General features: G+C 42.4%; 3 protein-coding genes across 5 annotated transcripts; 1 reads left to right on the top strand and 2 right to left on the bottom strand.

Annotated features, from left to right (window-relative positions):
* Positions 1–475: 475 nt before the first annotated feature.
* On the bottom strand, positions 476–15,487 carry LOC149460306 (uncharacterized). Of its 3 annotated transcripts, none has more exons than XM_089679829.1 (6): positions 15,395–15,487; positions 10,338–10,463; positions 9,158–9,217; positions 7,317–7,464; positions 2,485–2,706; positions 476–1,943 (listed from the first exon to the last, which is right to left on the bottom strand). In XM_089679829.1, the coding sequence occupies exons 2-6, from the start codon at positions 10,446–10,448 to the stop codon at positions 1,420–1,422; spliced, it is 1,065 nt and encodes a 354-aa protein (XP_089535955.1). In that variant the 5' UTR covers positions 10,449–10,463; positions 15,395–15,487; the 3' UTR covers positions 476–1,419. The 3 variants fall into 3 exon arrangements, with proteins under 3 accessions (XP_089535955.1, XP_089535957.1, XP_089535956.1); XM_089679831.1 differs by having other exon boundaries at positions 2,485–2,640; XM_089679830.1 differs by lacking the exon at positions 15,395–15,487 and adding an exon at positions 14,964–15,094.
* A 417-nt stretch (positions 15,488–15,904) lies between these two features.
* Positions 15,905–91,191, top strand: WDR62 (WD repeat domain 62). Its single transcript, XM_089679825.1, has 31 exons — positions 15,905–16,018; positions 28,943–29,034; positions 29,532–29,594; positions 29,743–29,800; positions 30,792–30,962; positions 32,934–33,071; positions 36,379–36,558; positions 40,862–41,022; positions 43,099–43,288; positions 43,397–43,531; positions 43,612–43,778; positions 44,889–44,980; positions 45,085–45,210; positions 49,761–49,831; positions 51,613–51,734; positions 55,678–55,750; positions 57,180–57,291; positions 64,070–64,133; positions 64,974–65,096; positions 65,792–65,913; positions 66,972–67,024; positions 69,954–70,169; positions 72,609–72,751; positions 74,349–74,428; positions 75,511–75,645; positions 78,728–78,842; positions 79,181–79,280; positions 80,124–80,181; positions 82,230–83,000; positions 84,207–84,307; positions 87,221–91,191. The coding sequence occupies exons 1-31, from the start codon at positions 15,905–15,907 to the stop codon at positions 87,446–87,448; spliced, it is 4,374 nt and encodes a 1,457-aa protein (XP_089535951.1). The 3' UTR covers positions 87,449–91,191.
* A 9,472-nt stretch (positions 91,192–100,663) lies between these two features.
* On the bottom strand, positions 100,664–103,417 carry LOC149460304 (olfactory receptor 8G17-like). Its single transcript, XM_089679904.1, has 2 exons — positions 103,400–103,417; positions 100,664–101,611 (listed from the first exon to the last, which is right to left on the bottom strand). Exons 1-2 carry the CDS (start codon positions 103,415–103,417, stop codon positions 100,664–100,666), a joined length of 966 nt encoding a protein of 321 aa, XP_089536030.1.
* Between the last annotated feature and the right edge of the window lie 18,479 nt (positions 103,418–121,896).

The following is a 121,896-nucleotide window of genomic DNA, read 5'->3' as shown; positions in this document are numbered from 1 at the left end:
ATGCAAGACTTGTGAAGCTGCTATCAAATAAGGGGACCTATGTTACAATGTAACGTGACCTGTTAAAATGTTTAAAAAGTTAAAATGTTGTTAAAAGTTTGTTTGAAATAGCTTTTGATTTCAGTAAATATGCTGCAAACACAACAAATTACAATTTTCAGTTCTTTACAACCTATAAAGTGTTTTGAAACTTACTGTGCATAATAATTTGGAACAGTGCATTGGAAGTTTTTTATGTTTAAAAAAATCCTGTTATCATTAGGAGGTTTGTTCGATAAAATGTGAATTGTACTCTTAATAGTTGATAACATGAGAATTATGCTGACTGTTATTTACATCAATTATTTAGGTAAATGAGAAAAATATCATTTGCATAATAATTTGGAACAGGGTGTATACATTTGAAAAGTGTGGCTAGCCATATGGCTGACATTTTGATCTGATTTTAACTGATTATTTATTTAATGGAAACTAGTTTACATGCTGAAGCAAAATCTTTAATATCACAATCCAATAAAGAAAACACTTGCAAACATCTTCTTTTACCATAATTTGGTTTTACTCCCTGTTCATTTCACACCACATTTCAACTGGTCCCTCTGTAACAACTGCCGACTGACCCAATCACTGTTTATGGACGTTCTTGGTTTTCACTGCTTCATTGAAAAGGGACACCAACCTCAAATTGTCTTTGCATCGAGCACCTAGAAATATATAACTTTATACATTTTTGTTGATTGTGTACATTAAGCAAACTTGGAGATGACATTTGCTTCATATTTCTCAGCTGTTTTTTAACACCAATGAAACTTATGGGACCTGACCATATTCACAATGGTGTCATAGCTCAGCCTCATACTTGGCCACTTCTTCGAATTTACTTTACTGTGCAGGGATAATCACACCTCAGTAATGAACATAAAAAGGATTATCCTAGTGAGAAGAAAGGGGACTTTGCAACTACACATTGTAATGCGCTCTAAAACATAACTTAATTACATCCTCAGGGGAAATTATTAATTCAAGAGCAAGTCAGTCCGAACTAGGAGACAGCTGGCTTTAGCGAAGGATCCAGAGATGCAGTTTCACTTATAACAGCAAATAAACAAGGCTCAAAAAAGTTAGGCACCGGCTGTAATCATTTTGGTGCATAATCACTTTTCCTACCTGGTCCTAGGATTTTCCAGCTTGCTCAAAAGGAAGTAGTAATAGTCTTGTAACAAGAATATGCTTCTACACTAATCCCCTAAATATCTACATTAGGCAAATATAAAAGAGGAAAAGAAAAATGAGGTAAAAGTCCCTTTAAGCATTCTATCATGACACACGTTCACAAACAGTCTGTCTACCGCCTCGGCGGGGCCTACTTGCGCACACACAAGCAGGTGGCAAAGTACTTTCCAAATTTTGGGTACATTCTTAACTATTTAAACCTGATGAATCATTTCCCCAGGGGCTTTTGTTTTTGTGTGGATGACACTTGTGCACTACAGAGTTAAATTTGGTGGAGAACCGTTTGCCACACTCGTTGCACTGGTGAGGCTTCACCCCATGCACTACAGCGTAATGTCTTGTGACGCTGGACTTATACTTGAACAGCTGATCACAGGCAACACATCGGTAAGGTTTCTCTTCAGCCAGGTTGGGCACTTGGATCGGTGACTGTCCTACTTCACTGTCATCATCATCGGCTATTATGGAGGGCTGGTTGTACGGTCTGTTGTTTGTGCCACATATGAACCTCTGGCTGATGCTCCAGATGTTCTGGTCGTAGCGATATATTTCAGGATGGAGCTTATCCAACAAGGTGGCTTCAGTGCTGAGGGGTCTTACTGTACCGTCTTCCTGTATCTCCTCTGTCATCTCAAACCGCATGGCTTCACGGTAAAAAGGGCTTGCAAAGGATCGTTCTCTAGCCACATCCATCTTCATGGATTCAGCTACTATAAAGAACAAAAAAAAAAAAAAAAAACCACACGTTATATTGGAAAGACTGAGCTAAAATTAAAACAGGTGTTGGAGAAGTTGAGGTCTTCCTAGGGTCAAGGGTTCTTCAGGAGCACAAAACAAAATCTTTTTTTGGAGGTGGAACTTCAGGATTTTTACACTCAAAGGCTTGGAAAAAAAAAATACAGATCAGGACAGTCAAGAGTAAAGTCACACATTCTTATCTGCGTACTCATTCTAGGTTAGTTACTCAAAGCAATAAAGCTAGACGGCCAGTATGCCAACCAGGAAAATTGAATGAGAAGCACCGATGGTAAAGTCTCCTTTACGTAAAGTGGGGGTTACTTACTAAAACTGAAGAGTGTAAAATCTGGCACAGCTCTGCACAGAAACCAATCAGCTTCCAGGTTTTATTGTCAAAGCTTAATTGAACAAGCTGAAGTTAAAAGCTTATTGGCTTCCATGCATTGGATTCCAAGTGCACCAGTTTTAGTAACGGTTTAGTAACTCTCCTACTTGTTACTCCTGCTGACTTACCACTGGATGAGTCCTCTTCACTGTCTTCTGAGTCACTTCTACCCTTGTCTTCAGATTCTTCTTTGTCCTTTTTGCTCTTTTCACTGTCCTCATCGTGTTTTGCAGCTTTTGAGGCACCAGGTAAGACATCAGTCGTGGCTTCGGTTGAGGCATCAGCTGTGATAACATCAGGGACATCGTATGAGTCACGCTGTAACTCTCCAGCATGCAGGTCTGGCAATTCTAAAATATGAAAACAGGAATATTGTGTTAAAATGGAACTAATTTTCACAGTAAACCTGTATTCAGTCTAAAACAAACGTGACTGCACACTAGAAAGGTACCTACAGGAGCTTGTATAGACTGATATATATCTTGTAGAGCCACACAGGAACCTCAAACAAACACTCTAATATGCAAATCTAGACTGGAGCTCCAGGGGTCAAACTTACACCCTCCTCATCCATACACATGATAGATATTGTAACAAAGGGAGTATGATGAGTGTAAACTTAAATTGTTTTGGGCCAACATCCCAGAATAAATTTCATTAGCAAAACTGGTAAAAGACAGGAGTTTAAGGTATCAAATAATTGATTAACATCATACGTAAGAGATAAAATACTTTAAAGCTACACCTTTCAATATATGATTATAAATAAAGACATTGTAGATGACAAACCCTTAACAGAACCTCCCAATGGTACCCCATCACTATGATACAACACTGTGCAATTCTTACAAATTCACATTGTAACAAATCACAACAATCTTCATGATGGAGTATCCAATTCACTAATTGTTTCATATACAGTCAGGTCCATAAATATTGGGACATCGACACAATTCTAACATTTTTGGCTCTATACATCACCACAATGGATTTGAAATGAAATGAACAAGATGTGCTTTAACTGCAGACTGTCCACTTTAATTTGAGGGTATTTACATCCAAATCAGGTAAACGGTGTAGGAATTACAACAGTCTGCATATGTGCCTCCCACTTGTTAAGGGATCAAAAGTAATGGGACAGAATAATAATCATAAATCAAACTTTCACTTTTTAATATTTGGTTGCAAATCCATTGCAGTCAATTACAGCCTGAAGTCTGGAACGCATAGACATCACCAGACGTTGGGTTTCATCCCTAGTGATGCTCTGCCAGGACTCTACTGCAACTGTCTTCAGTTCCTGCTTGTTCTTGGGGCATTTTTCCTTCAGTTTTGTCTTCAGCAAGTGAAATGCATGCTCAATCGGATTCAGGTCAGGTGATTGACTTGGCCATTGCATAACATTCCACTTCTTTCCCTTAAAAAACTCTTTGGTTGCTTTTGCAGTATGCTTTGGGTCATTGTCCATCTGCACTGTAAAGCGGCATCCAATGAGTTCTGAAGCATTTGGCTGAATATGAGCAGATAATATTGCCTGAAACACTTCAGAATTCATCCTGCTGCTTTTGTCAGCAGTCACATCATCAATAAATACAAGAGAACCAGTTCCATTGGCAGCCATACATGCCCACGCCATGACACTACCACCACCATGCTTCACTGATGAGGTGGTATGCTTAGGACAGTGGTTCTTAACCTTTTTGGAGGTACTGAACCCCACCAGTTTCATATGCGCATTCACCGAACCCTTCTTAATTGGAAAAATAAAATATGATTTTTAAAATTCAAAACATAGGTATATATTTATACATAGGTGCACAAAATGAACAAAACCATTAAGAACAAAGAACAAAACCATTAAAACATGATTTTTACACAAAAACAAAATAATGAATATTTACCGCAAATCAGTGTGACTTCTGCTGTTGTCTTTCAGAGGCCAGTTCAGAAATGCGCGGCATTACCTTGGCAAGTGCCACTCTCATGTAATTTTCGCAACAAAGTCTGTTCCTTTTCTTCGTCTTTATGTCCAGCATCCTCGAAAAGGATTGCTCGCAAAGATATGTTGTAACAAACGTTATGAAAATTCATCCCCCATATAGTAATTCATCCCCCATATAGTAATTCATCCCCCATATAGTAATTCATCCCCCATAGTAATACATCCCCCATATAGTAATTCATCCCCCATAGTAATTCATCCCCCATATAGTAATTCATCCCCCATATAGTAATACATCCCCCATATAGTAATACATCCCCCATATAGTAATACATCCCCCATATAGTAATACATCCCCCATATAGTAATTCATCCCCCATATAGTAATTCATCCCCCATATAGTAATTCATCCCCCATATAGTAATACATCCCCCATATAGTAATACATCCCCCATATAGTAATTCATCCCCCATATAATAATTCATCCCCCATATAGTAATTCATCCCCCCTATAGTAATTCATCCCCCATATTAATTCATCCCCCATATTAAGTCCCCAAGTCCCCCCTGTGTCAATTCACTTACCTTTGCTCCGCGCGTTCCTCTCGCTGTATTCCCGCGCCGTTCCGGTCTTCAGGGCGGACTGTGAGAGGAGCCTAGCTCCTCTCACGTTCGTCACGCTGCCCCGCCTACACAAATCCTGACAGCCAATCACTCTGGTACAAGTTGATCTTGGCCTCATCTGTCCATAGAATGTTGTTCCAGAACTGTGAAGGCTTTTGTAGATGTCGTTTGGCAAACTCTAATCTGGCCTTCCTGTTTTTGAGGCTCACCAATGGTTTACATCTTGTGGTGAACCCTCTGTATTCACTCTGGTGAAGTCTTCTCTTGATTGTTGACTTTGACACACATACACCTACCTCCTGGAGAGTGTTCTTGATCTGGCCAACTGTTGTGAAGGGTGTTTTCTTCACCAGGGAAAGAATTCTTCAGTCATCCACCACAGTTGTTTTCCGTGGTCTTCCGGGTCTTTTGGTGTTGCTGAGCTCACCAGTGCATTCCTTCTTTTTAAGAATGTTCCAAACAGTTGTTTTGGCCACGCCTAATGTTTTTGCTATCTCTCTGATGGGTTTGTTTTGTTTTTTCAGCCTAATGATGGCTTGCTTCACTGATAGTGACAGCTCTTTGGATCTCATCTTGAGAGTTGACAGCAACAGATTCCAAATGCAAATAGCACACTTGAAATGAACTCTGGACCTTTTATCTGCTCATTGTAATTGGGATAATGAGGGAATAACACACACCTGGCCATGAAACAGCTGAGAAGCCAATTGTCCCATTACTTTTGGTCCCTTAACAAGTGGGAGGCACATATGCAAACTGTTGTAATTCCTACACCGTTCACCTGATTTGGATGTAAATACCCTCACATTAAAGCTGACAGTCTGCAGATAAAGCACATCTTGTTTGTTTCATTTCAAATCCATTGTGGTGGTATATAGAGCCAAAAATGTTAGAATTGTGTTGATGTCCCAATATTTATGGACCTGACTGTATAAAATGTACCTCCTCAGGAGATGTGCAGATTATAAACTGTAGTGTGTGTATTTGCTATGGACATTAAAAACTGCAGCTTCTTCGGAGTATCCTCGAAGGATTATTTGGGGACCTCGGAAAGGAAGTATCCTAGTATTATTCCCTTACAAAAGGTTATTTGTATTGAACAAATCCCAATTACAGGACTGGTTGAGTAATGTATGTCACATTAAAACTGATATTGCAGTTATGCGTGACTAAGATTCTGTACAAATGCAATAATCACAGATGACAACAACGTCAACCCAGAGAGATGTTGTGCTTCTGTCTTGGCATCAATCATCCACTCAGCATCCTAGCACAGTGCAGTACCATAAAAATCCTATTTTTTACTAGTATTTGCTTGTACCCATGATGAGCAGCCTTGCTGACAAATAATGGCGCTGCAGGGTACAAGCCCAGCTTTGATAGTAGGCAATACAAGGCGCCTATTATTATTATTATGATGCAGACAGGCCTCCTCTTTGCGCTGCTCTTGGCTTCATGTGGTTACTAAATCTTGTCTTCCCTGATTTTCAACTACAACCAGTGACTAGATCTAAGCCCTACCAGTCTGCCATCTCCCCTTCAATGCGTGCACCTTTACTGGCTAGAGAGCATCAAGAAGGCATGGCTTAATCACAAAATCAAGGCTTCAATGAGCAAGTGATACAGAATCAGTAGGGGCCACAGAAGCAGCTTTGCTGACATAAAATGGTAATAGAAAACACATATTGCCTGCTCTAAAATAGCTGACAGGTATGCTTTAAACTGAACCTCATCTGGCCTAAAATAATTCTAAGCTAGCAACAGTGATGAAGTGCAGCATCTCATGGTGCCTCCTGTTACTTGTGTTAGTCTTTGAAAAGGCATTGATATTTTGCCTATTCAGGGCAAAGTGACAGCAGATTTGAAAAGGAGCCCCCAACCTCCTTCTTTGCTGCTGGCACTAAAGGATAAGTTTTTTTTGTTTTTTGTTTTAAAGATGAAAAGGATCTGCTGATCTGTCAGGCTCTTGCAGACTGTCAATACAAAATGGACAGGCATCTTTCCAGCATAGGAGGCCACATGCTACTCCGTACTTAAAAAGTACTGGCTATTTGTGCTGACAAAGGCAGCGGAAGGAGCTGTGAGGTAGGGTATCATTGGGCTTGGGAGAGCCACGTTATAAGGAAGTTTTCATTTTGCCCTGACTTTACAAAGTGACTGTCTCCTTAAATGGTCCTTTTGCAGCCTCCATTTGTTCAGAGCACTGTGCACTGCAGTAAACACCCAACTGACTTGCACTACGGCTCCTTTCCATTCCTTTCCCACTCAGAATGCAGTTGCATAAAGGATTGCAGGAGGTAAATACATTGGGGTCATATAATATTTAAAATGCATTTAGGTTTTTTTTTTTTAAGAATACAAAATGTATATGTGTACAAAAATGTACTATTACCTAGGTCAGTATTTTCTGTAATTTCCAAAGTGTTGCTGGGTGCATCAGTATCCATAATGACATCTTGGTAATCTTCCTTATGTCCTTTCACATAGTCCCATTCTTCCATAGAGAAGTACACGGCAACATCATCACACTTCACAGGTACCTGCAGCATTGCAACAGTTTTGGTGCACAGTACCAGAGATGCCATTTGTGGGTTCAAAACTGATAAACCAACATACTCACACATCAACAAACATATATAATGCTCATCACAACTTGTGCCAAGTGTTAGTTTCCCTTGTTAGGGCACAGCATAAGGGGAGTAACAGTCATTGTCTCTCCTGCTTCTGACATCTGTGGGAGAAGCAGTTTGCCAGATGGAACACATTTTATGCTCCTGTAAGGATATCTACAGTTGAAAGATGTGGAAAGCTTTATTTAGGGCCCTATGGTCTGAATGCCACATGCAGCCAGGTGTAGTGGATGCAAGGTCCTCTTTGAAAAACATACAGAAAGTAAAACAGCCTTTCCCAGCCAAACAGCCCTCTGACGAAGTCCACTGGATATAATGCTTAAAGTGTTACTAAACCCACAACAGTAAAAAGAGTCTGTTTATGCAGTAAAGCATGCTTGTTATACTCACTGTGGAACCTAAAGGGTAGTTCTGCATTGTATAAAAAGGCTGTTTGATCCGGTCTTCTCTGACCCTCCCCTTCTTCTACTGTCCCCAACCAATCTGCTGATTGATCAGAGCTTTAGGAAGCACTCTGAACATGCTCAGTTTAGTGTGTATTGCTAGATTTTTTCTTTGGGAGAGTGCATGTGATTGGCTGCCAATAAGCAGTGTCCAGACAGGAGGTGCAGCCTCATAAGACAGTCAGAGGAGAATGAAAACACCTCCTACAAGCTTTAAACCTGATTTAAGGCACAAGACTGCTATATACTGCTGATGAGCAAAGATATTTTGCAGTTTATATTTACTAAAACATTTGCATTTCCATGTTCTGTGTACTGTGGGAGACCAGATACAGTGAATGCAGGGTCCTGGGTTTAGCAACACTTTAAGGCGTGCTGTGGTTACACAAGTTTGCATGCCAGAAGGACTGGCAATAGTGACATTTCAGTAAAGGCTTATATTCCTGATGAATCAAGAGTTCTAGTGCACAGCTGTAATACACTTCATATGCAAGTGTATCATTATATGTTTTAATAAAGCAAGAAAAGCAGAAAACACTAAGTACTGTTTTATGTTCTGCTTTTAGAAGTGACCATGCCTAAAAGATCGAGTATACCAAGACCTCTGTTGATGCTATATGAACATGTACTGCTTTTTCTGTCCTTATAATATATAATTAAGGTCCCCCAAAAAGGTTAATTTTATCCTTTTGTGGGTGGAACAGGTCACAAGGGGTGATTTGGATAAAAACATTTGCACGTTTATTTTGAGTTGGAAGCAGCACTTTTCCCATATTTATTTCACATGGATACTTTCTTGGACTTGATAAACATGATAGAATGCACTAGAAGTGGCTTTGTTTCACCAGTGTACTGAGCGTTCAAATGCCACGTGTTTGGGATGTTGTTTTTTGTGTATTATATACAACGTTTGTATATGATTTTGATCTAATTAAACTTTCTTTTGTAGTTTATCTTGCATATAGCGTAGTGGTATGTGATCAGGAATTAGCACTACACTTGTTATTTCTGTTGTGATGCTTGTACTAGCAGCTCATGTTTGGGAATAAGTAGAGGGTAGGCGCATAGAAGGTTTCTCACTATTAGAGAAAAGCTTGTCTGTTACAAGTTCAGTTTTAACAGAGGTAAACCAGACTAAAGAGGTGAAATGGTATACTTGCCCCTCCAGATTTTGGGTGTATGCAGCAGTGTGGAAACTTTTTCTTTACAATGACGTATTTCTGAAACAAACAGGAATGAGAGATGAGTGAACAAGCATGGGGGAATCTGAAGATAATATTTCAGGCAGTTCAGTTGTTAGGATGTAACTACTCACAACTTGATCTGATAGCAGTGAGGTCTCTTACTGAATTTCCACAACAATTTAATGTTGTCATACTTTGTCTAAATTAACTGTTGTGTGTAAAAAAAAAAAAAAAAAAAGAACCCTTGCACAGAATCAAAATTATCCATTGAATATTGAGATTCAGAATACTTTATTATTCCGCAAAAGTGTTAGCATGGATCAGTTAGCCTCAGAGAGAATAGCGAGGGTGCCACTGTTTTCATAAACAGCGGAAAGGTTAGATCCCTCTGTCAGGTTTTATTGTTGCTTGTGTTCCAGCTTGGAAGATTGAGGAGCTCCTGCCACCGACCTATACATTTTCAGGTAAAGTGCAGACAAATTGAATACTTGAAATGTGCGTGTTTTTCTTTGCATGAATTATATTTACACACTTGCAATGTGCTTGTCTATACTTGACTAGTTAGTTCTCTACCACAGTCCCCCCTTCCTGCATGTGACAGTCTTCTCATCTGGGAGTGTCTTAATTACTATCTGTGCTGACCCAGCTCCTCCTCCCCCTCCCTTCACCTCCATGCATAGTATTAATTTCATAGTATATTTCAGCTAGGAGAGGAGCGAAGGTGAATGCTATAAAGTGTCACTTAAATGAGTCTGCTGACATCACATTCATGATGGTGGCACCCAGAAAAAGTCCCAGCCTTAGCCCCCCTCTCTCCCCGGTGTTAATAACAGAGAGCTACAGGTATTTACACACATGTTTAGTTACTTAGCTGCTCAACACCCCAACAGCTTCAAAACCCAAGGCACTCTTTTATAGAATGATCAACTTAATCTCAAAAAAAGTGACTGGCAGTGCAAAGAAAAAAACAAAACAAACAAACAGAGCCTTCCATTGTAACAACACATTGCACCCCCAATACAACAGACATCAGCACTAATACATTGAAAATTATATTTATATCAGGCTGCTAGATTTTTTATGCATATCTCAACAACAGTTGTAAGACAATATGTTTCCTTTAACAATCTACATTGTGGTCCAAAGTGGAGCTCACCTCTCCTGTCAGCAGGTAGATAATTTCTAAGGCATGGTTCAGGATCTTCTCAGATATCTGTTCCTTGGTGTGGCCCATTGTCATCGCTGAGGATGCCAAAGTGTCCAACATGGTAACAACTGAAAACTGTCAAAGCAAGAGTTTGTATACATGTTAGAGATCCCTGGAAGGCCTCTCTATGAGCCCTCTGTGCAGCTGCAGGTTAGGGTGTGCATACAGTAGATAGGGTGAACACTCAACAGCCCCGACCCTGCAGTTTATTTTATTCTGACTGGTATGATGAGAAATCTTGGCAGTGAAAGGAACATTCCTTTTTCAAAAGGGTAAGTGATCAATACTTTTACAATAGCAGAGCTTATCCAGTACATTACATATCTTTGGGTTATGGCCCATTTACACTTTGCCATTAAGGTGCGTTGGAAGCAATGATCACATTACATATGGTAACACGTTGCTCTGCCATACATTCTGAATGGCACTCTAAAGCAACAAAGACAACACAGTTCTGACACACTTGTTGCTGCACACAATGCATTGTAATGTTCTCCTGTGTGTTGTGGTGCACTGCATGGAAAAACAAAATGCTGTATGTACTTTTTTTTGTCCATACTGGTGCAATGGCAGCCCATTTGTTTAAAAGGTTGCCTTAATGCACACTAATGCAACACACTAGGATGGCAGTCATAATGGGCCCTATAAAAAGATGCCACTTCCAACAAGAGTATCTTTCACATGTAGAGTATGTAAAGTACAAATATAGTGTCACAATTACAAAAAAACATATACACATATTATTCTTTAACCTGTCATGGAACTAAGTTCTAAATGCAATTTCTCCTGCGCTCTGGGACCCAGGCCGGTGGTGAGTAGATCAAATCCCAACAAAACAACCACCGGGGCATACAAGGTCGTGCAGCTCCAAACCAAGGCTGGGGAAGCCCGAACAGAACTGTGAAGTAAAACAAGAAGACGCGCACCAACCTTGCGCATTACCTCAGTAACCAAATTTATTTAGTAAAAGAATGGTACTCACAAACAGTGAATAAAACAGGCATGTAAGTCCTCCGGACTTCAAAGGCAAGAGGCCAGCGCGAATCCCATCGTGGGGGTGGACACTCAGTACAGCTGACGCGTTTCGAAGGTCATGGAGTTCTGAGGAAGAAGGCATGACCTTCGAAACGCGGGAGGACTTACATGCCTGTTTTTATTCGCTGTTTGTGAGTACCATTCTTTTACTAAATAAATTTGGTTACTGAGGTAATGCACAAGGTTGGTGCGCTTCTTCTTGTTTTACTTCATGGAACTAAGTTCACCTTTGTAAAAAAATAATAAATGCATATCTTTATTATTGCATTTGTGTTTATTAATTTTTTTATTAGAAGCCTGTAAAGCACTGCACCCCCGATCAGCAGTTTGCAGGTGCGGTGTCAGGCTTCTACAGACGGTCTGTGTATCGGTCTGCTCATACCTCGTACAAGCAGGCAGTTACACATTGACAGGAAGCATCAATGAACTACCTAAGGTTATGGAGGCTGCTGCAACAGAAACAGGTTACACCCTTAATACAAGTGTAACGTAACAAATACAGCAGCAGGCAGAGCAGATATATAATAGTAAATATATATTTATTTACAGCGGCTCAAAGTCTTTTATTGTGAAAGAAAGATTAAAATAGAATTGCAGCATAAACCTAACTAGCCTTAAAAATGCCCCCTCCCCCCTTTTAATACCTATGCTAACATTTTCAGGATGCTCCAACCCATTCAAGTGATCTCTTTGTGAGCCAGTGGTGCATGCAGGGGAGAAGAGGGAGTGCTGGCAATGTCTGGGACATGGAAGACTATGGGTGACATCATTGCACAGCCTTTACCACCTGTTGTTGGAGCACTCTCTCCTCCCCCTGCTGGCTGATACAGGGAGGATCACATGACCAGACTGGAGTGGCCTAAAAATAGGTAAGTATATACACTTTTTCCTCCCGTTACACAGGTTGGTCAGCATAGGTGTTGGGGGGATCATTTTAAATCTAGTTAGGTTCATGCTGGAATTACACATTAAAGGCCATCAATGAAAGGGTGTTTAGAAAGCATAATGCCACTGACAGCCTATGATGTGGATTATGATGGGGGTTATTGCTGCTGCTGACACAGATGTGGGGGGTTATTATTGCGTAAACTATCATTTATGCTGAGAGTTATTATGGAAAATGCCATCTATGCTAGGCGTTATTATTGCGCAAACTGGCACTGATGTTTAGGGCTGTTATTGCAGAAACTGGCACTAATGTGTGGGGTTATTATTGCTGCTGCAGCTGCTGATACCAATGCTGGGGGTTATTACTGCAGAAACTGGTACTGATGCGGAGGGGTTATTATTATGGTAAATGCCATCTATGTGAACAGTTATTATTGCGCAAACTGGCACTGACGCTTAGGGGTTGTTATTGCAGAAACTGGCACTAATGCTTGGGGTTATTATTGCTGCTGCTGATACTAATGCTGGGGGTCATTATTGTAGAAACTGGTACTGATGGTGGGGGTTATTATTGTTGCTACTGTCATCAATGCTGGGAGCTATTACTGTGTTTTGTGTAAACTGGCATTGATGATGTGGGTTATTATCATGGAAACTGCCAGCTATGCTGTGGGTTACTGTTTCAAACTGGTTTTGAAATGACACTGACTCTTTCAGAATAAATGGAGCATCACAGTTTGCCATTTTTGCACTGGGCACCAGGTGACCATGTCCCGGCACTGAATACACACACTTCTTTCTTTTCACCTTCCTCTATATTCATTGTTAGATCATTCTGCTTAGGAGTACAAATGCATCTATGTCACATTCTGCCATTTCACCCAGGTATGTCTGCTTCATCTACCATGTTTTTCATTGCCTATCATCGCTCCAGTTCATGCTTTTTTTTATAAAAGTAGATTTCTTTCATTGAACAGAGTTTTATGTCAACCCCGATATTTTACTAGCAGTTTTGTATGGGCCTGTGCTTGCTTCACAGCAACCAACTGCATTTCTAGCAATTGAAACATTTGCAAGATACCCCCCTTTTTTTTTTTCGGCGAGTACAAGTACTGATATTTTTGGTCAAGTACTCGCATATACCGATTACTGATACTTTGTGGTACGATTTGTGCCAATACAAAATGTATGGGTGCAAATTGCATTGCAAAGAACATGCGATTAGAACAGGAATGCAATTCCTGTTCAAAGTGCATGCAGTTTCCCATATGCTTCACTGTGGACCCAGGCTGTTATAACCAGAGTTCACACAGGAGCACCGCAGGGAGGTTTCACGTAGCAGAGATTGGGCGTGTGAGGATGTATACTATGGTGGCAGATGCTCCATATTCTCAGTGGTAGGCGGGGAGAGAATGGCGGGGATTTGAAATACCCTTCGCTTTCACTCATCTCCTTGCAGGGATGACAGTTTGGGCTAGAAAGTTTTTGTCACATGGACGGTGCTGACCAATCAGATGCCATCTGGCCCGTACTGTCATCCCTGTAAGGAGAGGAGAGAAAGATGCTTCACAAGTGTGGGGATTTGAAATCCCCATGGCTTTCTCTCCTCGCAGGGATGACAGTACAGGCTACATGGTATCTGATTGGTCAGCACCATCCATGTGACTGTGCTGACCAATACAAAAGCCTTCTAGCTTAAACTATCATCCCTGCAAGGAGAGGAGAGAAAGCCGCGGGGATTGTCATCCCTGTAAGGAGAGGAGAGAATGAGGCTTCACAGGTCTGGGGATTTGAAACCCCCGCAGTTTTCTCTCCTTGCAGGGATGACAGTACAGGCTACATGGCATCTGATTGGTCAGCACCGTCCATGTGATGGTGCTGACCAATACAAAAGCCTTCTAGCCTCAACTATCATCCCTGCAAGGAGGGGAGAGAAAGCCACGGGATTGTCATCCCTGTGAGGAGAGGAGAGAAAGCAGCTTCACAGGTCTGGGGATTTGAAATCCCCGTGGCTTTCTCTCCTCGCAGGGATGACAGTACAGGCTACATGGCATCTGATTGGTCAGCACTGTCCATGTGACTGTGCTGACCAATTAAAAGCCTTCTAGCCCAAACTATCATCCCTGCAAGGAGAGGAGAAAAATCCCCGCAGCTTTCTCTCCTCTCCTACCACTGAGAATATGAGTACTCATGGAAATATTCGGTGTCAACACTGATACCATAACCCTCCCTTACTCTATCCAAGATGAAAACAACACTTCTGCCTATAGTTCTAATTTGAAGTATAAGTTAAGGCAAAGCTTTTTTTTTTTTTTTGCTGTCTGTGTCCCTTTTAGGGAGATTCATCCCCTCTATTGTCCTGTTTACGCCTAACATTGAAAGTGAAAGAAAATCCCAGATTTTGAGTTGTCCCTAGAACAGGAATAGAGGGGAAATCTTCCAAAAGGGACACTTGTTCTGGTGACACCCGGGGATTCCCTCACTTTGCAGGGATTTCATCTCACTTCCTGTTTTAGCTATGGGACAGGAAGTGAAGGGAAATCTCCACAATGGGACGCAGATGGCAAAATAAAAAAAGACCTGCCAGAGGGTCTTACCCTCCCTTACTCCATCCAAAATGAAAACAAAAAACAGCTTTGCCTTTAGTCCTACCTCAAGGAAACCTGTGATGATTGGAGGACACAGGCAGTCACTGCTTCCATCAGATTCTCAGGAATGCTATTGGCCTGGCTGGCTGTGTAGCTTCTGTGTCACCGACTCAGAGCTCCTCCTGCCTTCACTTGCCACATGCTTGTTCCATGGCAGAAGCCAGGCCATTGGTATTTTCAGGAGGCAGTCTCCAGCTTTCTCCCCCCCATAGTTCTTCCCTGGCACTATTATACTGGGAGGCAGCCTATGGCTTGTCCCTGTTCTTGGCCTGCTGCAGGCCCTGGCAGCCTCTGTGCTCTGCCCTTCTGGGACTTGTAGTTCCACAGCAGCTGTAGAGCACCAGGCAGCTCTGTGCGGCCCCCCTGCACGCTGCCCTCCATCCTTCACCTTCTCTTCTCACAATTGATAGAAGCCAGACAAATGAAAGCTCTCACCTTCCTTGGAAACGGCCTCGCTGCTGATTGGCTCCGCCGCCGTCACGTGCCCTCAGCGGCAAAGGTCTCCGGTGGTTGTCGAATGTAAAGTGACGTCTCTAGCAGCTGGCAAATCACAGCACAGCACCCGCTCTGCCAATGGGAAGTGCGGCTTTAGTGTTGATATGCATAGCCCCGCCCTTAATAGTGAATTAGCGCATCCCTTCTCCGGTTGGAAGCGCCAATCTCAAGTTGTTCTGGCAGAGCCCCGCCCTTTTCAAGGCTGAGCGTAGGGCGCTCCCCCAGCTTCTTACCCAATGATAAGAGGTCCCTTTCATGTGCAAAGCCCAGCCCCCTGTACGTGTAGGTCTTCTCTCCGCCCCTGATTTACTGTTACTTTCCATTTCCGCCTTCTCCAAGTACTAACCAATCCTATCCGCAGGTTATATTGCTTATACCCGCCTTTCAAAGCGCTTGGCCAATCAATTCTCTGGCAGTTGTAGCCGGTTTAGCGGGAGATTTGAACAGAAGATGCTGGAAGAGAATCAGAGCTCAAAGCCCAGCCTTCTCTCGCATCACTCCCCGCCCGTGCGCCGAAGGTCTTCCCGGGGAATCATGGCCGGCCAAGGAAAGACCAACAGACAGGTAGAGCCGGGCAGCTGAAGAGACCCTGACCGAGCAGTACCCATGTCTGTCTCTGCAAGTGTCCCTGTTCATTGGATGCAGAATGACACCCGGATCCCTCTATCCCGCATCCCTCCGCGTCTGTCCTTCCCCCTGCCCCGCACCCCCCCCGCGTCTGTCCTTCCCCCTGCCCCGCACCCCCCCGCGTCTATCCTTCCCCCTGCCCCGCACCCCCCCGCGTCTGTCCTTCCCCCTGCCCCGCACCCCCCCCGCGTCTGTCCTTCCCCCTGCCCCGCACCCCCCCGCGTCTGTACTTCCCCCTGCCCCGCACCCCCCCGCGTCTGTCCTTCCCCCTGCCCCGCATCCCCCCGCGTCTGTCCTTCCCCCTGCCCCGCATCCCCCCGCGTCTGTCCTTCCCCCTGCCCCGCATCCCCCCGCGTCCGTCCTTCCCCCTGCCCCGCATCCCCCCGCGTCCGTCCTTCCCCCTGCCCCGCGTCCCCCCCGCGTCCGTCCTTCCCCCTGCCCCGCGTCCCCCGGCGTCCGTCCTTCCCCCTGCCCCGCGTCCCCCGGCGTCCGTCCTTCCCCCTGCCCCGCGTCCCCCGGCGTCCGTCCTTCCCCCTGCCCCGCGTCCCCCGGCGTCCGTCCTTCCCCCTGCCCCGCGTCCCCCGGCGTCCGTCCTTCCCCCTGCCCCGCGTCCCCCGGCGTCCTTCCCCCCCCCCCCCCTGCCCCGCATCCCCCCGCGCCGGTCCTTCCCCCCCCCCCCCCGCATCCCCCTGCGCCGGTCCTTCCCCCCTGCCCCGCATCCCCCCGCGTCTGTCCTTCTCCCCGCATCTGTCCTTCCCTCTGCCCCACATCTTTCTTTCTTTCTGGACCCAGATCCCTCTGCCCTGTATTTCTCCACACTTCTTCTTTTGGACCTGGATCCCTCTGCTCCACATCTGTTCTTCCTCTGTCCCTGGGATTACTCCACATCTGTCCTTCTGAACCCAGATCCCTCTGACTCACATCTCTCAACAGCTGACCCAAATTCCTTTGCCCCACAAATGCTTGCTATTTCTTAAATGTATTTCAGGAGCGTTTCAGGGAACAGATTTGGAAGCCCTAACAAAGAAAACGGCTCTGTTGAATCTAATAATTTCAAACAAACCAGATCTTATTCTAGATGTGCAAGTTAAAGACAAATTAGGGAATAATGATCATAGTGTAATTGCAGTTGCCAAAAGTTACAGGAGAGAAGCAAGTTGGTATGACCAGAACATTTTCTAAATTAAAAAAAAAAGCGAACTTCACTAAGCTGCAGTCCTTGCAGCTGACACTAAACAGAACCAAATACAGGTGGAACTCGAAAAATTAGAATAGTGTGCAAAAGTTAATTTATTTCAGTAATGCAACTTAAAAGGTGAAACTAATATATGAGATAGACTCATTACATGCAAAGCAAGATAGTTCAAGCCGTGATTTGTCATAATTGTGAGGATTATGGCTTACAGCTCATGAAAACCCCAAATCCACAATCTCAGAAAATTAGAATATTACATACAATCAATACAACAAGGATTGTACATAGAACAATATGGGACCTCTGAAAAGTATAAGCATGCATATGTACTCAGTACTTGGTTTGGGCCCTTTTTGCAGCAATTACTGCCTCAATGCAGTGTGGCATGGAAGCTATCAGCCTGTGGCACTGCTGAGGTGTTATGGAAGACCAGGGTGCTTCAATAGCCACCTTCAGCTCTTCTGCATTGTTTGGTCTCATGTCTCTCATCTTTCTCTTGGCAATACCCCATAGATTCTATATGGGGTTCAGGTCAGGTGAGTTTGCTGGCCAACCAAGCACTGTAATCCCACGGTCCTTGAACCAGGTTTTGGTGCTTTTGGCAGTGTGGGCAGGTGCCAAGTCCTGCTGGAAAATTAAGTCAGCATCCCTATAAAGCTCGTCTGCGGAAGGAAGCATGAAGTGCTCCAAAATCTCCTGGTAGACGGTTGCGTTGACCCTGGACTTAATGAAGCACAGTGGACCAGCACCAGCAGATGACATGGCTCCCCAAATCAACACAGACTGTGGAAACTTCACACTGGACTTCAAGCATCTTGCAGTGTGTGCCTCTCCATTCTTCCTCCATACTCTGGGTCCTTGGTTTCCAAATTAGATCCAAAAGTTGCTCATCAGAAAAGAGGACTGTGGACCACTGAGCAACAGAGCAGGTCTGTTTTTCTTTAGCCCAGGTAAGACGCTTCTGACCTTGTTTGTTGTTCAGGAGCGGCTTGTAAAGAGGAATAATACGACATTTGAAGCCCATGTCCAGGATCCGTCTGTGTGTGTGTGTGGTGGCTCTTGATGCACTGACTCCAGCCTCAGTCCACTCCTTGTGAAAGTCCCCAACACTTTTGAATGGCCTTTTCCTGACAATCCTCTCCAGGCTGCGGTCATCCCTGCTGCTTGTGCACCTTTTTCTTCCACACTTTTCCCTTCCACATAACTTTCTATTAATGTGCTTTGATACAGAACTTTGGGAACATCCAACTTCTTTTGCAATTACCTTTTGAGGCTTTCCCTCCTTATGGAGGGTGTCAATGATGGTTTTCTGCACAACTGTCAGGTCAGCAGTCTTTCCCATGGTTGTGATTCCTACTGAACCAGACTGAGAGACCATTTAAAGGCTCAGGAACCCTTTGCAGGTGTTATGGCTTAATTAACTGATTAGAGTGGGACACTTTGAGCCGAGAATATTGCACCTTGTCACAATGTTCTAATTTTCTGAGATTGTGGATTTGGGGTTTTCATGAGCTGTAAGCCATAATCATCACAATTATGACAAATCACGGCTTGAACTATCTTGCTTTGCATGTAATGAGTCTATCTCATATATTAGTTTCACTTTTTAAGTTGCATTACTGAAATAAATGAACTTTCTATTCTATTCTAATTTTTCAAGTTTCACCTGTATATGCAACAAAGGGCAAGCAAGGCAAGTAGAAGTGTTATAAAGATGAATTAAACAAGGGTATTATTCATTGTATTCCATTGGGTAACACACACATAAAAGCAAGACTAAAACCTTTGTGGCTAAATTCTAGTATAAAAAATACTCGTGAGCAGCAGCCAGGATGGCTGCCTTTTGAATCTCCTCTTCGGCCGCTGGACACATCGGCTGATTTCTGACCCTCGGGGGGTCCCCCTGCTTTCTCGCTGGCCCCTTGTCCTCCAGGTACCCCAATGGGCAAGAAAACACCGGCCGCCTGTGCCTCCAGCACCCGGCGGGCTGCGCCAAAATTTGTGGTCTACCTGCCGGAGGTCGCGGCTGAAGCCGCGGCCTCGATTTTGGGCTGGCTGCCGAGGCTTCCAGGACCCTGGCCACGAGTTCACGGCTCCCGCCTGAGGCCGTAAGTGAAACCCCAGCCTCGATTTCGGGTCCCCCGCCGCCGCTACCCGCAGGTGGGTTGGATCCTAGCGGTATGGAAGGCCTGGCATCCGAGACTTCCCTGCAGTCTCCCATTCCATCCTTGTGGGATGCTGAGCTCCTGTGCTGCTTCAAATACATGCTGCAGTCGGAATTGTCCTCCGCTACCTCTGAGCTGGACGACCGTCTTTCACGAGAAATTCAGGAGTTGGGCAACCGGATGAACGATCTTGAAGATAAAATGGACGCTGCGGCCATGGTCTTTGAAAATCACGAACAGGATTTGTGCGACCTCAAGAAAGAATTGGCGGACGCGCTGCTACGGCTTGAGGATTTTGAAAACCGATCCCGCCGTGGCAATTTGCGGTTAAGGGGTATCCCGGAAATGGTCGCAGACCTCACTTCCAGCGCTACTGCTCTGTTTCAGGAGCTGACGCCCGCTATTCCCATTGACTGGCTCGAATTTGACCGCATGCATCGTGCATTGGGCCCCCGAGGGACATTATCATCACGTTTACTTATTACCGCACTAAGGAAACTATCCTCTCGGTGGCCAGAAACAACCCTGATCTCAGCTTCCATGGGCATCACTAGCAGCTCTTCGTGGACCTCTCCCAGACCACTATTCAGAAGCGCCGCCAGTTGAAGCCCTTCACTTCGGTCCTGGTGAAACGCAGTGTTAAATACGCATGGGGCTTTCCATTCCTCTTCACCTTCAACTACCAGGGCCGCAGTCACTCTGTTGCCACGCTGGAGGAGGCCCATTCTCTCTTTGAATCTTTGCACCTTCTTTCGCCGTAAGCTGCTGATCAGAGACCAGCTCATTCATCTGGATCCCCGGTGAGGCCGCTTCCTCCGGGCCACATCTGGGAGCGGTCGTCCCACGTATTGTTTCACCGATGGACTTCTCTGACGGGACCGTGAGTTTGGCCCTTGGGCTTTCCCAGTTTGTTAGCATCCCAAGTTGGGACTGATCCAACTTGCTCCCATGGGTTCCATCCCTGGTTGGGGTGGGGGGTCTCCTCCTGGACTTAAGGATTTTGACTTTCTGTTGTTGCAGCCTATTTTGGGTCTGGGTGATGTTCTTCGGGTCTCCGTTGGTGGCATAGGGTGATGGTTCCCTTGGGCTCCGGGGTGGAAGGTTGACCTGGTAGGCCCGGTTGGACCCATGGTTCTCCGGGTTTCTATGGGGAGGTCATCAGAAAGGTTCTCGCTCCTGGGACTCATAGTGTTATTATTTGGTACCCCGTTCTATTATGTTCATTGCCTTTTTGCCCCCTGAGGGCTTATGTTTTTGATGTTTCCATTTGCAGCCATGTGTCCGGTGGTAGAGCCACCCCTAACTGGTATCCTTCAAGTGTAGGATGCACGTCACCATTGGCGTGACACGATTGCACTGTTGTATATACCTCTTGCGTCATTTTTTTTTTTTTCTTCTCTGTTTTTTTTGTTTTATGCAGGGTTCCGGGACGCCATGGTCCTCGCCATTGGGAGTGGAAATTGTTGGCTGCTTTATGCTTTTTCTGTTGAGCGTGCTATGCTGATGCTGCCATGGCCTCGCCCCTTTTGAAAATACATTCACAAAATGTTCAAGGCTTCAGTTCGCCTCAGAAGCAGGCTAAAGTTTTTCATCACCTCAAATCGCAACAAAATGATGTGGTATGTTTGCAAGAGACCAGGTTTTCTCAGTTCTCTGCTCCACGTTATCTTTCACCTCACTATCCCACCTTTTACTTGGCCTCGGCTCCTGAGAAACGTCGTGTACTGATAGCTTTCAAACGTAATCTCCCTTTTGTCTATGCTCGGAATATAGTGGACCCCACGGGAAGGTATTTGCTTCTGCAAGGCACCCTCTGGGACAAGGAGGTTACTTTTGTCTCTTACTACGCACCTAATTGTTTTCAGCATAAATTCTTTGCACCATTGTTTCCAGACACTCCAAGGGTCTTCTTGTTTTGGGAGATTCCAATGTTACCGTGGATTCCACATTGGATAGGCGCTACGCACGGGGGGCGTCCCCTTCTCATGACTTAGTGCTGGAGGAACATATGCGCTCTCTCTTGCGGACGGCGGGGCTGGCGGATGTCTGGAGGGAACTTCACCCAACTGAGCGCGACTTTACATTCTATTCCAATCCTCATGACAGTTTTTGTAGAATTGACCCTATATTCATGCATGTTCAGCAGCTTCCCTTGGTTTGGCAGATAACTATTCCCTCCTCACCCTGGTTGGACTATGATCCCTTGGTACTCCTCCTTGCCCTCTCTGGGTCAGAACGGCGCCCTTTTCATTGGCGCATCGATGACTCTTTATTGACCACCCAGACTACCTGCCAACAAATAGAATTTGTTTTTACGAACATACTTCACGGAAAACTCGGGATCGGTCTCTTTGGCAGTGCCCCTATGGGAGGCGCATAAGGCCACATTGCGGGGTCATGTTATACAGCTGGCAGCGGTGCGGGAGCGCTGACTTTTGGAGCTTCATTCTCTCCTGGCCTCTGCGGATGCGTGTTGGAAGTCATCTCCATCCGAGCCCCATAAACACGCTCGGGACGCTCTGGCGGACCTACTTGCCTCTTTGGAGGCGGAACGGGCCCTACGTTAGACCAAACACAAATTTTATTCCTGTGCTAATAAGCCAGGCCCGATGCTGGCCAGGAAACTGAATTCTGTGGGGAAACCCCATAAACCGATCCTACTACGACTTCCCACAGGTGGCTGTGCTTCTAATTCCCAGCAGATTGTTTCCCGTTTCTCAGACTTCCTTTCGCGCCTCTACGCTAAACCAGATCCCTTCCCTGTGGCTCAAGCAGAGGCATTTTTTCAAGATCTCCGACTTCCTGGGTTATCCGAGGCAGCACAGGTGGCCCTCAACGCCGGTGTCACCGAACCGGAAGTGCTCCAAGCTATCAAATCTTTACGGTTCACTGCGGCCCCAGGTCCTGATGACTTCTCCGGTCTCTATTATAAGAAATTTTCGGCCCTGTTGGCATCCTTTTTGGCTGACTATTTTAATGAGTTACGACAGGGCTTGTTGCCCTCTCCAGACGCGCTTAGAGCACATATCTCCATGATTCCTAAGAAGACCGATGATGTACAGGAACCACAAGCCTTCCGGCCCATTTCTCCTTTCAATGAAGACCTGAAGATATTGGGCAAGATCCTTAGTTTTTGCATCAATAAATATTTGCGTATCCTGGTCCACAGGGATCAAGTAGGGTTCGTCCCTGGGAGGCAGGCAGGTGATAACGTTCGTAAGGTGGTCCATCTTATACATTTTCTGCAACTGCGGAAAATCCCAGGATTCTTACTGTCCTTAGACATATATAAAGCCTTTGATTCTCTATCCTGGGAATATATGCGGTTTGTGCTGTCTCGTTGGGGTTTTGGGGATTCTATTCTTTCTTGGATTCAAGCCTTTGTATTCTTCGCCTTCGGCCTCCGTTAAATACACCGGGTATTTTTCGGATCCCTTTCCTATTGGGCGAGGGACGAGACAAGGTTGCCCCCTGTCCCCGGCGCTCTTTGTCCTGGCGCTTGAGCCGCTGGCTTTAGTGCTCCGGACCGATTGCAATGTATCGGGGGTTCCATACGCGGGACAGGAGTTCAAGCTGAACCTTTTTGCGGACGATGCCCTCTTGACTCTTATTAATCCCCTGACAACGCTTCCTAATTTGCAACAGGTTCTTGAGCGCTTCTCCTTGATTTCGGGTCTCCGTATTAACTTGGATAAGACTGTCTCTCTCAATATTACTTTGGCTTCAGATTTGGTTTCGCGCCTACAATCCCACTTCCCTTACAAATGGGCTTCCTCTTCTCTTGAATACTTAGGCATTCGCTTGACCCCCACCTATGACTCCGGTTGCTGCAAATTATTATCCATTGCTTAGCTCTCTATCTTCTCTTATGAATTCTTGGCAACTTCCGCACCTGTCTTGGATAGGACGGGTTAATTCGGTGAAAATGACCATCCTGTCGAAATTGTTATATTATTTTCGCACCCTCCCAGTGTGGGTTCCCCCTCATTTTCTTCGGTTGCTTCAGGCGAAGTTTATGCATTTTTATCTGGGCTGATAAGCACCCCAGAGTCTCCAGAAATACGCTCTTTGCTCATAGACTCCAGGGTGGTCTTGGGGTGCCTAATGTAACTAAGTATTATCAGGTGAGCCAGATTGCCCTGCTGTCTATGTTGCACGCTTCCTCTGACGTTTCTCTGTGTCCTGCTGGAACTACCTAATTGTGCCCCTATTGCAACATCAACGCTTCTATTGCTTCCCCCTGCCCTGCGCCCTGTGGCACTGAATCTGATGTTGCTCCATGGCTTACAAGTGTGGGACTCGGTACGTTACTCCAGTGGCCTGACGTCACCTTTTCTGCCTTTGCTTCCAATTAACAACCCTCTTTTCCCACCTGGTTTAGATCACCCGAGGGTGTTTTCTTGGTGGGTGACTAATGGTTTTTCGCAGGTGCGACACTTTTTGATTTTTCAGTCCTTCCCCCACCTGGAATTCTTCTCAGGAGTCCCAGGATGTCCCCCCGGCGGAATTTTTTCGATACCTTCAATTGCGGCACTGGCTGCTCTCACTGCGGGGCACTTCTGTTTTCCCGTACCAGAAATCTGCCTTTGAACAGCTTTGCCAGCGGAGCCCCGGGCCTTATATCCCTTCTTTATGCAGCTCTGAACAGACGCTCGTCGCATACTTCTCTTTCAGATGTTGTTCAGTGGGAGCGCGACCTGGGAGTGGCTGTGGATCCGGAGGACTGGAATAAGGCCTGGTCACTCATAGCTAAATGGTAATTTAATATGACCACGCTGGAGGCAGCCTATAAGGTATTGTTTCGTTGGTATTGGGTTCCGGCTCGTTTGGCCAAGGCTAACCCTGCCTGTAGTGATCAATGCTTTCGGGGTTGTGGCCATCGTGGTGATGTATTGCAAATCTGGTGGTCATGCCTGAGACTGTTTCGTTTATGGTCTCGTGTGTTTGGCCTCCTTTTTCACCTTGTTCCATCTCTCCATACGCCGGGATGCTCGGTATGCCTTGCTTCATTGCCCCATGCCAGGCCTCTTGGCTCACCAGCAGAAGTTGGCTTCCTATTTGTTTTTATCGGCCACTAGAACAATTGCTCAGGCCTGGAAGAGTCCGTTTGTGCCTCTTCAGGGGGTGCGGGATCATATGACCACTATGATGCTCAACAAACAGATGTCGAGCATCTGCAACGACTCCCAATGTAAATTTTTGAAAATATGGGAGCCGTGGCTGCAATATGCCTTTCTCACGCTCCTTTTTTTTTTTTTTTTTTTTTTTCCTTTTTGTTCCTTTTCTATCTTTCTCTGTTTGTTTGTTTTTGGTGTGAGTGGGCAGCTGCCTTTTAGTTATTATAGTCAGAGTTACATTAATGGTATTGTAACTTATGTGCCATTGATAGCCCCTGCGTGGGCGTACCTTTTGCCCTGTTGGTGATAGAGCACTGTTTTTTCTATTTTGCATTTTTTATCTGTGCAATTGAAAGCCCCTGCATGGGTGTGTTTTGTTGCCTCTGTTTTATACTGTTTAAAAATTAATAAAAAACCATTGAAATATAAAAAATAAGAAAAACGGGCTTTTAAAAAGTACAAAGTGAAAGAAAAACTCTTATTTCAGATTTACATGGAATTCAACAGGAAATGTAAGGGAACACTTGGGGTGTTTAAAATAGAATATAAGGAACACATTGCTATAGCAAGTAAAAAAACTCCAACTTTTTTTTCAAATATCTCAACAGTCAAAAGATTAAGAGAACAGATTGGCCACGTAATGGATGCACACAAGATGGACACAAATGACAGGGAAAAAACAGATGTGTTTAAATCCAATTTTTTTTTTCTCTTCAGTTTTTAGAGATGAAAATAATGGGTTTGATAGTCTTAACAGTAACTTTAATGATGTTTACCTCTGTGGTTGACTGAAAACCAGGTACAAAAGAGACACGAAAAACATACTGGAAACAAATCACCATGTCCAGGCGGTTTACATCCCATGAGACCTTAGGGAACTTAGTCTAGTTATAGCCAAGCCCCTATTTCTAATTTTTAGATACCTTACTGACTGGAATGGTACCAACTGATTAGTGTAGAGCAGCGGTCACTAAATGGTGGAGCGCGGTTCAAGAACGTCCCCAGCAGCGCTCCATTCTGGACCTCCAGCCTGCAATGACAGATCTGCTGCGCAGGGCGGTTGTCACGGCAACATGACAACAAATGTGCACCCCACCCCTTGCAGCTCACTGTTTCAGTCTCTTGCTCCCTGCCTGTACACAAGCATCCTTCAGTAAGGATTCCCGCACAGTTCCTGTCTACCCTCAAGGTAGGGGGTAGTCTTACAGTGGCACTCTGATGGGCACGTTGACAGTTAAAGGATCATGCTGATGGGCACATTTTAATGTTGAGGTGCATTCTAATGGCCACACAACATAGAATGTGCCCATCAGAGTGGCCCTTAACACAGAATGTGCCCATCAGAGTGCCCTTATTTTATGGGATACTCTGACGGGCACATTTTATGTTAAGGGGGCACTCTGATATGTTAAGGGCTCACAAATGGGCACATACTGGGGAAAGGGGCACTCTGATGGGCACATGTGATGGAACGGGGCACTCTGATGGGGATGATGATGTAAAGGGGTACTTTGAGTGTACGGGGGGAACTCTGACGGCAATTCCTGATGTAAGGTGGCACTGTGATGGGGATACCTGATGTAAAGGGGCATTGATGGGAACAACTGATGTAAAGGAGCACTCTGATGGGAATACATGATGTAAAGTTGCACTCTGATGGCGACACCTAATGTAAGAGAGCACAGTGATGGGCACACACTATTCAGCCCTCGGCCAGAAGAAAAGTTTAGTGACCGGACATCCTTGAATTTTAATTCAATATCCCTAGTGTAGAGTAAATATACCTATTCACAAAATTGGATCAAAATGTATACCAGGAAACTACAGACCAGTCAGCCTAACATCAATAGTATGTGAGCTATTTGCGGGAATGGTGAGGGACTCTATACAGAAATTTGCCTGCCATAAAGGTATTAGCATATACAGCATGGATTTATGAAAGACCATTCTTGTCAGACCAACCTGTTATTGTATGAGGGAGGGAGGGAGGGAGTGAGAAAGTAGATGGAGGAAGTCCAGTGGACATAGTTTATCTAGATTTTGAAAAAAACATTTAATACTGTATGTACCTCAAACTTTTTTTTATATAAGCCAAGGTCTGTTAGAGTTAATCAATATGAACATGATTGGGTCCCGAGAGTAGTGATAACTGACTCAAGTTATGCACCTGGGTGCCAAAAATACACGTTCAAAATACACAGGAGGGGCTACCCGGGAGAATCGGTGATGGAAAAGGATCTTGAGCTGCTTATAGATCAGACTGGGCAATTGCAATGTCAAGCTGAAGCTAATGACGTTAGCAAACATTGTTATTCATTAAAAAGGGCATACATTCCACAGACATATCAATAATTCCACCACTTTAGGAAACACTGGTGTTCCACCTCATCTTAAATATGCAGTCCAGCTTTGGTCACCAATTCTTAGGAAGGATGTAGTTGAATTTGAAAAAGTTCAGTGAAAGGCAACAACATTAATAAGGGAGGTGGAGGACCTTCGCTATGAGGATCGATTACATAGATTAGTTATTCACTGAAGAAAGGGCACTTAAGAGGAGATATGGTTACATTGTGCAAATATGAATAAGGTGACTTTAGTAACTGTAATAAATTGTTTACTCTAAATGTTGGAAAAGAACATTCTGCCAGAATTCGAGGTTAGAAGAAAGGAGGTTTAATATGAGATTGAGGAAAGGGTTCTTTACTGTTAGAGTAGTAAAAAGGTGGAACTCCCTCCCCCAGGAAGTGGTCCTAGATGAGTGTCAACAACTTCAAGAAACTTTGAGATGTCTTTCTCAGGAAGCAGAATATAGAGAGATATAGGAATTGTTAGAGAATAAAAAAATTACACACAAAGAGTGGACCTGTGTCCTTTTTTTTTTTTTTTTTTTTTTCCTTTCCAACTTTATAAACTGTGACTGTGTAATTCTCCATAGTTGTTTCTCTTCTGGACCCTGAAATCTCTGCCACGTATCCCTCCACAGCTGTCGCTCTTCTGGTCCTTGATCCATCTGCCTTGCATCCCTCCATATTTCTTTATTCTGGACCTGGATCCCTCTGTCCCCCCATCCCTCCACATTTGTCCTACTGACACACATCTGTCTGCCTGCATCCCTCCATATCTGTCCTTCTGGACCTGGATCCTTCTGTCTGGCATCCCTCCACATCTGTCCTGGATCTCTGTCCTGTGTCCCTCCACATCTGTCCCTCTGGACCTGGATTCCTCTGCCTGCATCCCTCCACATCTGTCCTTCTGGACCCAGATCCCTCCGCATCTGTGCTGGACCCGATTCCCTCTGCCCTCCATCGCTCCACATCTGTCTTACTGGACCCAAATCCCTTTGCCCCCACAAATGCTTGCTATTTCTTAAAGTGGAACTAAACCCTACTGTCCTTCTGGACCTGAATCCCTCTGACCTAGATCCCTCTGTCCTGCATCTCTAAAACAGCTGTCCCCCTTCTGGCCCTGGATCCCTCTGCCCTAAATCCCTCCATAGCTGTCCTTCTGGACCTAGATCCCTCTGTCCCACATCCTTTCGCAGCTATCATCTTCTGGACCCAGATCCCTCTTCCCTGAATCTCTCATCAGCTGTCCTATTGGACCAAAATCCCTTTGCCCCACAATGCTTCACAGTTGTCCCTCTTGTGAACCCAGATTCCTCTGCCACTCATCCCTCCACAGCTATCCCTCTTCTGAATCCAGATACTTTGTAGTCTAGAGTGATCAAACTCTTGCCAAAGTCCGTTCATAACTCTTTCTTTTTAAGGCCTCGTTCACACCATATGTGCTGAAAACCTGGAGGAAACTGATGCACAGATTTCACTTGCAGAGACATAATGGCAGTTAGAGCTCAAACTGAGGCTAAAATGGCAGCTTCCTTGGCTAAAAAGGTTAGGAGGGTTTAGTTCTGCTTAAAGGTAGTACTAAGTACATCTTGGGAGAGCACCCCAGATCCAAGATCCAGGTTCTATCCCTGTGAGGCATTTCTTTATGCTTGCCATTAATACCCCAATTCTAACCCAACCCCTTCCTCTACACAGATGTATATATTGGGTATATTAACACAAAGCAAGCTAAATGAAAAATGCTGGGTGGTTGAAAGCATGGGTTGTGGGATTTTTTTTTTTTTATTTTTTTTTTTAGGGGCCATGTACCTAGTGCTGTTCCCTGCAAGTGCTGTTTTTTGCTGATTGGGCATGTTTGGGTGTCCTATATATATGACACTGTGAGGATAGAAACTCCAAACAATTTTTTTGGTCTCAGACTGGAAAAGGTTGAGATCCAACTGGTTAACAGACACCAATCAATGGGTTCACTGATTTACAGTATGTGCTGATCACACTTTTTGGTTTACCCTAAGTGCAGGTAATGTGTCTTCTTATAGGTGGAGCTGGAGAAAGTACTAGGAATAACAGTTTCAAGCAGCAGCAGTTTAACTTGTGATCCCAACAATGGATTGATTGCCTATCCTGCAGGGTAATGGACAAATGCTTTATATTTGTGAAATGGATATGAATATTTTATTATAGAAATGCAAATGTATACAAAATTATTGGTGCTCTTTACCTGCCCTTTCTGAGGATTTTTATACTTCTTCATTATAGTACTTTATAATTCATGAAGCCCTGAATACTGTTGTGGAACCAGTAGGAGCTATGCTTAGTTGAGCAAGTTTCTATATTTGTGTTTTTTTTTCTTCTTTACTATTAGAACCATTATAGATTGTGATTATGGCTCTTGAGAGTTTCCCTCTTCATTCTATACTTACTTTGGGTCTTTTAAAATCAGTTTAAGTTTTTCAACTTTTTATATTTGTCAGTCCTAGGGGATGGGGGGGAGGGTTATTCATGATGCAAGATGAATAAAAATTTTTTTATTTTAATGTTTGATTATAGATGATTATTTTTTAGGTAATTTCATCAATTTGGAATTTCACCTTCAGAATGCTATTGAATTATTTTCTTTCTTTCTAGATGTGTTATTGTCCTTCTATGTCCCAGAAAAAACAAGCAAGTTCACATAGTCAATACGTGCAGGTGAACACCAGCTCATTTTTATTTTGGGTTTGGAGGCCAGAGATTGATGATCTAGAGTTCTAAAAGCCAGTGTTTTTGCTTTATGCAGAATATGCTGGTAGGGTACATGTAACTTAGAGAATTCTAATTGCCCCCTTTTTCTTTCTAGCAAGACACTGAGTGCTCTGTCCTTCTCTCCGGATGGGAAGTATATAGTCAGTGGAGAGGTAAGTCAACCTCTGTGTTTAGATTCTTACCAGTGTTGGATTTTCTCTTGTAATGCTCTGAAAATGTTTAGGAAGGTGTTTTTGCACTGGAACTGAATCACTTTGAATCCACCAAAGCTGAACTCCTGGGCACATTAAAAAAAAATGGGACTCTCCTCCTACCCATCCTCACTGCAATGGTTAAATGCTCATTTTTGCCTTGGGGTACCTGTAAAAAAGACACTTCTTTCCTTTACCACTCTGCCTTTGCAGTGTCCCTTTCCTGCCTACCCAATAGATGCTTGTTTAGCCTATGGGTAGAGGAAAATGATGTAATACTTGCCTTATTCTATGGTCCTCTGGCAGCCGGTGCTCACCTCCTCTCTCCGACACTGGGTTGTGGACAGGCCCATTGGCCAGAGCACTGAAGAGGCTTCTGGGGACTGGTAGCTGAGAACTAGAAGTCTGTGGGAGTGAGGTTAATAGGGCTCATACACATTGCTGCATCTGGGCATGTAATATAAATTTAAGTGTATTTTCCTGCCAGGGAGCCAATAGATGCTCCATAAGCCCCATATAGAAGTCAACAGCTATAAACGTGCACAAGTACCTGTAGAAATGCCATGTATGCATATGGGTGTACAACTCCATCAGTTTGCATCCACATGTATGCACATGTGTACACGGGTATTTCCATATGCCTGCCTACAACCATTGACCTCTATAAGTGACTGTACTCAACACCTGTGGGGAAATAAACACAGGAATGTATTGCTACATGGCCAGATCCAAGTGAGATGAGTACGATGAGTAAAAGTGCTTTTTAGAGGTATCCTAAGTAAAAATTAACATTTAACCCTGGCGGTGCAAGGGGATCCCCTCTGCAAGGGTAGATTTATTCATTTAGCTTTAAAAAACACTTTACCATTGAGTTAATGTGAACCTATACTCCACTTTTATTTCTTTTACAGCCTTTTCCATTTTTTTTTGATTTTTTCGATTTCCTCTTCAGAGTGGCCACAAGCCAGCCGTGCGGATCTGGGACGTGGCAGAGAAGGTTCAGGTCTGTGAGCTGCTTGGACACAAATATGGAGTGTCCTGCGTCTGCTTCTCCCCCAACATGAAGTACGTTGTTTCTGTGGGATACCAGCATGACATGGTGGTCAATGTATGGGACTGGAAGGTAAGAAGTTTGCTAGCTGAAGTCTGGGAACATCTATAGTGGAGGGTTAAAATAGAACTTCTCATAAGGGACATATGGGGCTGCCATTTATGGCTGCCTCCTGAAAATGCTAGTTTCCTGGCTGTCATGCTGACAAGCTGGCTTAAAAAAAGTATGGTTCTTTGGCTCAGAACAAGTATGGAAATCGTGAAAGTCATAGAAGTCTCTGAAGGTGTTACTTGTATACTTGTTCCAGCTCTGTAACTCAGATAATCATCATGTTATCTTAGATGAATTTCAGGCCATGTTGAGTACACTTAGTGTTACTAAACCCACAACAGCATAATCAGTCTGTATATGCAGTAAGGCATGCTTGTTATACTCACTGTGGAACCTAAGGGGTTAATCCTCTACATTGTGTAAAAATGTTGCTAGAGGGTCCTTTTTTTTTCTTGGGAGAGTGCATGTGATCCGCTCAGGACCAATCAGCGCTGTCCAGACAAAGGTCAGGGGTCCTGCATCTAAGAGCAGTATGGAAACTTCTCCTACAAGCTCATGTGCTCTGCTGAACCCTGATAGAAGTCACAAGACGTCTCTAACTGCTGATGAGAAAAGGTATTTAGCAGTTTATATTTACTAACATAATTGCATTTCCATGTTCTGTCTACTGTGAGAGACAAGATGTAGTGAATGCAGGGTCCTGGGTTTAGTAACACTTTAAACAAGAACTTCACACCCCAACATTTTACAATTTCTTTCTTTTTTTTTTTTTTTTTTTTTAAATCTTTTTCACCTGATCTGCTGGGATGTGCACAAAATACGTACCTATCTGCCAAGCAAATCCAGCATTGTCTGTTGTAAGCCGCTGTTTCCTCTCAGCACTCTGGGTCCCGTGTTGCTATCTCATCTATCATCATCAGAAGGTTGGCTGTCTTTCACTGGCTCTTGCAACCTGCCTTCTGATGATATAGCCCAGTGCAGTAGACATTGCCCGGCGCATACACATCATGGTGGAAATTAAGGGGTGGGGGGGTATAATGGTAATTAAAAGGGTGAATGTCTGCTTTAAAGCAAATCTGTGTTTTTGCTCGTAGCAATAGTTCAGTTTTTATGCTGGTCCAGCCAACTGCACACGCCATTATTTTGCTTCCTCATTTCTCTGTTAAGTGCCCTTTGAGAGAAGAGAGGGAACAGCTTGGAGCTTACACAGGGTTTGAGGACCTTTTTCCCCCCCACATGTGAGTATTTGGCTAAAGATTGATGGGCTTTTGGCTTGGATAAGTGGCATTGGTTTTAGATGCTTCTGAGACCACTCAGAATTCAATGACAGGTGTATTTGATCTGGAGTTGACCACCTTCTGACCTGCGGGGAACTTGTTGTTTGGACTACATAGGCAAAGCATGGGTTTGCTTGAAGGATGCTTAAACAGTTCTTTTTTTTTTTTTTCTAGCTAAGCCTTTGTGCCTGTAGTATCAAGCAGTGCCCATAGCCTACAACAGGGGTTTCCAAACAAAGGGCTAGTTTACTGTCCTTCAGGCGGGCCAAACTGAGGACAGTTGGAGTGAAAAATGAGTGTCCGTGGCAGTAAACAATGCTTCATCATTGCAATCTGGGAGGAATAGTTCCCCATTGATGGTGTCAGTCGGAGGCATGGTGCCCCATCATTGTCTGTTGGAGGAATGCTGCCCCATTGATCGTGTCCATGGAAGGAATAGTGCCTCATCAGTGGTGTAAGTGGAAGAAATGGTGCCCTATCAGTGGGAGGAATGGTTTACCGTTGATGGGGGGAATGATGCACCATCATTGGTGTCATTTGAAGGAGTAGTGCCTCAAGGGCCAGATAAAGGCAAGCAATGGGCCGCATCTGACCCCTTGGCCACTGTTTGGAGACCACTGGCGTAGAGGACTGATTAGAAGTGTGATTTCTTTTTGTTTGTTTGTTTTCCATTCTGTGTACATCATCATTTTATGTTATTTCAATATCTTCCCAGAATAGTAACGTGGTTGCCAAGAACAAAGTCTCCAGTAAGGTCAGCGCTGTGTCTTTTTCGGAGGACAGCAGCTACTTTGTAACCGCAGGCCACCGTCATGTTAAGTTCTGGTATCTGGAGACTTCAAAGCAATCTAAGGTATGTATGTGATGGTGGTATAGAAAGCATCTTCCTGCAGGCACAGAAACTTCACATTGCAAATTAATTTTATTTCACCTTTTCTTTTAGTTACATTAGTTACCCTTCTTCTTTCCTTTTAATGGCCTCTATTCCTTCTCTCTCTTCAGTCTCCTAAAACTGAGATTTATGAGGCATTCTGCAGATAGATATAGATAGAGAGATATATATATATATATATATACAGTTGTGTCCAAAATTATTCAACCCCCAATGCTGTAAAGGGGTTTAGGGACTATAGTGTACATTTGGAATTGTATTCAGAATCAAATCCTACAAGGACGTTGTAACTACCCAAATGCAACTAAAATGACATCAATTGTTTATGTAATACAGTAGTAAATGGTTCTTATGTGGTTTCTTCATTGCCACAATTATTCAACCCCTTAAAGACTACCACTCTGAAGAACAGAGGTTCATACAGGTGCTTTCCATCAGGTATTGAAAACACCTGTGGATGTCACCGAGCAGCAATCAAGCATAATAAGCACCAATTAGGCAGCTTTAAAATGACTGTGATACTCAGCTCCTTCTAGACATTTACTGGTGTGGTTACAAACATGGTGAAGGCAAGAGAATGGTCCAGGAAGACAAGAGAAGAGGTGATTTCTCTTCACAGGAAGGGCAATGGCTATAAGAAGATTGCAAAGATGTTAAACATACCAAGAGACACCTTAGGAAGCATCATTCGCAAATTCAAGGCAAAGGGCACTGTTGAAACGCTACCTGGTCGTGGCAGAAAGAAGATGCTGACTTCGACTGCTGTGCGCTACCTGAAGCGTAGAGTGGAGAGAAGTCCCCGTGTGACTGCTGAGGAACTGAGAAAAGATTTGTCAGATGTGGGTACAGAAGTTTCAGCCCAGACAATAAGACGCACACTGCGTAATGAAGGCCTCCGTGCCAGAACTCCCAGGCGTACCCCCTTGCTGTCTCCAAAGAATAAGAAGAGTCGACTGCAGTATGCCAAAAGCCATGTGGACAAACCACAAAAGTTGTGGGATAGTGTTCTGTGGACTGATGAAACAAAATTAGAACTGTTTGGGCCCATGGATCAACGCTATGTTTGGAGGAGGAAGAACAAGGCCTATGATGAAAAGAACACCTTGCCTACTGTGAAGCATGGTGGAGGGTCAATCATGCTTTGGGGCTGTTTTGCTTCTGCAGGTACAGGGAAGCTTCAGCGTGTGCAAGGTACCATGAATTCTCTTCAGTACCAGGAGATATTGGATGGAAACGTGATGCAGTCCGTCACACACCTGAGGCTTGGGAGACGTTGGACCTTTCAACAGGACAATGATCCCAAGCATACCTCCAAGTCCACTAGAGCATGGTTGCAGAGGAAAGGCTGGAACATTTTGGAGTGGCCATCGCAGTCACCAGACTTAAATCCGATTGAGAACCTCTGGTGGGACTTAAAGAAAGCAGTTGCAGTGCGCAAGCCTAAGAATGTGACTGAACTGGAGGCCTTTGCCCATGAAGAATGGGCGAAGATACCCGTAGATCGCTGCAAGACACTTGTGTCAAGCTATGCTTCACGTTTAAAAGCTGTTATAACTGTAAAAGGATGCTGTACTAAGTACTAAGATTGAATGTCACTTGGGGGTTGAATAAAACTGATAATGCTGTGAGCACAGAAAAGACATTTGTGGTTATTTCATTATAACTGTTATGTTATATTTGTCTGACCTACAAGTGCCTCTTTAATGTAAATGTAAGCAAGATGACTGAATGATCAAAAGCAATGTCAAACTGGCCAAAACACTCAATTTCAGTGGGGGTTGAATAATTTTGGACACAACTGTATATATATCTCTGCCTAAGGGGGGGAAAAAAAAAAATAAAAAAAATAAAAAAAAAATATATATATATATATATATATATATATATATATATATATATATATATATATATAAAAATTTTTTTTTTTTTTTAATCCTAATTATAACTTTGGGACATGCCTGTACATCCATTTTTTTTCCTTTCAGAAAGCTAAACTTCAAGTCAATATAAAATGCACATATTGATGCAGCTCTGGAATTATTAATACATCATTAAATGTATATACTTTGTAATCAATGTTAGGGTTTGTCTTAGGACCAGCCTGGTAAAGTCTACTGTACAGCAAATTTCAGAGAGGGGAAGGAAAAAGCAGCACAAGGAGCCATTTGGGTGTGTTGTGGTGCAAGGAGCATGCTGATAGGAGGAGAGAACAGATCCGCTCATCAGTGTGCTGCTCCTCACTTTGCTGTCACAGGGTGGGGAAGAGACCTAATAGGTAACAGTTCAGTAAAAAATGTTCAGGCTCCTTCCCCAGATAGATGAGGCTCTGTAAGTTTTTTAGGATTGAATTGACTGGAATACAATCCCTTAGGCAGATAAAATATATATTTAATATGTATTTTAACTGTGTATTTAGTGGTTTGCCTGGAGTTCCCCTTAGTCTGGCCATACATGGGTCAGCATTAAACCAGCAGGTTGAAAGAAAAAAACTGACCCGATTTCCCCCATCCACACATTTTGAGGTTGGTGGGGGAATCCTCCCTGCTGAGTCTTGTATCCTGATAGTGGGGAGACTTCTCCACCATCAGAATACACTGATCTGTGCTGCAGTTTATTGCCTACAGTGCCGATTTGAGTGAAAAAATACAGACAGGGTGCTTGAAGAGAAGTCGCTCGGTAGATTGACTTCTTTTTAACCTCAGTGACCACACATGAATTAAATTTTGGCCAGTCCCTGCTGAACCGGCATAATTTTAGTCCTGTGGCTTGTCTTAATTAAATTCTGCTTAGTGTAGATGTACAATACTGTATTATTTCTCTGTGGCTGGTTGACTGATTGAAATTGGGTCTAATTTGATCAGAAGGTAAGTTATGCCTTATTGATTATTTGATCAGCTTAATCAGATCGCACATCAATCGGGTGAGCGTGAGCGACCACCATTAGAGAGTGAGTCTAGTACTTACTAATGTTCTACAAAGCCTCATGTTTGTTACCTTGATGCTTGTTGTAGGGGCTTTGGCCATAATTCAGAAGAATGGGCTTTTGCCTTGTTCTAGGAGGTGTTGTATGACTGTGGCCTATACAGCATGGCTTCTCATACTGGTGCCATTATCTAGAGTTTAATTTTACAAATTAAATGCATGTATATTTTACACAATATGTTCCAACTACCTTACAGTATGATCTGATGTATTCTTTGAAGCCTTTTTGTATAGTCAGATCTGAACTTGCACAGTAAGTTAACTGTAAGTAACTGTGTCTGTTTAGGTTGGGACAGTCCCTCTGGTGGGCCGCTCTGGATTGCTCGGCGACCTCCACAATAATGTGTTTTGTGGTGTTGCTTGTGGCAAAGGCAAAAATGCTGGAAGTACGTACTGTGTATCATTATCTGGAATTCTCTGTCAATTCAATGAAAAAAGAGTCCTAGACAAATGGCTGAAACTAAAGGTAAGATGGATGACTGATGAGAACCAGTTTGTATTTTCTGCCCTTGTTTATTGTACAGAAGTTGAGCTGTCTGGTCATGAGGGATAGTTAATAACATCTAATAATAACACGTCACAAGCACCACATATGTGCTGATATGGTCTCCTCAATCTTGGCTGTGTATTATATCCATCAGCCTTGATTGTGGGCCGAGGCCCATACATTGACACTGGTCCACCGCAATCTGCTATCCACGATTTTTAATTGTTTAGTTTTAATTGCAAAATTTTTCAAAACCAGCAGAGGACATAAGTGGAAACCATTGCAAACGCATTTTTAGTCAAATAACTGTTTATTCAAAAAGAAAGTATTCAGAGTATTACAAGATATCAAGTAACTTGCTATATCATAGAATCGTGTAGAACATTACAACATTATCCAACTAAAGAGTAAAGAGAATACAGACGTGGGATGCACTGTAAAACACAGGTGTACCCGTGAAGAGAGAAGAGAATACACCTGTTCATATCAGTAGTGGAATAGTAGCCACAATCATTAATAAGTGAGACACAGCAAAAACATAGGTAAAATACAAGAAAAACGAAATATCGCAAAATAAGAGAGAAAAGGGAAAGAAATGAGTGAGGGGGGGGGAAATAAATATGTAAATAAAATAAGAGAAATGGTAGAAAAATAAGGGAGGAGAAGAAACCCCAAGAGGAGAAGGACTTCTGTGAGAGTGCACAGGGACCCCTTAGGGAGGATCCAGCTCCCGGTCCCACTTCCGTGAAGCAAAAGCATTTTTAGATAGCTAGTCACATTCGACTGATGTTTTGTTACTTATTTAAGCAGCTTCTTTGGTTCTAATGAGTGTGAGAAACCATACCAAAGCATATTTCTACAGCAGCATGGGTAACTTGGTCAGCTCCATCCAACTGCCATAAAATGTGATGGTGTGATGGTATGTTCCTGACACTGGTTAGAACCAAAGAAATTGCTTGGATAAGCTGAGAAACTTCTTCAATGTTTAAAGTGCAGTTGAATGTAACTACTACTACTACTACTACTACTAGCCATACCTTGACCTGGATAAATAACCTTCACAGACACACATTTTATAATTGTCGCAGACCGGGACCGAACCTAACTACCACTGGTTTTGTTTGAGCAGCCGAAGGGACAGATGGTATTCTCCAAGAACCCCCCTTCATGGGGTTTGGCTGGGCTGCATCTAGTCCCCCAGTTCGCTTCTCCAGATACTGGCAGCAAGATGCAATGGGACCGCCAGTGAAAGAGGCTAGGTGACTTGTGAGGAAGCTGGTGAAGAGAGATGCTTGGATATGCCTGATTGTGAGGGCTTAGAGGAGTAGGGTTTGTCATATGGATTGTACCTGGAGTGGCTTTGCCAAGATGCAAAGACTTGGAGGAGTTGGGTTAAGCAAACTGAGTGTACCAGGAACCATGCCTTCAGGCAAGAGTGACTGGTAAAGCATACTCCGAATATTGCCTGCAGCCAGGAACAACGGGAAGGGTGTATCAGGAACAGTGGCAGCAGCCAGAGCAACAGATGGGGTGTATCAGGAACAGCAGCTAGGAGTGAAAGCGAGGGCAAACCTGGAGTAGTTGCTATGAACTGCATGGACTAAGAGGCTCGGAAACAGAAGAGGCACACAAGGGCAAGGCTTAAAAAACCGGCGTCAAGTGGACAAACCTAGCTTGGGCATCTGTCCACTTAGTGTACTGGCCCTTTGCGGATGCATCTGAGTGATGTGTTGTTACCTGAGCTGTGGCTGTCGGGGTAAAACCTAGAGGTGTGTGTCGCCACAAGTCCTAGCAGACACACTGCTGGAAGAGGGAAGGTAAGTATCTGCTACAATGATAAATTTCTAGTTAAATTGCTTGATTGCTCAAATATCCAAAAACACAGGCGGCAGATTGCTGTAGGGTGCTCAGTTGTGTTCCAGTCTTTTTTTCAGTGAACAATGTCTTTTGTTAAACTAAAAAATTCTTCCTGCGCCTAGTGAAACACCCTACTATAGGTTCTATCCTGCTGCTGTGCAATGTGATCAACACAAATTGTAAAAAATATATATAAGTGAACAGCGCAAACATAGACCTCTACATCAAATCAATATACAAAGTGCAAACATATATAAAAAATTAAATAAATAGTGAAGTCCATCAAAATTAATAAACATAAAATTCAAAAATAGTTTGTGCAAACAGAAATTTTCAAATTTTTCTTCTATTATAAAGAAACTTCCACCTTCCACCCGTGAAAACCAACATCAAATGCACTCACCAGATTAAGGTGAATGAAACGCCTTTTAGGAATTTATGGGATCCTAAACCCTCTTTGGTATCCACTCTATAGGAATCCTCACCTCCAGCATAGACTCCACCATCAACTCCACCATCCAACCAGGGAGAAAAAAACTCAGATAGTGTAATATTGCAAAACACCATTCATAAGTGAAATCAAGGATTAAGGCCACTCACATTATAATCACTTTAAAAAGGCATATTTATTAAGACCAGCTTCTTTCCAGATGAACAGTAGATGTAAGGCAACCTCTCACAGAATCTCACATCACAGCTCCAGGTTACAGCAGAAGCTCCACAGAGACCACACATATACAGATCCCAAAAGATGGCCGCTGGAACGCACCGCTCAGCGTGCGCTCCACTCACCGGAAGTGACGTCAGACGTACGGGGTAGTGACCGGAAATGCGTCAACGCGTTTCGCCCCTCCCATCGGGCGTTCTCAAGACGTTCATTTCCTGTCTCAAGCTCCCTTACATACCCAACAGGGACCCTCCCCTCCATTCCGATTGGTCAAAAACTCCTCCCCGAGATTATCAAAAGACTACTCCTCCTGTTTATGTGACGTGAGAGTCCTTTACAACTGAGGCATCTGTTTACACAATATACAATCCTTTTTAACACTGTTTACTTATCTCCCAGAAGCGACATGCATATTGGTACATGTCACCAGTGGGAAAAAACCAATACAATCTTAAACAATACCTATTATAACAAACATTCTTTAATAAATGAGCAATGAATATCACCATTAATAGATGGCAATATAATTGTAAATTAAATTAAAATAAAAATAAATATAAAATTAAAATTAAAATAAAAATAAAAATAATATAAAAATGAAAATTTTTATTTTTATTTTTATTTTCATTTTTATATTATTTTTATTTTAATTTTAATTTTATTTTTAGTTTTATATTTATTTTTATTTTAATTTAATTTACAATTATATTGCCATCTATTAATGGTGATATTCATTGCTCATTTATTAAAGAATGTTTGTTATAATAGGTATTGTTTAAGATTGTATTGGTTTTTTCCCACTGGTGACATGTACCAATATGCATGTCGCTTCTGGGAGATAAGTAAACAGTGTTAAAAAGGATTGTATATTGTGTAAACAGATGCCTCAGTTGTAAAGGACTCTCACGTCACATAAACAGGAGGAGTAGTCTTTTGATAATCTCGGGGAGGAGTTTTTGACCAATCGGAATGGAGGGGAGGGTCCCTGTTGGGTATGTAAGGGAGCTTGAGACAGGAAATGAACGTCTTGAGAACGCCCGATGGGAGGGGCGAAACGCGTTGACGCATTTCCGGTCACTACCCCGTACGTCTGACGTCACTTCCGGTGAGTGGAGCGCACGCTGAGCGGTGCGTTCCAGCGGCCATCTTTTGGGATCTGTATATGTGTGGTCTCTGTGGAGCTTCTGCTGTAACCTGGAGCTGTGATGTGAGATTCTGTGAGAGGTTGCCTTACATCTACTGTTCATCTGGAAAGAAGCTGGTCTTAATAAATATGCCTTTTTAAAGTGATTATAATGTGAGTGGCCTTAATCCTTGATTTCACTTATGAATGGTGTTTTGCAATATTACACTATCTGAGTTTTTTTCTCCCTGGTTGGATGGTGGAGTTGATGGTGGAGTCTATGCTGGAGGTGAGGATTCCTATAGAGTGGATACCAAAGAGGGTTTAGGATCCCATAAATTCCTAAAAGGCGTTTCATTCACCTTAATCTGGTGAGTGCATTTGATGTTGGTTTTCACGGGTGGAAGGTGGAAGTTTCTTTATAATAGAAGAAAAATTTGAAAATTTCTGTTTGCACAAACTATTTTTGAATTTTATGTTTATTAATTTTGATGGACTTCACTATTTATTTAATTTTTTATATATGTTTGCACTTTGTATATTGATTTGATGTAGAGGTCTATGTTTGCGCTGTTCACTTATATATAATGTATTTTGTTAAATGTTTGTCAACTCTATCCTCCTGCTCCTTTCAGGTGTCTGCCTCCTACTGCCTGAGTGTCACGGAGCAGCTTGTGTTCTGTGGCTGCGAGGAGGGCGTTGTCAGAATCTTTAGCGCTCACAATCTCCAGTATGTGACGGATTTACCAAGACCTCATCACCTGGGTGTGGACGTTGCTTTGGGGCTTGATTCGAGGTAATGCACGCTTTGATTGCTAATGTTTTACACTGCTCAAAGTGAATCTGCTGTCTACTTATGCTGGACATAGCTACACAATTTTGTGGAGGTTTTTTTTTTAACACCCCCCCCCCCCCATCCTCTGCAACACATTCTCCCCTTTATTTTATACTCCTGCCAATCCACTCAGCCTTGGAGAGTGAGATAATCAGCCTAGTGTAAGCTCTGAGTGAACCTAGCTTACATGTGGCTGGCCCCCACTACGTAACAGACTAGGCCATTCACCAAGCACCAGTGCTGTCATGTGAGAAGATTCACAGGCTCCTCCATACCCTAACATACTGCAAAGGATAAGTTCACCTTTCGTAACATGTTGCATGTTACACCCATATTCAGGGTGTAACCTGTTACGACCAGACCGGCCTCCGCTCCCCACTTTGACAGCAGGTGGGGGGATCTTCTCCCCCCTCGCTAGCTGTCAAATTTAAAAAAAAAAACGTGCCAGAGGGGCTCCGCCCACCCTTCCACGTCTCTCATTCACAGTCCTCTGTGAATGAGGGACTACAAGTTCCGACAGCCTTAGTGGCTGTCGGCTTGTAGTCCTCAATGAACTACCACGGCGGTATGAAGCTCCGTGGTGGTTCGTTAATTCTGCCTGTCAGTATACCTGCTCGCTTGTACATCCCATACGGGCAAGCAGATGTACTGATAGATCTGCAGGAGACCTGCATGGCACAAGTGATCTACTGAATGCTGGTGAATTTTTTTACAGGCTCCTGCAGACCAAAATAATAAATGCTTTTTCTTTTCTTTTTTACCTGCAAAAAAAATGTGCATTTTAATATTTTTTTACTAAAAGGTGAACTTCTCCTTTTTAAGGGCTCATGCATGCAGTACGTTTTTCCCAACTCTCCTAGAAGCCTTTTCTTCTGACAGCAGTTTTTTGGCAGAAAAAACACCTGCCGCTTGTAAAAGTATATGATGTTTTTAGGCACGTTAAGCGTTTGGGTTAATTTCATTGCCCAGAATAAATTTATTCTGGCCTTTGAAATGTAATCAACGCTCAAGTGCTGAACACGCCTAGCGTTAATGCGTGTTTTTAGATGTTTCAAGCATTTTTTTCTGTTAACTCTGCTGCTACTAGACATACTGGCAGTGGGGTTTTTTTCTTGCCTCTATACTCCTCTAAAAGCTTGTGCGCATGGACGCATAGGCTAACATGCAGGGGAGTTTAGAGGCAGGAAAAAAAACCTGCCAGACACCCCTAGAAGCTGCAGTCCAGTGTGCATGAGGTCTCTGGTAAAGCCAAACAATGAACCCCTTATTGTCACCATTTGGGTCTCTTAAACATGCCAAAATAAACATTTTGACCCCATCTGTTTTCTTAGAGCGCCACTCCAAGCAGCCATCCAATCCATTCTGGTAATTCACTACACTTGGGTCCTAGCATCTGTACTTCCCATCCATGCCTCGTATACCAAAGTTAGTTGAAAGATGCAGCCCATATACTGAAACAAGATGGAAAGAAGCCTCAGCCTAAGCTTCTCCCAGGCCATGCCTTACTGATGCATTTTGCCCCAACCACAGGGCGTAATCATAAAGGTCTATAACAGCCCTGTGGGTGAAGTGAAATGCGTCAGTGGGACATGGCCTAGGAGGAACCTAGGCTGAGACTGCTTACCCTCTTGTTTCAGCATATGGGCAGCTAGTATAAACACTTTGATATCTGTTTGACAAGTGCCAAAAATATCTGTTGATCCTACCAGAGATTTTGTCATCTGTGTGCCCTGCAGCACTCTTATCAGTTACTTTGTTCCCAGTCATCTCTGAGGACTGCATAACCCCTCCCCTCTGTTATAGAGAAGGGGTAGTCCTGTCTCAGGCTGAGAGTGCTGCTACTCCTGAGATATAGTATAGTGAGTAAACATTGTCCTCCAGGAATAGGAGATATGTTACTGGCAGGATCAGCAGATTAAAAAACAAACAAAAAGTCACTTCATCTAAGGACTGGTAAGATGCAATATATTATATTCTCTTCTTCTTAAGTTTATGTATTCTTTAACTGCAATTTTCAGTATATTATATTTCTTGCAGCTCTCTGTTCGTAAAGCAGACAGATTCCAGTTATGCGGACACTTGTGCCCTGGTATATGATGAGGGCAGTCAGTGGCTGTGCTGTGTGTACAACGACCACAGTATATACGTGTGGGATGTCAGCAACACTAGAAAGGTTGGAAAGGTGTACTCTGCTCTGTATCACAGCTCCTACGTCTGGAATATGGAGGCAAGTATTGTCTAATGCTGTTGGGCAATTGGTAACTCTTTAAAAGCTGGCTGTGTATGGTGACCTCTGGATCTGAGATTAAGCTTGAGTCTGTTTTGTGTCATTAAGGTGTATCCTGACATTGGAAAGAAAACACATTTAAGCCAAGGCTCATTTTTTACCTGTTCCTCTGACAACACCATCCGACTGTGGAACTTGGAGAGGAGCTTGTACCCGTCTCAAAAGAGGAACATCTATAGTAATGTAATGAGACTTTTAGTAAATGCCTATTTAACAATGTGTTTGGCAGAATTTTGACATAATTATATTTTTTTTGTTTTAAGGAATTACAAAAAGTGATATATGTCGAAGACAATATTCAGTATTTGAAGGATATCTCTGCCACAAATGAAAAGTCTGAGCCCAAAGACTCAAAAAGTGGAATTCGTGTCCTGAAAGTCCGCCATGATGGGCTTCAGCTGGCATCTGGAGACAGAATGGGAAATATAAGGTCTGTTTAAAGGCCTGCTACCATAAATGTTGTGTTCTTAAAATGAAATGAATCTCTCTCTCTCCTCCTCTCCTCTCCTCCTCTCTCCTCTCCTCCTCTCTCCTCTCCTCCTCTCTCCTCCCCTCCTCTCTCCTCCTCTCTCCTCCCCTCCTCTCTCCTCCTCTCTCCTCCTCTCTCCTCCCCTCCTCTCTCCTCCTCTCTCCTCTCCTCTCTCCTCCTCTCCTCCTCTCTCCCCTCTCCTCCTCCCTCTCTCTCTTCTCTCTTCCTCTCCCTCTCTCTTCCTCTCCCTCTCTCTTCCTCTCCCTCTCTCTTCCTCTCCCTCTCTCTTCCTCTCTCTCTCTCCTCTCTTCCTCTCTCTCTCTCTCCTCTCTTCCTCTCTCTCTCTCTCCTCTCTTCCTCTCTCTCTCTCTCCTCTCTTCCTCTCTCTCTCTCTCCTCTCTTCCTCTCTCTCTCTCTCCTCTCTCCTCTCTTCCTCTCTCCTCTCTTCCTCTCTTCCTCTCTCTCTCTCTCCTCTCTTCCTCTCTTCTCTCTTCCTCTCTCTCTCTCTTCTCTCTTCCTCTCTCTCTCTCTTCTCTCTTCCTCTCTCTCTCTCTTCTCTCTTCCTCTCTCTCTCTCTTCTCTCTTCCTCTCTCTCTCTCTTCTCTCTCTCTCTTCTCTCTTCCTCTCTCTCTCTTCCTCTCTCTCTCTTCCTCTCTCTCTCTTCCTCTCTCTCTCTTCTCCTCTCTTCCTCTCCCTCTCTCTCCCCTCTTTCTATCTATAGAATATATATATATATATAAAACAAAATTAAAGGAACACTTCTTAATCAGAGTATGGCATTAAGTCAATTTAAACTCCTGGGATATTGATCTGGACAGTTAAATAGCAGAGGGAGTTGTAAATTAGTTTCAGCTACTTTGGTGTTAGTGACATTAACATGTGCACTAGATGAGCAACAATGAGGCAACCCCCAAAACAGCAAAATAATTCCATTTCAGAATTTGCTGTTAGAGGTCTTATAATGTGTACATGTGACTTGTTTTTTTGGAATTTTTTGTTTCCTGATACTGTATTGCTGGATAGTAACAGGCTGGTGTGGTCTAAAGAATTACATTTCTGAAATCCACTTAGGATATATGATCTGCAGAACTTTGAGGAGTTGCTGACAATTGAGGCCCATGATGGAGAGGTTCTGTGTCTGGAATACTCCAGTCCTTTGGCTGGTAGGTGTGACAAGGGTTGTCCCATCATTGTATACAACTGGTGTTTTTGAATTTTTATTCTATGTAACCTTAAATTGCGATGCGGATTTCCTCCCTCCCTGCAGGTGTGACTCTGTTGGCATCGGCCAGCAGAGATCGTCTGATTCATGTTCTCTGTGTGGAGCGCAGTTACAGTTTGCTGCAGACGCTGGATGACCATTCTTCATCCATAACAGCGGTGAAGTTTGCAGGTGTGTTATGTTCTATAGTTGACCTCATTATTGACATAGATTTTTTTTTTCCAGTACTTGTGCAATAAAATGATAAAATAAAGCAGAAGTTTACTTAACATATGACTAAAGGCAAAGCTTTTTTTTTTATATGGATAGATTAGAGATATATTAGAACCCCTGTCAGTTTTTATTGCTGTCTGTGCCCTCGTTAGGGAGATTCCCCCTCTCTATTTGTCCTGTTTACTATTCACATTAAAGGTAAAAGTAAAGACAATCCCAAATTTTGGGTTGTCCCCAGAAAAGTAATAGATGGGAAATCTTCCAATGGGGAAACTAGTTCTGGTGATCTGGGGGGCCCCAAAAAAGTCCCCTAATTTGCAGGGATTTCCTCTCACTTCCTGTTTGGCTATGGAACAGGAGGTGAAGGGAAATCTCTGAAATGGGACAGATAGTGAAAAATAATGTGAGAGGGATTATATTCCTCCCTTACTGTACCCAAAATGGGGAAAAAAAGGTTTTGCCTATAGTTTTACTTTTAACTTTTTATTTACTTTTTTACTGTGTAGCATCAGGAACATAATATACCAGTCATGAAGTGTGTCCCGTGTCGACCTGTAGAAATCTTTTCTTTATTGCTGCCGGGTCCTCCCCACGGTGCTGATATTCTGTTTTTGTTGTTTGGGTTACATAAGCCATTGTGATTATAAAAGGGTTACTCTTTGCCTTCCCCTTCTGCCCTACTCCTCATTCATACAATTCATAGTATTCTTTCCCAGAATGCAAACCATTCTGTAAATGGAGGATGGCCAGATGAATGATTTGATTTGCCTCCTCCAACCAGAGAACACTTTTCATTCTGGTAAAAGGATACAATGAATTGTATGAATGGAAGAGGAGGGTGGAACAAGCAGGTGAGCAGTGCAACGTTTTATTTCACAAGCACACCATGGATCATCCGATGTCATCTAAAATTTTTAGTGCAGAAAGATCACATCACAAAGGACCAAGAGCAATGTTTCAGAGCCTTGCAGGACCCCTTCATCAGGCATGTTTTGGAGCTGCGTAGGACCCCTTTTATTGCAGAAAGATCACATCACAAAGGACCAAGTGCAATGTTTTGGAGCCTTGCAGGACCCCTTCATCAGGCATATGATTAAGGGGTCCTGCGTATCTCTGAAACATTGTACTTGGTCTTTTGTAATGTGACCTTTTTGCCTTCATAGTGGTCCTGCATGACTCCAAAACGTTGCACTAGGTCCTTTTGTGATGTGATCTTTATGCAATATGTTTTGGACGACATCTATTGATCCATGGTGTGCTGCCAAATATGTGCATTGATCTGCGTTGAGCCCAGTTTTCAGCTGGTAATTGCTGCAGCACCCGCTACTAAAGAGCCCCTATCCAGGAATGTGTGCGAGGGGGCTATGACATTTATCTTCCTTTCACAAAGGACAGAGAGACACTATTTCTGGATGAATACAGTTAACCTCTACAAATGGAAAGGCTTCTTCGCAGTAAAAGCTGTGAAAATGTTGAAACGTCTTCCATAAGAACTAGTTCTTGCCAGATCGGTAGATTTAAAAAAAAATATCTGGATGCATTCCTAAATATACAAAATATACCTGATACTAACATTTCGGGGTAATGGCGCCAAAGATTTTCTATCCAGGGAATATCTGATTGCCTTCTATGGCATCAGAAAGGAATGTTTTTTTCCCCCACTGTAGCAAATTGGATCATGTTTTACATAGGGGCTTTTTTCCTTCCTCTGGATCATCGGAGTGTAGGATTCTGCATATGGAGTTTTTCTATTTATTATAGGTTAGTCATGTCCCTGGTGCTGCATATCAAAGAACCAAAATAGGACCCTGTTCATCTCCTTTGCATGTTCCCAGCTCTTCACCTCCATGATTTGCAGTGTTTCCAGTTGGTTGTGAAACTAGTACACCCCTTCTATTTTAAAACTGCATAGATAAATCATGTATACCATAAGAGCCCCTGTACTGTACAGTGCGTGTGCTTGATGAGAAATATTCAATTAATCCTAATGAGCTATTTATTATGAAACCACAACATATTAAAGCGGAGTTCTACCTTAAAATAAATAAATAAATAAATAAATAGAAGTCAGCAGCTACAAAAACTGTAGCTGCTGACTTTTACAATACAGCCACTTACCTGTCCCTCGGTCCAGCGGTGTCCTCATCACTGCTGGTTTCCCCGCCATCTTCTCTCCCTGGCGCTGGCATCTTCAGTGTGGGCACCCGGCTGTGACAGTTTGCGGCTACACAGCTGGGTGCCCACTGCACATGCGCGAGAAGCGCTGAGCTTTGTGAATGGCCCCGTAGTCTTCTGGGATCTGTCACGTGTCCCAGAAGACTACGGGGAGGGAGGACAACGTCTGCTTCCGATCGCCTAGGCGATCACAGCGGGAGTGGGTACCTTTCAAATTCAGGTACCCGCTCCCCAAAGGTGCCAATCCTTAATGGTGAGCGGGGGACAAAGGCTTAAAGCAGAACTTCCCCTTTTGGGGTGGAGCTCCGCTTTAATACATAGCACTACAACACATTACAAAGTGTATGATGCAGTAACTTGTGTTGCATTACAGGAACTTGAAGGTGTGAACCTGGACTAAAACTTTTATCAAAGAACATACTTTAGTTCTGAACATTTTAAAGATGAATTCCAGGTATAGATATTGTATACATATTTACATTGGTTCCACTTTGACCAATGTAACTATGCATATGACATACGTGGCCAATGTCCCTAGAAGCTGGAAATCATTGATGTAGACATCGCTACTCCAATTATCTTCACTTGCTTCTGGCTCCCATGTTAAGCAGCTGGCCTGCTGCATTCTGAACATAAGGGGTTGGTCATTTGTCATGGACACCATTTTAGAGAAAGCTTTGCATTTTCTGAATGAATGCAAAGCGTTCTCTGATTGGATGAGGTGGAGAGAGACGGGTTGGAGATGTCACACTCTCTATCTTGTCCAGACAGAAAACACGGCCAGCCTCCTCAGTTCAGAATGCAGCAGGGCAGACACTTGGCATGGGACCCAGAAGAAAGTAGAGATTACTGGAGTAGCCGTGTCCACTTCAGTGATTACCAGATTCCAGGGGCAACGGCTACGGCTAGGTATGGCATAAATGCAGTTATATTGGTCCAGTTGGACTAATGTAACTCTGTATAAAATATCCATACCTGGAATTCATCTTTTAAAGATGGAGTTTACCTTTGGAACATGTTCAACTGTATTTAAGGGTGGAACATATAACCTGTTCCAGCTTCTGCCTCCTCTCCACTGATTCCCTCCCCACCCCCCCACCCCCCCTCCTGTAAAAGCGTGCAGGAGATCCTATCCCTGCACCCACTGTCACAATTTAAAAACCGTGGGGCTCTGTCCACATGGCCGCGTCATTTGTTCAGAGTTCTGTGAATGATTGAACTACAGGTACTGTTGGGCACTGCGTCCGACAACTTGTAGTTCTCAATGAATTGCAAGGACACTGCTGAGCGTTTCTTTGTGGCCTGCAGTAACTGCCTGCCTGCATTGGCGGTACAGGCAGACAGTGTACTGAGAGTCTGCAGGATCCTGGCATTGCACCTGCAGATCATGGATGCAATGCTTTACGGGCACCATTGTAAAAATAAAAAAAAAACAATAAATGCATATTTGAATCTTTTATTTAAAAAAAAGAAAAGAAAAAAGTGAACTTGTCCTTTAAAGAATGTGTATTTAGAAAAGCCCAAAAGCTAAATCTCAGCATGCACCACTAGAGGGAGTAAAAAGTCATATTGAATTATTAACTCCTATAGCAACTGTGCAACACAAATCACTGATTCTTTCTTAAAGCGGAGCTCCACCTAATGTTTTGAAGTTGTTCCCCCATGTTGCTGATCAGTGTCAGTAATGTTTTTGGAATGGTTTTTTTTTTTTTTTTTTTTTTTTTTTCCAAAGCATATTACCTTTTTTTTTGTCCATTAAACAGTTCCACTTCTGTACCTTGCCATGGCGAGATACGTCATATCTGGCTGCTTATTGGCTCCTGGGATTGATGACACTTAATGGCCAGCCTCTGCTTTTTAGCATCATGGTATTTCCAAACCGGAAATGACCGGATGCCAGGTGGAGATAAGGCTGGAACTCCGCTTTTAAGCTGTATTATCCTCGTGGTAAATGAGAATTTGTTTTGTGCTGCAGATCTTGCTAATTGGGTTTTCTTTGACCAAACTGTATCAGTACATAACCTCAGTGTTTAGATGTGCTAATGGTTACACTGACATTTCATTTTGCACATGTTTGCCATGCTAGCTTAGTCCTTATACCGTAGTTTCCAGGCATTCTTCCATTCTGTGAAGTCAGTGCGTTCCCAGGTTCATGCCCCACTCTGTGTCTTTTGGGAACAGTAGTCTTTCCCTCGCATAAATTATGTCAAGAAGTCTGCTTTCTGTTTGTACAACAACTCTCATACATACCACCGAATGTGAATGGGGCCTTATCCATTTTGCATCCACCATGCCTTATACACTAAATATTGGTCTCTGGCTCTTTCTTTAAGGCAATGCAGAAGAGATGCACATGATCAGTTGTGGAGCAGATAAGAGCATTTATTTCCGTCCAGCCCAAGTGGTAAGAAATGACATTGTAATCTCTTCCTAATTAGTTGGTTCTCCATTTTGTGGTGTTTGAGATTCTGAGCACCTTAAAGCTGAAGATTAGGTATGGATATTTTTGCATAGTTATAATATCCAAGCGTGGAGCAGTGTACATATGTATGTGCCATACCTATGGGATCTCCATGAAAGCCGGAAATTACTGCAGTAAGCACTGCTGCTACAGTGATGGCTGCTAGCTCCCTGGTCCTGTGCCAAGCATCTCCCCTGCCCCTTTACCCCTTCCTGCCTCCGTCTCCCATCCCTTTAAGTAGATCTAAATGCTGGGTGGCTGAGGTGGGCATTCCGATCATGTGACCGCTGCGATTGGCAAGGGAAAATGTCACCAGCACACCGAGGATCACTAATATAGGTCCAAAAGTTTTAATGAACGATCATATAGTTATAGCAAGGCCTTGCTGTAACTATGATTGTTCATTAAAACTTTTGGACCCATATTGGTTTTCCTCAGTGTGCTGGTGACATTCTCCCTTGCTGACTCTGTTCAGTTCCAGCAGACGGTTGCTGCAGCACCCACTTATACACACCGTCATTTTTAACGCAGGAACGTGTGAGTTTGGATTGTACACTCGCTGTGATTGGCAGTCTAAGCGGTCACATGATCAGAATGCTCCCGATTGCAAGTATGCATAAGGAGCTTTCCGGTATCCTTTCGTCACTGTGCTGGGAGGTTTCTCTATTTATAACATTTTATGAGTGGAGGATCAAATTCGTTCATAGGCTCACTGGTGACTACGCCACTTTAAACACTTGCCCTCCTGAGGATTTAACCCCCTTCCTGACCAGGCCATTTTTTGAATTACGGTGCTGCGTTACTTTAACTGACAATTGTGCGGTCATGCAACGCTGCATCCAAATGAAATTTGCGGCCTTTTTTCTTTCCCACAAATTGAACTTTCTTTCGGTGGTATTTGATCACCTGTGTGTGTGTTTTTGTTTTTTTTTTTTTTTTTTTTTTTTGCCCTATAAAAAAGGCCAACAATTTTGAGAAAAAAACAACATTTTTGACTTTTTGCTATTACACATGTCCAATAAAAAATCTAATTTTGTAATAAATTTAGGGCAAAATGTATTCTGCTACATGTCTGTGCTAAAGAAAAATAAAAATCCCAATACGTGTAAATGAATTGGTTTACGTGAAAATGATAGCGTTTACAAATGGCGGCATATATACTTGAATTTTTTTGTTTTTAAATTTAATGGCGGCGATCAGCGGCAGTGATCAGGAACTTATAGCGGGACTGCGGCGGGCATTCTGAGACTGGGGGAAACTGTCTTGGTGTCACGAACACCAATACAGTGATCAGTGCTAATAAAAAGCACTGACACTGTGCGAATGGCACTGGGCAGGAAGGGGTTAACATGTGGGGCGATCAAAGGTTTAACTGTGTGCTGTTGCACATTATGTGCTGTGTGTTTTCAACTGTAAGCCCTCTGGTTTGTATGGCTCTGCTATGCAGAGCCATACAAAGCAGTGTGCAGGAGCTCACAGGGAAGAGAACTGTATTGTTTACATACAGTTCTCTCCCCCGTCGGTAATACTTGGTGATGAACGGTTGCCGCGAGTAATCACCGCGGATGCCCTCTACCCAGAACTGCAAAATCACGAATATATACGTGATTTTGCACACCCGTGCCGCCCTGTAGCAGTATTTCTGCTATAGGGCGGGCTTGAAGTGGTTAAAATCCTGTCCCTACAGGATGGAGGTTTTTTTTCACGATTTCTGTTATGTTTAGCTCCCGGACGGGATTCATTTCCTGCGTTTACATCATGCTGTGGAGAAAACAACATTGTATGACTTGGATATTGATGCCACCCAGAAGATAGCAGCTGTCGCATGTCAGGATAAAACTGTAAGGTAAGTGAACACAATGGGGTTGATTTACAAAAACTGGAGAGTACAAAATTTGGTGCAGCTCTGTAACCAATCAGTTTCCAGGCTGTTTTTTTTTTTTTTCTTCAAAGCTTAATTGAAAAAGCTGAGGTTATAAGCTGATTGGCTGAAAGCATCACAGCACCCTGCCTCAGTACTTCTCCCCTTCAGCATTGATGAATGCAGTGGGCTGGCTCTTGGGAGGAGATTTGCAGGTATCAAAATGCCATGACGGGTGGATGTCAGTCTGTTGGAGTGAATGTTCCTAGGCAGATTGCATGCAGAGACCACACTAGGGCATGTCCACATGTGATACTGAACATCTATGATTGAAAGAACTAAAATCTAAAGAAGGAAAGGATGGGTCAAGAACAATTAAAGTAGCACCAAAGGTGCTCTGCACAATGATTTTGGACAGAGCAGCCCCGATCCTCCTCCTCTCTGGTCCCCCTTCGGTGCTCCTGGCTCCTCCCCCCTGGTAAGTTCCCCCATATCAAGCCGCTTGTTATGGGGCTACTCATGCTTGCCCTCTCCCAAGCCCAGCTTTGTGTGTCCAAAAGACACAGAGCGGGCTCAGACCCTCCCTCTGCTCCCTCCTCACTGGCTTTGTTTTGACAGCAGTGGGAGCCAATGGCTCCTAGTGTTGTCTCTGGACCAGTGAGGAGGGAGAGAGCTGGAAGAGCAGCTGCTCTTGTGTATATCGCTGGATTGAGATCGGGCTCAGGTAAGTATAAGGGGGGAATACAAGTGAAATGATATAAGTGAGTGCTTTTCAAATAAAGCAGCTAGGCACACAGGATAACCAATACCAATCCTCACAAAGACATATGTAAAAAAGTGCAGCGCTAAAATAAAAACAAAAATGGTAAATAAATTACTAAAATAAAATAATAATAGTCCCAATGGAGGTAACATAAAGTGAGAAATGCACATTAACCAGATGTGCACATTATATGTGCAGTGTAGATATCCTACAGTTCAGCAAGTGGTCATCTGGGTGGTAAAGATAGTTAGATTCCCTCAGGCAAAATGGATCCACGGATGGCACATAGATGGTTAAAAAGTTCCCTTTAAGGGTAAAGCCAGGCACAGCTCCATCAAAGGGTAAGCCTCCTTCACTGGGTAGAGCGGGTTAAGGTGTCTAAAAAAGAGATGCTCCCCGCAAGGGGTCAAGAAAAGAAGGTGCCCATAGTGATGTATTGACTGATAAACAGCATTTATTAAAAGCATGTGACAGTAGCAGAGGATGCATCCAATAAAAATTGCTGTGTACAAAGGACTAACCGTCCTGAAAGGAATAATGTCCGCCAGAGCTCCACGATGCTTCGACAGCGTGACGTCATGGCGTACGTAGGCTCCTCCTTACGCGTTACGTGCCAAGCACATCCTCAGAGAAAGAACCAATAGGCCCCATGACCTGTAGGTAGAGATTAAATAGTACGGAGCTGTAGCTCATGTCCCTGCAGGGCACACTGCAGCTTAACATTTTTGCAGATTTATGGCAGAGCTTATGCATGAACCTAAATGGTTTTTATTGGTTAACCTCCCTGGCGGTATTCCCGAGTGTAGCTCGGGGTAAAGTTTCAGTACCAGAAACGGTAACCCCGAGCTACACTCGGGAATAGAATACCATGCGGCGCTGCTTCGGGACCTGTTCTTCACTTACCTTGTCCTGCGCTCCCGCGATGTCCCTCCTGCAGTGCCCCCTGTAATATCCTCTGGCGGATGCCGGCATCTGTCATCTGGGTTCCGTCCCCTGCGACGTCGGGACGTACAGAGGACGGAAATGGCCGAAAATTTGAAAGCTGTAAAAGTGACATTCACTAAATACACTAAAATCACATAGTATAACATTACTGTATCAAACCATTTCACATACATTTTGTCCCGAGTGCTTTGTCCTGTTCCCTGCCTGCATTTTTACTGTTCTTTCTGCCTGGAAACTGAGAAACATCCATGGCGTCCTAAAAGCGTCCCTTTTAGGTGTGTGTTTGTCCCGAGTATGTTTAAAATTTGAATCCACTTTCTCTTGACTCTCTTCTGGAAGTCTGTTCTGAGCATCCTCTACTCTTTCAGTAAAATAATACTTTTTTTTTTTTTTTTTTTTTTTAAGATTCGTTTTGAACTTAACTTCTTCTAGTTTGTGTTCATGTTCCTGTGTTCTTGATCTTGGTGTCATATTGAAAGCACTTCCCTTCAGAACCCTATTCAACCTTTATAAAGGGGTTGTAAACCCTTACATTTACTAGTGACTGGCCTCCAGTGATACATAGAGATGAAACAAATCCTCCTACATAAGTTGTATCTGTCTATATGCAGTATTCTTTTCTCTACATCCATTCTAATTACAGAATTTTGTAAAGCTTGTCTGATCTTTTAGCACACAGGGAGTGGAGATCTGAAATGACATACTGCAGTGCTCAGTGAGGAGAGCTTTGAGAGCTGATTGGAGGGTAGGGACACACCTTCCTTCACACAGCAACAGAGCTGAGGCTGTCAATCATAGTGTGTGTGCTTGAGATCTGTCCTTTTGTCACCTTTTTTTCTCTTGGTGTCAGAAAACCCTGTCAGAAGTGATTCATGCAGATTTTAGGATTGGAGCAGCAGACAGAAATGACACTAAGGAGCTCTGGATTGAGACAAGCACACACTATAAAGAAATGTGCTTTGGTCATATTTCATGTCTGAGGTTTACAACCACTTTAATATATTTAAAGGTTTCAGTCATGTCTTACCTTTCCTGTCTTTCCTCCAGACTGTACATATTAAGGTCCTGAATTCTCTCCTGATATGTTTTATTCCTCAGACCTTTCTTCCATTTTTGTTGCCCATATACATATAAAGGAGTTGCGATTTCTACTGCAATCCCAATACTCTAGTGTGCAGTGTCCCTCAGTGAATGTCAGCAGAATGCTTGCTTAACCACTTGCCAACCGTGCTATAGCCGATTGATGGCTACAGCATGGTTGTTCAGTTCTGGGAGGGCGTCGTATGACGTCCTCGCAGAAAGTGCCCTCCCAGCATTCTCTGTGATCGCTGTGTCCTACGGACAGCTGATCACATGATGTGATAAAAGGCCAATCACAGCTGTCTTACCATGTGATCAGCTTTGTCCAATGACACGGTAAATGCAGTTGCCGGTTATTGGCTGCACTTTCCTCACGCTGTCACAGCGTGAGGAAAGTACTGCCGATAACCTGCAATTGTCAGAGGATGGATCGGCACTGATCATCAGGGCCCTGATGATCAGTACCCACCAGTGCCACCCAGCTGTGCCCAGCAGTGCCACACACCTGTGCCCACATCAGTGCTGCCCAGCAGTGCCCCCCATCAGTGCTGCCCAGCACTCCCACCCACAAGTGCCACCCACCTGTGCCAAGCAATGCCACCCACCTGCGCCTATCGATGCCTAGTAGCGCCTCCCACCTGTGCCCCCCATCAGTGCTGCCCAGCAGTGCCGTCAGTGCCCATCAGTGCCGCCTATCAGTGTTGCCTATCTGTGCCACCTCATCAGTGCCCATCAGTACAGCCTCATCAACACACTTCAGCGAAGGAGAAAAATTACCTGTTTCCAAAACTGTATAATAGAAACAAAAACTTTTTTTTAAATATTTTTTGCTCTTGTTTTTGTTTATAGCTCAAAAAATAAAATACCCAGCGGCACGCAAACTACCACCAAAAGAAAGCTCTATTTGTGTGAAAAAAAATATAAAAATGTCATATAGATACAGTGTTGCATGACTGCGCAATTGTCATTCAAAGTGCAACAGTGTTGAAAGCTGAAAATTGGCCTGGGCAGGAAGGGGGTATAAGTGCGTGGTAGGCAAGTGGTTAAGCCCAGTTGGTTCTAGTTTGGATGGACTGTAGTACTGATTGGTAGAGAATGGGGCATATTGTACATTACACATTTTATTCTGTACATTTATAGGTTCTATAATGTTCTAAGTGGTAAACAAGAGAAGACTCTCAAAAGTTCTCAGAGTGCAGGAGCCTTATTAAAGGTAAGCAGGAAATTTGAGTGCATCTACCATCTAGGACCAACTCTTACAAGCAGCATTTGTGGTACAAATGTACATCTCGGAGAGGATTGGCTATCAAGGTTGTTGGCTGCGGTTGTGTCTGCTCCTGGACAGCCCGGAAATGCAAAGCCATGTAATAATCACGTTATGTATATAGCTGCCTTATTGTCCAAAATGTAAGGTGCCAGACACCACCCAGCTCATGTTAGAACATGAGTATTCATTCTTGCTTTGTAATAACTGTGCAAGCTTACTTATGAAAGATTTATACTGGCACCTTTATTTAGCCATACTTCTATTTAAGTAGAAGACTGGGGCCAAGAGGACCCCCTAGGATCTGAGACCTATCCACTGCCTGACCTTATACTAATGATAATGTAAATGCTGCAAAAATGACGTGAAGTTTTGTTTGAACACACTATGGAGGCAGGAGACAGGAGGAGGTCCTATATTTGATGGGGCAGCATCGCAACTGTCAGACCAAAAGGAGAGATTCTCTACTGTCTACTGGCTCTTGACTGACTTTTGCAGTGCTCTCCAATTAGAGGTCCTCCACTACTGATCACCACAGTAACTCTTTTGCCCTCTCTCTCTCAACACACGCCTTCTATAGGTTCACTAATTTGTATAACATACACTTTTTTTCTTTTTTTTTTTTTTTACATTTCTTCTGTTGCTTCCTGGTTTTTGGCCTAGGCCAAAATTTATTTATTTATTAAAAGTACTTCTAGAGCGCCATCAATTTAACGCTTTACATATATATTGTACATTCACATCAGTCCCTAACCATCAAGGAGCGTATAATCTAAGGTCCCTAACTCACATTCATACATACACATACTAAGGCCAATTTAGACAGGAGCCAATTAACCTACCAGCATGTCTTTGGAGTGTGGGAGGAAACCGGGGTACCCTGAGGAAACCCACGCAGGCACAGGGAAAATATGCAAACTCCAGGCAGGTGGTGCCATGGTTGGGATTCGAACCAACAACCATAGTACTGCCAGTCGGAGGTGCTAACCATTTACTCACTGTGCTGCCTTGATGATGTCATAAATCCCAGAAGTCTTCATGGGCATTTTTTTTTTGTTTGGCTGTAGAAGGGACTTTCTTAGGTCAGCACACCCTCCTGCCTGCATGCCTTAGCTAGGGGAAGATAGATTCTAGGAAGCAAATTCTACATGAATCATCTGCCCTTACTCAAGGTGGATGTGGCTAGAAATGCTAGGGGTGTTTTTCAAAGTGGTTTGTCTACAAAATAAAGCATGGAGACATGAATTAATGGGGGAGTTTGCTTTGAAAACTAAAAATGAATTAAATGGCATTTTCTGTTTTTGGTGCTCTGATACAGTTTAGAAGTAATCTGCTGCCATTTCTGTATCAGTACTGATTGTTGTTCCTCCAACTACAGGTACAGATGGATCCCTCTGGAAGATTCTTTGCAACAAGCTGTTCCAATAAAACCATATCTCTGTTTGACCTGCAAACTGGGGAGTGTGTAGCCGTGATGTATGGACACTCTGGTCAGTCTCCTATCTGTTACTTGGATGTATTTGGGTAGTGGAGTGGATGTTTTTTTTATCCTCATTATCATGCCATTCTTGGGGCACCTATTAGAGATGAGCAAACCAACTTTGTTTCCCCATAATTTAGTTTAAATATTGATTCATCTTGTATATTCATTATGTCTGTTGCTGACTGTGAAATGTTCCAGTGGCCATACAAAGACTTTTATAAGCAACCATGACATCACTGGTTGCCAGTGCCTGCCGCAATTGTTGCTGGTTGGTGTTTCCTATTTAGTGCATTGAGGGGATAGATTCCTACTTTGCCAAAGAGAAATGTCTATCATTGGTTGCAAGAGTCTCCCATAAAACATGTGGACTCCCGAGCAAAGCGGGTTACCGCACCTCAAGTATCGTGTGGGGAGTACAGTGGCTACAGACGCAAATGAAAAGAATATTTTTATTGACATTAAAACCTGGCCTGTGTAGCACTTGTAGATGATATAGAGGCGTGTGTGTGTATGGATGTATGCGTGTGTGTGTGTTTTCTTGTTCAAACAATTTTATTAACAATAAACCGGGATGACACAAACAAGGAGACATTGTTAATATAAACTAGGCATTAATGTGACAGTAGGATACAATAAAATGAATGAGGGTCAAGGCATTAACGCCTATACATTTCTAACGGAAACAGGTAAAGAGAAATCAATGACAGATCACAAGATGGTATCAGTCAATCATGGTAATGTCTCCCAAGTGCATTAAAGAAATAGGGGGAATTCTGGAGGGGGTCAGACAAGGGCGGAAGGGGGGGGGGAGGGGAAGAAGAAGAACAACCATGACTCCATGAACATTCATCAAATTCACAACAGCCTCTACGCTCGAGGGGTTATGGACCATATCCTTGGTGTACAGTACTGAACTCAAGGGAGAAGCAGTGATTCGTCAAAGTTAGACGGAAGGAAATGCTCTACCCAAGGGCTCCATATGCGCAGGAATTTAGGAATCGTGTCAAGAACTGTGGCTTCCACCTTTGCGTGTATCATGGCTTGTGTTATTCTGATTTTGACAGCCACGACACTAAGAGTAGGGGATTTCCAAGACTTTGCTATAACCTGTTTAGCCACTGTCGTGACTTGCATAAGGAGCTTAAATTGCGAGTTGGGGATGCCAGAAGGGCATTGGTTGAGTAGGGCTATTGTTGGGTCTGGCTGTATAGTGATAGTGCTAAATGTAGATATCATGGTAAAAATTTCATCCCAAAAGGTTCGGGCTACAGGACAGTCCCACCATATATGGTAATGTGTTCCCAGATCCGCACAGCTTCTGAAACAGTTGGGCGAGTAATTAGGGGTAAATTTTGCGATTCTTGCCGGGACCAAGTACCAGCGGGTTAAAACTTTATAATTCGTTTCCAATGCTACAACGTTCTGCGAAGACTATTTTGTGTTGGCCCAAATGTGGTCCCAATCAGACGGGTCGAATTTCTTACCTAGATCCACTTCCCATTTATGGGTATATAGAGGGGGGGACGTGACGTGGTGGTCGAAGCGGCGAAGAGTGAGTATAAGCAGGAGATAAGCCCACGTCTGTGAGGGTCTTTGCAACACGCTCGTTCAAAGAGAGACATGGTGTCTGGCCGATTGGTTATTGTAGCGTATGGGGCATAAAAGTGTTGTAGCTGCAAGTATCTAAATATCTCAGAGGCTGGGAGGCTATGCGTTTCCCGCAGCGAGGCAAAGGATTTAAACTTATTCCTCTGTAGGAAGTGATGCGTACGGAGCAAATTAGCAGAGGACCAGGCTTTGAATAAACGGGGTGTCTGCCATGCCGGGGGAAAAGCTGGGTTTCATAGAAACGAGAGCATAGGATTATGTAGTGATTGGAGGAGGTAACGGGTTTTCAATTTATCCCATAAGGATAAAAAAAGAGAAGTGATGGGGTTGGTTATAGAGCGGCGGTCTATCGGCCTCAACCAGAGTAGTTTAGCGGTGGATAGGGGATCGCATTCTATTGATTCAAGCGCAACCCATTGAGGGATTTCAAAGGTTGCATGATACTTAGGTAATTGGGCTAAATGCGCTGCTTGATAATATTTGCTGATGTCGGGTAGGCCTAGACCTCCAGCGAGCTTAGGGCGGTATAGGGTGGAGCGGGGTATACGAGGGCGAGTATTGCCCCATTCATAGGAAAAGATGCGACGCTGCAGTGTGCGGAGGTAATGAGGGGGGACTGGGACTGGAAGGACTCTAAACAGATATAGAATTTTTGGAAGGATTGACATCTTGATAACTGCTATTCTTCCTAGCCAGGCGAGGGGGAGGGAAGACCATTTGGACATAAGGGCAGAGAGATGGTTTAGCATCGGAAGATAGTTAGCTGTGTAAAGGTCTGATAACTTGGGGGTCAGTTTGATTCCCAAGAAAGGGATATGACACTGTGACCAAGGAAATGGTAAAATCTGTTTCAGATGCGTCAACTCTTTAGGGGGGAGGGAAATGTTGAGTGCTGTAGATTTTATTTGGGTTTATTATTAGACCAGAAAGCACATAGGATGTGTTCCGGGTTACTAATGAGGTTGCCAGAGGAGGTGTGTATCCTGATAGGTTTAGTGAGCTGGTCGAGCCTGCGAAGTGAAAGCGCCAGGAATGTGTTGGGTTTATTTGCCCTAGTATAGTATTTGTGCCTAGATCTACGGAGTGAGAGTTCTGCTTGGTCTGTGAGAAAGAGAGATCTAGGGCTAATCTAGATCGCTCCAGGGTTTCACGATTGGCAGGCGTAGGAGCCGCCTGGAAGGCTTGATGAGAACGATCATAAGTTTGCTCCAGTAGAAGATGTTGCTGCCTTTTGGCTTTATTTAAGAAGGATGCTTTGCTAATGCAAAACCCTCGCAATACCGGCTTGTGCGCTTCCCATAGCAGGAGAGGGGAAATATCAGGTGATTGATTGAGAGAGAAGTAGTCTTTAAGGGCTGCTTCTATTTCTAGACAGTGAGCTGGGTTTACAAGTAGGTTATCATTAATGATCCAAGAGGATTCAGCTGGGGATGGGGCCAACGTGGCCATAGATGTGAACACGGCGCAATGGTCAGACCAGGGAATTGGAATTATTTCAGAGGTCAAAAGCTGAGGGGAAGAGGCAGTGGTGACAAAAATATGATCTATTCTAGAGAATGACCGGTGGGGGTGAGAGTAGAAGGTGTATTGGCGTTTGGTCGGGTTAAGTTCTCTCCATGAGTCTATCAAAGAATAACGTTGTAGTATGGATTGGAAGGTTTGTTTAGAAGCAGGGATAGGAGATAGTTGAGATTTGTCGAGAAAGGGATATATTACATTGTTAGAGTCTCCGCTAACAATTAAAGTTCCGCGTTTATGATGGTCTATAACCGAGAGTATGTGTGAAAGGAATGGTAAAGGGTTTTGGTTTGGGGCGTAGTATGCAACAATGGTGACATCTACGTCAAGGAGTTGCCCTACTAATAGGAGGTAACGACCTTCTGGGTCTTTGATTTCGGTGCATGGCACGAAAGGTGTTGTTCGATGGAAGGCGATCAGTACCCCCCTTCGTTTGGCAGTGGCAGAGGCTGTGTAGACCTGAGGATATCGAGGACCAAAAAACTTAGGAGTGGAGTTGGAAGTGAAGTGTATTTCCTGAAGACAGACCACGTGTGCTTTAAGTGTAGCAAAGGTTCGGAAAGCCTTATTACGTTTCTGTGGGATATTGAGGCCCTGAACATTCAGGGTAAGGACATTTAACGAGCCCATGGGGAAAGCGCATAGTGGATTGGATAGCATGGCACCACCGCCCAGGGTGGAGCCTGACGATTACTGCGGAGGATAAGATTGTTGCGGAGTATGTTAAGCAAGGTCATGGAGTCATGTTGGAGGGAGGGAAGAGGGGTACGGTAGGAGAGAGGTAACAGGAAAGAAAGGGTGTAAGAGGCCATTTAAGGCCTAAAAGGTGGGCTCCCAAGGACACCCTGAGTCAGGGTGGGCTAGGGAGCAATAGTAGCCCAAGTGTTATTAAATAACCAGTAACACAGGAGCTAAGGTGGAGTGTGCAGGTACGCGGACCGTAAGGATGACAGCAATGTGATTACCAAATGGTGGCAAGGTCCCGGCAGAAAAAACAGGTATATTAAAAAGAAAAACATCCGATAAAATCAGGGAATCCCAGACTCAGACGGCACTAGTAGTGCTAGTGAAACCTCATGGGTGTAGGGGTATGGCATTGCATGCCGTCAAAGCCTAGGCTCCCAGATGTAAACTATTATGGAACCCAGGAGGGGGGGCCGCAGGACAGTCCCCATGTTGTGGGGCAACCAAGATTTAACGTGTAGAGGGAGAGAGAATACTAACGGTGCTAACCGTAGTGACAACCAAAAGAGTATATCGCATGGTGTGTGCGATAAAAATAAGGGGGGGGGGGGAAGGGATAAACATGGGACATAGTTCAGTCCATGGTGTCTTGTGAGGGTAGGCCCGGAGACGAAAAACGCCCTCTCTTGTGGAAGTTGGAGTGACCTTCAGTTGCACGCGTGTGGAAGGACTTCCGTGGCGAGCTGGATGTTGACCTCCGCTTGGCGCTCTCTGAAGGCGTCGCTGGGGGATGTAGTTGCAGGGTCCGCAGGGTGTCTATAAGGTCCTCAGGCGTCTTGCAGGTGTAATCTCGGGACTGGTGTCGGAATCGCACTGCAAAAGGGAAACTCCACCTATATTGTATTGCGTGTTGTTGAAGTACTTGTAGGTGAGGTTTCATAGCCCTGCGCTTGGCGATGGTTGTGGGGCAGAGATCCTGGAATAATTGGTAGGTATGACCTTGGAAATGTAGAGATTCTGCGTTACGGGCAGCTTGTAGAAGTTGCTCCTTGGTACGGAAAAAGTGAAGCTTGGCTATAATGTCATGTGGCGGACCGTCATTGCGTCGTGGTGCTAACGCCCTGTGAACTCTATCCAATTCCAATCTATCGATTGGGATAGCTGGGGCAAGCTCTTGGAACAGAGCTGTTATTGTCGATTGTACATCAACGATCGTTTCCGGAAGGCCCCGGACACGTAGATTTGAGCGCCGTGCTCGGTTTTCAAAGTCCTCTAGTCGTGTCAATAAAGTTGCGTTTTCGTCACGCAGGAGATCAAGGTCATCCGTATGTGTCTGAAGTGAGGCGTCAAGACCATCCACCCTCTGTTCTAGGTCCGCAGTGCGCTGTCCTAGTTCACGGATTTCCCTAGATAGTGTGGCAGTGATGCGGTCTGAGGTTTGCTTCAAAGCTTTGTGGAGCAGTTTTTCAAAGCGTGACAACAGGTCTGGGGGTGTAAGGTCAGGCGTCAGGGCTTGTGTAGGGACATCTTTTTCAGGGTCAGACTCACCCTCAGATGTGCAGGGATGGCTGGGCTGCGGATCCTGCAGGGCTGCATATGCTCCTGCTGCCTGCTTGCTTCCACGTGCTGGGGCGGTGGCCATCTTTGTGGAGGCCTTTGCCAGGGCCTCCTTAATGGTTTTGGTGGATGGGGGGACCTGGTGCCGGGGTGCCCCTTTGACCATAGTGCTGCTTTTACTGGGGGGGGCTGTTATTCCAATCTCAGCCCCCCTGTTCTCTCTCTTCTCTCCCCTGGCTCTACGTGACGAAGGTAGCGGTGGGCGGGCCTATAGACGGCTCGCTGCAGGGACGGAGTCCTCTGTCGGATTTCTCCGACTTACCGCAGAGGATCCGCCGCTGTCCAGGGCGGATCGGACCCTGGGAGGATCACCACGGGGACCGGGTCCCCTCCTGGTATATTGCGGGCCGGGACCCACTGCTTCAGGGCACTGTCACCCGACGGGGAGACGGAGCCTCAGCGGGACATGTCTTTCCCGCCGGCCGCGCATGCGCACTCCCGTGTGTGTGTTTTATATATATATATATATATATATATATGTGTGTGTATATGTATATATGTGTGTGTGTGTGTGTGTGTGTGTGTGTATGTGTGTGTGTGTGTGTGTGTGTATATATATATTTATATTATTTTATTTTTTTTCCCATGAAAATGGAGTTACCCTTCTAAACGTTTGTGTATTTCTGGCAGATCAGAAGGTAAGTGTCTATACTTATACGGTGTCTTTAAAAGGAAAAAACAAGAAAAGGGGCATGTATTGTGCAGATGTACTGCATGTTTGCGTTGTTTTTGTTGTGGTTTTTATTTATTTGCCTTGACATACAACTTAAAGCGGAGTTCAACCTAAAAAAAAAAAAAGTCAGCAGCTACAAAAACTGTAGCTGCTGACTTTTAAAATACAGACATTTACCTGTCCCTCGGTCCAGTGATGTTTACACAACTGCTGTTTTCACCGCCTGTCTTTTCACCCTTGCGCCGGCATCTTCAGTGTGGGCACCCGGCTGTGACGGCTTGTGGCTTCACAGCGTGGTGCCCACTGCGCATACGTGAGAAGCCCCATAGTCTTCTGGGACCTGTCACGTGTCCCAGAAGACTACGGGGTGGGAGGGGGGAGGATGATTTCCACTTCCGATCGCCTAGGCGATCGCAGCGGAAGTGGGAGCGGGTAACTGTCAAATTTGGGTGCCCCCTCCCTCCCCCGCTCCCCAAAGGTGCCAATCCTTAATGGGGAGCGGGGGACAAAGGCTTAAAGCGGAACTTTCCCTTTTGGGTGGAGCTCCACTTTAAGTGTATACAGGCTGTCACTGAATATATAGAAAATAATGTAAAGGAAATGCTTCTTCTTGTCTGTGTGGAATTGGTGGTTTCCTTAGTCCTCTATGCAGTAAATAATCTGTATAATTATACTTATTCCACAGATCTTGTTACTGACATGAAGTTCACATATGACTGCAAAAGGCTGATTACAGTTTCTGGTGACAGGTTAGTTGTCAAATTGAATGGTTTTTTTCTTGACTTTAATATTTTCCATAATAGCAGAATTAGGCCTCGTTCCCATGGATGTACACTTTAGTATGCGAATAGGTGTGAAGGGCCAAGTTTGCCTGCATGGGTGTCCTGTGCATCCGAGTGCAGGACATCCCATTCATGTCTATTGGGATGCAGCAGCTGCACAGACACAGTCGCTGTTCCCTTTTTGACATCTATGTGGGTGCGTGTCCCTCAATGCAGACAGTGTGAGTTTGGGGCCGTGCTCCTGCACGGATGGCAAATTGGGAGCAGTGGCTGAGTCCATGCAGCTGCTGTGTTCCAATTGATATCAGTGGGACTGCCTGCACAGGGATGCATGCGAGATCTGTGCATCCCCTGCAGGCATCCCCTTTATTTTGGTCTTCAGTGAGCATAGAGTCATTGACTGTCGGTCTCTGCTCTGCCCTCCAGTGCTCACTGAAGCGCTGGGTCAGCCTCTCAGTGGTATGCTGAGAGGATGAGCCAAGCATCTGGGTGGATCTTGACATTAAAGTTGCGAACCTTTCAGAGCCAGGATTGGCTTGGTGACGTCAATCGACAGCGGGCTTTCATCACATAAGTAGAGAGTAAAATGCAGTCCTGTGACCCACAGGAAAATTAGAACCAAAATAGCTGGCGTGCACCAATACCAGATGTAGTTTTTTTTTTTTTTTTTTTTCTGTTAACTTAACATCCTTTGCCAGAACTATAATGATGTTTGAGTCTGAAATGTCATCAAGTGTTGTCCTTATATTCAAGACCACAGTACTAGCCACTTGACAAATCCTGTTTGATATCTTGTGTTTCCTGCAGCTGCGTGTTCATCTGGCGGCTGGATCCCATCATGACGTCATGTATGAGGCAACACATAGATGAGAATTGTGTAGTAGGGAAAACAACCGCTGTGATGGATGGCAAATGTCAGGCTAATCTACGGTACGTAACCATATTTAGTATACTTTTTTGTTTTTTGTTTTTCTATAACAAATTAATGCAAAATTGTAAATGTGCCTAAAAGTTCTGGCCTCCTTGTTACATGATCATGCAAAACAGCACAGAATGGCATATAACCGTAAAAACCCTTTTAAAGGTAAAACTATTCCTATATAGATCTTTCTCACTGAAGCTATCATTTAATCTTCCCATAAGCTTTTGTCTAATAATGGCTCAAGGATTAGTACACGAAATACTGATATTTTAGTTCCTAGTATATGCTAGTACGTTAATCAACCTTATATTTTTGAAGGACTCTATTGATGAGGTCTTTAAGTTTCTGGGTCTGTACACCTGCTTTGGCCATCTTCGTGTTTGGATTTATTATGGACAATTTTACAGAGCAAACCAGAACACACAATGGTGGGAGGCAACCTTTGAGATTTCATGCGGACAAGAGCAGTCCTGAAAATATTGCAGGGAGCTCCTACCACTGGATGTTCCCTTAAGACCTCACAGACTGATTTAGCTCATCAGGCTCAACCTACAACTGAATTATGTATTTTCTGTGGACTGGACTATTGATTTAATAGACCTTCACATGAAAAAAGTCATTAGCAGGATGCCATGTGTTTGAAATTCAAGTCTTCTATAAGTTGTTAAACATTTTGTTCAATAGATATTGCCATTGTTTCTAGGAGAGAAACTTTCTTGGTAGACTTTTTGGATGAGAGCTCTCAAGATGACTTGTTCTTGGATAAAAGTGGTAATGCTGATGAGCCATCAGTGGACACCCCTTCTAGAGATTGCTTTGACACAGGTAGGTGACTCACCTCAACAGTAGATTGCCTAGACCAGGTTTGAGGTATGGCCGGAATAGGCCACAGCCCTGGGTATACTAAGAAAAATGTACTTGCTTCCCCTCCCACCCAAGATTCTTCTATAAATTTGACCTTGTGGGGTACCCTCTCTCCTCTTTCATGTCCCTACATTCAGGTCAGGCAATTAGCTGCCCAGCTACCATGTAATGTTATATTTTGTTTGTGTTGTCAGAACTTTTAGCTCTGAGAAAATAATCATTCTATAATTTATGAAAACAGACAAGGATCTGGAATTAAGGAGATTCCCTACTAATCTTCATAAATCAACTGATAAGCCGAGTTCTTTATTTGTGCTAATTTGAATATATATTTATTAATAATAAAAATCCAGTTCAAAATGGTAATAAAATATAATAGGTGATGATTAATCAAATCAAAATAGCAGTACAATAATCTAATCAAAAATAATGGTTTGAAATTCAAACCAGCAATTATTTTCAAATATTAATGAATTAGGACCAACTGTCTAGAAATGCAGTGTAGGAAACTATTAGTAATTCAGCAGCAAATAACACTGGCTATGCCTGATTATGACGTCACACTAGGTGTCATTTTCTTTCCTAATTACCCAAAGGGGGCAGTATAGGATTAGGAATAATTTTGGGATTTCCCCTAAAACTTTTTGTACCATGTTACATTATGTCGATATGATAAGTTCAGGCCTTCCGGTTTAATTCTGTGAGCACAGAATAGTTCCGACAGTGTTCAAATATCATGGAATAATAATCTTGGCTGCATGTACCAGCAGGGTAATTGACTTTTTGTTTTTCATTAACAGTGGCAGGGAAGAGGGTGTTAAGTCCTGTTGTGATATGTATTTAAAAAAGACACATGACTGGGCAGTGACACCATGTGTAATTGACTCACCTTAGCATCTCCATCACATCTTATGTGTTTATAGCTCACATATTAATTTACAGTTATAGGGGATCCCACATTTTTTTTCTTTTATTAGCACACTTTAGATATTTTTTTTTTTTTTTTTTTTTTTTAACAGGTCCATCATGCCTGCAGACTAATGGCAGGATGCCACTCTGGGCCAGGAAGTTGGTAAGACCAAATTCTTACTTATGTTATAATTCGCTTTACTTGGTCTCAGTAAATTATAGAAACTGTAAGATCAATTAATGCTGAACAACAAACGCAGATATGAAACACACAAATGAGTTATTAAATATTTTTTTGTTTTTCGTTTATTTAGTCTAGGTTCACACCAATGCGTTTTCCGTTTGAGTTTTGCATGTTGCAGAAAGGCACAGCAGTCCATTTTCCTATGATTTCGTATGGGACAGGTTCACATCTCTGCGCTTTCACCCAATGCATTTTTTGGAAAGGATCAGGGACTTTGTTAAAAGCAAAACCTTGCATTTTTGGTTCTATAGACTTCAATGGAGACGGTGCAGAAAAGCATGTAGTGCGTTTTTCTGCCCAGCAACAAGTTCAAAATAAAAACTGCAAAGCTTGTCCAAAACGCACTGCAGAAACAGATCAAACGCAAACTGCATAAGTGTGAACCTAGCCTAAGGGGCACATGAAGGTATACTGCTACATACTGCTACAAGTGAGTTGGTTACTGGCATTAAAAGAAAAAAAAAAAAGAAATCAGAAAACAATGGACTAACTCAGAATAACTCCTTCTACTACCAGCATGCCAAGTTGTTTGCTAGTGTTCTAGGAGGATAGATGTCTCTTCCTTTTTGATCTGCTTTTGTAAAGAATAACCTATGGTTTTTCTAGAAATTATTTTTCTTCAATTAAAACTCTTCTCTACTTTACCATTGGAGGTTCCCCTCCTGAAAGGCAGCTAACTAGTACGGTTGTCCTCAGCTTGGACTGGACCCTGCCTGGAAGTGACTTTTGGGGGAACTAGGTTGTGCATAGAACACTTCCCAGACTGTTCTGTGAAAAAACGTATTGCTTGGAGTATCTGTGTCTGGTCCAGGACAGGTCTTAGGCTAGAATGTTCCTTCCCTAGTAGCAGCTTCAGTCTCTCTGGTGTGGGCTCCAGCCCAGAAGCTGTCAACTTTTCAAGGTAGTTCCCTTAGCCTGATTTCATTCCAGACCTCTTCAACGCAATGTGCTGTCATTGTGTCCTGTTATTGGACAGGCCAATCTGACTGACACCAAGGACAAGGCTGGTGGTGAGTCCTGGGCACCCTGTAAGTGGTGTACATCAACCATCAGTGAGAAACTAAGTCTTGCAGGAAGAAAGGCAGCGGATCCTGTGTCAGCCATGTACATTCTAGGCATGGGCAAATGGTATTCAGCAGCATCTGTACTTGGGAGAGTTATCTCTACACCCAGAGGGGTTCCAGAACCCATTTTACAGGTGGAGAATGATGAATGTGGACATCTTGGCCTCCAGGTTCAACAAACTGGTCAAGTTTGTATCTAGGTGCAGGGTTCTTCTGGCAATAGCAGTGGATGCTCTGGTAGTTAATTGGGATCAAAACATACTGACCTATGCCTTGCCTACTCTAAAACGTTTCTACACTGCCTGCTCCACAGTGTGTAGATGGATGCCATTCTGGAGATCCTTATTGTTCTGTATTGGCCCAGGCTTATGTGGTAGGTGGCCTGGTAAGACTTCTAGCAAATGCACGTCCTTCCAGACCATCCAGATTTCTTTTCCCAAGGACTAATTTGCCATCTTGCTTATCAGTCGCTAGCTCTATTGGCATGGCTGGTGCAGCTCAGGTTCTGAAGGACAGGGGCATCTTTGAATCTGTTATTCCTACAATGCTTAAGGCTAGAAAGTTTACTTCTCGCAAAGTCCACCATCGGACATGAAAGGCTTACTTCACATGCTGTGATTCTATTGGCTTTTAGCTCAGGATCTTCTCTGTGGAATGAAATCTCTCCTTCCTTCAGCTGGGTCTGGGCCTGCATTTGGACCTTAACACCAGTAAAGATCAAGTCCCGGCTTTTTCTGTTCTGTTTTCTAGATTTGTATGGCTGCCACCTTGTCATCTGTTCACACATTCTTTAAATTCTACTAGGTGATTTTCTGCCTCATCTGATGACAACTTTGCGTATAAGGTACTTTGGAAGGCTCTGAGCTGTAAGCAGTCCCCTTTTTTTATTTTGTTAGCATTTGTTTGCTGGGTTGCCCATCCCTCAGTTGGGCGGCTCTTTGAATGTCCCGAAGAGATTATCCTGAGCTAGCCTACAGCTTTTTGTTATCCGGTGGCTGTATAACCTGTGGATGAAAGACTTTTGTGCCGTTGGTTTTCAAGAAAAGGATTTTACAGTAACTACAATAATCCCCCCCCCCCCCCTTCTTCTTTTTTTTTTTAAATTGCACGACAGTTTGTACCATGAATTTGACCTGCTATCATCCTTTTTACAGTCCCTGTACAGAATACTTCAAACTGGGAGAGGTGGAAGCAGTACAAAGACCCCATAAGTTGTGCTACAGTACTTAGATGCAAACAAGATCCAAAGTCCAATATCCCACACTAGTGAGGAGGAGTGTGGCGATCCTGCATAAAAAAACAAGGGGAATGCAAGTAGAAGAAGGGAGCAGATAGCTCATCAGTCTGCTGCTTCTGCTTTCACTGTCTAATCACAGGCTGGGGCAGGGACAAAGCCAGTAAGTGTTACTTAACTGCAGCAGAAAAATATCAGGTCTTCTCCTCTGTCAGACAGGGTTTTTCTGTGTGACAGAGCTGTGTAAATCACAGGACTGAATGGACAGAGCTACAAATCCTTTGGCAGGTAAAATAGCTTCTGTGTTATATTTTGTGTATTTAGCTGTTGGCTTGGAGTTCAGTGTAAGGAGAACTCAATATGAGACAAAAGTTTTATGCTGCAAAATGTTTACCTAAAGCAAAGGAAAAAGTATTCTATCATGGAGCGTACCTTGAAAACAATATCTGCCTGAAAATGTAATTTGCCTCAATGTGTTAGTGAATCTCATATATTGGATGTAAGCACTACATTGTCAGTACAATTGTTTTTATTTTTTCTTGTATTACAGCAGGGAGAGCAGAATGAACCACTGATTGTCATTTCACAAAATCACTACAAGCCTCAAGGGCGCTGGGCTCAGAGTGACAGTTCTGATGTCCTTAGGAATTTCCTGAATGGTAATGAATTGAGTTACTGTGGTACCCCATGCCAAGCAGAGAATACATTTCTGGATGACACAGATGTTGAGTGCGTGGAGCCAAGGAGTTTCCAGCAAATGCTGGAGGTGAGTGGCACCAGTAAACCAGGCAGTTTGTCTGGAGAAGCTGGTCTAATTGTCATAAATGGGAATTCTCTCTGTTGCCTCCAAGTCCTTTTAAACCTGTACTTGGACATAGGGGACGGAACAGGCTCCCTTTCAAGCTTTCCTTGGCTGTGTTCTGGTTATGATTTGGAGTGCCTTTATTGATAGCTGAGTGCTGTCACTCGCTAATAGGATGGAGGCTGACTTGGAGACTTTGGATATACTTCCATTAAAGTGATATTAAAGCCATTTTTAAAAAATAATAAACATGTCATACTTGTCTGCTCTGTACAATGGTTTTGCACAGAGCAGCCCAGATCCTCCCTTATGTCCCCTGCTGGCACTCCTGGCCCCTCCCTCCTACTGAGTGCCCCCATAGCAAGCCTCTTTCTATGGCAGCACCCAAGCAGGCTCGCTCCTGAACCATTGCTTTGTGTGTCTATTCACACACAGAGTGCAGCTCGGCCCTGTCCCCCACTCTCTCCTGACTGGCTCACTAGCTATGATTGACAGTAGCAGGAGCCAATGATGAGGGACAGTTCCAGGAGCACCACTGCTCTTGTGCACATTGCTAGATTAAGAAGGGGCTGGTCTGAGGGGAGAGGGGGCTGCTGCTGCACATGGAAGTTTTTTTTAATGCATGAAGGTAAACCACCTTGAGCCTTTACAACTACTTTAAATCCCAACAGAAGCTTAAAAAAAGCAGGTAGATGCATTCAATTGTGTGAGGGAGCCTAATTGTTAATTTCTCACAGTTGATATTTAAAGGGGAACTTTACTCAGTCAGCACTGACTATTTTTAATCCTTTTGCTGCTATCATTAGTAGATAGATTTAAAATTTCTTCAGTTACTTCCCGGTTTCTTGCTTAGACAAATGATATCATACATCCCAGGAGTCTTCCTAAGGGGAGGGTTAGGGTTTTCTTAGCTAAGCACGCTCTCCTGCTTGTATGCCTGAACTAAGGGAAGATGGATTCCAGGGAGTCAATGATACACGAACCATCTGCCCTTACTGCAGATGACCACGGCCATCTAGGGGGTGTTTTTCAGGGCGATTTCTCAGCAAAATAAAGCATGGAGACATGGATGGATGGGAGAGTTTGCTTTTGAATATTAAAAATAAATTTAAATATAATTTTTGCTTTGTGGTACTCAGATGCAGTGTAGTTCTTCTTTAGGTTGCTCCCCAGCACCATCGCAAAATCTAAGGTGTATGGGGAGGAGGACCACTGTGATACCATCCTGACACCACTCCTTGATGAGTCAGTCCAATAGCTCTGTAATCTGCTATCATTATTTAATTTAACGAACTGCTTTTTTAAGCTTGAATTTAACTTTAAAATTACCCTTACAAAACAAGAATAATGAGAAGTTAGTTTGTATTTTGGCCAAATATATGTGTTTTCTCATAGGCATTTAAGATGCCAACCAGCTGGCCTGGTTGGGGAATAATACAGAAGACCCTAACAGGCTATTTGAGTGTCGCCTAATCAAAGTTAAAATAAGCCTATAACACTGAGGAAATGTGGGCACCTTGTGGTACCTGAAATACCTTATTGTAGGTTCTCATACTTATAGCTGTGAACCCTATTTGGATCCTGGGCCCAGACTACCAAAGTTTGAGGCACAGCTCTGCCCAATATCATTCATGTCTCTCACCCAGGGCACCTACTGCCCTCCAACAATGGGAGAAGATATCCATGGCAGCGAAGAGGATGTTCAGAGACATAGTGGTGCTGGAGGAGGGCCTGCTGTAACTTGCAAATATGCTATTCATACATGCACATTATGGTGAGGGCCCTGGAAGGAAGGGGGCATTTTATTAGGGTTGACTTAAAACACTTATCTTAAATGTTTTAGGCTAAATCAATTAAAAATGGAAAGTTTTAGGTCTTTTCACAATTTACCAATTTTATGCAACAAAACGCATGCATTTTTCTGCATGTAAATGTATTTCAGGTAGAAATCAAGACTGTGGCTGGTTCACATCTGTGCACTGCAGTTGTGAAAGGGAAACCGAGCTTAATGGGCTCATTTAAATCTGTGTTTGTGTTGCCTTGCTTGCTGCAACGCACATGGAACGGTGGGAATACAACCTTGATGTGCAACTATAGCTAAAACCATTTTATCTAGTTGTGAATAAAGTAGGGAACTGAGGTCTTTCAGCTTTTTATTTCCCAAACTACTTAAAAAAAAAAAAAAAAAAAAGTTTGGGCTGGAATTAATTTTGATGGATAATTGGTTCTATAGAAGAGTTCTCTGGCTTAACCTTTTATAGTGCTTTTTAATGTACTCTGTATGGTTAGATATACTCAGGGGAGCTTCAGTGGTGCTTAGATTGCTGTATCAGTACACATAATTTCTATAAGACAAATTTTGGAAGACTTTAAAAAAAAAAAAACAATTATTTTGTCTCTCAGCAATCCGAGGAAAGAAATGACTATAGCAATTCAACATTTATTACGGATATGTCTGCCGCTCTAGAAGATATTGATGCTCGTTCCAATGATACGAACGGTATATACTACCCTTCATCTCTGCAGACATCCCAGCAGGAGGAAAGGTAAAGGAAAGTGAACACTGTACTTCCAGATTAGAATTATTAGACATGTACTCAAATTCTGCTATGGTGGGATCACAGCTGAACACAGCAGATTGGTTTATTATATTAAAGCATAATAATAATAATTATTAATACATCATTAAATGCCTATTTCTTAATTACAAGCACTGGTGAGTCCCTGAATTGGATTTGGTATTCGCCTCTTGTAATCCCTTGGGCTGGGAGTCAGTTGTGTTGTAATGCCCCTATGCCGCCAAGGACCATGCTGATAGGAGAAGAGAGATGAGGTTATCAGTCTGCTTCTTCTCCTTTCACTGTCAAGTCACAGGCTTGAGGAGGGAGAAGACCTGTAGGTGTTAGGCTGGCTATACATAGAACATTGGTTACCAATGAACAGAAATTCAAGCTGTGGGTGGCCCTCTCAGCACCTTCCTGCCAGACATCCTTCGATCTGAACATTGAAGAAGCCAGGTGGAAAATTGTTGACGGAACAGCAGCTGCAGCCTAATAGATGCAGCCACTGTTTTTGTATTCTGTCAGATTACAATAGCCAGCAGAGATTCCTGGATCCATGTGGTTCAACCGTAACAAGTGAAGTCTCATAGTGTGTGGACAGATTTACATAACTTGCAGCAGAGAAAAATCAGGTCTTCTGCCCTGATAGACAGAGCTGGTTTGTGTAATTCTTTGGACTTAAGTAGAAATAGTTTGGCAGATAAAACTGCTCCCATAAAAGTATTGTATATGTGAATTTAGCTGTTGTCCTGTAAAGCATGTGTCAAGGCAAAATAAAGAAAAACATTTTGCACAGTAGCTAAATGGTTGGCACTTCTGCCTGGCAGTACTTGGGTCGTTGGTTTGAATCCCAAGCCACGGCACCAGCTGCCTGGAGTTTGCATGTTCTCCCTGTGCCTGCGTGGGTTTCCTCCAGGTACTCCGGTTTCCTCCCACACTCCAAAAACATGCTGGTAGGTGAATTGGATCCTGTCTAAATTGGCCCTAGTATGTGTATGTATGAATGTAAGGTAGGGACCTTAGATTGTACGCCCCTTGAGGGTTAGGGACTGATGTGATTGTACAATATACATGTAAAGTGCTGCGTAAATTGACAGTGCTATATAAGTACCTGTAATAAATACATTTTGTACACCTGTCTAATACATGCACGTTTTATCCCTTTTGCACACACTGCAATTACATAAATAACTGTTGAAGGGCTAGATATAGAGTATGCTTCTACCTTCTTTGACATGACAACACATTGGGGAGTATTTATCAAAACTGGAACAGACAGAATCTGGAGCAGCTGTTCATGACAACCAATCAGCTTTTATCTTCAGCTTGTTCAGTTGGGGTCCTTTCACATGGGGCGCTTGCCTGTTCAGCAGGGGATGTGTGAGCACAGTAACAAATTGTCTTCAAACTGTATATTCTACAGTACAGACTTTTAAACAAAATAAGGATTTCAAACGTTTTCTAGGAACAAAAAATAACATTTCTTGCCATGCCTTCCTAACATGAACCCCTTGTGCACCCCTTGTACGTAGTCCTATTTTACATACATGCCCATATTTGTGTTTTGTTTTATTCCCAACAGTGACTTTGCTGTTGAAGAGCACACCTTTGATAAAGGACATGACACGAACACTAATGAACTGTTATCTGCTTGTGACCAAGGTAACTCTCCAATCACTTACTGTAGTGGCACACAATTTTATAAGGATATTATCAATTTTACATTTTCTCTCCATATTTCACTCATGCATTTTATTTTTGAATTGAATTAAATGGTGTGTGTTTTGTTTTTTTTTGTTTTTTTTTGTTTTTTTTTTTGCTGTTTTAGCACTAGTCATCTAAAGGAGTCCTCCCTTTTATTTGCCTGTCTGGTTTTGGTCTGTGAGAATCTAGCTACTGCTTCCTTCATAAAGTCTGATTCCCGCCAAAGCTCCAGCTTCTTGTTCCACCATCTCTAGGTGTTCAGACTCACCAGTATCCAAGCTCTCTTAGATCGTGTTCCACCCTCTCCTGTCAAGACACACTATATTAGATCTGTGATTGTCTATTGGACTTTTCGGCATCACGTTCTGTTTCCCAAATTTGCAAGATTGCCTTTTGGTCTTCTGTTCGCACATTCTCCAGGTTCTATCAGGTGGATGTTCAGCTTTGGGCCTAGTGTCCTTCAGGCAGCTTTGTGATCTGCAGGCAGTCCTACATTTTGCTGTTTATTCTTAGACCTATTAGCATTTGTTTGCTGAGTTGCCCATTCCTCCGTTGGTCCTCTTTTGGATGTCCTAAAGGTGAAAGAGAAAATAGGTTTTTTTGTACTCACTGTAAACCCCCTTTCTTGGAGTACATTGAAGGACACAGATCCGAACCCATTTGTATTAATGAGGTTCTCGGTACTGCTTGCTACAAAACTGAACCATGCTGGTAGTAGTAGGGGTTATTGCTGGTGTATTTTTTTTCTGTTATGGAATTGGCTCCATTTTTATAGAATGCACCTGCAAAGCAAAATCCGATTATAAAATATGTAGGATTTTGTTGTATACAAGTATGTAGGATATATATTTTTTCTTTGTGTGTATATATATGTACACACACACACACACACACACACACACACACACACACACACACACACACACACACACACACACACACACACACACACACACACACACACACACACACACACACACACACACACACACACACTTTTATAAATTACTATAAAATTTGAGTTTTTCAATTTTTAACAGATGAGGACTCCTTGGCTTCTGGCAATTGCTCTGACCTGGATGAGAATGATGTGGAAGAGAATTTCCACCTGGAGAGTCCAGAAGAGTCCTTCATTCAGAAGCATTTTGACACCTTAACGGATGTGCTTGCAGAAGGTGTGTTCGATTGCTGTACATATTTCTTTTTGAAGTGGTGTGAAAGTGGTGGCTTTGTACCTAATGCACATCTTTCTGAACAGAGAGGCATTTTTTTGTATATGAATAATTTTTTTTTTTTTTTTTTTAAATAAAAAAAAAAATGTAGCCTAAATGTCTCTAAAGCCAGAATGTTGGCTAAAAGTTGGGAAGAGTAACCTTAGTCTAGATTTTATTGCTTATTTTATCCGATTAGAAAAAATTATTATCCTTTCTTCCCTTAGTGATGCTCCCACTCTACAGTAAGAAAAAAATCCCTAATTTTTCGATGCAACATCACAGGACATAGAGTACTTCATGTTCTTGACTACATGGATTTTCTGCCATCTTCAGGTAGATGGACAATGGCCAAAATAAGGCAGGATACTCTGCCCAGTAAACAAAAAATCCTAATTACTGTCCCAGTGGCCACACAGGAAGTGGGGTAGGAAACTTCTAAAGGAGACAAACAACTATGTAAACCGAAGCTGATTCTCTACCAACCTATGTGGGTGTTTAGTGGTTAAAATGCAGTTCTGATATCTCTATAAAAATTGCAGTAAAGACCTTTTCCTGATTCCCTTGCACTGTGAGAACAACTTGCATGCAGTTCCAAAGCTGACACTTAGAAATGGCTGTGCTCATTCCTTCTATTACATCATACAGACTGACAAGCTCAGATCAAATGATAAAGTTGAGGACTTTTATTCTGTAGTATGGGAGCTGTGCTAATTCTTTACCTGATTTAGAACAGCTTCAATTACATTATACCATAGAATCTCGCTATGGGTGGATGGCAATTACAGCAGAGGAAAATCCCAGGATTTTCGTTGAAAGGGTTTTTGTCTTCTCAATTTATAACAGGCTAATATATACTAGTATACTTGATCTTTTAGTTGAGTTCTTTTATGTTTGTTCGGATAAAAATACAGTATAGGAGCTGTCATTCCCAACTTGTTTCTGAAGGTTAGCCTTTATTGCCTAGTGAGTCCCTGGCCTAAAATACTGAAAGTACCTGCATATTAATTATCCTGACACTTTACTGGCAGCATGCTTGTAGTGGATTAGTAAGGGCAGACCAAGACATTGTGGAACCTGCACCTTCAAAAGCAAGTCAGGAGTGGCCACTCCTTTTATTTTCACCCAGATAGGTACTCTTTAAGGTTTATTATGCACCCCCTCCCTTTTGTATTATTTAGACCCATACATGGTATGTAATGCTGTTTTGTTGACTACATTCAATTTAAATTTAATTGGGGATCAATAGATATGCCTAACTTTAAATATTGTTATGGTGACTGAAAAACTATCATATTCTATTTTTTTTACTCCTTTCCTCTCTCTGCCTCCATTTCCCTGCCTCTACTCACCCTCCCTCTTTTCTTTCCTTCCCTTCCTCTCCTTGCCTTCCCTTCCTCTCTTTGCCTTCCCTTCCTCTCTTTGCCTTCCCTTCCTCTCTTTGCCTTCTCTTCCTCTCTTTGCCTTCCCTTCCTCTCCTTGCCTTGCCTTCCCTTCCTCTCCTTGCCTTGCCTTCCCTTCCTCGCCTTCCCTTCCTCTCCTTGCCTTGCCTTCCCTTCCTCGCCTTGCCTTCCTCTCCTTGCCTTCCCTTCCTCTCCTTGCCTTCCCTTCCTCTCCTTGCCTTCCCTTCCTCTCCTTGCCTTCCCTTCCTCTCCTTGCCTTCCCTTCCTCTCCTTGCCTTCCCTTCCTCTCCTTGCCTTCCCTTCCTCTCCTTGCCTTCCCTTCCTCTCCTTGCCTTCCCTTCCTCTCCTTGCCTTCCCTTCCTCTCCTTGCCTTCCCTTCCTCTCCTTGCCTTCCCTTCCTCTCCTTGCCTCCCCTTCCTCTCCTTGCCTCCCCTTCCTCTCCTTGCCTCCCCTTCCTCTCTTTGCCTCCCCTTCCTCTCTTTGCCTTCCCTTCCTCTCTTTGCCTTCCCTTCCTCTCCTTGCCTTGCCTTCCCTTCCTCTCCTTGCCTTGCCTTGCCTTCCTCGCCTTCCCTTCCTCTCCTTGCCTTGCCTTCCCTTCCTCGCCTTGCCTTTCTCGCCTTGCCTTTCTCGCCTTGCCTTCCCTTCCTCGCCTTGCCTTCCCTTCCTCTCCTTGCCTTCCCTTCCTCTCCTTGCCTTCCCTTCCTCTCCTTGCCTCCCCTTCCTCTCCTTGCCTCCCCTTCCTCTCCTTGCCTCCCCTTCCTCTCTTTGCCTCCCCTTCCTCTCTTTGCCTCCCCTTCCTCTCTTTGCCTTCCCTTCCTCTCTTTGCCTTCCCTTCCTCTCTTTGCCTTCCCTTCCTCTCTTTGCCTTCCCTTCCTCTCTTTGCCTTCCCTTCCTCTCTTTGCCTTCCCTTCCTCTCCTCGCCTTCCCTTCCTCTCCTCGCCTTGTCTCTCCACTCTTTTCTCTCCTTGACTCTTCCCTCTCTCCTCTCATTGAATCTCCCCATTCTTCTGTCCTTGATGCACCACGCTCTCCTCTCCTCGACGCTCTCCTCTCCTTGACGCTCCCTTCTCTCTTCTCTTCGACGCTCCCCTTCTCTCTTCTCTTCGACGCTCCCCTTCTCTCTTCTCTTCGACGCTCCCCTTCTCTCTTCTCTTCGACGCTCCCCTTCTCTCTTCTCTTCGACGCTCCCCTTCGCTCTTCTCTTCGACGCTCCCCTTCGCTCTTCTCTTCGACGCTCCCCTTCGCTCTTCTCTTCGACGCTCCCCTTCGCTCTTCTCTTCGACGCTCCCCTTCGCTCTTCTCTTCGACGCTCCCCTTCGCTCTTCTCTTCGACGCTCCCCTTCGCTCTTCTCTTCGACGCTCCCCTTCGCTCTTCTCTTCGACGCTCCCCTTCGCTCTTCTCTTCGACGCTCCCCTTCGCTCTTCTCTTCGACGCTCCCCTTCGCTTTTCTCTTCGACGCTCCCCTTCGCTTTTCTCTTCGACGCTCCCCTTCGCTTTTCTCTTCGACGCTCCCCTTCGCTTTTCTCTTCGACGCTCCCCTTCGCTCTTCTCTTCGACGCTCTCCTTCTCTCCCATCTTTCCCCATCTCTCTATGCAGCTAACAATTTGATGTTCAAATATAGTTTTGCTCATATTTCTACAGAAAAATTTGACAACTGTCTGAAAGATCTGATGCCCAGTGAGGATGATGATCTGTTCCTAAACAATCGGCTCAGTTTCTCTGCCAAATTTCTGTCTCGAAGCTACAGGAATGACAGGTAGAGGAACGCATCTCTGCTCTATACTTGGGGAATGTCGTTGACTTTTGTTGAATATACTGAGCATTTTAGTTGGGGCACATAATCCCGTTGTCAACTACTGTAGGAACATTTTCTCACTCCTCTTTAAAATAGACCTGAATTCTAAATTGCAATCTTATGGGGAACATTGAGAAATGTTCATTGGGTCTAAAATATAAGAGAGCTTTTCCTGTGCCTTCAGCCTTATAGCTGTATATCTGCATAGAGACCATTGATGGCAATTTTATGTTGTTTTTTTTGTTTATTATTTTGTATCTGGGTTATGTCATATTTATTTATGCGCTCCTCTTTTTTAGGCTAGAAATTATATTTCCACCCCAAATACCGCAGGTGGTTATAGATCCAGAAGCAAAGGAGGAATCAATGAGACAACAGCTTACCAGGAGACTCTCTGATGTAAGAATAAATGCTGTAATCTAATAATGTAAGCTCTGCACATCTTACAATGGGACAAGATGTGTCCAACTTAACAAATGAACAAATATGTTTTTACTTTTGTACCTATGATGCCAAAAGTATATTGGTAAAAATCATATGCAGAATATCCCTGCAAATCATGTACATTTACCCAGGTTTTGTCTCTTTAAAAAATCTACATAAAAATATCTGTTGATCCTGCCAAACATTCAGTGAGCTCCTAAATTCCTGTAGTTTGTCTACGTTGAAAGCCCCAGCAATGTTTTCAACCCTAACTGACTTTCCTGCTAGACTACAGAACACCTTACCCTTAGGTTATAGAGAGGGGGAGGCAGTACATCAGAGGTAAACTGGAAAGGCTGACAACATTGCTTAGGATTTTAGTGTCAGCACATTACTTGAAATAAGAGATCAACAGCATTCTTTCTGTATGTGCTGCTTGTTAAAAGAAACAAAACAAGGGGAAATGTGTATGTTATGGAAAGATGTAATGAGCCTGTGTTTTTATATTTTGCCCATATATACACTGTGCCACCCTTTCTGCAGGCAGATCAGCAACATTGCATTGGTTTGCATGTGCATGATGATTGTGATGGACGCCTGGCACTTTGCCTGGGTGCGTCTGCCAGAGAGCTGCTTCCTCGCTGCTGGGTCCTTGTCCTGGTTGGGTCTGTCGTAATGATGAAAAATGGGGGTGGTGGTGGTGGTGGTGAAGAGCATGTAAGCTTTTCTCTTGCCCGTACACTAATCCTTTTCTTTCGGACTAATTCATGCAAGTTGTTTGCCTTTACAAAGCTTCGTATATACATTTTTGTTTTCTAGAAAGCAGTGGAAAAAACTACCCTTGAAAAGGAAAGGAGAAAATCTTCAACCAGCGCTGGTGAGTTCTATTCATAATCAAGATATACAATATTTATATTATTATGTTAGTGGTAAGGACTTATACTGACAGACTTGTGGAGCTTCTGCAATTGGTGCTCCTGGGTGAAGAGAGTAAAAGTGTGCAGTATATAGATTTTTTTTTTTTTCTTTTTATTAAAAGCAGGTGTCCATACCCCTGCATACTATATGGACTATAATACACAAAATAAGTAGTGTGCGCTTTCTGTGTCAAGTCAGCAAAGCATAGAGGAGTATTGGTGACCAGTTCTACGATAGCAAGATGGGTTCAGAGTCTTTGGAAAGGGGATAGATGGCATTGGATACCCAATAGGGTAGGACTCATTTGGGCATACTGTGTCTGGAGACTGGGTGGGGTATTCTTCATGGATAGACTGGATAGGGTGAATCTCAAATTAAAGCACCACACCAAAATAATACAATCCAGACAAGTTTATTATAGGGTAAGATCAGATGAACATTGCATTCACACTGACTTGTTTCAGGCCAAACCTCACTTCCTTCGTCAGAGCTTGAAAAATGAGAAACTGGTGTTTGGGCTTAATAGCAAAATGTAGTAAATATTTGGACTGATGTGTTGTATAGACACATGCTCATCGTCCGTTTTAGTTGTTAAAGCACTCCTGCACCTGCTGGCAATGAGCATGTGATTATAAAACACATCACTCTAAATATTTATAATATTTACTGCATTTTGCTACCATGCAAAGGCTGTAGGCAATGTCTGCTGGATGCTACTGCAGCCCGTGTGTTGGATTTTCTGAGATACATATAGTATTTCTTTAGCGTCTATAGGCAATTATGCTTGTAATTAAAGAGCCGGAAAGATAAAAAATAAAGTGTGATTTTATTTTATCACACAATGGCTTAAAATAACAATGTAATGAGTATCATGAACCGTTCAGAAATATCAAAGCCGAAGTTTAAAGATGTGTCACCCTTGTGTTCAGTATCTCATATGCCTCTTTCATCTTCTGTTTGTCCCTCTGGAGTCTTTGGGAAGAAGCCGGAAGTAGACGTTACTGACTATTTCTTGTCTTATAGCACCTGTTCCAGCTTCTCAGAATGTTCTTATGCATGTCTGTGTGGACAGACGTGTGTTCGAGACTGTCCCTTAGGGTCATTTTATGACGCAAGTAAGCGTATCTTAGGACCTTGTATGGCAAACAATACTGTTTAGCAGAGCAATTTCATTGAAGGGAGGGGACGCTACATATATGGTCTTTTGATTGACGGGTACATATGTAGTTACCATAAATTGACCATATTAAATTACTCTGCTCATATGACCAGTCTCTGATTAAATAATATAAATTAAGAATGTATCTTTACAACATCTAAATGTTGTATAACCACAAATCTACGTATGTAACAATATTACCAACTTATCAATCAAACTAAATACACACAGATACTATTAGAATACATTATGTAATAGTTATTCTATTTTAGTTACTCCATGACATTCTACACTAGAGTCTTCTAACCAGCTATGCTGTATTATAGAATATTCAGCTCTCAGCTGGTTAGCTAGCTCAGCTTATAACTGAAGAACTTAACACTATCATTTGTCCAAGGCCATTCACACATATTAATATTAATTATGATTAATCATAAAAACCAAATATTTTGCAAGCTTGCCATTTGATACCATTAATATTTATCACTGTGTTTCAAATTCTGCTGCTTTCCTGAAATCTGAAACTTGCGGTATTCTGCTCTCTCGGCCTCACACTGTATTTCTTGCATCACTAAATGGTGCATAATGCACTGCGAAGGAACTACAGCAAGTTGCTTGGATAGAAGTAGCAGTCCTGTGTATTTGGTATCCAAAGAGCTCCACAAGGACACAATGGTCAGTCTGAAGACCAAGCTAGATTCTTGTTATATGCAATTCAACACTGTTGTCAACTTGAACAGCTTTTTTTTTTTTTTTGTAGGCCATATAAAGATCTCTTTGAATATGCACATCTGTTCTGTCTTCCCTTCATTTTTTAATGACTGATATTTTTTTATCGATATATGCAGACATCGCTATATTGGTCCCAAATTTACAGAAGTTACAAGTCAGTGATAAATCTGCCTCTCGATCCTCATTCCCTGGATGCTGGCCAAATAAGAACAATTTAATAAATAAATCCAACAAAGCACCATCTTACATGGAGGCCACGGCTAGCTCAAAGGCAAAAATATTCAGAAGTACATCAATGGGAGAAGGTATTAATTCCGGGGAAGAACTAAAAAGACTGTCCAATTTATTTCGGCCACTCTCCACCACTGACCTATCTTCAGAAAACAGTAAGTTGAAAGCCTCAGAGGAAGACATTAGCAAATCCCCCACTTCCTCTGCATCCTGTGAAAAGGTCCTATCAGAGCAGCAAGAAACCAAGACTAAATCTACTACCATCTCTGATTCATTATCGGACAAACTTTTGATGCCACCTCCAACAGCTTATGGAGTTATCCCACGTCTAAAGAAAAAAGCCAAGTCTATAAATAATCTGTCAAAGACCTCTCGAAAAGAGGAACTTAATACCACTGTGGTAAAGTCGAAGGCATCAGATGTTCTGAAGAGTGGAATCTCCACTGACCTTCAGGATGGGAGAAGCTCACCATCTTCATTAACCTTCAGGTCACAAGATGTCTATGATGTGCCCAGAAGAGCTTCTATAGCTGAATGTCCAGTTCGTACAGCTCTAAGCATCTCCCCCACCAGCAACCGCAGTGAAAGAGTTCTTTCGCCAAGCAGGCGTCTGTCTGGTTCACCAACACCTTGTTCCAACGACCTTGAAAAGCCTAGTAAGTTAAATGCCTTTGTTTAACCGACCTTCATGTAGCTGGTAGGTGCAGATAAAGAACACTGAAAAGTGAGCTTAACTTGGTGCAGAAGCAAAACATATGTTGTCCAGCAAGAGATATTACATAAAATGCAGCTTTACCCATATGGAAGAAAAATATATTTGAAATATATTATCAAAATATTTTAAAAATATTCTTCCCAAATAAATTGCTGTATATTTGAAATGCTACAATTTTGACCAAATTCAATATATATTTCAATAAATTTTATTTATTTATTTATATATATATATATATATATATATATATATATATATATATATATATATATATATATATATATATATATATACATATACATATACATTCTGTATATTATAGCATGCTGAAATGTGTTTTTATTACAAAATATAAAAATGTTTTAACAAATATTTTTCAAATATACTGTATGTCTTTAAAAATACAAATATACGTTTTTGGAATGCAGTTACACATTTTTGTAAAAATATATGTTAAAATTACTTTTTTATATGTTAAAAAAAATCTGAAGAATATATTTTTTAAAATATATACTTCAGATTTGTTTAATATATAAAAAAGTCATTTTAACATATATGTTTACATATATTTGTAAATGTATTCCAAATATGTAGATTTGTATTTTTAAAGACGTACAGTATATTTGAAATGTATTTAAAAAAATGTTTCATATTTTGTAATAAAACCGCATTTCAACATGCAGTATATATATTTATTGAAATACCTTGCAGCTGACAATTAGACACTTTATTGGATTTAAAATGTTTCACAAGTTTATTACAGTGTACGGGTAGCTGTACAAAGCATACCTGCCAATGTTATATGAAATAACATATTTGCTTTATTCAGATAATTTTATCTTGTAGACACTTGGGAAAATTTTACTAAAGGTTCCATCATATAGATTGTGTCTCTAATTCCATACCGCCTGCCCCATAAGCTGTATAATGTGTCGTTTTGTTTTGTTATCTGTGTGATAACGTGGACTTAATAATTCCTGTTCTGTTTAATTCAGTCTTATATTTTGTGCTGTAGTTACAGAATGTTTGTGACATTTGTAATCTCAATCCTGTATAATAAAAATTTGTATCAAATTTATTATTATAGTTTACTATTTTAGTATTGACGTGGGCTCTTTCTGTGTTTTTTTTTTTTTTTTTTTTTAAGACAGTCCCTCCCCGGGTATGAAGGTTCTGATGGGACAGTGTGAGAAGGTGATTGAGGAATTTCATAGCACTTTTCAGAAGACGTTGAAAACGTATAAAAAGGTAAATCTGTTCAGATGTGACTTTTCAACAAGATGATAGTTAAGGGGGTTTTGTGCTTTGCTGCGGCTGGCACTGAGATCCTCTGGTGGCCTGGGAGGTCAGTAACACAGCTTCACCAGTTATGTAAAAGTGTTTGGCCAGGGCAGTGTCACAGGGGAGATGGTCACATGCTCCTCCATATATGTAAATGTCGTGAAGTGTCGCCAGCTGTGTGGGGAAACATAGGGCTTCCTGCCATTTATACACTACCAGTCAAAAGTTTTCCACCACCTCCATGTTTCCATTTTTAATTGAAATGTAAACAGTTCAGGTCCAGTGAATAACTTGAAATAACACAAAGGCAAGCTGTTAACTGCCAGAGTTAAATAAAAAGTTAACAAAAATGAAAAATAAAGTATTTTTCAGAGTTATACAACAAAGCCTTTTTCATGGAACAAATAATAGGTTAACCACTCACAATTGTTCAGCAGCATTGCAAGTAAATAAAGTTTATGCTAATTATTCACACAGGTGTCCCATTATTTGTTGATTACTTACAAGCTTTTTGTTTCTATAAAAGCAGTGTTGAAACAGACTGTGTTACTACACCCTCTTAAGCAATATTTGGACAGTGTTGTACTGCAGAAAATAGTCTATTGCTCTCAAAATGGTGAGAGAAAGCCAGTTAACAAAAGAAGACAGACCATTATACCCTCAAACCATAGGTCTTTCCTAAAGAAATTGCAAAGAAAGTCAAGGTGTTGGTGAGTACAGTTTCCTACGCCATCAAAAGGCACTTGGAAACTGGAGGAAACTCTGACAGGAGGAGGTCTGGCAAACCCAAAGCTACAACAGAATCAGAAGAAAACTTTCCGAGAGTTGACCGCTTACGTGACAGGCAACTCACAGGACAACAGCTTCAAGGAGCTTAACACTGATCAACGTAAGCAAGTCTTAGTATTCACTGTGAAGAGAAGATTTCGAGCTGCAGGTTTGACAGGTCGAGTGGCTGTAAGAAAACCATTTCTAAGAAAAAAAAAAAAAAAAAAAGCTTGCCTGGACAATGAAGCACCTCCAGTGGAGTACTGAAGGCTGAGCTTATTGGCCAGTTTAATATAAATTTGAGATCTTCGGGTCATCATGCAATGTTTTTGTATGCCGTCCATTGAGTAGGTGAAAGGATGGTTTTTTGGTGTGTGACGCCAACTGTCAAATATGGAGAAGGAAGAGTGATGGTCTGGGGTCTGCTGGATCCAGAGTTTGTGATTTCCAAAACTACTACCGCAGCATTTTGCAGTATCATGCAATACCCCCTGGAATATGCCTAGTTAATTAGAAATTCATCCTACAGCAAGATAATGACCCAAAACATGACGCAGACTTCGTGTTACTAAACCCACAACAGTAAAATCAGTCTGTATATGCAGTAAAGCATGCTTGTTATACTCACTGTGGAGCCTAAAGAGCCAATCCTCTTCATTGTGTAAAAAGGCTGTTTGAACCTTCCCTTCTATTGTCCACAATCCATCTGCTGATAGTACAGAGCTCTAGGAGTCGCTCTGCACATGCTCAGTTTAGTGTGTATTGGTAGAGTTTTTTTCCTTTTGGGAGCGTGCATGTGCTCAGCACAGGTCCAATCGGCCCTCTTCAGACAGATGGTCAGGAGTTATGCAGCCTCATAGGACAGTCAGAGGAGAATGAAAACTCCTCCTAAAAGCATTAAACCAGTGCTCAGCTAGACACTGATTTAAGTCACAAGACTGCTCTAACTGCTGATGAGAAAAAGATATTTAGCAGTTTATATTTACTAAAATAATTGCATTTCCATGTTGTGTGTACTGTAGGAGACCAGATACAGTGAATGCAGGGTCCTGGGTTTAGTAACACTTTAAACCCTATCTAGCTGGTTTAGGATTAACTGAACAGAAGGATGAAAGCAAAGCAACACATTTTGTAGGAACTTCTGCAACAGTATTGGGAAGAATTTTCTGAACAATTTTTTATTTCCTTTGTAGAAAGAATGCCACCACTGTTTTTGGCTGTTAAATCTACAAAAGGTGGCTGCTTTGAGTCAAAAATGTAGAATACGTTTTGTTGAAGAAAACAATTTCATGATTTCTTTTTCATTTCCAATTGTTTGTGTTCTTTGCTTTGTTTTCAGACTACATTGAGATTGGAAAAATTGGGGTGTTCTACTGTACATGCTGAATTCCAGATCATGAAAGAAAAAACACAAGGCATTGTCTTGTGATAAGGGGTGTGCCTTTTCCCCACTTAAGTGCTTATGCACATTACATCTTTTTGAAATTCAGGGAAGAGTTCTCCTTCTGGGGTGCACTGTAGCTCTATTCAATAATCCAGTCGTATTTGCCAGCACTGGATGATCCAACTATAGGTTTATAACCTTAGAATAAACATTTTATTTCATACAGGTACTTATATAGTGCCCTCAATTTCCGCAGCGCTTTACATACATATTGTACATTCACATCAGTCCCTCCTGTCAAGGAGCTTACAATCAAAGGTCCCTAATTCACATTCATACATACACATACTAGGGCCACTTTAGACAGGAGTCAATTGACCTACCAGCATGTCTTTAGAGTTTGGGAGGAAACCAGAGTACCTGAAGGAAACCCACGCAGGCACAGGGAGAATATGCAAACTCCAATCAGGTAGGGTTAGTGTTGGGATTCAAACCAACAACCCTAGTGCTGCTAGATGGAAATGCTAACCACTTAACCATTATTAAATTTATGTTTGGAGTCAGTACAGTGGCTAATTAATGCATTAGTGGAGTACTGGCCAACAAAAACATTTTAACCATGAAAGATCCATATATAAAATATAACCTTAGAAATGTCCAAAATAAAAAATCCATCCACCATGTCTTAACATCTTAATTTAATGAATCCTTTTATTTTTTTCTTGGAGATTGACAACTGCATTGGATCTCATGAAGAAAAGTCCCATCTCAGATCATTATTCTTTGATGCCTTCACACATATTCAAAGCGAGATGGAGTTGTTGGGAATAAGCCAGAGAATGGCACCAAATGGCAAGCTAAACACCGCAAACAATGCTTCGCTTCACTTGTTGGAACATTATTCAGAAATGATGCTGCAGATCATGAAGGAGAAGATTAACAGCACTGCACTGTGACACCTTTTCTGAAGGTCCAAGATCTTGGTGGACTGTTCACTCTACAGTAATTGTATTAGTAAGGGGCCTGTTTACCACAACTGATAGCTTTGGTAGATGTCCGTGTTGAACCACCCGCCATATTTGATCATGTCTTGGATTCTAGCGAAATGATCTCAACTGTTGGTTTTTTTTTTACTCTTTACCCTGGTTAGTGGAAAAGGGCTGGTTGGTATCCACATTGTAGAAGCCGGAGGGTCTTTCAACCTTCAGCATCAACATACAGTTGAATGTTTTGTGTACTAGCCCTGTACTGACTTTGCACGTTTGTTATATATTTATGTTTTCTGTTGCACTAAGTTATCATACAACTAACATGACTGCTTTTCCAGAGCTGTCCATAGAGACTTTTTGTTTTAACACCATTGATCCAGTATTTTACAGTTGCTTTTATTGTGGTTAAAGCACCATATAGAAATTCTGTATTATATTATTTTGTTTTGTTTCTTTTTTTCCTTTTGGCAAAACAAATTTCAGTTCTATCACCAGTGCTTCGGATGGATTCGATTTTTTTTTTCCTTCTACAGCGTTCTATCACCAGTGCTTCGGATGGATTCGATTTTTTTTTTTTTTCTTTTTTAATTCCTTCTACAGTATAGTCAGCTTCTCAAAACTCTTGGGCAATCTTCTGCTAACTACAAATGTAAAGATTACTATTTTCAAGTGACCTCTCACCCTTGACACTCCATCTGAAGTATTTTGGCTCAGCTAAATTAAAGCTAAAATAGGGGCAAATGCTTTATAATTTGTATGCCTGCTCAGTTATAATCCTTTATACAAATCGGCCGTAACATTATGACCACCCACCATAATCCATGGAGGCATGAACTCCACTGGACCTCTCAAGGTATGCTGTGGTACTGGCACCAAGCTGTCAGTGGCAGATCCCTTTTATGTCCTGTAAGTTGTGAGGTGGGACCTTCAGGGATCGGACTTGTTTTTCCAGCACATTCCAGAGATACTTGACTTTGATTGAGATATGGAGAATTTGGAGGCCTGGTCAGCACCTTGAACTTATTGCTGTGTTCCTCAAATCATTCTTGAATTCCTCAGACCAGACCACTTTCTTCCAGTTTCATACTCACTTGCCATCGTAGGTGCTTTTTGGCTGTGGACACAGGTCAGCATAGGCACCTTGACAAGTCTGCTGCTACACAACTGTAATGCACTGAGTTCTGACACCTTTCTATCAAAACCAGCATTAAATATTTTCAGCAGTTTGAGCTACAGTAGCTCTTCTATTGGATTGAACTACGTAGCCAGCCTTTGCTCCCCATGTGCATCAATGAGCCTTGGCCACCCATGACTCTGTTGCCAATTTGATGATTTTCCTTCCTTGGACCACTTTTGGTAGGTTCTGACTACTGCAGACTGGGAACATCCCACAGGAGCTGCAGTTGATGCTCTGACCCAGCTGTCTAGCCATTATAATTTGGATTTGAGCGACTTTGACAAGGGCCGTACACCTGTCCATTTTTTTTTCTGCATTTCAACACATCAGCTTCAAGGACAACATGTTAACTTGCTCCATAGTATATCCCACTCACTTTCACATTCCATTGCACTGAGATCCATTTTATCCACTTTATCTGTCAGTGGTCATAATGTTATGGCTGATCAGTGGTATATTCTTGTATTCTAGTTTTGCCTGACTTCCTTTTACAGTGAACCTACATCCATACTATGCACACAAGTGGTAAAAGCACTTTAAAACAAGTCACCATTTACCTCTGTATCTGTAGGCACTGTAGAGAACTTAAAGTGGTATTAATCCCAAAAGCAAGCATTTGTTATGTTGCAGCTTACCAATTAAAGTTGTGATGGCTGCATTAGTTTTATTTTTTGGGCTTTCTTTTATTTTAGTAAGTCTGTTGTTTTTCAACAAAATAAGATGTAGCAGTAAGAGGGTTAAGACAAACAATTTACCACTGACATGGGTGTGTACAATGGTCGGCTTTAATTTTACTGATGTAAAACCTTTATCTCAAAAGAAACAACTGTTGCTGTAACTGCCTAAAAGTTAGCTGGAATTTGGCTTCAATTTGTTAGTGTATCTAAATCTGCTAGTACATATAACACACCCTTCCTCCCTGAATGACAATGCTGTTATCTAAGGGTGCTGCCAGAGATGGGGCTCCTCCATGTACTGTATATGTACAGAAAACTCCAATCACATACAAGTTTACAAGTTAAATGGGATTTCCAAAATAATGGTATTTTCAAATGATTGATCAGTGTTGTAGTGTGTAACAGCGGTGGCAAACGATACAGAAAGAAAGATCACATTGGTTTATGGATACAAGACTGCTGAATGGTCACCTTACAAGCACTCCTCTCCTGTTTGCATTGTAGTGAATGAATGATGCCATTGCTGATCTCTCATTCTGAAAAATGCTTAGTTGCTAGGATCTTATGCTGATCGCTGGGTTTAATCATTCCAAAGCCACTGAGCTGGAACAAGTCTGCCTTTCCTGGTCTACATGCTCATTCCTAGGTCAGTAAAAAAAAAAAACTGCCTGTAAATAGAATAATTGGATAAAGGCAATGGCAGCTTGGTTTTTTTTTTTTTTTTTTTTTTTTTTTTTTTTTAGTTTTGGATAGAGTGTTGGGTGCCTACTAGTTAGGTTCATACTCTCTACTTGTCTACTTGTCTTGGCGACCACTGCCACCTAAACAGAACGTGAAGGGAAATCCACAATTTTTAGAGTTTTTACCCGAACAGGAGGTGACTATGGCATGTATGGTCTGGTGACAACTGTCCTCCCGTCACTTTGTAGAGATTTTTCTCATTTCCTGTTGCACCTCCTGGACAGGAACTGAAGGGAACCTCCCATAATGGGATGCAGATAGCAATAAAGAAATTCTCTATGCTGTCCAAAACTGAAATAAAATGTTTTGACTATACATAACCCTTAATGATTTATGTGAGGAATGAGAGGAGTATTACTTGCCTTAATCCAGTGGCAGCCAATGCTTGGGCACTTTACTTTTCAGCACTTAAGTGTTGGTGGGAACATCACCACTGCTGATCATCAGTGATGGTCACAGGTTCTCCACTGCACGTGATGTCCCACCAATCTTGTCGCCACTCTTCTTACCAGTGTCAAGTCATCACAACCGGAACCAACATAGAAAAAACACAGGGCATTGGATTAAGGTACGTCTTCTGGTTTTATACCATCCCCTACACAAAACAAGGTTCCCCAGCTGAAGGGGGGTGGGGATAAGAATTTTATCAAATCCCCGGAGTTAAGCAGGCCATACGTTAATAAACATCCCACTCTGCTTACTGTATTCTGACCACCCAGCTGCTTCATTTTTCAGATCAAAGGATGTGATAGGGGTAACGACAGGGCTACCTACTGATTCATCAGAAACCAGTCAAAGTTCCATCAGAGATGCAGAGATTTGAGGTTCAAGTGGTTTTATTTAAAGACTTAAGCTAGCATATTTGCTCTAATTGTGGCATAGTGTTGCTTGATAACATTACCCAATATTACTGTATGCTAACTTGTTAATAAATAAATAGTAAGTTCTGTTTGTTTTAATTGCACTTCAAACTTTAATGTCGTGTATATAGCATTGTCATGTCTATATTACATTTCTGGAAAGCCAGTCTGACGGTGTTCATGTTTTAAAGTGATGTTTTTGTTTTGTTGTTGTTTTTTTTCATAGTGATATTAAAATCACAATTCAAAGTTAAATTCTGCCTCCATACCAATGTTTTTCACAGGATGCAGTAGTATCATTAAAGATCTGATGTTTAACCACTTCTCACCTGTAGTATGCCATATGACGTACTGGACTTTCATTGGTTATACTGGGATGATGCCTGCAGCTACAGGCATCATCCTGGTACCCTGGTTATACTGGGATGATGCCTGCAGCTACAGGCATCCTCCTGATACCCTGGTAATGCTGAAGAATGTAAAAGTGATCCTAGTGGCTAAATAGCCACTGGATCAATTTTATATTCAGTGGGAGGGGCCGCCTTTGGGTGCCTTTCTGGGCTCTCCCATCCCTCCGGGAAGCCCAGGACTAAAGCCGGCCGTGACGCTGGCTTACTATAGAGATGATTGAGGGCCAGAACGTCCCCAATCATGTCTATGGTATAAGAAACGGGAAGCAACGATTATTTTGTCACTTCTGGTTCTGCCAGATGTAAACAAGCAAGTACACATTACAGATACACAAATCTTGGTTTGATCAGATGCTTTTAAGGGCAGAGAAGAGATCTGGGGTTTAATAGACCCCAGAAGTCTCAGTAAAGAAGACCCATCACTGCTCCAGCTATCGCATGGTATGTTGTCCATCTTCTGCGATGCCAATAAAAGTGCTAAAAAAAAAAAAAAAGGGACAGTTTAAAATTCAAATAGATTTGATTGTGCTGAGGTTTGAACGTGTCTCTGAGACTTAGGCTTATGGTACAGCAATTTCAGCATATTTTATGAGCACAAGAAGGCCCTTGTTTTATTTAACCATGTCCCTTTAAGCCCCTCCCACATTTACCGCATTGTGGCTCCACCCACAGTTACTACTCTGCTTTGGGTGCCCAAAGGCTCTCCAGGTCTTTTACAATATTAGCAACACCCCTGGCACAATATAATAATAAAAAAATATGTACCCACTCTTCAACACAGCACACTAAGCTTAAATTTGTCATTTCTTATGACATTTAAAATGATGACCCATTTTTAGAAAATGCCGTGAAACAATAAATCTTAATACCTATGGAACAGAAGAGGGTGAGGAACTGCAGTTACCACAAAATCCTCAAAGCTGAACTACTGGCTGGGGAAAAAAGTGATAACTAATAATAATGAAAACCGTGCAATTAGGTTCAAAAATGATAAATAAAAAATACATTATAGAAATGCACTGCAATGGTTAACTGCATCATTATGGAAATGCACTGCAGCTGCTAACTGGATAGATGGGGGGAAAAAAAGTGATCCATGCAATGGGAACCCCTCCATACTGAAAGGATTAAATGCTTGTTTTGTCTAAAGTTTAAAAAAAAAAAAAAAAAAAAGGTAAATCACTTGTCTTATTCCTCACTTTCCTGGCACCCAGCACTTATACATACAGTGCTGTGAAAAAGTATTTGTCCCCTTCTTGATTTTTTTTTTTTTTTTTTGTTTAGCATATTTGTCACACTTTAAATGATTCAGATCATAAAAAAATTGGCCCAAGTAAATAATACATGAAATAAGCATTTAAAGTCTGCATTTTGCAAGGGAAAAAAACCTGTCCAAACCTGCCAGGTCCAAAGTGATAAAGTAATTGCCCCCCTTCCCTTGATAAATTAGGAATGAACTGTGATTAACCACATATCTTTTTTTGAAAGCCGAGTTGAATTTCATATGCCACATCAAGGCTCGATTACTGCCAGACCTGTTGAATCAAGAAATCACTTAAATGGAAGTTGTTTGCCAAAGTGAAGCATGTTAAAAGATCTAAAATAGCAACACATCATGCCGCAATCTAAAGAAATTCAAGAACAGATGAGAAACAAAGTAATTGACATATCAGTCTGGAAAGGGTTGCAAAGCCTATTTTGCCCTATGTTCCGAACTTGAAGGGCATATATTGAACTATTTAGATACATAGAACCAAATTGTTTGACATCCCCAGGGATCATATACCTGAGGAGATAAATTACGATTTCTTCATTTCCCCTGGGATGAGTGTTTGTCCTTTTTTGTCTCCCCTGTTTCATTCGCTATTTGATTTGTGATTTTGTTTTTTTTCCCCTCTCTCTTCTTTCTGTACTGGTTATAGTTATCCATATTAGCACCGATGGCATACTCTTCTTTGGGTAATAGCCCTACTATAATCTCTCATAATATCAATGGATTAAACATCCCTGAAAAAAGAATACAGCTTTCACGTGAACTTAAGAAGGTGAAACCTGCTTATGTATTCCTTCAGGAAACACATTTTGTGTCCCACTCTATTCCTAAACTGACAACTATTTTACTCAGGTTTACCATGCTACTAACCCCGTTGCCAAAACAAAGGGGATTTCTATTTTGATTGCGAGGGATTCCAAATTTGAACTGACACAGCAATTAGTAGACCCTGATGGGTGATATCTTTTTCTCAAGGGGACCTGTGGACACCTTACAGTTACTTTGGCGAATGTTTATTTCCCTAATACTGCACATGTCTCTGCTGCAAATTAATTGATGAATTGACTTGGTTTGCTTCTGGTTGTATTATATTAGGTGGTGACTTTAATGTTCCATTAGATCTCCTACAAGACACCTCCAATGGTAGATCCTTCATAACATATCGAATACTCAAACGACTCAAAATTATGCTGAGCTCCCTGACGTTGACTGATTGTTGGCGCCTGATCAACCCACAGGGTAGAGACTTTACATACTACTCTCCAGCACATCGTAAGTACTCGCGTATTGATTACATATTCATTACTCAAAGAGATCTAACCCTTTTATCGGAGGCACGCATAGGGATACAGACACTTTCGGACCATGCACCAATGTCAGTTACTCTGAATTTACCCAATCCTATGAAGCCTTGCAATTGGCGGCTAAATCCCTCATTGCTGATAGACTTACACGTATCCCATGTGTCCAGAGCGATTACCAATTACTTTAGAGAAAACTCCAAGGCAGATACTTCACCATTACTTTTATGAGAAGCCCATAAATGCGTTATGAGAGGAGAATTGATCAGAATAGCTTCATGTTGTAAAAAAGAATATGAACAGAAACTAACAGTCCTGACACACTGAATTACTAAACTGGAAAAACAACACAAACAGGCAGCAGCAATACAGACATCCAGCACATTACTAGCAACTAGTCAATATTAGATCTTCATGCTAAACACATTCTATTCCTAAAAGGTTTTTTTTGTTTTATGAACATGGTAATAAGAGTGGCAAGTTCTTAGCCAGGGCCTTGCAGGACATTATATCCTCTACACACATTATTCGGAGCAGGACCTTGGATAACAAATCAACACATATGACGGAACAAATTGCTTCCGAATTTCACCGCTACTATAAACTGTACAACCTCCCTCCAACACACAAACTGCCTAACATCACAGGCTCCAGACATCAATTGATTCAAGATTATCTGAATCTGAGTGGATTGCCCAGATTGGACTCACAGGAGATTAACTAACTCGGTAAGCCAATTCAAATGACAGAACTTTTACAGGCGATCAAATCCCTAAAGTTGGGTAAGAGCCTAGGCCCAGATGGCTTTTCTGCTGTATATTATAAAGAGTTCATATCAGTACTTTAGGATCCCTTGCTGGAATGCACTGAACTCCTTTCTTCGAGGCCCATATAACTGTGCTTCCCAAACCTGGCAAGGATCCAATAAACTGTGTGAACTATAGGCCCATTTCCCTACTAAACCTACACTTAAAAATTCTGGCAAAAATATTGTCAAATACAATAAGTGATTTTCTACCTACCTGGGCTGATTGGCCAAAAACAAGTGGGATTTATGCCGGGCAGGGAGGCAAGGGACAACACAACTAAAGTCGTGAATGTTATACACTCATTTCACGGGGACATAACTGAGAGCCTTTTTCTGTTTACGGATGCGGAGAAGGCGTTCGATAGAGTGGCATGGGATTTCATGTTTAGTATGTGCCTATGTTGGCTTACCATCCAATAAGCTTAATTGGATCTTGGCACTCTACAAAAACCAGACGACTAGATTAAATTAATGGAACACTTTTTCATTCTGTGCAGATTGGAAATGGCACAAGACAGGGCTCCCACTTTAACTCATTTTATTAATTCTTCTCCTGGAGCCCTTTATCCGCACTGTCAAAAAGAATAAGTCCATCCGTGATATTGACATAGGTCCCACTCAACACAAACTAGCTGCCTATGCAGACGACCTTCTTTTCTTGCTCACTAAACCACACATTTCCATATCAAATCATTTGTAAGAATTTCACACGTATGGTTATCTGTCAAATTTAAAAATTAACTTCAGCAAATTGGAAGCACTTAACATCTCCCTAAGCCTTATAACATTACTAAACACCCAACACAATTGCCCATTTCAATGGGTAAAAGGATCCCTTAAATACTTGGGTGTACACCTCACCCCAAACATATCTGACTTATACGACTATAACGTTAAACCTATTCTACAAAAATTGACCCTTGACCTTTAAAAATTGGACATCTAAGCCTCTATCATGGTTTGGCAGGGCTGCCACAATCAAGATGATTATTTTGCCACGTATTCTATACCTTTTTCATACCCTTCCCATTGCTTTACCTAAAAAGTACTTTGACCAGCTGACTGCCATCGTACGCTTTTTCATCTGGTCTGGCAAAAGACTCCGTATTCTCCTCCAAATCCTTACTAGAGCAAAAAGTGCTAGTGGCATTAACTTGCTTATCTTCTTACAATACTACTCTGCCACTTATCTGGCAAGAATATTCAATTGGAATTGTAAAGCACACAATAAGGATTGGGTGAGGTTAGAGAGTTGCTACTCGCCGATTCCCCTACATTTCACACCATAGGTACCGTGGGAAGTCTGTACTAGATCCTTTAAAACACACTCTAATTGGGGCAACCTTGTCTATATCCAAGAAACAAAAATCACAATCTCCACTGGGACCGTTAATCCTTCTATCAAGAAACCCAGGCTTTATACCGGAACTCACAGATACAAAACAGCTGCAAAGGGAAGATCTTACCCCATTAGTGGTTTCCCACTGCATTATCAGAGGTAAATTAAAAGAATTGTGGGTATAAGCACCTTGATATGGATGTAAGCTGCTATGCACAAAAAGGTAACCAATATCACCCTCAAATAACAATATCTATAACCAGAGTGCAGCGCTAAAAAGAGTAAATGCAAATAAATACGCATAAAATATGAATAAGTATGGTGCAAAGAGTTCAAATAATAATGTACTCCAGAATAAAGTGACTCTTGTGCTCTGATGACTGAGGGGGTCCGGTATCCGTGTGATAGTGGTAAAGGTAATGCGCACTCACCGGACGCGCATTAATATGCGCTTTGTATAAATTAATACAGATGTCATCAGGTGTTGGGTAGTCCTCCTTCTAATGTAAGGTAGTCTGGCACCGGTATCTGTGGTCCTTTTCCCTTTATGGGTTCCCCTGTGGTCCTGGTGAGTAGTATCCCTCTGGATATTCAGACCTTCTCTGTACTGCAATGATCTGTCCAGGGAGCAGGTCTGTGGGCTAAAGCACTCCCCCAAGGGGTAATAGAGAGACTCCCATAGTGTAGTATGTATTAAATTCTTTATTGTGATGCATCAAGATAAGGTATAACCAATGAATCCAGACAGAGATCAGTGATGACTAACCGTCAGATATAGTAAGATGGAGCTCCGGCGCCGTGACGTCACGGCGTGGTGTGGCTCCTCCTGACGCGTATCGTGCTTAAGCACGTCCTCAGAGGGGGGTCGCCAATCACACCGTGTCATCCGCCGTGGCTCTGAGGAAGAGGCAAGTCCTCGAAACGCGTCAGCCTTTTGGATGTATAAACTCCCTATTGCGGATTGTTACTCAGCGCGGTGTTGACCCAGCTGTTCTTTATGATGTGCCTTGACTGACACCAACACCTGATGACATCTGGATTCATTTATACAAAGCGCATATTAATGCACGTCCGGTGAGTGCGCATTACCTTTACCACTATCACATGGATACCGGACCCCTCAGTCATCAGAGCACAAGAGTCACTTTATTCTGGAGTACATTATTATTTGAACTCTTTGCACCATACTTATTCATATTTTATACGTATTTATTTGCATTTACTCTTTTTAGCGCTGCACTCTGGTTATATATAGAGGTAAATTAAAACGGTTATAGACAATTACAAGAGGTGATGTCTGCAGCACATTTTTCCATGTGGCATATCTGCAACTCCACAGTTATATCTTCTCCCCTGGTAGACGTAGACATTTCACTAGACCTATGACATTCTTTTAGAGTATATGCTTTAAAGGCCTTGAAACTGAAAAAACAACATTACTGATGTATAATTGGCTACAATCTTCCATAGCGGAAGCAGGTATGAGTTCTCGCACGGCATGGGAATCCGCTCTTAAGATGACGTTCACTAATGAACAATGGCTCAGTGCATGCATTCTGGCTCATAAATTCTCTATTGGAATTAGTCTACAAGAAACTTCTAACTAATTGGTTTGCTACGCCAGCCAAATTGCATGCTTGGTTCCCTGCCACTTCTGACCTCTGCTGGTGATGCGGTCGAGACAAGGGCACTCTACGGCACATATGGTGGGATTTCTCATTTGTGGACACTTTCTGGAAAGCAGTCTGATCTGATCACACAAATCACAGAAACCAAATTGAAATTTACTTCACAGTGTTATTACACATCTCTAATTATTTAGTTAGTAAATTCAAGAAATCCCTAGTGAGACATCTAGTGACGGCTGCTAAAGCTATTATACCCAGATTTTGGAAAACCACCTATGTGCCCACAATTCCAGACTGGTTATGCGCAGTAGATCACATCAGTGAGATGGAGGAAACCGTAGCAATTGTGGCAGAACGCACAAAAAAATATAATACGTTATGGAGACCATGGTTTCTTTTCAAATATTCGACTTCTTATGCTCAACTGAGTACAGGCTGAATTCTATGAGAGATCACAAGCTGTTTTCTTTTTTTATTAACATAGTTGTGCCATTTGTGGATTCTGGAACACTATATATTTACCTAGGCAACAATTCTTTACACCTTCTTTACACTTTCTGCTTCTTGTTTGTATACTCTGTTCTATATATGAAACTATGTTTATTAAGACATGTTTGTAAACTAGAATACAGGCAGTTCAACATTCATGTTAATCAATACAAAACTTAACAGATTGTATGAAAACCTAATTGTATATTATGCTGAAAAGTTATTGATTGTGTGCATTCAAGAATGTCTTTCTCAATAAAAATACAATCGAAAAAAAAAAAAAGAAAAAGTTTAACTTTTTGGAAGGTGTGCGTCCCATTATATCTGGTGTAAAGCTAACATCACATTTCATAAAAAAGAACATCATACCAACAGTCACACATGGTGGTGGTAGTGTGGTGGTTTGGGGCTGCTTCAGGACCTGGATGACTTGCCATAATTTATGGAACCATAATTCTGCGATCTTCCAGAGAATCCTGAAGGAGAATGTCCGGCCATCAGTTCATGACCTCAAGCTCAAGTGCATTTGGGTTATGCACCAGCACGTCCACAAAACAAAATTAGGTTTTGGAGTGGCCTAGTCAAAGTCCAGACTTAAATCTGATTGAGATGCTGTGTCATGACCTTAAACAGGCTGTTCGTATTTGGAGACCCTCCAATGTGGCGGAAAACAATTCTGCAAAGAAGAATGGGCCAAAAGTCCTCCAAAGCGATGTGAAAGACTGCTGCCAAAAGTGACACAACCAGTTATTAAGTTTAAGGTGCACTTACTTTTTCACATAAGGCAAGGAAGGTTTAGATTGCTTTTTTCCCCATAATAAATGAAATCATCAATTAAAAACTGCATTTTGTGTTTACTTGGGTTATCGTTGTGTAATAGTAAAATTTTTTTGATGATTTGAATCATTTAAGTGTGACAAATATGCAAAAAAAATGCTTTTTATACAGCACTGTAGTTAGGTTGAAAAAAGACCCAAGTCCATGCAGTTCAACCAATAGAAAAATTAAATATTACATTTTCCCGAGTTTTGGACAGGCCCTAGTTGGCCTCCTGTACAATGCAGGACCATTTGGGCAGCTGTGACTGGATGGGTTTTTGTGCATTGGTTTTACAAAGAGTGGAGGCCTGCAGCAGTGAGGAAAAAAGTAGCTATTTCATTTTATTCCAATCCCCCAAAATAAAACCCACATTTAACATCGTAAGTGTGGTTAGGGACCCAGAGCAAGAATACATTTTGCTCCAGCCTGTAAAAAAAAAAGTCATATGTAATCTTTTCCTCTGCCTGTGCCTCAGTTTATCAATCTCTTGCAGGGCTACACCAGCTGAAGGATCTTCAACATCCCACATCTCCAGGTGTGTTGGAGGCTGAAGTTACCTGCTGTGTGCTGTGCTTCCACCCATGGCCGCTATGTCACTACTGTGTCCCAGCAATGTGGTAATGGGCAGCTAAACAACTGAAATGTTGGATGCTGAAGATTTCTTTTGCTTTTTTAGTTCTGTAGGAGAGTGAAGACTGGTGAAACAAGCATTTTGACTCTCTTCATACTGCACATAACTCACCACAATGCATCGAAAACACATGGCTGTTAATGTGCATTTAAAGGATAACTAAACCAAAGAACAAAAAATGCAATATATTGTAGCTTACAGTCCCTACATGTGATAACTGCATTTTTTTTTAAGTTAAGGATATTTTCAGTGAATACTGAAAATACGTGTTGATTTTGGCAAAATGCATTATCTTTGTCATTTCCCATGAGCTGTATCAAAAAATACCTACCTTGCGAACCATCTTCTGTAAACTACCACTTTCTCTGCCCCTCCTTGTAATGGAGATGAAGAGATACAGACATGTCTCTATTCCATATCAAGAGAGCAGCCTAAGGTGACAATTATGGCTCTCTACATAGATACAGCTGAGGAGTGATGTAGACCCTCAGGGGCAGGCTGTATATTATTTTGCTTTATTTTCATCTGGTGATAAAGCAAAGAAGCTTGAAAAATATGAATGCAGCCAAGCAAAAGACTAGCAGACTGCGATATATTCCATTTTTTTGTTTTTGGGTTTAGATACACTGTAACGTTCTCATGTGCATTAGCATGCATTTTTATATCAGTTGTGAAGCTAAATGTCCATATAAGAGTCAAAATGCAATTTTATTTTTCATTTCTTTACTTTTCATTGCGTTTACATGCAGCCATGCTGCATTTTAATGCAACGCACCTCTACATAGCATTGTTTAAGTGAAAGGGGCCCAAAGATAACTGTTTCAATGTGCCCTCACAGTGACCTGCATTGATCCAGTGCAGCAAAATGTAGGTCACTTCACATGGTGTAAACAGGCACTTAGTCACCAAAATAAGGAAACATTTTCCATTTTTTTGTACTATATTTTGTGTTTTTAGCTTGCTGGGTCAAAACCATTTTATAAAGGACAAAATAGCCTTGGGGAAAATTCAACCAAAAGTGCCCATGCATCATAATTTCATTTTTGACTTATGCTCTAGAAATATTTTCCTTAAAGCCAGCTTCACACTTTTATTTTTCAAGGTATATATGAGTGGATTGAGCATGGGAACCACGCCGGTGTACAGCAATGAGCTTACTTTCTCCAAATCCTGAGATGATGAAGTAGGATTCAAGTACAAGCAAAACAAAGTCATGTAGAAAAGCATTACCACCATAAGGTGTGAGGCACAGGTGTAGAAGGCTTTGTGCCTCCCTTGTCTTGAATGAATTGCAAGTATTGCTCTGATTATATAAATATACGACATGAAAGTGAGGAGAAATGGAACAAAACCTGAGAATATGGACTCATACACAATCACAGTCTTTAGTAAAAATATGTTGCTGCATGAAATGTCCATAAGGGCTCTGAGGTCACAGAAGAAATGGTTGATGACATTGGTCTTGAAACAGGAAAAATGAGCGAATATGGAAATATAGGGAACTGTCTCCACGAAGCCAACGATCCAACAAAGTATGGCCAAGGAAATGTAGACACCACTCTTCATCACCATTGTGTATCGTAAGGGATTACAAATAGCTACATAGCTGTCATAGCTCATTGCTGTCAATAACAACAGCTCTATGCCCACAAAAGACATGAAGCAGTAAAGCTGTAACATACATAATGGCTGTGAAATCTGGTGGTTCCCCATAATGTAGGTAAGCAGAACCCCACTGAGTGTATCTGTGGAATAACATATGTCAAGGAAAGACAGGTTACTTAAGAAGAAGTACATCGGAGTTTGAAGCTGATGATCCAAAAAGATCACTATCAGAATAGTCATGTTGCCAGCCAGTGTTGCTAGATAAATGAGCAAAACCATCAGAAATATTGGTGCTTGTAAGTCTGGAACATTCGAAATTTTAGAATGAAAAAGGTTAATGTTTGATTCCTGTGTTCCATATTTTATTAATGGCTACAGCAAGAATAGAAAATCAGAGAAATAATCAAAGTATATCTAAACTCAGCACAAAACTGTAATATATTACAGCTTATCCATCCTTACAGGTGAAACTCGAAAAATTAGAATATTGTGCAAAAGTTCATTTATTTCAGTAATGCAACTTAAAAGGTGAAACTAACATATGAGATAGACTCATTACATGCAAAGCCAGATAGTTCAAGCCGTGATTTGTCATAATTCTGATGATTATGGTTTACAGCTCATGAAAACCCCAAATCCACAATCTCAGAAAATTAGAATATTACATGCAATCAATAAAACAAGGATTGTACATAGAACAATATGTGACCTCTGAAAAGTATAAGCATGCATATGTACTCAGTACTTGGTTTGGGCCCCTTTTGCAGCAATTGCTGCCTCAATGCGGTGTGGCATGGAAGCTATCAGCCTGTGGCACTGCTGAGGTGTTATGGAAGACCAGGATGCTTCAATAGCGGCCTTCAGCTCTTCTGCATTGTTCGGTCTCATGTCTCTCATCTTTCTCTTGGCAATGCTCCATAGAGCTGACAAACGATGTGAAGATGAACCAGATTTTCAAATGTGTGGTACTAAAACTTCCCTGGCATGTTAGTTTATAACAAAATGACAGATTAACACTGTAGCCTCCCTGGCAGTATTCCCGAGTGTAGCTCGGGGTAAAGTTTCAGTACCACACACGGTAACCCTGAGCTACACTCGGGAATACCCTGCGGCGCTACTCCGGGATCTGTTCTTCTCTTACCTTGTCCTGCGCTCCCGCGATGTCCCTCCTGCAGTGTCCCCTGTAATGTCCTCCGGCGGATGCCGGCATCTGTCTTCTGGGTTCCATCCCCTGCGACGCCGGGACGTACGGAGGGAAATATGAAAATGACAAAAAGTGACATTCAGTAAAATAACATAGAAAAACATTACTGTATCAAACCATTTCACATACATTTTGTCCCGGGTGCTTTGTCCTGTGCCCTGCCTACATTTTTACTGTTCTTTCTGTCCATGGCATTCAAAAAGCGTCCCTTTAGGTCAAAATCGGTTTTAGACCAGCTAGAGAACAGCGATCGTAAATTAGAACTACTTGCAGAATTGAGTGATAATGATTTGTGGGGACATTCGTCATCAGACACTGAAAACTATTCCGCGACTGAGCTCAGATGTGCGAACTTGGCGCTATATTTCAAATTTCAGTGTTTTTGGTTTGATTATATTATTGAATTAAATTTATTATTATATTATTATTTTTTTATGATTATTTATTAAATTATAATTTATGATTTCGTGTTTCAAGTTTTATCCTACCCGGGATGTTTACTAGACTCTTGTTCGGATAGATTTCAGTGAGTTATTCCTAAAAATTACAGGCCTACAATAAAAAAAAACATATTTCCATGCAAAAAAATGTACTGCTTTGAGCACAGAAATATGGACATAATCAGACCACTAGGGAGGTTAAGAAGGTTTGTTGAATCTAGGGTCAATGTGTTCCACATGTCCCTGCATTCACCAGAACACATAGGCTTCATTTGCCTGATTCTACTGCTCAGTAGAGCATGTGTCAGTTTACACAGCATACATTGTTTACTTGACCCTAACATGGTTGGTGTGGGATTGGACTGTGAACAACGCATGTCTGGAATGGGGGGGCCAAGAAAACTTCCCAACAAAATGTCAGGCACCTCTTACTTCCCTCGAAAAAAAAAATACTTTGGAGTTTGAATGGAGAACACCTATGAAGATTTCAATTCATGTGTCTTTGCACCAACTCACCTTTCCTGTATTCCACATTATTAATGATCAATGTAAAACTTATCCAGGTCACCAACAGTGTTTAGCTCCCCATTTATATATTTCAGGCTGCATCTGAAGGTAACTGTTGTATATTTGTCATTGTGTAGGGAGACAATTTTTTTGTAAGTGTATGCAAAGTTCCAGAGGAAGAACCATTTATGCACCTGAGAATGTAATAAAAAAAGCCATCAGAAGACTTCATTTATTTGATGTTATAGAGTGTTCTCTATAAAATGTCAAAAATATGCTTTACATGAATGACCATTCATGAAAGGAGCTGGGGTACTTTAGGCCTTGTTCATGAAAATATTGTGTGCAGAAAGACAGTAAGTCCATAGTACAGTCCATTAGCATCCAATCAAAATTCTTCTTGAACTGCTTTGGCTGTAGTAAAGTGAATTCTCAATAAGTAAAAAAAATGTGAACAATTGTTATGGAGCTTAAAGCAAACCTGTGCTTTTTTCCATGCAGAACAAAGCAACAGGTTCATTTTAATGGTGGCCCATTAAGCTTTTGATGAAAGCAATGGCTTACATCTACCTTGCCTTTATTCCCATCTATGTAAGCTCCAAATTATCAGGGCTGAGAACTCTTTTTCCATTCGTGTCACAGTGGTGGGGGCCTGTGCAGCCAATTGCCAATCACTAACATTGTCTCATAGGGGGGAAGGGGAGCAGATCACATGATCCTGAAACCTTTAAGCATCGGGTATTTTTCTTCACTGGCAGTAATCATACAAAGCTCCAGAGACCACTGTTAAAGTGCATCTGTTAATTTGTCTATGCAAGGTTGGTTGGCTGTAAAATACTTGCATATCATACATGTGTATTGCTCTTCCCCTTAAGGTACACTGAATTTGATGGGTCCCCCTAAGCTCTGCACGGCCAGGCAACATGCATTTTCATGCTAAAGCAGGATATACATGCTCCAAAAATCAGTTGGTTCAGGAGGAACCAGACAGCTTTCGGTCCATGTGTACCAATGTTTGTTCAATGGAAGTTGGTTTAACAACCGGCTTCTGTCAAATGGTCATGCTGGAAAACCAGCATTCAACCAGTGCTTGCAGCCAATGGTCCACCCTATCAGAATACAATAGCATGGCAGGGGAAATCACACATCATTTGTGTTGATGCATGGATCTGACACTTTTTTCTTCATTCAACTCACTGGTTTAACAAAAAAAAAACTGCACGTGTATACTGAGTTTAAGAGTTGCAATGGATGGATATGAGGCTCCAGATTATAATAACACATTAGTCTCTGCTGCGTAATTCAGCTTACATCTCTTTATCAGAGGATAAAAATATAGAAGCCTCCATTGCTGTCATCTCAATCGTGGCTTCATTATCTAATGACACGCTGACCTAGAACAAGCATGCAGACCGTGAAGTCTGAAATCCTGTCTTGAAAAAAAACTGTACAATTAATTCTGGCACAAGCATTCAATTCAGGGGTCATCGGTTTAATGGGATCATGCACACAAGTTTTCGATATGTTCCTGCAGAATTTGAAATGGTGTTTTTGAATTTTGGATGCAATCTTATGTAGCACTCTTTGTAAATTACTTTTATGATGGTGGCAGATGGTGGCAAGACTTCTAGGTATAAGAAGTGTGCATAAAGATGTGTATGGTAATTTTAAAATCCTATGATCATTTTAAAATCCTAAAGAGACACTACACCGTAATTATAAATGTTGGTTATGTGTTAGAGAAGACACTAGTAGCTTGTGATGAGGCAGAACTTGGTTTGCTTGTGTGGCTTAAGTTGCAAACATACAAAACATTTCAGCAACCTGTAACAGCAGACATCTTGGTTATAAAGAGAGCGAGAGAAGAGAGAGAACCAACAAGTTTTTCAGATATGCATAACTGGTAACCTTAGTGTACAGTGCCATCTACTGGTCAAGTGATATTAACACACAATACTGTATATAGTACATGCTGTTGCATTCCCAACAATAAACACAGCACACCATGTAACATAACTGAATAACTATTATTAATAAATTATTACCTGGCCTAATTAAGGGTTCTTATATACGAGCAGTTCCATTAGATCCAACTGTTAGTTTATCAGGAGGATCTGATTGGAAATAGCCTTGGTTGATACCGCTTGGACTTGCCATGCAATTTGAAATCGTCAAATCGCATGAAAAATCACACCCTATTGTCCGCAATGGAACTGTTCAAATTGGTGCAACTTTCCCTTTGTGCTGCTGCACCGATTTGAAAAAAAGGTTACTGCAGTATTTTTTGTGATTTCAGGTGCGACTTGCATAGACATGGGCAAAACGATGTAAACGGTCATGCATCTATTTACATCCAATTACCTCTGAGTCTGTCTGGGGACCTTTCTGGGGAGAATGCTCCTCACAGATAGACCTCTAACCCTAAGATCAGGAAAAAAAGTTGTTCCCAATAAAAAAGGGAAAGCACAGTCTAACCCAGGCAGGCAAAGACTGTAGATGGCCTGGAGGTCTCATACCACAGATGTTGGTCCACTGGTCCTCAAGCCCCACTCAAGGCCTCAATATCAAGCAAGCATTCGGCAGCAGCATTAGTCAGTCCTATTGTGAAGAGTCAGGAACATCAGTCTTCTATCTCAAGAGATCAGGAAAAGCAGGGTAGTCTTAAACAGGCCCTCTGCACATAGGCACCAGCTCTCTGGCAACTCTCTCACTTTCAAAGGCAGAGATGCAGAGTAGTCCTTCTAACACAGCCCCCAACATGTGGTACATTTGTCTCCAGAATGGGCTCTCACCAGCTTAGTCCTCACACAGCTAGTGGGACACAGGACCCAGTGGCAATCTCTGAGCAGCACTCCTCTACACAGACCTGTACTGTCTGGACACCTGCAGCCACAAAACTGTTCCTCCCTGCAGCCATCTTGCTGTTATTTTCCTGGCATTTGCTCACAGACCTCTATACTTCCTCCCAAGGTCAACCCTTGGGTACCCATAGATATGTAGTTTCTCTTTCCCTTATACTCCTGGGCCATGAAAAGCATGGGGAACTACACTCTCCAGCAGCCTCTGCACCCATACTGCCCAGCCTTTGCAAAGTGTCGGGCTTTGGTTCCAGCGGTGGCCAGTGAGGGTCCTCCTATATTTATCTATTATTTATTATAGGTACCTATATGCAGCGCTTTACATATATATTATACAGTCACATCAGTCCCTAACCCTCAAGGGGTGTACAATCTAAGGTCCCTAACTCACATTCATACATACACATTCTAGGGCCAATTTAGACAGGAGCCAATTCACCTACCAGCATGTCTTTGGAGTGTGGGAGGAAACCAGAGTACCCAGAGAAAACCCACACAGGCACAGGGATGAACATACAAACTCCAGGCAGGTGGTTCTGTGTTTGAGTTTCAAAGTGATGACCCTAGTACTGCCAGGAGGAAGTGCTAACCATTTAGTCACTGTGCTGCCCACCATTTAGCCACTATATCTTTCCTTCAACTCTGCTGCACAGTCCTACAATGGAGGAGGGGGAGAGACAAATAGCACAAGCTGCTGTATGGGCAGGCTCAGTGCACACTAGTGTTTTTTTAAGCTCCTAGAAGCTATCAGCTTTTTTTTTTCCTGCTCCTAGAAGTTAAATGTGTTATCCTTTGTGTCATGCACACTATTTTAGGCTAGCAGCGTTTTTCACATTTCAACATTTAGGATCAGAAAGAAATTGTTTTTGTAAAGTTTGTGGGAGCATTTTTCTAGCAGAAAAAGATGCTGAAATGTTAAACGCTACTAAAATGCTCCTAACAGCTTTTTTTCCTACATGTACTGTAAAAACTCTAATAAAAAACACTAATGCACCTAAATGCTACTAAAATGCTACTACAAGCCAGCACAAAAACGCAATTATCAACTATTTTATTGTCTATAAAAAAACACTAGTGTGCATGGAGCCCAAGATAGATGGGTTCTCATGCCTAGTGTGGTCAGTTTTAAATATGAAAGCAGAGGGACTGGCAGGAACACCAGGGATTTCAAGAAGCAATACAAACAGAACAGGATACTTTTTGCCATAAGTACATGGTACAGCAGACACATACAGTATCAGGAATATGAAATGTTAGGGTAACATATTCTTTAAACATATTGCATTTATTTTATTTTATTTGATAAAATTTAATTCAGTGTCATTGTAAATGCTACTTACTACTACAAGCTATACCATGACCTGAATAAATGAGAACCTCCACAGATAACTCGTTACACGTTTTTCTTTCTTTTAAAACACTAGGATACATCCAAAATCATAATCATTTTTTGCATGTGTAGCACTCTCCTAGTTAGCTAGGGGGAGCTCTAGCTTAAATTTTTAGATAGAGGCTGAGTAGAAGCCTGGGTGCAGTAGTCAGAAGATCAAATTTTGGTCAGAGCTGATAGGCTCTGCAGACCAGCCCTCTGAAATTTCATCCTGTTCTAGAACTTTGGAAAAAGATCTAGAAGCAGTGGATGGATCTGAGGAGTGGCTGATCTGCACTTTTGAGGGATTCTGGCCAATCCCCAACAGGAGGCTTGGCAAGGGGCCAGGACAACCGTTAAAAGTGACAGAGCCCGCTCAGCAGAAGGAGAGTTGGAGGAGAGTTCAGGTGGAAGAGGATGTGAAGGCTAGAGAACAGGAGTCTGGGAGGGGGTCCAGATAGAGTGGGGCTCACCTCCGGGCAGGGACTTTGGAAGGAGGAAAACTTGGACCTTCACCAGCCCCCTGAGAGAGGACCACCTGTGTAGCAGGGAAGGAGTGGCCCAGCTAGAAGGCCTGGTAGCAGCCACCAACCCATCTGCAGTGTAGGAGAAGTGAGTACACCTACACCTCCTGGGTCAGAAAGTGGAGAGAGCATTTGGTTGGAAAAACTGACTCACTCCATACTCGGGACTGTTAACCCCTTCAGTAACAGCCACTGGATCTCCTGTGCAGGGGTTCCCCCAGGCAGCCAGATAGAGGAGCATTTGGGGTCTGGTGCTGTACACAGGAAGATGCTGGCTAGCTCTCCAAGAAGAGGATTGTGAAGTTCCATTGGGCATCCCGTACATTGCTTACCCCATCCAAGTGTATTATCTCCTAATAAAACGTCAAAATAAGTTCAAGGACTGGTTACTGACTCCCGAATGCAAGTCTGTGAAAAAAGCATGTTGCCTGGCTGTGCAGGACTATAGGGGACCCAAATACTCAGCAACTCCTAAGGGGGTCGTGCTACACATTATAATTTGGAACTCATCATTACAAAAGTATACAACAAAACTTTACAAACAACCCCCCCAAATACTACGCATTAAAAAGTGAGCTTAACTAAAAGATTGACATAATCTAAATCTGTTCTTGTTATCAGAGAACCTTATTACAAATCTCAGTGGATCAGTGTTTGCAGGCATGGTGTCCACAGATTTAATTAACTATGTTTGTTGTAAAATGATGTTTAATGAGTGAGATCTCATTACCTCTCATTATCATTTTCTGGTAATTCAAGAAGGGAATACAGGAACTGTCTGCGGATTTGTTTGTTTACGCGACTAAAGGTATTATTCCGTATTCATAAGGGAGTTAAAAATAATAGTGTGTTGTATTCAGGGCCACGCGTATCATGATTTTGCTAACCCTTTCTATGCTACTACTGTTAAGAAAAGAAAATTAAAATCTTTTATTTTACATATATCAATGCAAATAAAATACATTATCCAGACTATGATGTCATGGTCTACAAAAAACACTGGTTCTGCTGACAACGTTTTAATAATACAAGTATCTAAACCCAAAAGCAGAAATGTAATACATTGCTGTTTATCAATCCCTGGATGTAGTGGCTGCATTTGTTTCTTTCCTTTTATTTATCCTTTATTTCCACCTGGTGATTTGGCCAGTAACACATTTCCTGTCTTAAGCAGCCCATTCATGATTTAACCAGTGGGTTTCACGAACACAAAAAAAATTAAAAGACTTGATTTCCCCATCCACACACTTGATGTAGATGGGGGAATGACTCCTGCTGGGGCAGGGGCGGACTGACCATTTGGAAACTTGGGCACTGCCCGAGGGCCCGGGGTCAGTAGGGGGCCCCATGAGATGCCCCTGGTACCTTTTTCATAGGCTTTTTTGAGTTTGGGCAAGGACACAGGGGCCCCATGATCACTTATTGCCCGGGGGCCCCATGAGTTGTCAGTTCGCCCCTGTGCTGGGGTATTGTATTCTGACAGCAGGGAGACTTCCCCTCCATCAGAGTGCACTGATAGCTATAGCCAGCGGCCCCGATCGTGCAGAAAATGTCCAAAAGGCTGGTTGTACTTTTCAAAGGGGTGTACTCATTTATGCTGAGCATCACAGTTGCAGATCAGAGACACATTGCTTCCAAAATGCAGAAATAAGTACATCTAAATGTCTAAAATAAGTGATGAAAATTGCCTAATTTTCTTATTTGCAAACCCTTAGTTGTGGCAACATACAGTATTTTAACTTGTATTTCTCTGCTCTAACCAAGAATTATAATAAGGTTAGATTATTATTATACAGTATTTATATAGTGCCAGAAACGTTTGCTCAGCGCTGTACATTATAGTGGGGGACAGAACATGAGACAATACAGTAACAAAACACGAGGGGGTCAAGGGCCCTGCCCTTTCGAGCTTACAATCTAGAAGTAAGAGAAATACACCTAGATATGAAAGTGAGAGGTGAGTACAGCTGTACAGTGGACTGCAAGAGATATCAAGTCAAATATGGGTGCTTAAACTGCTTGCATTAAAAATATATATTTAATGATGTACAGTATAAATGATTTAAAAACGACTTTAAGCACCTCAATACTGAACACTTTCAGCCCCTTCCTGCTCAGGCCAGTTTTCAGCTTTCGCCTCTATCACACTTTAGGTACAGTGTTGCATGACTGTGCAATTGGCATTCAAATTAACTTTTTTTCCCCCCGGCGGCGCGCATCCGGTGCGGTCTGTGATCGCTGTGTCCTTTGGACACAGCCGATCACATGATATGTAAAGGGACAATCACAGCGGGCTTTTACCACATGATCAGCTGTGTCCAATCGCAGCTGATCAATCATATAAATACACTTGCCAGTTATCAGCAGTACTTTCCTCACGCTGTCACAGCGTGAGGAACGTACTGCCGATAACCGGCAACTGTGAAAGTATTCATCTACACTGATAATCAGGGCACTGATTATCAGTGTCCTGATTATCAGTGCATCCCCAAAAGTGCCCAACAGTACTGCTAATCTGTGCCCAGCAGTGTTGCCAACCTGTGCCCATAAGTGCCTCCAGTCTGTGCTGCCAGTCAGTGCCCATCAAATGCAGCCTCATCAGTGCCTCCTCATCAATGCCTGCCAGTGCCGCCTCAAAAGTGCCCAACAGTGTTGCCAACCTGTGCCCATAAGTGCCACCAGTCTGTGCTGCCAGTCAGTGCCCATCAAATGCAACCTCATCAGTGCCTCTTCATCAATGCCCACCAGTGCCGCCTCATCAGTGCAACCTATCAATGCCCATCAGCACTGCCTATCTGTGTCTATCAGTGCAGCCTCATCAACACACATCAGTGAAGGATAAAAATTATCTGTTTGCAAACTTTTATAATAGAAGCAAAGAAAACATTTTTTTGTTCCAAAATTTTGGTCTTTTTTAATTTATGGTGCAGAAAAGAAAAAACCCCAGTGGTGATTAAATACCACCAAAAGAAAGCTCTATTAGTGTGAAAAAAAAGATAAAAAATTAATATGGGTACAGAGTTGCATGACCGCGCAATTGTCATTCAAAATGTGACAGCACTGAAAGCTGAAAATCGGCCTGGTCAGGAAGAGGGTAAAAGTGCCCAGTAGGCAAGTGGTTAATCAACACTTTTTTTTCAAAATGTTTGTTATTTTTTATCAGTTTCTGTTTTACAATTTTGCAAATAAATAATTGTTCTTCGTAAATTTAGGCCAAAATGTATTCTGCTACATTTCTTTGGTAAAAATAACCCAAATCAGTGTAAATATATAATTTGCAAGAAAGTTATAGTGTCTTCAATTGGGTCCACATTCCTCTGTGAGGGTGGTGCGGCTGCATGGATTTTCGTGCGTATCCGCAGCCGTACCACCTGCACATATGTGAACCTAGCCTAAGCGGTGTGGCAGTGATCAGGGACGATATGACTGGTGTGGCAGTGATCAGGGAAATTGTAACTGGTATGGCTGTGATCAGAGACAATATGGCTGGTAGGTGGTGATTAGATAAATAATGACTGGTGTGGCAGTAATCAGGGACACTGTGACTGGTGTGGTGGTGAACAGGGACAATATGATCATTGCAGCACTATGTCGCCATAGTGTAAAGCCCAGTTCACATGAGGTGAAATCTGACTGCAGTCTGCTTGCTCAGTGGGGGATCTGTCTGCTGATCCCTACTGAGCAGGTGGATGACAGGTCTGTGTGTTAGCCACAGCCTGCTCTCCTCTATGGGCATTCGGATGTAAATGGACCTTTGTTTTTAGTGGATTGGATGTCAATGGGTGTATACATACACATGTCTATTTATACCTGCTATGCCCCCTTTCACACACACAGTCCTAAAAAAAAAAAAAAAAAAAATATATATATATATATATATATATATAGTTTTTAAAATATATTTCTTTTTCTACATCCTGTCATCAGAGCAGTGCAGTGTTACAATAGTAACACTACACTGCTCTAGGTTAGTAATTGGTATTTCCCCACCCAGCCGTTTATGTAAAATGTCTGCATAGGAAGTGGTTAATTCTGTGTGCCTGGAGTTCAGCATTAAACAAGTAAAATTTGTTGATTGTATTGAGATCCAGATAAGAAAATATCAGCCTTTTATTTTTTTCGTAAAATATTTATTTAACAGGTACTTATATAAAGCCATCAATTTTTGCAGCGCTTTACATATATATTGTGCATTCACATCAGTCCCTAACCCTCAAGGAGCGTACAATCTAAGGGTCCTAACTCACATACTAGGGCCAGGTTAGACAGGAGCCAATTATCCTCCCAGCATGTCTTTGGAGTGTAGTAGGAAACCGGAGCACCTGGAGGAAACCCACACAGGCACAGGGAGAACATGCAAACTCCAGGCAGGTGGTGCCGTGGTTGGGATTCAAACCAATGATCCTAGTGCTGCCAGGCGGAAGTGCTAGCCACTTAGCCACTGTGCTGCCCAAATATTCTTTGTAAAGCTGATTTTACATCATTATTTTTCAAACTGTAAATCAATGGGTTCAACATGGGATGACAGCTGGATTTAAAAGAGCAAACAGTTTGCTGGATACTTTGCTGTTAGTTAAGGCTGTTATTACCTACTGAAATAAAATTGTCATATAGAGCATGAGGACCACCCCTATATGTGAGGAACAAGTGTAGAAAGCTTTGAGTCTTCCACTTTCAGAACTTATATGGTGGATACATGAAAAAATGTACATATATGGAATGAAGGTGAAAAAAATGAAGCAGATAGATGGGAAAGTCCAATTGTGTAGACACAGAAGTCCAAAGCAGGTACAGTATATCATTAGGCCCTGGTTCACAATGATGCGGTGTGGAATTCACTGCATTTTCTGTGCAAATTCCACACCGCATCAGAATCACACCCCATTCATGCAAACCTTTGCGGGTGTGTATGTTAAGTTAACAACACCCTGAAAGCAGTCCGCAAAATGCGGTGCGATGTGCAGAATCGGATCGCATAGGTGTGAATATTCATGAAATCCGATTCTAGTGCGGACACAAAAAAGGGTCCTGCACATTTCTGGTGCGGGAGTGGTATGAATAGAGCCATACAAAATGCATGACTCTTATCGCACTACACACAAATCGCATGTGATTTGCACAGGAATGCAATGTGAACCCAGGCTAAACGTAATTTCTCTAAGTGGAGAAACATCATAAATAAGTGATCTGATTGGACATGAAACAAGTGAAGCGTGACAGTATAAGGGCAAAAGGTATGATTTCTAAAAAACCCAACAGACAGAGACCAAGAGGGCACAACATCTCCGTGTGATAGTGTAGAGGTTTCCAAATGGCCACATATCAATCGTAACTCATGGCTGCCAATATCCAAACCTGGTCACTAGTCAATGAGCAAAAACAAAAAAAAAATAACTGGGACAAGCATAAAAGATATGAAATTATTAAAAAAAAAAAATTGTAAATAACTTGTGGAGAGTAGACGTTGAGCAAGACATGTCTAACATGGATACATTAAAAAAAACCAAAACCAATATATAACCCAATTTTGTATAAAATATGAAAGATGATGTTTCGCCGAGTAAATAGATACACAACATGCCATGCTTTAAAATTGCCCACATTCGTGGAATGGCATGAAACTACGGTACTTAAAAATCTCCATAGGCAACTCTTTAAAAATGTCTATAGTATACCAGTTTAGAATTACAGAAGAGATCTAGTGCTAGAATTATTTCTCTTGCTCTGACATTCATGGCGATACCTCACATGTGTGATTTGAACACCGTTTATATATGTGGGCATGACCTATGTATGAGTTCACCACTGCTCATGAGCACGGGGGGACAGGGCATTTTTTTTTAAATTTATTTTTATTACATGCTTTTTATTTTTACACTGTCCTGTTAAAAAAAAATGTTTTGATCACTTTTATTCCTATCACAAGGAATGTAAACATCCCTTGTGATAGAATTAAGCAGTGAGAGGTCCTCTTCATGAAACAAGAGATACCTGTGCTCAAATCCCAACAGCTAGTGCATGCATTTATCCATCAGGTGCTAAAGGGGTGTAACCACATATTAACACTAGAAATTCTGAAGGGCCCTCTGCACACTGGTATATACCCTTTCAAGCAGACAATGCAATAAATATGGATATATATTATATCTTTTCCCCTATGTTAGCATTGTGTCCACAGTAGCATTTGCGTAGGCAGAGCAGAGTAGGACTGGCCATAGAGGGATTACTTTGAGGCAGTTGGCCAGCTTAAGCATGTATTGCAATATGTGTGAACGAAATATCCCTATATATTGCATAGTCTGCTTGAAAGGGTATATACCAGTGTGCAGAGGACCCTTCAGAATTTCTAGTGTTAATAGGTGGGTACACCCCTTGAGCACCTGATGGATAAATGCATGCACTAGCTGTTGGGATTTGAGCACAGGGATCTCTTTTTTGTTGTATTGTTGGGTCAGTAGCCGGACCTGAATCTTGTAGCTCTCCCCATTGTGTCTTTTCCCCTATGTTAGCATTGTGTCCACAGTAGCATTTTCGTAGGCAGAGCAGAGTAGGACTGGCCATAGAGGGATTACTTTGACGCAGTTGGCCAGCTTAAGCATGTATTGCAATATGTGTGAACGAAATATCCCTATTTATTGCATAGTCTGCTTGAAAGGGTATATACCAGTGTGCAGAGGGTTCTTCAGAATTTCTAAGGTCCTCTTCATGGAGACATCCCTTCTCTACAATGTAAAGCATTAGATTAAAACAACTGATATAGTGTTTAAAAAAAAAAAAAAGGCCTTGTTTACGTTAGGCTAAAACTAGAAGTGATGTCATGACGTCGCTCCGGTCCTCCTAGGCCATAGAGATGAGCGAAGGCTGCTGGATCCCTCCCACTGCTTCTATAAGTGATCCAGCGGCGAATCTACCTCTCGGACCACTTTTATTGGTTAGAGAATCGCCAACTGAAAAAAATAATATGGCATATTGCTGCATAACCCTGGTATGCCACTTCCTGCTGAGGACGTCTTTTGTCTATGGCCCAGTCGAGAAGTAGTTAAAGTGTATGTATAGTGTACAGGTCGCCTGCACACCTATATTTGGGCTGTGTTCCCTTTAAGGAGGGTAGTTTTGGTGTACTTAGGGGTTCTCACCCGCACAGGGTGAGAGGTTTAGAAACAGTTCTATCATAAAGGAAAGGACTGATTACAGTTCTTTCTGTATTTATAATTTCCTATTTGGAATCTGGAATTTTTGAGGTTTAGAGAGATATTCAGGTGGGAAAGAACCTCTACCCTGACTACAGGGACTTTGGACCTGAAAGGAATGAGGTTACCTCCGGGAAGCATCATTAAGATTGGAAACTCCTAGTGCAGGTTTGCAGTAGTAGGGGTTTGGAGAGGAGACACCTGTCTGAGTGCTGCATGCCTGCTGGAAGCTGTTAAAGCAACTCATTCTGGTCTTTTCTAACTGTGGCTAAATCTCTTATGTGGCTGATATATTGTTATGTTTCATTTGTGCTGAAGATTAGTGGACTCTTGTTTTCTTGTTGCTAAGGTTAGGTTATTTCCCTTTGCTGTTGAAAGCTCTGTTTTTGTTTGCCTTGAAGAAAAATAAAGACTTTGTATGTTTAAGAGAAATTGCACTAGGAGGCATGGCAACCCACAGGAAAAGACATGGAGAAGGTTATCAAGGCTCTAGTATGAGCCACAGTGACCCAGGATATCAAGAAGTATGAGCAAGACAGATATCTTGACCTGCCTTGGAGTGGCTACTGCATTCTGGGCCAGAGGGTGCACCACTGGAAACACCTACCTGACCTGACCAGCCACCAAGGTCCCAGGTGCAGATGCTCATGAAATGGCTGCATCCAGAGAAATTAACAGGACCTCAGATGGTGGAACGGGTTGTGATGGACCAGTATCTACAGTCCCTGCCAGAGGATCTGTAGTGCTGGGTGAACCATGGAGACCTTACAACAGTGGACCAACTGGTGTAGTTGGCCCAAAGGTACACAGTGGTGGAGGACCTGCTCGGACATGCCAAGCATTGGCAACCCATACCTCGGACAGCGAGTCCAGCTGCAGCACCTAGGAAGGAAGCTCTGCCAGACCCGGGAACCCGGATCTCTGCCTAATCTTCCTCAGACCTGTGGAGGCCAGTCCCTGTCAGGAAAATGGGAGACATACAGTGTTGGCAGTGCAGATCCTGGGGACTCACCCGGGCCCAGTACCCACTTCATGTGGAGCCCATGGAGTACAGGGTCAGCAAAAGAGCATGTTTTGTATGTTCTAAGAGTGTGTGTCACCCATCTTGACCTGGCTGCAGGACAGTTCGAATGTGAAGTATGGATAAACCACCTCCCCGCCAAAGCCTTACTGGACTCCAGCAGTATAGTAATGCTGGTACACACCAGGGTGATCGGGAGACTAAGCCTGGTAGGTAAGACTCTCCAGGTAGTGTGTATCCATGGGGACACCAGAGACTACCCACTGGTTTTAGTGTCCATTGCCTATGGCTGTACTTTAGTGACACATGAGGTTAGGGTGGTGAAAAGTTTAATACATCACAGTAGGACGGGACTGTATACTGTTTCTGGAACTATGGAAACAAGTGCAGAATGTGCTTCCTGGACAGCTAAGAGAGCTGGGGAAATGTTGGTGCTCAGACCACCCACAACAAACCCCCCTAATGTGGAGGTACATACTGATGGCTATGACATTGTAAATGATAATGATACAGTTGATGATGCTCATGTTCCAGGTCTCAAGAACAAGTTGACTTCTGGTGGGGGTTCCTCTCTGTTACAGGTCATGGTAGGGTAGAATGAAAAGGAACTTTCCCCATTGCAGATCCTGGTTGAGGAGGATGAAGGGAAACTTCCTCTAGTCGATTGCACCCAGACATGGATGTGTCCAGGGGTGAATTTGCCATGTCCAAATGCAGGATCCTGCTTTGGTTAATGCTAAAGAGCAGGTTACCGTTATTAATGGAGAGCCACAAATGATTGATGCAACCCTCATTTTGCACTCAATGGGGACTTTCTTTATCGAGTGGCTGAAGTCCAAGCGAAGACTATAGAGCAATTGCTGGTTCCCCAGTGATTATAGGTTGATGGTCCTTGATCTAGCTCACTGGGCTGTCACATGAGGACTAAAAAAAAAAAAACAAGGCTAGAGTAGCTGACCAGTTTTACTGGCCAGGGGTGAAGGCTGAGAATAAAAGGTACTGTGGCTAACTTGCTTGGATTATGCAACTAGGTATTCAGAAGCAGTTCCTTTAAGAAAAACGTAAGACCATTGACCAAACGTTATTCCATAGGTTTTTGAAAATTTGGTTTCCAAAGAGATATTGGTGGACCAGTGTACTCCTTTTATGTTGAAGGTGATAGAGGACAATCTGTTTCACAATAAGCAGTTGCGGACATCCACCTATCATCCACAGACAGGTGGCCTTGTCGAGAGGTTTGATAAAACCATGAAAGTGATACTAAAAAGAGTGGTACAGAAAGGTGAGAAGGATTGTAACATGTTTCTCCTTGCTCAATTGTTTGCCACAAGCATCCACAGACTTTTCACCATTCGAGGTAGTGTATGGGTGAACACCTCATGGGTTGCTCAATCTAGAGAAGGAGACACGGTTGCCTAAAATCAGACAATTTCAAGTGGGAGATCGGATGGCTGTTCTAATCCCCATAGTAGAGAGCAGGTTGTTGGCCAAGTTGCAGAGACCATTGGACATTTGAGGTGGTGGAAGAAGGGGGTGACGTGAACTACAAGGCATATCAGCCTCATAATAGGAAACCCTATCAAATTTATCTCATAAACTTTATAAAACCCTAGAAAGACAGAGAACAGGTATCAGCTGCTGTATGTGTCAATTTAGGGTACCCTGCAGGGGTTGACCTTGTTCAGGTTGCTACTACCCTGTCTAAGCCACAAACAAGGGATGTTTTCAGTATTGCCTGGTCTTACCAATGTCATCAAGCAGGACATTATAACAAAGCCCAAGGTAAAGATCTGTTTAAAGCTGTATTGTATCACAGAAGCACATAAAAAGCAGTGTCTGAGGAAGTGCAAAAAAATGCTTGAGCTTGATTTCATTGAATAGTTGCAGAGTGAGTGGTCAAGCTAAATCATGCTGGTACCAAACCCCTCAACCCCCTGCTCTTCTGTAATGACTTTAGAAAACTTAATGAAATTTCCAAATGTGATGCCTATCCAATGCACCCGGTAGACATCTTAATTGAGAGGTTAGATTCTGCCCTGGTTTATCAGCTCATTAGCCCTCACAAAAGGGTTCTGGTAGATTCCCCTCACCAAAGAAGCCAGGGAGAAAATGTCTTTTTCCATCCCTAAAGGCCACTTTCAGTAAAACAGGATGCCACTTGGCTTACACTCTACCCTAGCCACATTCTAAAGGCAATGGACAAGACATTACACCCCCAGAAACACACTTTAGTCTACCTGGATGACTGTAAAGTGTTACCTTTGTGTTTCCCTTTTAGAGTTATGGCTTTCCAAGAAAATCTGACCTAAAGATTATTGTTTCGAGTCCTTGTGATCTCTACTTCCTGCCCTTGCAATTTTATGAATTGATTCAGTAACTCCATTGAAGTCTGTGGGGTACCACTGTGCTTACAACACAGTTTTCGGAGAAGTAACTCAGAAACTGTATCATAGTGGCAAATGTAATGAATTTTTTATCCTTAGCTCCTGCTGTATCTTCTAATTATTTTTCCTCTCTTTTGTAAATGATTAAACTTTTATATGCATTAAAATTACATTAATTTACTTTTTTTTATTATTACTTTTCGATATAGACTCAGATAAGAAATCTTTAGCCTTTGAGCAAGACAGATATCTTGACCTGCCTTGGAGTGGCTACTGCATTCTGGGCCAGAGGGTGCACCACTGGAAACACCTACCTGACCTGACCAGCCACCAAGGTCCCAGGTGCATGAACTGGTGCAGATGCTCATGAAATGGCTGCATCCAGAGAAATTAACAGGACCTCAGATGGTGGAACGAGTTGTGATGGACCAGTATCTACAGTTCCTGCCAGAGGATCTGTAGTGCTGGGTGAGCCATGGAGACCTTACAACAGTGGACCAACTGGTGTAGTTGGCCCAAAGGTACACAGTGGTGGAGGACCTGCTCAATTATTTTTCCTCTCTTTTGTAAATTACAGTTGTGGCCAAAATTATTCAACCCCCAATGCTGTAAAGGGGTTTAGGGACTATAGTGTACATTTGGAATTGTATTCAGAATCAAATCCTACAAGGACGTTGTAACTACCCAAATGCAACTAAAATGACATCAATTGTTTATGTAATACAGTAGTAAATGGTTCTTATGTGGTTTCTTCATTGCCACAATTATTCAACCCCTTAAAGACTACCACTCTGAAGAACAGAGGTTCATACAGGTGCTTTCCATCAGGTATTGAAAACACCTGTGGATGTCACCGAGCAGCAATCAAGCATAATAAGCACCAATTAGGCAGCTTTAAAATGACTGTGATACTCAGCTCCTTCTAGACATTTACTGGTGTGGTTACAAACATGGTGAAGGCAAGAGAATGGTCCAGGAAGACAAGAGAAGAGGTGATTTCTCTTCACAGGAAGGGCAATGGCTATAAGAAGATTGCAAAGATGTTAAACATACCAAGAGACACCTTAGGAAGCATCATTCGCAAATTCAAGGCAAAGGGCACTGTTGAAACGCTACCTGGTCGTGGCAGAAAGAAGATGCTGACTTCGACTGCTGTGCGCTACCTGAAGCGTAGAGTGGAGAGAAGTCCCCGTGTGACTGCTGAGGAACTGAGAAAAGATTTGTCAGATGTGGGTACAGAAGTTTCAGCCCAGACAATAAGACGCACACTGCGTAATGAAGGCCTCCGTGCCAGAACTCCCAGGCGTACCCCCTTGCTGTCTCCAAAGAATAAGAAGAGTCGACTGCAGTATGCCAAAAGCCATGTGGACAAACCACAAAAGTTGTGGGATAGTGTTCTGTGGACTGATGAAACAAAATTAGAACTGTTTGGGCCCATGGATCAACGCTATGTTTGGAGGAGGAAGAACAAGGCCTATGATGAAAAGAACACCTTGCCTACTGTGAAGCATGGTGGAGGGTCAATCATGCTTTGGGGCTGTTTTGCTTCTGCAGGTACAGGGAAGCTTCAGCGTGTGCAAGGTACCATGAATTCTCTTCAGTACCAGGAGATATTGGATGGAAACGTGATGCAGTCCGTCACACACCTGAGGCTTGGGAGACGTTGGACCTTTCAACAGGACAATGATCCCAAGCATACCTCCAAGTCCACTAGAGCATGGTTGCAGAGGAAAGGCTGGAACATTTTGGAGTGGCCATCGCAGTCACCAGACTTAAATCCGATTGAGAACCTCTGGTGGGACTTAAAGAAAGCAGTTGCAGTGCGCAAGCCTAAGAATGTGACTGAACTGGAGGCCTTTGCCCATGAAGAATGGGCGAAGATACCCGTAGATCGCTGCAAGACACTTGTGTCAAGCTATGCTTCACGTTTAAAAGCTGTTATAACTGTAAAAGGATGCTGTACTAAGTACTAAGATTGAATGTCACTTGGGGGTTGAATAAAACTGATAATGCTGTGAGCACAGAAAAGACATTTGTGGTTATTTCATTATAACTGTTATGTTATATTTGTCTGACCTACAAGTGCCTCTTTAATGTAAATGTAAGCAAGATGACTGAATGATCAAAAGCAATGTCAAACTGGCCAAAACACTCAATTTCAGTGGGGGTTGAATAATTTTGGCCACAACTGTACATTAATTTACTTTTTTTTATTATTATTTTTCAATATAGACTCAGATAAGAAATCTTTAGCCTTTTGTTTTCTCCTAAACATCCTTTGTAAAGCTGATTTTACATCATTATTTTTTAAACTGTAAATCAATGGGTTCAGCATAGGGACAACAGCTGTATTTAACAGGGCAAAGAGTTTGTTGTATGTTTTACTGTTCATTGAGGCCGATGCAATATACTGAAGGATAATTGTCATATAGAACACAAGGACTACCATTATGTGTGAGGAACATGTATAGAAGGCTTTGAGTCTTCTGGTTTCAAAGTTTATTTGAAGGATACATAAGATAATGTACACATAGGGGATGTAGGTCAAGAAAAATGAAGTAGACAGATGTAAAATTCCAACTATAAGTATATAAAGGTCTAATGAGGTTGCATCACTACATGTAATTTCTCTAAGTGGAAAAATATCACAAAAGTAATGATTTATCACATTTGACTTGTAGCAAGTAAAGAGTGATAGTAGAAGAGTAAGAGGAATCATTTCTAAAAATCCTAACATCCAACAGACAGAGGCAAGGAGGACACAACATCTTCGACTCATGATCGTGTAATAGTATAGAGGTTTACAGATGGCAACATATCGATCATAACTCATGGCTGCCAAAATCCAAAACTGAACACAAATGAATGAACATAAAAAATATATCTGGAATAAGCAGGAAATATATGAGACTGATCTTTTTTTTGAAAGAAATATTGTAAATATCTTGTGCAGAGCAGTTGTGGAGCAAGACATATCTAACAAAGATAAGTTGGCCAATAAAAAGTACATTGGAGTATAAAGGTGACAATCTAGACACACCAGCAAAACTGGGGTGATATTACAACCAAGGGTGATGAGATAAATGAAAAGAATCAAAAGGAAGATTGGAAACTGTAACCCAGGAATATCTGAGATGCCTTTTAGTATGAATTCTGTTAT

The sequence above is a fragment of the Staurois parvus genome, unplaced genomic scaffold (genome assembly GCF_062004578.1).
Source record: "Staurois parvus isolate SC_StPar_1 unplaced genomic scaffold, SC_StPar_1.0 ptg000232l, whole genome shotgun sequence".
In the NCBI taxonomy this organism is placed as follows: Eukaryota; Metazoa; Chordata; class Amphibia; order Anura; family Ranidae; genus Staurois; species Staurois parvus.
The sequence above is the reverse complement of the archived record's forward strand: the minus strand, read 5'-3'. Positions and strand labels throughout refer to the sequence as shown.

Bases quoted from the DNA above. Each gene is read 5' to 3' on its own strand.
- LOC149460306 (XM_089679829.1), bottom strand. From the start codon at position 10,448: ATGTTGGACACTTTGGCATCCTCAGCGATGACAATGGGCCACACCAAG. The intron at 2,707-7,316 runs GTAATAGTACAT...TTCATATTTTAG, and splicing joins TACAGAAAATACTGACCTAG to AATTGCCAGACCTGCATGCT. The intron at 1,944-2,484 runs GTAAGTCAGCAG...TGTTCTTTATAG, and splicing joins TGAAGAGGACTCATCCAGTG to TAGCTGAATCCATGAAGATG.
- WDR62 (XM_089679825.1), top strand. From the start codon at position 15,905: ATGCTGGAAGAGAATCAGAGCTCAAAGCCCAGCCTTCTCTCGCATCAC. The intron at 51,735-55,677 runs GTAAGTGAACAC...GTACATTTATAG, and splicing joins TGTCAGGATAAAACTGTAAG to GTTCTATAATGTTCTAAGTG. The intron at 80,182-82,229 runs GTGAGTTCTATT...CGATATATGCAG, and splicing joins AAAATCTTCAACCAGCGCTG to ACATCGCTATATTGGTCCCA.